This window comes from Pyrgilauda ruficollis, unplaced genomic scaffold, assembly GCF_017590135.1.
Source record: "Pyrgilauda ruficollis isolate IOZ18807 unplaced genomic scaffold, ASM1759013v1 scaffold69, whole genome shotgun sequence".
In the NCBI taxonomy this organism is placed as follows: domain Eukaryota; kingdom Metazoa; phylum Chordata; class Aves; order Passeriformes; family Passeridae; genus Pyrgilauda; species Pyrgilauda ruficollis.
In genome coordinates, this window is record NW_024528710.1 from 245,422 (window position 1) to 386,470 (window position 141,049).

General features: G+C 49.5%; 5 protein-coding genes across 8 annotated transcripts; 1 reads left to right on the forward strand and 4 right to left on the reverse strand.

Moving 5' to 3' along the window:
• Positions 1-1,133: 1,133 nt before the first annotated feature.
• Positions 1,134-2,947, reverse strand: LOC121362948 (C-C motif chemokine 5-like). Its single transcript, XM_041484900.1, has 3 exons — positions 2,799-2,947; positions 2,211-2,322; positions 1,134-1,704 (listed from the first exon to the last, which is right to left on the reverse strand). Exons 1-3 carry the CDS (start codon positions 2,869-2,871, stop codon positions 1,617-1,619), a joined length of 273 nt encoding a protein of 90 aa, XP_041340834.1. The 5' UTR covers positions 2,872-2,947; the 3' UTR covers positions 1,134-1,616.
• A 17,661-nt stretch (positions 2,948-20,608) lies between these two features.
• Positions 20,609-32,060, forward strand: LOC121362958 (myeloperoxidase-like). The gene is made up of 11 exons (XM_041484909.1): positions 20,609-20,747; positions 21,357-21,480; positions 23,474-23,603; positions 24,477-24,677; positions 24,768-25,083; positions 26,447-26,607; positions 27,029-27,281; positions 28,545-28,715; positions 29,898-30,135; positions 30,601-30,818; positions 32,020-32,060. Exons 1-11 carry the CDS (start codon positions 20,609-20,611, stop codon positions 32,058-32,060), a joined length of 1,992 nt encoding a protein of 663 aa, XP_041340843.1.
• A 2,376-nt stretch (positions 32,061-34,436) lies between these two features.
• Positions 34,437-40,063, reverse strand: LOC121362976 (1-acyl-sn-glycerol-3-phosphate acyltransferase alpha-like). The gene is given in 7 exon segments (XM_041484932.1): positions 34,437-34,582; positions 36,932-37,004; positions 37,515-37,610; positions 37,849-38,024; positions 38,389-38,522; positions 39,794-40,023; positions 40,025-40,063. Coding segments are annotated over 7 exon segments (894 nt in total).
• A 6,211-nt stretch (positions 40,064-46,274) lies between these two features.
• Positions 46,275-67,296, reverse strand: EPX (eosinophil peroxidase). The gene is made up of 14 exons (XM_041484910.1): positions 67,217-67,296; positions 65,651-65,730; positions 64,363-64,456; positions 63,189-63,364; positions 61,123-61,243; positions 58,780-58,909; positions 57,536-57,742; positions 55,976-56,291; positions 53,803-53,963; positions 52,157-52,403; positions 51,572-51,742; positions 49,318-49,555; positions 47,496-47,710; positions 46,275-46,373 (listed from the first exon to the last, which is right to left on the reverse strand). The coding sequence occupies exons 1-14, from the start codon at positions 67,294-67,296 to the stop codon at positions 46,345-46,347; spliced, it is 2,265 nt and encodes a 754-aa protein (XP_041340844.1). The 3' UTR covers positions 46,275-46,344.
• Positions 67,297-71,104: 3,808 nt separating this feature from the next.
• Positions 71,105-120,209, reverse strand: TSPOAP1 (TSPO associated protein 1). Of its 4 annotated transcripts, XM_041484924.1 has the most exons (27): positions 120,033-120,209; positions 116,447-116,701; positions 114,095-114,202; positions 113,183-113,266; positions 112,417-112,506; positions 111,597-111,719; positions 111,102-111,206; positions 110,329-110,379; positions 104,136-104,319; positions 103,615-103,835; positions 101,375-101,484; positions 99,452-99,561; positions 97,255-98,070; positions 96,604-96,755; positions 94,598-95,158; positions 92,177-92,476; positions 91,720-91,899; positions 87,564-88,691; positions 86,829-86,955; positions 86,532-86,683; positions 85,922-86,084; positions 83,656-83,727; positions 83,270-83,305; positions 82,198-82,301; positions 80,480-80,551; positions 78,854-78,982; positions 71,105-72,404 (listed from the first exon to the last, which is right to left on the reverse strand). In XM_041484924.1, the coding sequence occupies exons 1-27, from the start codon at positions 120,195-120,197 to the stop codon at positions 72,189-72,191; spliced, it is 5,814 nt and encodes a 1,937-aa protein (XP_041340858.1). In that variant the 5' UTR covers positions 120,198-120,209; the 3' UTR covers positions 71,105-72,188. The 4 variants fall into 4 exon arrangements, with proteins under 4 accessions (XP_041340858.1, XP_041340855.1, XP_041340856.1 ...); XM_041484923.1 differs by lacking the exons at positions 112,417-112,506; positions 113,183-113,266; positions 114,095-114,202; positions 116,447-116,701; positions 120,033-120,209 and adding an exon at positions 75,706-75,765 and having other exon boundaries at positions 72,272-72,404; positions 111,597-111,716; XM_041484921.1 differs by lacking the exons at positions 112,417-112,506; positions 113,183-113,266; positions 114,095-114,202; positions 116,447-116,701; positions 120,033-120,209 and having other exon boundaries at positions 83,270-83,302; positions 111,597-111,716.
• Positions 120,210-141,049: the final 20,840 nt, after the last annotated feature.

Genomic DNA, 141,049 nt, shown 5'->3' on the forward strand with positions numbered 1-141,049 from the left:
AGGCTGGATGGATCAGGTTAAGCACAAACATGGTCTGTATATCTGCCTAAGCCCTGGTGGCAACATGAAGGTCTCTCTGCTTGAGCCTTGTTTCTTTCCTTGTTTCTGCTTTTCTTTCCCAATCCTGCTCTCCTCCAGGTGAGTCCACCCACCCAGAACCATAGAATCACTGAGGTGGAAAAGACCTCTAGGATGGTGGCTCCAGCCATTCCCCCAGCACTGCCAAGACCGCCCCTAACCCATGTCCCCAAGTGCCACATCCATGCATCTGTTAAATGTCTCCAGGGAGGGAGACTCCACCCGTGCCCTGGGAAGAGGTGATGATGAGCAAGGGGAGGTCAGGAGACAACCTGAGCATCTGCAGACCTCTGTGGCACCAATGGGCCTTGGGGCAGTTTGTGTCACACTGGTTTTCTTGGCCCTAATAACCAGCTCTGACAGACACAGCCTGAATTGTTCGCATCCCCTGTAGAGCTCCAGCAGGGAGGTGGGACCAGCAGTCTCATTTTCTACCCACAAAGTTATCAGCCAGTTTTAAATGTCAACCACAGGGTGATAAAGTGCTTTGTTGGTTTTACTTTGTGCTTTTTTAAACAGAAGTCTTGTTTCCTGCCCCAGGAAGCTGCAGAACAACAGTGAATTGGCACTTGTCTTGCAATAAACACTAACAGAGCATCCCAAGAGCTAAGCCTGGCTCAGGCTGCATTCCAAAGGAGCCTGCACCAGGGATGTAGTCCTGGCAATCCCCCTTTTCTCTCACCACAAGGACACCCCTGAATCCCCACCCTGAGATTTCCAGGCATTCCTTTGCCAAATCTGCAGTGGCAAAGCTCCACTAGCTCCCAGCCTTGGCTATGATATGATGAGAGAAAGGGCTGGGAAGAAGTCCTGGCTCCCCATCAGCACAGGGACTGGGAGGTGCTGGGGCTGCTGTGGTGCTGAGATCAGGGAGGCCAAGCAGAAGGGAAGGCTTTTAGACCTAAGAAGGCTAGGGCGTTTCCAGCTGAGAAGTTGGGTTTTTCCCCTACATCTCCGAAAATAGTTGTAGTGGGATCCCCATTTTCCAAACAGGAGGGGAACAACCAGTGATGACACAGAGAGAAAACAGCTTTATTCGTTGGCACCAGCACAAAACAGCAGTTTGAGAATAAGGCTAAACACTGTGGCTCTCCAACAAGCATCCTGTAAGTAACTAGGGTACCACTTCTTCTCTAGGGACAGATCTTACTCACAGCATCTACTGCACCGTTACAAAATTCAGGGGGAAAACTCATCCTGGGCTTATAAAACAGCACTCAGACCTAATTCCAACCCACAGATAGCTCTGGGCTGAAATCCCCCTCCCATTCTAGCAGTGGAAGCACAAGGTGGGGCTCAATTTAGCCACATCACATAGCAGGGCACCCCAAGATGGGTCTGCAAGGCCGGGAGGTCTTCAGCATCACATCTGCCCTAAGTGTAGCTGAATTATTGTGGATAAATGACACCTTTGCAAGGCAAAACAAACTTCCAGGGTCCCAAGGTGGCTCAGCAGGTCCTGGTGCTTGGCAGTAGCATTTCTAGGTCTGTGCCAAGCTCTCACAGGTGGTCTGGCAGAACTTCTCAGCTTCCAGTGTTCACTGCAGCTCCAGGCTGTTCACATATTCCTTCACCCACCTGGCAGCAGGGTTAGCACAGACCTCCCGCTTCTTCCTGGTCACAAACCTGGCAAGTCATGAGTTCAGGGGTTACAGTCCCAGGGGGAAAAAGGGGCGTGAGGGACTGGGGTCATGTTATTGGGTCACCTCCCACAAACCCTCAAGCACCCTGGAGCTGCAGAGTGTGCTAAAGCCCAGGGGGAGATCAGGGTTCCTTGGGAGAGCCTGCCGTGCTCAGATGTTTGTCTCCTTGTCCTATGGCAGAGGTGAGCCTGGGTGCAGTGTGGAATGTTGTGTGGATTAAGTTCATCAAGCGCTGGAAGGCCCTGCTGCCTCCTGACCTCCTTCCCATGCCTTATTCCCAGCATCAGGACAGTCCAAGGAGACCAAGGGACCACTTATTTCTCACCTGAGGAGGGTGAGGGCTTACACACTGCACATGGAACCTGCGTGGCTGTTCCCTTCCCCCAGGTATGATGCCTCACAGCATCCTGCTCCTGGCCCTGTTAGATGTGAAGCCAGGAGCCCAAAGGCTGGCAGAGTGTTCCCTCAGGGCCCAGAGCTGGTACTTACACAACTGCTGGCTGGGAGCACTTGCTGCTGGTGTAGAAATACTCCTGCACATGACTCTGAGGCAGCTTTCGTGAGATGTAGCTGAAGCAGCATAAAGCCATGTCAGACCCCACTGGAAGAGATCAGGAAACCCAGCCTGAGACCATTACTCAATAAATTGTACATTCCTGGCTGAGAGCACAGGCAACCACCTCCTTAATCAGCTGAACCATCCCTTCTCCTCCTGTTTTCCCTAAAAATTGGGAAGAAATTGCTGTGAACACAGAAGCTTGATTAAAAATATTGCTAGGATTGTTTGTTAAATGTTTTACACTAATATCCGGGGTAAAAATCTCTATTGTTACCCTGTGTCCACTCCTAAGGGCCAGCAAGAAAATGAGGGGAGAGGAAACCTGAAAACTTTGATACCAGTAAAATTCATCCCTAAGGTAAAAGGATATTAGAAAAGAAGACCAGTCCAAATAAATCAGAAGAAGTTATTCAAACAGGTTTCCAGCATTGGCAGATTACTTTTGTGAGTTCTGCTCCAAATTACAGGCAGTCAGAGCAAAAGTCCAACCCAGCAGAACAGAGGGATGCTGTACTCACATGGAGCAGGAAGGGCCTGAGAAAAGAGGTCAGCAACCAGGATGATGGAGAGGCAGAGTGTGGAGATGTTCATCCTGGACAGGGATAAGCAGAGGCAGGATCAGAGCAGGTTTCTCCTGTGCCTTTTGTGAGGTGCTGGCTCAGTCCTTGCTTTTTATAGGGACAGTGGCCAGTCAGTCAGATTTGAAGGCAAACGTGGAATTTCCAAAACACAATTGAGCTGATGTCATGGCACCTTTGCCTCAGAAATACTGAAAAATAAAAAAAGAAAAAGAAACAGCTGGTTGAGGAAGTAGCAGAATAGCCTTTGTGTGAAGGGAGGTAAGCGTGAGCAAATCAGCCTCCAGTGACCAAGACAGGATATGAAACCATCCTTGAGCAGCAGGTTCACATTTGCATCATCCAAAACAATTCTGCTTATCAGAGTCACCTCAGCATCCCCACCAAAGCACCAGGAGGACCCAGCTCAGTCTCGTCTCCGAGGAACCAGTTCTGGGGGTCAGCAGTGCTCAGAACCTCAAATGGAAGGCGCAGGTCCTGCTAAGGGGTCCCTTCTCCAGTGGTGGGTCTGGGAAATGTCCAGGGTGGATACAGGGGCTCAAGTGAGGGCAGCACGGGCAGCAGGAACACTCAGTCTGGAGACTGGCTGTAGATCCAGGCTGGCAGCCTTGGCACCATCAAGCAAAAAATTCTCAGTGCTGTGCTTCCAGTGTGGGGTTGTGCCCTCAAAACCCCTCCCAACAATCCCAGTAGGGGCTGGGCTTGACTGGGAATCCTGCCTGGATGGGCTAACTCTACAAAGAGCATCTTCTCCAAGTGCAAGTGGGTTTGGTTCAAGGTGGGATGCAGAGGGCAGAGCAGGAGCCTCCCCAGCCCAGGGAGCTGAGAGGGGCCAAGAGACTCCAATCCCCGGTGCCCCTCTACAGTCACGGACAGTCATGGTGCCAGGGAGCATTTCCCCTTTTTCCACCTCTCTACTTTGTGACCTGTTGTGGTGCACCGGTTTAGTTGTTATCTTGCGCTGGGTGATTGGGAATTTGCACAGAATAGTTTTGTATTGCACTGTATAGCTTATGTTGCATCATGTGGTTTGTTACCCCGTTCCCCATCACATGGTCTGTCCCCCACCTGTCCAGGTACCCCTGGTGGTCTCTCCCCTGGTGGTCTCTCCCCTGGGTCACCCCTCCCCCAGCCACTCCTCCCTGGTGTCCCACTGGCTGTGGACCTCTCCCTCTGTCCCCATCCCGGGGGGTATAAAAGCTCCCTGCTGCCAGGGAACGCTCTCTTTCTCCCATGGGTTTGTCCTCCTGATGTATGTCCTGGAATAAAGGACAACATTTCCCACATGGAGGAGAGCGCTTCCCAATCTTTTACCTTTGTCTATGAAGTATCGTGTGGGCAAGGGTCTGTTCTAGCAGGAATGGACCCCGACAGCCCAGGAAACACGATTCTTCAGTGACCGGCCCCTGTTTTGCCAGCTCACACCCTGTGGTTCCTCTGGGTGTTTTCCAGCCCAGCTGCTGCTCACAAGGTGCCACGAGTTCGTGTTTCCCAGATTTCCTCACTGACCCTCGGCCCAGTGCTGCTGCAGGGCTGCTGCAGAGAAGAGCTGCTCTGCTGCTACTCTCCTTCTCCTCCACTGGCCTCGTGGGTTTGTGAGGGCACTCAGAACCTTCCCAGTGTACCCTCCACTACGATGTCCCCATCCATGGGGACCAAGGCTGCAGGAGGGTCTCCAGGGCTGTGCCAGGGACATGGCTGGGGTGGGCAGGAGCCCATGGTTTTTCCAAATCATCCTCCCAGGAGGCATCCAGGTGGTGTCCTGAGGACCCTGAGGACTCTTCATGAGCAGGAGCTGGAGCTGAACCAAGTGGCTGCTAGAATGGGGTTGTCACAGACACATAGTGGTGGCATTCTGGAGCAGCACAGCGATGTGCTGCAGGTATTCAGGCTTTGCAAAGGACAAAACCTCAGCTGGAATTTGCCAAGGGACACTCCCTGTCAGAGATGGGGAGACGGATTATTTACTGCTATTGCCATATTGTACTCCAGAATTGTGATTAGTCTGTTGGTCTGGCTAATTGATGTGAGCATTGGTTATGCCCCAGATCCATGTAGGGTGTAAAGTAAGGCAGTGGGACTCATCCTCATCTTCTCAGCACAATAGCAACAACGGTGTTTTGTGCTGAGCCCCATCCCCACTGCCCCAAGGCTGATCCTGGCGCTGGGATTTCTCTTTCCAAGGAGCAGTGCCTCTAGAAAAAGTCTATTTTTATGTCCCCCACCTGCCTTGTCACATGGCCCTACAAAGAGCTCCAAAAAGCAGCTGCCGTGCTGTGTCACCTCCCAGTCGCCTGTGGTGAGCGGCAGAGATGGAGACTGTCCTGCCTTGGGACATACAAATGAACCTGTTTGGTGTTCCCAGATCTGCTGGCAGATGAAGGAACTGTTACTGCCTGTGACATAATATGTGACAGGGCCAGATTAAGATCTCAAAAACCACAGAAAGATTCTGATGCTCCCCCAACCGCAAGGCAGCCAGAGCTCATGCTCTGTCATGGCTGGTAAAGGCAACCGAAACCATGACATTTGATTATTGCTCTCACAGCACGGGGTGACTTCTCCTCAGCCCTGCATAGCCTCCCCCTTCCCTGTCCCAGACATGCCCAAGGACTGGCGCAATCCTGTAGGATCATCACACGGCCCAGCCTTGCCCCTCGCTTGGGGGCTTTGCCCTGTTCAGGGTTTTTGAAGGTGCATTCTGCAGCCCTGGCCCTCACAGCAGAGATGCCAGAGGTTTGGAAAGATGCCAGATCATTTGTTGTAGCTCCATCCTTTCTCCAGGCCACATTCCCCAAAGCTGCCTTCCTTTGCCTTCTCCTTACAGGGCAGCTCCCCAAGGAAAGGTGTTGGCAAAGGCAGGAGCTGGGATCCACCAGGATTCCACTGCAGAGGAACCTGGGAAGAGATGGTGGCACCACAGGGACCCGGGGGGTGGGGGATGCCCAAAGTCCCACTGGGACCTGACCAGGTCATGGAGGGGCTGCAGAGGGGGACCATGGGAGGGTTTGGCCTCAACGGGCAATCGCCAAATGGAGATGGGAGCTGCTCTGACCGCTTTTTGGAGCTGCATGGGACAAGACAAAGCACAGAGAGGTTTCTGCCATCTGTGTGCCTCGATCCCTGAAAACCAGGGAGGTTTTCTCTCTGTCCATTTACTTCTCCTCCCAACCACATCCAAGGAGCACCGGGTGCTCTGCCATCCTCTATGGGAAGTGTTCCTGGAGCCCTTCCACCCACCTCCACCTCAGCCACGGGTCATCCATCTGCTGAGGAGCCCTGGAGACAGCCCCGTGCTCCCCTCTTGGGGTCTCCTCCCTGCACAGGAGCTCCATCCTCTGTGTCAGTGCTCCTTCCCCTTGAATCAGAAGCTCCCTGTGCTGGGAGCTGCAGGCACAGGTGACACTTGTACTGACCCCTTGAGACCATGTGCTTTTTGTCCTGGGCAGGGGTCTGCAGCTCTGCATTGCCCTGTCTTGCTGCCCATGCTGGTAGCAAATCCTTGGGGAGTGGGGGGACCATTTCCATCCCCTCTCCATCTCCCTGTTCATCAGGAAGCCGCTTTTTGTTCCCCTTCTGTGAGGCAAAGGGAGACAGAAGTGTCTACTCCCCCTAGGGACTCTCTGTAAAAGAGGATCACCTACTGGTTACCTGCTCTTCACAGCTCCAGATTAGGTTCCAAAAGCTGGCCCCAGCCAGCTGTTTTCTCATAAACAAGATGACCAGGTTACTATAAAACTAGCAGGAATAGGGCTCCAGACACACTCCCTGCCCAGCACCAGGGCTCAGTTCAATTTCTCTTGCCCAGGAAAGGCTCTGCTGACAGTCAGCCTGTACCTGCACTTCTGTTCTCCCCAGGTGACTCTGGGGCAGCTCGGGCTGTGCACTGGGGTCAGTGTTGTGTCCATGACACTGTGCCCAGTGTGGTGTGGGTCACACGAGCCTGGCAGTGCACAGCAGCCCCAGACGGAGCATGATCCAGCAGCAGCAGGAAAACTTCCCTGGTGAACCTCCAGAGGATACTACACCTTTTCCTGAACCATTTGCTTTCACTGCCTTCCCCAAACCTGCCTTCAGTGGTGGTCAGAGTCATGGCACTACCATCTCCTGCTTCCCTGGCCTACAGAGGTGGGGTGTCCGTGCACAGAGGGATTTCCCAATGCCACAGGCATCCCTGCCAATTCCCCCAGAAAGGCTGTGGCATCCATCCTCTCTGGTCCTCTCCTTGAACTGTGGGGAGCAAGCATCCCGTTCCCTTCAGGGCTTGGTTGATGCCAGCAGCAGCTCATTCTGGTGTTGGCCACTCTACACTGGTGCTCACCACTCCTCGCTGGTGGTCACTACTCATCCCTGGTGGTCACTACTCATCTCTGGTGCTCTAGAGGTCAGGTTTTGGCACTCTCACTGCTGTGGCCTGGGCTCAATTCCCAGCCAGGGAAGGGGTTCCTGCAGCCACCACAGGTCCCAGTCTTTTCCTGTGTGGCTGTGCTGTCCTGGAGCAGCTCCTGGGGTTCAGTTCAGGGTTCAGAAGCTCCCAGAGTGGGGGGTTGGGTCAGGGTAGGATGAATTTTGGGGGGTGGTGGCAGCCTCCCACTGCCATCAGGCAGCAGCTGCCAGAGGGGTGATACTCATGTGGTGTAGGGAGTGGGATGTGACAGGGAGGTAGGGGGCTCACGAGCCAATGCCCTGGTACCTACCCCAGGGAGGGTTTTACACTGTCTGATGCAATACTGGGGATGTGATGGTTTATGTCCCCTTCTAATGCCATGGCCACAGTTTGGCCCCATTTCTCCCAAATGCTTTCTTGTGCCAGTCGGGAGTCGTTGGAAGGGAGGGAATTGGCATGATAAAAAACATTACCCTGCCTTCACAGGATCTGCTTCTTATCAGCCTTTGCCCTTCTCTCTTTCATTCGAGGCATTAGTCTCTGCCTATCATCAGTGACGCAATAAATCACAGGGCTCTAGCAGTCTGAACAAAGTTCAGTCTGTCACTGCAGAGTGAGGGCTGTAGGGAGCAGGGTGACACAGGTGCAGGGAGCTGGGTGAAGGGCTGCAGAAGGCAGCGTGACACATTTATAGAAAGCAAGGTGACACCTCTGTAAGGAGCAGGGTGACAGGAGGCAGAAAGCAGGGTGACACATCCACAGGCAACAGTATCACACTGCTGTAAGGAACAGGGTGACAAGGCTGTGTGGGGAGGGGACAGGCTAATTGCAAGATTTCTTCCTGTGATAAGAGGTGCAGGGCTGCTCCTCTGAACCACCTCCTAAAGGTAAAGGGTCCCTGGAGATCAGGGCCAGAGCCAGGATGGGAACACAGGGTCCCCTTGAGGGAGTGTGACTGCCCTGTGTCTGTCTGTCCCTCCGGGGGCCAGGACTTGAACCTGCATAGGTAAACCCCATAGGGTTTCAAGTCCAGCACCTTCACCACTCAGCCACCACAGCAGCCTGCCCAGGCTTGGTCCGCAGGAGCCCCTGGATGTGACCCTGCCCAGGGACACAGCAGGACCTGGTCCCATCCTGGACATGGATACTGCTGTCCTGCTTCACATCCAGCTCAGGGACTGCTGTCTGTGCTGCCACCTGCCCTGCACAGAGCATCCCAGCAGCGCTGGGAATGGGAGCTGGGCCCTGGCCACAACATCAGTGGAGTTGACATGGGGGATGGACATGGTGGGAGGTCTGTGTCCTGTCTTATTTCCTTATATCCAACAGGAAACTTGTCCCAGGACAACTGTCCCCAATCTCTTTTTCTAGCCTGGAAATATTCCAGCCTACTCCATCCCCTCTTCCCACAATATCCCTATCTTTGCCTCTGTGACAGCATGTCCAGACATGGCTCTTGGAGGCAGCCTGAGCCATGGACCTGGCAGGTTCTGTCCTGCATCTGGGAGGAGATGTTCCAGGCTTGTGTGGTTCTCACCAGGTTTCTGCCTGCATTTAGGCTTTTGGAACAGGGGATTTGGAGAAAGGAGGAAAAGGTGGCTGTCAAGAGGAAATCCTTGCTCAGCGAGGTCTGGTAGTGACTTGGCCTCTCCTTTGGAGCATAAATCCAGTTTGGAGGGCAGTCCTAGCACTGTCCTTGGTTCGGGTGGGAGCTGGTTTTGGGGATTCATCCTGAGACATCCAAAGCCCTCCCTGCATTCCTGGAGTTGTGTCCAAGAGCTGTACAAGGTCACTGGCACTTCATGCCCCTCCCATGGGGATTTATCAGCAGGGACTTGCACATTACCAGACCCCAGAATGGAGTCTGGAGTGGTCCACCATGATATCAAAAGGATGGAAGGGTCCAGACCACAGTGGAAGGACCTGGAGATAACTGGAGTGGGAGCAGAGGGACCTGGAGAGCAGTGGCACCCTATCAGAGGAAGTTGAAGGGGACTAGACCTGAAAAAAAGAGGTCTGAGGGGGTTAAGGAGGTTGAAAGGTGTATCTGGAGAGCTCTAGCAGAAACATCTGGAGGAGACTGGAGGGCACCATGTTGCCCAACTGTTTCTGCAACCTGGCTGGACTCACACTTTTACTGCACTGGTCGGAATTGCCTCAACATTCCTCTGAATCTTTCATCATATTGACTTTTCCTTATCTAATCTTGTATTGTTGGCAGTGAACAGCTATTTTAATCTACAATTCTTGTCATATTTACAGACAAAACAATCTTGCCCTGTTAAAAGAACAGGATGTCTTTACAGAAAAGTCTGAGTTCAACAGAGAGCTGACAGCTCTTCTCTTGTAACAAATGGCACTTTGCAGTACTATGCAATAGAGAAAACCACAAGGTGTGTCATGAGGCAGAGCTTCTAAATCAAGGAAATGTTCAGACTCTCGTTTTCACCCTTTAATCTTCCAAGTTTCAGAAAACAGTGACAGCCCTGCCTGAGCATTGATTTTGCTGGACCCAGCACACAGCCCTCACCATTCCTGAGGAGAGGGAATGGCCTCAAGTTGTGCCAGGGGAGATTTAGGTTGGATATTAAGAAAAATTCCTTCACTGAGAGGGTGGTCAGGAACCAGAGCTAGTTGCCCAGTATAGGGGTGGAATCACCATCCCTGGAATTGCTCAAAAAACATGTGTCTCTTGTTAGTGGTGGCCTTGGCAGTGGTGGAGGAATGGTTGGATTAAATTGTCTTAAAGAGCTTTTCCAATCTGAATGATTTTGTGATTCCTTGATTCACTGTTCCCTCCCATCACTTGATGCAATGTTAAAGACACTGCTCTCACCATAAACCAGAGTGTCACTGGTTGCAATGTGAGGGCACAGGATGATCCAGAGGAGCCTTGGAATACCAGGGAACCCCTGCAAGCTCTGTCCATACAGACATTCCTTCATAGGGTTAAGCACTGAATCAAGCCACAAAATCTGTGATCCTTTTTTTGCTTCTAGTCACATATTCAGCCTCTTAAGAATTTAAGCTGCAGTCCAGGAAAAATCATCTGTGGCTGTGGATGACTCCCATATCTCCCAGATGTGGGGCACAATGAAAACTGCAGTGGGATCTAAAGCTTCTTCCACTCTCTTTACTTAAATAAATCTCTGGAGTGTTTGAAGCCATGTGTTCTCCCAGTGGCTTTCCAGGGGCCTGACAAATCTTTCTTCTGCATCCCATATTTCCAGATAAGATGGGAACTGATTCCAAAGCAGGAAGATACATGGAAAATGGAGAAACCATCTTCCTGCATTCTGTCTTTACTCCTGCCAGCGCCATCTCCAGAGAAGCCATCTCCCACCTTCCTGCCTGAGCATGGCATCACAGCCTGGAAGAGAAGTGAAAGGGATGGAAGAAAGGTTTACTAAAGGATGGTGCAGGAAGAAGTTTGGTTCCTGAGGGGGAGCTGAAGGTTTTATTCAGGGAGTTTGGTCCATGGGAGGGGAAATAAAGCTTCAGCCCTGGGGAAGGATTGTTGTTCTTATGGAAGAAGTGTTCTAGCTGCTGCTCAGGACTGGAGTCCCATTTAGGCCTTGCAAGATGAGCACTTTCTGTGGATGGATGTGCAGTAGCTTGTCCTGGTGTGTGTGGTGGGTCCTACCACTGTTCTGGAAAGTCACAGATACCTCTCCATGGCTTTCCAGCCCTGGGCACTGCACCTCCTGCTTGAGGGAGGTCTGGAAGGAGACCCCAAGCAGCCTGTCCTCACTAGTATCTCCCCAGACTCTTGGGCTCACCTGGAGCACCTCCCATGGCTATGAAGAATCTCCATGGCAGGTGGGGACATGCACCAAGGAGGCTTCATAGCCTTGAGTGTTGAGTCTTTAAAGGAGAGCTTCCAGAAGAGGTGATAATGTCACCCCTGGGCATCACACAGCTGAAGACACCCCTGAGCACCTCTGTGACTCTGTGGTGCCACCTCCTGAACATCCCTGGCTGTTGCTGTCACTTGTCCATAAAGGGTTAAAGCTCTCTTTTAGTGTTGCAGCCTTTCTGTTTTTAAAGCTGGACAATCTGGTTTTATTAAACGTCACCCCTGTGCTGCTGGGAAGTTTTCCTCCTCTAGTTGCCCTACAATTTCTGTGCTGTAACCTATTACTTCTCAATTTTATCTGTTTCATCCTGCCCACTCCATCCCTTTATAAGCTCTGCCCTTCATCTATCAGAGCACAAGATGCACTGGATACAGTTATGTAAACTTGTGCCCTGGACAAGGACAGATTGCCTTGTACAGGCTATTGGCTCTCAGTTTGTAAATAAATCCATGGTTTGAAATATAGGAAAAATACTCCATTGGTGGGTGGAGAGGAAACTTTGTACATTTGAAGTTGTGCCCAAATTAAGTCCTTAATCATTATTAAACTTGAGGCCTCATGGTTCACACTTGGGATTTAAATATGTCTCTGTCACCTAAGGCCAGGTCAAATGGGGCTTGGAGCAATCTGGTCTAGTAGAAAGTGTACCTGCACATGGGATGGGGTGGAATGAGATGACCTTTAAGGTTCCTTCCAACCCAAACCAGTCTGGGATTCTGTGATTCTAAGATTTCTGTGAAAACAAAGCTGAAGGAGCTTGCAGGAATATCAGAGGTGTCAAATGAGGAAGGGGAGGATGTTGCCTTTTGCTGTTAGGATGGGGAATAGGAATGCAATAATAAGCTCTTTCTTTTGTTCGTGTTGCTGGAGTTTAATGAACCCTTGTTCCTACAGCTACTTTTTAGCAAACACCATCAGTGGTTTGGACAGCTCTGGGTTTATACTGGGATTTAGGGGTGAAGATCTGCAGCCTGAACAGGACCAAGAAGTAAGGCTAGCAATACCAAGAGCCTGAGAGAAGAAATCTGCATCTTCTCAAGACAGAGGAGATCTGCTGCTTGGTCAGATAAGTAATGGATAATTATTGCTCTGGTTGCCTGGACGTCTTGTAAACTGCTGAATGTACATTGATCTTGGTGAGCAGGATACCCTGGGTTTTCTGGAGGCTCCAAAGATTGCACTGGAGCACCACAAATCCCAACTGGAGGTGACACGGGATGTTGCAGTTCATTTGGGGTGGGGGCACCCCGGGGTGTCCCCGGAGGGCCCCTGGGCTGTGAGTTCTCTGGCAGCAGCAGGCAGGCAAGGAGACTCCACGCGGCTCCTGAGGGTGCTGATTGATGGGGGATTACTGGGGGTCCCACCCCCGGGAACAGCATGGCTACTGAGGGAGAAGGGGGGAAGGGGGAGGGAGGGGGAGAGAGGGAGAGCCTAGGGGAGAGAAGGGCCTGGAGCGGATCTCCTCTCCCTCGCACAGCTTAAGAGGGAGATTCAAAGTGGGTGCAGAATAAGACTTGGGCAATGGGATTGCAGATACATGATCCTTTAAGGGAGGATCATAGCCTTGGAATAAACTGTACATTTTCGAGGGGTGAGACAGAGCATAGAATTTAACTAAAATGCAGCACCACATATCACCCTTTTTCGTTAGAAAGAAAAGATAAAGAGAAGTATGACAATTAACAATTTAAAAAATGAAGCAGTAATTATACAGTTTTGTAGCATCAAAATAAATACCACTGCAGTGAGGATCATGTTTTAAACAGTCCATTTGACTTGATGTTTGCTTTTGGTGGTAGGCAACAAAGATAAAATGAGCATTTAATTGTAATAAATGGGTTATATGGGTCCATATTGCAGATTTTAAGCGAATTTAAAGCATGGGCAAGTGCTTCAGCCTTTGGCACTAAGCTCATAGGAGAGTTTTGGGATTGGCCCTTTCAGCGTGACTGGCCCAATGGTGTCTAACCTTTTCCAACTGGCTTTTCGGACCGCCACAGCCCCCAGTTTTAGGCTATGGTGCCGACTTCTGCTCCCCCTCTCAGGGACAGGGAATCACCTGGAGCCCTCGGGACTCCAGGCAGGTTTGTGGCCCCAGGTTGCAGTTCATTTGGGGTGGGGGCACCCCGGGGTGTCCCCGGAGGGCCCCTGGGCTGTGAGTTCTCTGGCAGCAGCAGGCAGGCAAGGAGACTCCACGCGGCTCCTGAGGGTGCTGATTGATGGGGGATTACTGGGGGTCCCACCCCCGGGAACAGCATGGCTACTGAGGGAGAAGGGGGGAAGGGGGAGGGAGGGGGAGAGAGGGAGAGCCTAGGGGAGAGAAGGGCCTGGAGCGGATCTCCTCTCCCTCGCACAGCTTAAGAGGGAGATTCAAAGTGGGTGCAGAATAAGACTTGGGCAATGGGATTGCAGATACATGATCCTTTAAGGGAGGATCATAGCCTTGGAATAAACTGTACATTTTCGAGGGGTGAGACAGAGCATAGAATTTAACTAAAATGCAGCACCACATATCACCCTTTTTCGTTAGAAAGAAAAGATAAAGAGAAGTATGACAATTAACAATTTAAAAAATGAAGCAGTAATTATACAGTTTTGTAGCATCAAAATAAATACCACTGCAGTGAGGATCATGTTTTAAACAGTCCATTTGACTTGATGTTTGCTTTTGGTGGTAGGCAACAAAGATAAAATGAGCATTTAATTGTAATAAATGGGTTATATGGGTCCATATTGCAGATTTTAAGCGAATTTAAAGCATGGGCAAGTGCTTCAGCCTTTGGCACTAAGCTCATAGGAGAGTTTTGGGATTGGCCCTTTCAGCGTGACTGGCCCAATGGTGTCTAACCTTTTCCAACTGGCTTTTCGGACCGCCACAGCCCCCAGTTTTAGGCTATGGTGCCGACTTCTGCTCCCCCTCTCAGGGACAGGGAATCACCTGGAGCCCTCGGGACTCCAGGCAGGTTTGTGGCCCCAGGTTCTCACCCTTGGATCTGAGCTTTACCACTGCTTCCACCTTGCAACCAGTTTAACCCAGAAGACCCCCGGTTTTAGGTCGTTAAAAGAAAAACAAAAAGAAAAAAAAATTTGGCTTCAGCTACTACCTATACTCAGGGAGCATTCACCACAAAAACCATCAAAATACTTTCCCAGACACCACTTTAGGTTATCAGTCACCCTCAGAACCTACTGAGGACAGCATAAACCCAACAGCAATTTTGATTCAGCAGTCTAGTACTGTCTGAACACTCGCTATTAAAGAAACAATCAAAAACTGCTTCTCTTGCGACCTGAGAGGCCCCTGCTTTCTAAAAGTGAAAACAGGACAATCTGCAATATGAACACACATTTAAACTAGAAAAGCATAATTGTAAAAACTACTTCATGAAGGCGGGAGGGAAATGGAGAGAGGACAGGTATTGGATAAGAATGATAAAAAGGTTGGAGGGTTTTAGGATAAACATTCTAGCTGATGTGCTCTTAAAACAAGTGGATAGGGATTGGGAACTGGGGAGGTTACGGGCAGCCAGGACTCTGCGAAAGAAAAACCTTTTTGGGGTGCCCTGTGCCTTCAAGCGGTTTGCTCCCGGTGATCTACCCAAAATAAGGAAAAAAGGGGTATGGATTGCAGAGAAGGACATTATCCTGCTCTTGAGGTAACAGGGGAAGGAGATCATAAAGTAGAATTTTCAGTTCATCAGTCACCCTCAGAACCTACTGAGGACAGCATAAACCCAACAGCAATTTTGATTCAGCAGTCTAGTACTGTCTGAACACTCGCTATTAAAGAAACAATCAAAAACTGCTTCTCTTGCGACCTGAGAGGCCCCTGCTTTCTAAAAGTGAAAACAGGACAATCTGCAATATGAACACACATTTAAACTAGAAAAGCATAATTGTAAAAACTACTTCATGAAGGCGGGAGGGAAATGGAGAGAGGACAGGTATTGGATAAGAATGATAAAAAGGTTGGAGGGTTTTAGGATAAACATTCTAGCTGATGTGCTCTTAAAACAAGTGGATAGGGATTGGGAACTGGGGAGGTTACGGGCAGCCAGGACTCTGCGAAAGAAAAACCTTTTTGGGGTGCCCTGTGCCTTCAAGCGGTTTGCTCCCGGTGATCTACCCAAAATAAGGAAAAAAGGGGTATGGATTGCAGAGAAGGACATTATCCTGCTCTTGAGGTAACAGGGGAAGGAGATCATAAAGTAGAATTTTCAGTTCAGCGAAATGTTGAGGCTTAGCCGTGTGGCTGCAGTGCCGGGTTTAGCAGTACGAAGTGGAGTGCCGGGGGTTTGTTAAGGGGAAGGTGGATTAGGGAGAAGGAGCAGCAAGGGGAGAGAGAGTAAGACTGAGGAAGGAGGTCACAGAACTGATGAAAGCAGTTTTGGGGGATGTGGGGCTCGGGTAAAGCTGAAAGCGGTTTCTTGCTGGTCTGGTGGCTCCCCTGCGGAAACTGGTGGGCTTTGGTTCCTTCTTTTGCCGCTGCTGTGGTCCAGGCCATCGGCTGCTGGGGCTCGGCCATCCGCACGGCCCGAGCGCTCTGCGGGGCCCCGCCACCTCTGGGAAGGGGCGGCCGGCTCGGCCCTGCCGTGGCCACGGCGGCCCCTGGCTCCCGGCTCCCGGCGGCTCCCGACGACTCCCGGCGGCTCCCGGTGGCTTCCGGTGGCTCCCGGCTCCCGGCGGCTCCCGGTGGCTCCCGGGTCCCGGCGGCTCCGAGCAGGCACATGGCGGCCACGTGGCGACGGTGCTTCGAGCGGCGGGCAGGTGCGCTCGGCTCGCTGCTGGCTGACATGTGAAAGCCTCGGGAACTGCGCTGAGACCCAGTAATGGACATGGTGCGTAATGTGAATGCAACCTTTGTCTACCAGGGGACCGGAGCCATGGGAGCAGCTGGGGCTACCTTCCCACAAGGACGTGTGTCCTTGAGGGTGGGCAGTGTTCCTGTCCAAGGGCAGTGGGGGTCACCAGCCTGCCAGTGAGATGTAAAGGAAGATTCCTTGTCTGACCTGGCAATTCCTTGCCTTCAGCCTGGCAGTCTCACCTGATCTGGGACTGAGGTCCCTTCCCAGCAGTGACGCCACTAGACTCCCCACACCCCTCACACTCCCCCAGTGAGACCAAGTTTCCTTACCAGCTCGACCCCAGCTTCCCCACAGCAGTCACAAATGTCTGGATGCTCAGGATAATTTAATCTTGGTGTAACAGCAGAATAACAGCTTGAGATGGTGCCTCTGAGCAGGGATCGAGACAAAGGAAGCCCTGGGCTTTATACTCCCACAGTCCAAGCACAGGAAAGTCTGGAGTTATCAGCTCCAGCTGTGTCTCTGAGTGTCCTTCACCTGGCTGTGCACAGGTCCCTGTTCACCCTGCTCGGTCCCAGCTCTGGTGGTGCCACTGGGATTGCCAAGGTGGCTCCTGGATAGTCAGACGGGGAAGTTTCCTTGAGAGTCACTAATGGCAAAGATACTTGTCACAAACACAAAAAAAGTAGCAAAGCCACCCAGCAGGTACCTGGACTTTTTGCAAGGAAAGCTGGATAGATAAGGTGGAGCACCTGGTGGGATGATCAGAGTCCCTCTGATGCTGGGGGCCACCTGCTTTGGATTCAAACTTCTCTTTAGCAGAGAAATAATGACTTTGCATTTTCAGTTTCTGAAATCCTGGCCTTCACACATCTTTTTTTTTTTCCTTCTTTTTTCCCCCGACAGATTTTAAAAAACATAGTTTTGGTAGCAGTTTCCTTTATCATATATGCTTTTCTGTTATTTATTTTGGTTTAATAAGAGCTGTGAAAATATTTGAACAGCAGGAGGGATTGGCTCCCTAATCCTGGGAGGTTTAAAAGGCTGATTGATGGCAAGAAAATTCAGCATTGTCTTTTGTTATCAGCATCATCAATGTTCAAAGGATTAAATTATTTCTACAATCTTGGTCCACTGAAGTACCGTCCTTTTCCCTCCTGCGTATCATGGAATCATGGAATGGTTTCTGTTGGAAATGACCCTAAAGTTCCTCCCATTCTACCCCTGCCATGGCAGGCACACCTTCTGCTATCTCAGGGTTCTCCAAGCCCATCCAGCCTGGCCTTGGGCACTGCCAGGGATCCAGGGGCAGCCACAGCTGCTCTGGGCACCCTGTGCCAGGGCCTCAGCACCCTCACAGGGAAGAATTTCCTCCTAACCCTCTATCATAATTCACACTGAAATTAATTACATCACTTGGCCCAAGACTTTGTTCCTTTCTAAGTATTGGCACAGCTATAACTTTGGGATTGTACATATTGCTGTTATTTTGCTGGAGACAGCCTGACCCTGCTCTGTAGTACTACCTCATTCCTTGTCCAGTCTGTGTCATCCCCAATAATCAGCAATTATTTTATAGGAATTTCCAAATCCCTGATGGGACACACTTCGTTTTGCCTGGACACAAATAGTGGCAGACACACCATTCACACATGCTGTATGTGGACCTTGGGACGCTCCAGAAATGCATTGGCAAAATGATCCATTTCTGGCTTCCTAAACCTTCACAGGTGTCAACCAACCAGGAAAGAGAAGCCAAACTCCACCATGATCTTTAACCATCAGAAAGTTAAGCGGACCTCTTTCACTTGCAGGAAATAAATATGTGTCTTCATTCCTTTTTAAACTGATTTTTCAAGAAGGAAGTCAGAAGGAATGGAGAAGTGTACCCTTTCTAGATCGTTCCAGGAAAGCAAAACAGCAGATATTTCCTCTTGGCTCAATCTGGTCCCAGTTTTTGGCCACACCCATCTTAGACCCGGCAAATTTCTGCCCTGGTGCAGGTGTATAAAGAACTGACTTCTCTCCCAGCCCTGCCAGTGCTGCAGAGATGGCAGGTAAGATCAGTGCATTTTCATTCTATATCTGCATTTGGTATTTCTGGTGTGGATATTGGTGCATTCCACAGGTGAACCCAAGGAGATGGGAGGCAGAGCAGTGTTGGGACCTGGTGGTGCTTCATTCCTCCTTCTCCCCTGATGTGTATTTAATTTATTGTGAGAAGTGAGCAAAGACAGCCTGATTTATTTCTCATGCAGAAGATTCCTGCAATGTATGATTGCAAGGAATAAACAGCTTTCATTGCCCATTTGGATTGCAAATGTAATGTAACCTATCCCACTGTGAGAAATCTGTTAGTTCTTCTAAATTTTGTCTCTGTCCTGTTCTAAACAATTTAAAAGTTGATTAAATTACTTAAAATAAATCTAGTTACAACCTTTGGGCTAAAAATCTCCCCTCAGGGAAGGTGCTGTGCCACAGTGAGAGATATGGGTGGAACAGATCATACACAGTTCTGCTGTTAATGTGAAACAGGAATAAAGCAAAATTTTAGGGAGCAGCAGGAGGACTGGCACGGGTGGTTGAAAGTGATGATAGATGTGGCAGCTTGTTTTGTTCAGCATCAAGACAGGGATGTGTGGGGTCAGGCTTCTTTCCGTCAGCTGCTTGTGGACATTGCCAAAGGCAGGACCCCAGGACACCACCCTCTTCCAAATCACCTTCCCAATGTCCTCCACCACTGAGGCTGGGCTGTACCTGACTGCCTGCTCCTTGGCAGCTACTCAGCCCAGTTTGCTGAGTGTCCCACCTCTCAGAGGTGTCCCTGTGTCCTGCCAACACCTAGAGCCACAGCCCCAGCTGAGTCCCACTGACAGATCTGGACAGAGGGCAGCTCGACTTTCTTCCTGCATCATGAAAGAGATATTGAAACCAAACATGTCAATCTGTTCTGACCCCTCAGTGAAGCCCTGCCCATTGAGGATTTATGTTGCATTTTTCCCTAGGCACAAATCCAAGGATGACTCTCCTGGGATCCATCATCACTCTCTGCGCAGTTGGAGCCGTGGGCTCCTCAGGGAATAGTAGGTTCTTGTTTGTCCTTTGGCTGCTGTTGTACTGGAAAGGGTGTGAATGAAAACTCAGCCGGAGTTCCTAATTAGACACAGCTCCAACAAAAAATTGAAATATCCTGTAGATTGATCCACTAAAAATGAAGTTGATACCTGAGAGATTTGCCTAAGGAAACTCCCTATTTAACCAACAGCCCATCTGAGCAAATCATCCTTTTATGACAGGAAACTTGGGGCAGAGACTATCTTTGACTTCTGTGCACTTTCCCTGGGGAAAGGTCCCAGGAGCAGCTGTGGGAGCTGAGAAAACTCCTTTTCTCAGCCTGGAGAAAAGGAGGCTCAGGGGGCCCTTGTGGCTCTGCACAACTCCTGACAGGAGGGGACAGCCGGGGGGTCGGGCTGTGCTCCAGGGAACAGGGACAGGAGGAGAGGAAATGGTATCAAATTGTGCCAGCGATTTAGAGTGGATAGTGGGGAAATTTTTTCATTGAAAGGATTGGGAAGCATTGAAACAGGCTTCCCACAGCAATGATGGAGTTACCATCCTTGAAAATGTTGCAAAAACCTGTGTATGTGGCAGTTTGGGGACATGGTTTAGTTGAGAACAAAGCTTTTGGTGTATAATTGAGTATCCTAAATTTCTGCTTTTTCTTCTTTTATTTTGTTGAGCAGAGGTCTCAGAGGTGCTGTCAGATTCATCTCTCCTGAGCATCATTACTGAGGCCAGGCAGTTGGTAGACACTACATATTTACAGGCGCGAAAAAGGTGAGTTCTTCCTGCATGACAGCCCTGATATTTTAAGGTAATAAGATTAAATACATGTGTGTTTTTTCTGTTTTTCAGTGCATATTGATTATGGAGAAGCCTTAGCGCCAGGGCTCTCTTTGTCATGGCTGGAGGGATCCTTTTGCCCAGTTTGGCTGGATTCTGGTCCCAGAACCACCAACCATGACCTCCAAGTATTGTTTCCTCACCTACACTGCCGTGAGCACCTGTCACTGATCCATAATGGTTCAGACGTGCTGGACACGTGTGAGTCCTCTCCTGGCAGCAGGAGTTCTGCCCCTCTCCAGAAGGACTGGAGTTGTGCAGATGGACATCCTGTCCCAGATAGGTGTCAGTGGAAGTCAAACCCCAGGGATTCTCTGTGATTGTCCCAAAAGGCTGGTTCCAGGCAGTGGGATGACTTGGGAAGGAGTCTCTCTCCACTCATCCTACAGAAGTAGCAAGACAGAGCCTTGAGACCAGAAAGAGATGGAACAGGAGCGAGGTTGTCCCTCTGTTCACAGAATAAACCTTGCAACATAATACATGTAAAATTTTATCCAGTCACAGTTGATTGATCTGCATTTCCACATGATAGAACAAAGTTTGTTGTGACAAGGAAGTGTGTCTGCAAACTTGAAGTAGGGGATTACAGTGCTTTGTTTGCCAAAACCATCTGAGCTGACATGCTAATGTGCAGATAGCTGGTCCTACTGGGCAGGGCCTGCATGTGACCCTGCAGTGGTGTCACAGCTAATTACACCCAGGCCAGCATGGCAGAGGAGCTCTGATTTCAGAGAAGGTGCTTCATGGAACTCTTCTTTCAGCTTAAAGAGAAAATTGGAGGAAAAGATTGTTAACCCGATGGATTTCCTGAAGCACCTAAAGGACCCCGTAGGAAGAACCAGATCTGCAGTCCGTGCTGCTGATTACTTGGAAACTACTTTGAAACTCCTCAAAAGGAAGCTGCATCTCTCTGGGGAGCAGAGTTTCAATGTCACAGGTAATGTGATTTAGACCAAAATGTCTTACAAAGAGCAAAGAGCAGGAAATGTACCACAGCAGGTGGCAGAGAGCAGCTCTGCCATGACCCAAATAACCAGGGATAAAACCCTTCCCCAACAGGGGAATAGATTGGAAGGTTTCTCAGAGACAGACCAGACTCCCAGGTGTTTTATTCATCATCTTTGAGAGGGCATCTCTCCTACCCTTGTAAAAACAGCTTAACAATACCTGTGACAAACCTGGGGCAAAGCCCACTGGAGACTGTAATCACTGAAAACCCTCCATCTTCCACTTCTGCTCTGCACAGAACTGATACTGGGTTGTACCACTCTGCAAACTCATCGTTTTGTTCCCAGGTGGGGTAAAATCTTCCTGGTGATGATGCTCTCCACATTCCCCTGGAAAATTGCTTTATGCCCACCCCGTTTCCTTAGTCCAGAGGGGAAGGCTGATCCACAAAAGGGTTAAGGCACCAAATTAACAATTCCAATCCAGATGTTTTATATCCACAGCTCCAATTCAGTTGGCTGAAGTGTTGACCTAGAACACTGAGAAGCTAAAACAACAAAAGAAGATCAGATGTTACTTTACAGGGTTTCTCTTCCAGACCTGCTAAGCAGGAGACAGAAGGAGATGATTTCCAAGGGCACTGGCTGTGACTATCAGACTCGTTCCATTAAATGCCCAGAGAGGGACTTTTACCGGACCATCACTGGGGAGTGCAACAACAGGTAGGATGTGTGTGTGGACAAGGCAAGTATCTTTTTTTCTGACCCAGGGTAGATGATTTGTGAAAGTGCCTTTCAAAAGGGCAAGAAGAGTGAAATACTCAGTTTAATGAGCCGATAACAGAGGATTAATTTCTACCTGTGCCTGTCAGGAAAAAGATGTAACTTCTCAAAAATCTCAGATTTGCGCCCACTACCCTTTATGTGCTGCTTTGGATGAAGGAAAGGATCTTGGGGTGGGGGCAGGTAAGAAGTTGAGGAAATTTTGAGGCTATGACTCAGCCTCTCATTTTGTTGGAGGCTACAGGAAATCATCCCTCCACTCTTCCATAGGGAAAATACTAATTTCCCCAGGTGATTCGAATGATAATATTCAGCTGTTGATGTAACTCTGTGATGAGTAAGGGTGGGAATTAAATAAGACTTTAATTTGTGGTTCTTCCAACTTTGTGTATTGTACATCCTTTATCTGAGAAAATTAGTTCTTCAGGTATTTTTGCACATAGTTTCCCTCCAGGTTCAAAGCTTGGATCAAACATTTATTTCCTTTTGTGCTTTTAATTTTTTTTTTACCAGAAAATGACCAAATTCCTACTCTGACAATGACAGTCAAGGCTCCTTGTCCTGCTGTGTCAGTGCCAGATCTGAAATCTGAATGGGACTTGCATCCAGTGTGCATGTGGCATGAAACAGATGTGCCAGATGTGATGACCTAGCACAGCTCTGCAGCAGCGTGCAGGGAGATCACACTCACTGGGGTTTTCCAGTCTGTTCCCCTGGACTCCAGGGCCTCCAGCCCCACAAGGACAACATTGTCTGTCTGCCCAGGAAGGGTGTGGAGTCTCTTTCACTGGGGATATTCCAGCACTATCTGGACACAGTCCTATGCCATGAGGGCTGAGATGACCCTGGCTGAGCAGGGACATGGGACCAGGTGACTCCAGAGTGGAGTCCTGTTCCAGCCTGACCCGTTGTGGGATTTTGTGTCCATGCTGATTTGAGGCTCAGGGTAGAGTTGTCCTTGACCTTGTTAGGCTGTCAGAGAGATGGAGGGAGGCTTGAGGGATCCCTGTGGTGTTAATATTTTCCCAAGGATCTTACTCAGCTTGAGGTGCACACCCTGAGAATAGTTTGCCTGCAAGGACAGTAATGACAATCAGAACAAGACCCTGGTGGTTCTGAGTCCTTAATACTTGATGGAATTGCTTTGGCTCTGGCACAGTGATTTTCCTATGATGTGCTCTTATTTCACAGCACACTGCTGTGAGCACTGGGTACTCCTCTCCTTTTCCAGTGCAGAATCACAGAATCATTTAAGTTGGAAAAGACCTCCAAGACCATCAAGTCTAACCTTTGACTCATCCCCACTTTATCAACCAGACCAGAACCCTGAGTGCCACATCACTCAGACATTGCCTAACTTTTGTGCCCACAGGGTCACAGATCATTGGCTCAATCAGAATTATTTTTCTTCTGAACACAAAATGCTGACTTTAGCAATTAAAACTTTTTGGAGCAGTGCTAGGCAACACCACAATGGCCACAGCTGCAGGCTGAGAGGGTCTGTGTAAAAACTTCCCCAGGGGCAGCCTTGGCACAGATCCCCACAGAGATGGAGAATCTTCATCCTTGGAAGCTACCAGCCCCCAGCTGGACAAGACATGGCCACCCTCACCATGCTAATGGCCCTGCCGTGAGTTGGATTTTGAGATAGAAGTGAAGACAGAGGTGATAGAGAGATTTAAATGTGAAATAAAATTAATGTAGGTTTAACTGACAGATAAAATTAATAGAGTGACACAAGGCACCTTTTTTAAAAAGTTGATTTTTCTCCACAGTTATAACCTTGGTATTATTTGCTTCTTGGTGTTTTTCCAGTCTCATCCCTGTTACCAGATTGTTCAGACATGGTATAAAGGGCTGTGAAATGTTGGTCTGTACAAGGCTGCTGATGTTTGAAAAAATAACAGAGGTTGTTTTTCTGGTGATGCTGCAGAAATCACTCCCACCTGGGGTCCTCTAACCGCGCCTTCGCACGCTGGCTCCCAGCTGTGTATGAAGATGGAATGTCTGTTCCCAGAGGAGCAAGTGAAGGAAAGCGCTACAATGGATTCCCACTCCCACTGGTGAGAGTTGTTATCCTAATCCAGCCATGAGTAAGGACACTGCCCTCAATGCACCCATCAGGAAGGAAGCAGTGGCAATATCTAAAGTGTAAATTGCTTGATCTTTGATCTCAGGCTACTTTTCCACAACTGAGTTATTGCTCAGGTTAATATTTTTTATTGGAGACAGACAGGAGAAAAAGGTTGTAGATGCTTTCCTAAGCAGTTTCCAAAGTGTACATCCCAAGGATTGCTGCAGTCAGTGCTCAGGGACACCAGGAGGTTTGTACAAACCACAAGGCTTGTGAGTTCCTCAGCCATGCTCTTGACTTTCAGGTGTTCACAAACAAGTTTCAGCTGGAACAGGCTTTCCAATGAAGCCAGCTTTGGCTGAAGGACTGTGTAGTCTACTTTTACACCTGATTGATGGATGGAGCTGAGGAATGACATGGAGCTGTGTAATGCCATAACTCTTAGTATTTTATCTAAGATAATCTTGTGCATGATCTACAGCTACCTGAAAGGAGTAGATAGGGGTTGGCCTCTTTTCCGAGGGAACAAATGACAGGACGAGGAAATAGCTTCAAATTGTATTAGAGGAGGTTTAGGATATTAGGAAAAATATCTTCAGTGACATAGTGGTTAAGCATTGGAGCAGGATTTCCAGGGTAATGGAGAAGTCAATCCCTGAAAGTGTTCAAAAGTAGGTAGACGTGGCAATTCTCAATATAGTTTATAGGGAATGAGGATACTCGGTCGAAGGTTGATGATCTCGGAGGTCTTTTCTAACCTTCGTGATTCTGTGATTCCAAGATGTCTCAGTGGGAGTTCAAGTGAGAGGCAACCACTCCACCGTGGCAGAGACAGTCACATTTTCATTTTGGTTTTCTGCAGGTTCGAAAAGTATCCAATGAAATTGCTCACACAGCCAACAAGAACGTCACTGCAGATCAGCAGCTCTCGCTGGTCTTCATGCACTGGGGCCAGTGGGTGAACCACGACATAGACTTGGCCCCTGCCAGTGGGGAAGGAGCCAGCCTGGAGCTCCAGTGCCACACCAGCTGTGCCTTCAAGCCCCCCTGCTTCCCTATTAAGGTACCCTGACTCTCACCCTGCCACACTCTCTTACAGCAGCAAAGTAAAACCACGGGGCTTTCTGAGGCATCACTTGGCTCATTTGTTTAGTTCCCCCCTGACGACCCGCGGATGCTGAGCTCCGACACCTGCATGCCGTTCGTGCAGTCAGCCTCCGTGTGCAGCCCCGGCACCTTCCGGCGGGAGCAGCTCAACGCCGCCACGTCCTTCATCGACGCCAGCACCGTGTACGGCAGCGACGACGCCCTGGCGAGGAGCCTGAGAAATCTCACCAACCAGCTGGGCTTGATGGCCGTGAACCAGCGCTTCGTGGACGCAGGGCTGGCATTGCTGCCCTTCGAGAACACGACGCACAGTGTTTGTGTTCTCACCAACAGGAGTGCCAACATCCCCTGTTTTAAAGCAGGTAAGGTGCAGCTGGGGGGTTTTCAGTGGATTGTAAAGTCAAAAAGGGACAAATATCTCTGTATAGGATCCTTGTAGGTCTCTTCCAACAGAGGATATTCTGTGATTCTGTGATATTTGAATGAGGCACTTCAAGACCTGACTACGTAAGGTGAAAGACAGGGAATCCTCTCTCCAGTTAGAAAAGAAAAATAATCAAGCAATAATCGATTAATAAACATAAAAATTATTTTAACTTCCTAAAAAAATTACAGCAGATTGTTCTTCCTTTATAAAGTCTTTTCGAAAACATGAGAAATTTTCAATAGAATAGCCACCAGTGCTTAAAACTTCTCTGGAGCTTTTTTTCTTCTATCTAGAATTCACCATTCATTACTTGAATGCCAACTGTCAGCTTGTCATCACTGACTGAGAAAGTTGAGGCTGTGCAGCCTGGAGAAGAATGGCTTGTGTGGAGACCTCACAGCACCTGCCAGGATCTGGAGGGACTACAGGGAGCCTGGAGAGGGACTGCATTAGTAACTGTAATGGGAGGACAAGGGGGAATGGCTTCACATTGAAAGAGGGTAGATTAAATTAGATATACAGAAGAAATTCTTCCCTGTGAGGGTGGTGAAGCCTTGGCAAAGGTTGCCCAGAGAAGCTGTGGCTGCCCCATCCCTGGAAGTGTCCAGGGTGAGGCTGAATGGGGCTTGGAGCAACCTGGGGAAATGGGATGGACTTTAAAGTCCCTTACATTCTGTGATTCTATGATTCAGTTTTCAATCCAATCAATGCTAATAGTTAAACACTCTTAAGAAATCTAGTTAATTGATTAATTAACTAACCCACCCTACATCAGAAGAAAAGTCTAGACGTTTGTATGAAATTTAAACAAACTGAAGACAAACACAGAACTTATTCAAATTTGAAGTGATCCATCACAGGCATAACATTAAAAAAAATTATAAATGCAAAGCTTGCAAAATCAATCATAAGGGTACAGAGTGTTTTCATTTCCTCATCCTCTGCCTGTGAGAAGGGCTCCTTGCTGAGTGAGGAGATGCTTAGTGCTTCGTCCATCATCTCACAGAGGGTCTTCAGTGGGTGCCCTCCAGTTTTCATAGAATCACAGAAGGGTTTGGCTTGAAGAGAACTGAAAAATCATCCTGTTCCACACCCTGTCATGGGCAGAGACACCTTCCACTAGACCAGGTTGCTCCAAGCCCCATCCAGCCTGGCCTTGTGCACTTCCAGGGATGGATGGGGTAGCCACAGCATTATTGCCAGGAGCATAACCACTTGTTACTTGTCTGTCCTAACACAAAAACCTGCCTCTGAAATTGAAAGCAATGTACTAAATTCATAAAATATTTTCATTTTAGGTGACAAACGGGTGACAGAAAACCTGGGACTCTCTGCAATGCACACTCTCTTTGTCCGAGAGCACAATCGCCTGGCTACAGAGCTGAGGAAATTAAATCCCCACTGGGATGGGGAAAAGCTTTACCAGGAGAGTCGAAAGATTGTGATTGCCATAAACCAGGTACTGATTACTGTTCACTGTTTATCATTATATTATCATTATATTACACTTAGAAATGTTTTTTCCTTCAGGCAAAAGGAGGAAAATGTTTTGCCGAATCAGTGGAGTTATTTGTGGGAGTAGGAAATTGTGAATGAGGATAGAGACAGCATGGATATCCAGAGCTTTTTTATGCATTGTGCTACTAATTTATCAATTATTTATTATATTAATGTATAAATTAATTATTAGATAAAATAATTTCACCTTTTAAAATAATTTAAATCCATTATGCCAACTTATTCCATTGCTACAGCTCTTTTTTTCTGAAAATTTTAATGAATTCTGCTGCACAGAGTCCACGTTCATTCTCTGGACTTGACTTCTGATGCCATTTCTGCTGCAGCTGCTGGTAAATTCCTGTGCTCTTGTGCTTTTTCAGATCATAACATACAGAGATTACCTCCCACTCCTGCTGGCTGAGGAGACCAGCAAGTGGATCCCTTTGTACAGTGGTTACAATGAAAAGGTGGATCCAAGGGCCTCAAATGTTTTCTCCCTGGCTTTCCGATTTGGCCACACATCAGTGCAGCCTTTTGTGTCCCGTTTGAATGAGAGCTTTCAGCCTTTGTGGTCCTCCTCCCACGTCCCTCTGCATTTGACCTTTTGTGCTCCGTGGAGAATTATAATGGAAGGTAAGAACACGGAGCAGCAGTCCTGGTCTGGTCCTGGGGTGGAGATCAGCTGGTCAGGCACATGGAATTACAGAATCCCAGAATCATTTAGGCTGGAAAAGATTTACAAGACCATCAAGTCCAACCTGTGACCCCCACCTTATCACACAGCCCAGAGCGCTGAGCAGCATGTTCAGTCATCCCTTGGACACCTCCCAGCTCAGCAAGGCTTGACAGTGGGCTGTTCCACATCCACTCAGATGGTGCAGTTGCTCCTGCTGCTCCAGGAGGCAGGAGACTCCCTGTGCCAAATGTCAATCCAACAAAGTCTATGTCAAACAAAGCTCTTATATCCCCCTATAATCAAGAGACATGGACAGAGGGTGATGCATGCAGTTTAACTGAGCTAAAGCAGCATCATTCCTTCCTAGAGGTGCCATCCCTTTTCCTAGCTCTAACTGGAGTTATGGGGTCCTGATATTACACAGCTGAGATCTCAGATAGGTCTTTCTGAGGAAGACAAATATCTCTTCCAAAATGGGTTAACTAATTATGATAAATATAATTACAGTTGTGCAGCCAATTTTCCTGTGTTTTGCTCATACTGTCTCCTTAATTGCTGTGAAAAAGGTGTGGACAGTCAGACATGAATTAATGCTATCACTACATTTAATCTTTCAATAAATATCTGTCAATTAATAGTGAATTATAAGCAAAATCCATTGCAAAACCTAAAACCTTGGACAGACCCCCAAGCACCAGGACACAATGGAGCCTGGCAGGCTGAGGAGCAGACTTGGAAAGGGACTGGTGGACAGCAAGTGGATTTAGGGCTGTGGAAGGAAAACCTAAGGGATGGGGAGGGATGCAGTAACTTAGTTACTATGCGAGGCTTTATTTACTGGCACCTGCAGACGTGTACAGCTTCATACAGGTACCACTGTGAGGGTGGGCAGGCCTGGCACAGCGTGCCCAGAGCAGCTGTGGCTGTCCCAGCCCTGGAAGTGTCCAGGGCCAGACTGGACGGGGCTTGGAGCAGCCTGGGACAGTGGAAGGTGTCCCTGCCCATGGCAAAGGGTGGAATGAGAGCGGCTTTAAGGTCCTTTCCAACCCAAAACACTCTGTGATTCTATGATTCCATGATTCCATATACACATGGTGAAATGAAAACATGAAGATGAAAACCCCACCCAGCCCATAGTAGACTGTTTCAGCTGCATGAAAGGGACCATCAAAGCTGCACCTTGGCACAAAAAATCTTCCCTTGATTTTCAATGGCTGCAGGAGGCATCGACCCCCTGATCCGGGGCATGGTTGTGGATCATGCAAAACTGATGAAACAGAACCAGCTGCTCGTTGAGGAGCTCCAGAACCACCTCTTTGAACAGACAGAGGTGATGGGTCTGGATCTAGGAGCCATGAACATGCAACGGGGAAGAGACCATGGCCTTCCAGGTAAGGTGTCACTATGATATTTTATGAAAAATCTTTTTGCCAGGATTTTCTCCACCTGAGGAGCTAAGGGCCTCAGGAAAGAAATGTAAACAATAACTGTCTGCTGCTGTGCAACAGGCGCATCTGTGTTTGGTGCATGTTGGTTGTTTCTAATTAAGAGCCAATCACAGATGCAGCTGCATTGGACTCTGAGAGTCACAAGATTTTCTTATGCATTCTATTGTATTCTTGTTCTTTCAAGCCTTATGATAATATTTTTTCTCTGTTCTTTTAGTATAGTTTTTATGTAGTATTTTAATATAATATATCATAAGATAATAAATCAGCCTTCTGAAAATGGAGTCAAGCCTCGTGTCTCCACACATGGAGAGTCCTCAACAGTAAGGAGACACAAGTCCACACCTCCTGTGAATAAGACTTATTTTTCTTCTGCTGCTTATTCCATGAGCATTTTTTATACTAATGGGAAGAACCAGTACCTTGGTTTGAGGGTGAAGGATGGACAGACAGTCAAGCTCAGGGAATAAGAAGTTTCTGTATGATGAAAATCTTTTTGTGAGACATGTATGACAAGGACAAAAGGCTTAGAAATCAAAGATGATATTAGGGATAATGTAAGAAAGTGGGTGAGAGGCAGTGGTATATTGCAAAGAGAGAGCATGTGTGGTACAGAAGGTAGAGACACAAGTGACCAAATTAAGCTTTCACATGGGCTTGGCCACATCCCCTGGGCTTTGTTATTTGCCCGTCAATCTTGTCTTGTGTCCCAGACAAGCCAGAGTTCTGAGCAGAAGTGACTTGCACCCACACGTGGGACTGCCCCAGGTGCCAGAAAAAAATGAGTGCTCTTGGGTTAAACACAACCAAATTTCCTCTTTTCTAAGAATTTGATCCTAGAAATTTTGCCTCCCAAAGCTGCAAGGACTGATGCATTCACCCACAGCAGGAGAAAGATTTAACCAACGTGATGAGGTGTAGTCACAAAGACAACCCAAACTGTTCGTTTAGTGTACATATGAGAAGGACCTTTGAAAATGTGACATTTGTTGGGACTGCTCAGACAATAGTGCCTTCCAGATCCTTTACTACCATGAGAAGAAGCAGGCAGTTCTCATGGGCCAAGGAAGGTGCTGTGGAGATGTGATAGTGGGTCCTGGTCATCTGCTGCTCCTGCTTTTGCAGGTTACAATGCCTGGAGGGGCTTCTGTGGGCTCTCCCAACCCCAAACTATAGAAGAATTATCTGATGTGCTGGGCAATCCCAAACTGGCCAAGAAGTTCATGAATGTGTATGGGACACCGTACAACATTGACCTCTGGATTGGGGCAGTTGCAGAGCCCGTGGTTCCCCAGGGCAGAGTCGGGCCCCTCCTGTCCTGCATTATTGGCACCCAGTTCAGGAACCTGCGTGATGGGGACAGGTGAGAGATACATTCCCTGTGGCATTTCAGGGGGAAAATGCTGACATTTCCTGTGACACACTAAGCCAGCCCATTTACAGCACTCCAGTGAGTGCTCCCAGCAAGGCTCATCCCTTCATTTTAGCCCAGTGGCCAAAGGACTGTTTTTTTCAGCCTGTTCCTCTAGATTAATGTGGCTGAGGAGTACCACCTCCAGATCATGGGGGATCTGCTGTGGCCTCTGCCTGAGGTGACTTTTGCTCCCAGGGCGTAAATCCCTGCATCCCAGCAGTCTGCTGATGCTGTGTGGAAGAGACAGGCTCTCTGCACTGTCAGAATGCAGATCTGGCCACACTGCAGACACCTCTTTCTAAAGAGGTGTTCCTAGGGAAGGTGGATTAAGCACCATTCAGACTCACCTTGGTCAGGTTCCCATCTCAGCAAGTAAGTAGAGATTATAAACTGCTTCTGAAAATTTCATTGCAGATTCTGGTGGGAAAACCCAGGAGTTTTCACTCCACAACAGTTGCAAGCATTGAGAAAAATCTCAGTGTCAAGGGTGATCTGTGACAATACTCATATCAAAAAGATACCCAGGGATGTATTCAAGATCAACACTTATCCTGAGGACTTCACTGATTGCCAAGAGATTGACTTGCTTGACCTCTCATCCTGGAAAGATGAGCCTGAGAATGCCACAAAAGGTACCAGTGGTCTAAGATCTGTCAAAAATAATAAATGCACTATAAGGTCTCTTCTACACCTAAAGAAATGAAAGAACTAAGGTTTGCACAGCGATTCTGTGGAAAGAGGTGATGACTGTCCATTTAGCTACACTCAGACAGCACTTGAGGCAGAGGTGCTGTTAACTGGGTTTCCAGGCAATCCATCACTTTTATCATACCTTATTCCCTGCCTCTTCCTTTCAAGCAGATGGGAAATCCCTCAAAATCCAGCCTGTTTTGGACCTTGGGAATGTGCCCTCTAAAGACCTTATTCCATAGTCTTTTCTGACAGGAGAGGTGATGATGAAAAAGCAACTAGAATTAGCCAACCTGCTCCAAAGTCTTACTGTGCTGCTCCAAGTTCCTGCTCTCTCCTCATCTTCCCCAAAGCTTTAAATCAGTTTAAGGTATATCTGGAGTAGTTTTGACACTGTATGGCCTCACACACCAATAGCTGAACACACATGATCAAGGTTATGATGTGCCACAGTAAAACAATGTCTTTGTCAGAGATGTGGACACTCAGTGTCCTACTGAAACACTTTTGACTAGGGGTCTCCCAACTGAAATTATGTGGGAGAACAGAGACTTGAAGAATGGACTGGACTGGATTATTTTTCCTTCTGACAACCCATTTATAGATGATCACAATACCTGGGGATCACCTACACTGTCTTTCTGCAAGGCACAGACCACAAAGCATATCCCTGCAGTTCCTGTATTGAGTTTGAGTAACTATTTGAGGAAAACACTGTTGTTTAAGACAGATATTTGCACTTAAAGGCTAAATTGTGGTGGCTTCACCCATTCTTTGTGACCTGAGTCCAACTTACCTGCTCTCTATACAACAGAGTTTTTTTCATTTCTTTTTTAATCATATTCTTATGGTCACTAAAATGTGTGGAGTTTCTTCCTGTGGCTCTTTTCTCACCAGGCTTGAGGGAAGTCAAAGTGTTTGTGTAACCCAGAAAGAGTTAAATTCCAGGGCTAAAAGCAGTTGCTAGAAGTTGAACCTTTTGAAATGTCAAGAAATTCTCCCCCAAACCACTCATTCTAAGGCTGGAAGCACCATGGTGTCTCAGAGGTGCAAGGATACAGGGATGAGAAAAAGGTGGACAAAAATGGTGTGTTCAGAAAACACTTTGTGCCTCTCAGCAGCTTTTTCTTGCTTTATTGACAGTTTCTAATCCTACTCATCAGACCAGCGTTGGAAACCCCTAATGGTGGCACTGAGCTGCTCCTGGGAAACTTCTGCCTGGACATCAGGCTCCACTGGCTGCTGTTGACTGAACATCAGCACATGGTTTCCCAGAGGGGAGCTCAAGACTATGTAATCTGTTCTATTTCCTGTAATGGGATTTTTTAAAGATATCATTTCTTTCAAAAAACTTCCAGTAATGTAAGTCTTCAGATGAAAGGGCAATGATATTTTATTTTCTGTTGCCCTAAAGAACTGATCGGAGGCTTTCTGACTCTCTAAAAGTGTAATTATGACAATTTTTTTTACTTCCCATCCTGAATGGGTGTCAAACCCGCCGGCTGGCATGCTTGCATTGCAAAATCAAACTCCTTATTCTTTTACCTGCTCAGAAATTAGCACATTCATGTAATCTTCACCAAAACTTTCCCAATCTCCTGGTTTTGCACAAGAGCTGTTTAGGCTGCTTCTAATCAGCAGTGAGATTTCAGCCTTTGAAGTCACTGAAGCATAGCAGCTGCATCTTGAAGCCTTGAAACAAGTTTTATTTAAATCCTACAGTCAATCTGTGTGGTTTGGGTATTCTGGGCAGTAATAAAACACATCCTTGTGCACTCACCTACAGTTGGCATTAATGACAGGCTGGGGGAAGAGGGGTTGGAAATCTTTCCATCAGAAAAGGGCCTGGGGGAGTTGGTTGACAGTGGCTGAAGAAGAGCCCAAGTGTGCCCAGGTGGGCAAGAGTCCAATGGCACCTGGGCTGTGCCAGACACACTGTGACCAGCAGTGCCTGTCCCCATGTGCTGGCACTGCTGAGGCCCCACCTCAAATTTGCATTCAGTTTTGGGCCTCTCACTGCAAGAAAGACATTGAAAGGCTGGAGCATGTCCAGAGAAGGTGATGGATCTGGGAAGGGTCTGGAGCCCAGGAGCAGCTGAGGGAGCTGGGAAGGGGCTCAGCCTGGAGAAAAGGAGGCTCAGGGGGCCCTTGTGGCTCTGCACAACTCCTGACAGGAGGGGACAGCCGGGGGGTCGGCTGTGCTCCCGGGGAACAGGGACAGGAGGAGAGGGAATGGCCTCAGGCTGGGCCAGGGGAGGCTCAGGGTGGACATCAGGAGGAATTTCTTCTTGGAAAGGGTGGTCAAGCCCTGGAAGGGGCCCAGGGAGGTGGTAGAGTCCCCGTCCCTGGAGGTGCCCAAGGAAGGACTGGATGTGGCACTCAGTGCTCTGGGCTGGTTGAGAAGGTAAGGACCAGTCACAGGTTGGACTCGATGATCCTAGAGAGCTTTTCCAACCTAAATGATTCTGTGAATTTGTGTGTGATTCTGTGTAAGTCAGACCTGTGTCCAAAACAGTCTTTGGCTATGGTTCATGGCTACTCGTACCAGCACAAAAAAGCAAATCACATCGTGGCTGGTGGGCATCCTCTGACAGAGAAGACAGAAGGCTGGACTCAGAAATCAGGAGCTGAAGCTCCCAGAGTGTGTTTGAGTTGAAAGATATAAAGGTTGTGCTAAAAATCATGAGGTTATCATAGAATCATAACAGAACTGCAGAATCAGTAAGGCTGAAAAAGCACTCCAAGATCGAGTCCATTAACCCAGCACAGCCAGGGCAACCACTAAACCATGTCCCTAAGCACCAGATACACACATCTTTTCAACAGTTCCAGGGATGATGATTCCATCTGGGCATAGCAAGGATATTAGGCAGCATACTCCTGCAATTTGCCTCTGGTTTCTGAGCCCCCAGACATGTCCCTCTTGCACTTTCAAGATGTGCTCAGCCCCGAAAGTAAAATCTTGCACAGCTTAAAAGGAAGGCTAAATATGCCAAAGAAACCACCAGGCCCTGTAGACACATGTAAGGTCTTTAATTCTCCTCTCCCAAAGCTGCTTTGGCAGAGGTATCTCCCAAATCCTCCCCATGGAAGAGGAAGAAAACAGCACCTTCTCCTGAGTGTATTCCAGGGAAATGTGGCAACCCTCAAAGCCCAAGGCAGCCACTTCCCAGGCAGCATGGTCACAGGCTTGGGATCAATGCCTCTGCCTTGTTGGATCTGAACAGGGAAAGGTGGTTATAAGCAGGCAGTGATGATCACAGGAAGGGCCCAGCTCTGCCTGGGGTCCAGCTGGTGGGACATTCTCAGCAATATGATTACACAGAAGTGTCCAGCTGTCCATTGTGTGTCTGTCTCACTGAATGGCACAGTTCTCTAGGAGGAACACAAGAACATTCCCATTGGAAGCTTCTCTTCTTGGTGGATGTTTTGCCTGTCTCTGGTTTGTCAGCATTGCAATCCACAGTTGTGTCTGCTGACAGACCTTCCTGTGGTTGTCATGGCCTCCCCTCCACTGTGGCACACACAGCTGGAGCTGGAAGATGGGATCTCTACAATCGCTAATGGGAAGCTCCATTTGTCATTCCTGATATCCCCTGGTAGGTGGAAAGCATGGAGTCACGGACCTGCTCCGTCAGCTTGGCAACATCCTCTGGGCCCAGGCCCAGCGTATCCACTTCTGGCAGGATCTGGATGATCATCTTTCCTGGAAGAAGGTGAGACAAGGAAAAAAGCCCCATGAGTGGTATAGAAGAGCCAGAGGCGGTACAGCAGGAGGGTTGGTGCCAACCAAGGAAATGCTCTCATTCCCACACCAGTGGTGTGGGAGCCCAGCCACATCCCAAATGTACACAGCAAAAACCCAACCTGAGCTTTTCCAATCCACTGAGAGCACAGAAATCATAAATATGGAAAGAGGGGAATCTCTCCTCCAGCACAATGCAATATAGGATGGATTTCATATAGTTTCATACAGGATGGTTTTTCACAGTGGAAAGATTGCAGGGTCTGTCTAGGTCACGGGCAAAGAGAAGATGTTTAATACAACACATCCAAACTGGCTGTGCTCTGTCTATGTACACCAAATGTAGCACGGTCCCTCCTTCTAGAAACACACTTTGGGATGAGAGAAATTGTGGCCAGGTTTCCCTGGTGGGTTAGATTTCTCTGGGGAAGCACCTAAGCAATGGACTGTTGTAAACTGGAAGAACATACTGGGCAGCTGCCATCATGCTCTTCTGTTCTGGCACCAAGAGTTCCCTATTTTGGGCCAGTGCAGACAAGACAGTGCCTGCACAGATGGGAACCTGGGGATCTGGGGAGAGGCTGTGATGTGTTATAATGTTCTTGCATGACTTAACACGTGTCCCTGGAATGAGATCCAGCAGTGTCGGCGGCAGAGCTGTGGGAAGGAGGCAAAACAAGCATAGAGAAGAACTTCACAAAAGAAAAGGGTTTGTCATGTTGGATGGGGCTTGGAGCAATCTGGTCTAATGGAAGATGTCCTTGCCCATGGTAAGGGGTGTAATGAAATGAGCTTCAAGTCCCTTCCAACCTAAACCCTTCTGTGATTCCATGATGCTGTGTTACCTGCCTGCACATCTTACACCCAAAGCCAGGCTGGTACCCCACTTCACTTGTTCCTGCTGAAAGAGCAGAGTGATTACAAGGCTGTGCTGAAAATTCAGGTCTCTTGGGAACAGACTTCCAGCAAGCACTGGGCATGTTCCATGAATGACAGTGTCCAACACCAGGCACAGAGTCGGGCTTCTGAGAGGCTCCTCAGCACACCCAGAGCCACGGTGGGCACAGGGAGCTGTCCTGACCCATGGACCTGCTCGGTGTGTAGGAATCTTGACCACCATCTTCAGAATCAGCTCTGGCAAAACTTCTAGATGGGGAAAGTGGGAAAGTACAAGGAAAGCTAACTAGGGTTCTCTCTTCAGCAGTTCAGGTCCTGACTGTTTTACAGCCATTTGGAAAATGGCTCAGAGATCTGCTGAGCATGGAATTAGCTAACCATGAATTCTCAGGGTGACTGGAGTTGTATAGAGGCAAATATACATGTAATTGCAAAAAGTCTTTCCTAAATAGCTCAGGAAATTCATGGCATCTCCATCCTCAGAGTTAATACAACATTTTCTGGACTGGTCACAAAGCTAACTCATCTGTCTTTAGACCTGGCCTTGCTTAAAGCAAAATATGCAGCTTTTTATAAGATCCCTCCCCGGGAGGTTATTCTCTGATTTCCCAGAGCACAAATGTGAAGGGAGGGGAACAGTCTGGCAGAATCCCTGGTCATGGTCCCTCAAGTGGGGAGACACTTCCAGATCCAAAAGACTTTTGTGTGTGAACAGGGAGAGGATAAACCCAGCAGGTGAAAGATGATTGGAAACAGGCAATTCCATATTTATCATTTATACCACTCTCTCTTTCCAGGTGTCTGCCTGCAAGGGAATGACTACACCCAGGCACAGCAATGGGAGGAATGAGAATTTCAGAGGCAGATCCTCTCCTCAGGGAACACCAGGGCTGGCCTGGAAAAGAGTGGCAAGTGGCAGAAGTCCATTTTAAGGTGGGTGGCAGCTAAGGGAGAGAAGGAACATGATGGCTTACTTTTTTCTATTGGCATTTGTACCATTTTTTTCCTGCATTTTCCCTCTGAAGTCCAAGACCTGTGTTATTCTTTCCCCTAAAATTTTATCAGTGGCCAGTGGAAATTTTTGTTACCATAAATGTTTCCTAACTCTCCATGCACCTGCAGATCCAAGGACAGTTGGGGGGTGGGGAGGGATGGTCAGGGGCAGGACCTGCCCCAGGACTCTGCTGTTTCTCCAAGTTCTCTTGGACAGGTATTGGACAAGCAGTGAGAAATCCAAGGGGAGAGGAAAAAGTGATGCCTGAAATGTCCCATTTCTTCCCAAGAAGACAGAAACGGGTGTTTTCTGGGTGCCATCTCCATACTACAGGTGGTCCTCTGTCCACCCCAGTCATGGCTCCAAAGACTGAGCCTGCACCACCACCCAGACCATTCTTTGCCCCAGGTCCTCCTCACCTGGTGTAAATTTCTTCTCCTTCTGGTTGTAGAAGTTGTTGTAGGAAGACAACACGACAGGAATAATGGGCACCTGGAGGAGAGGCAGTCTGCAGTGAATATGTGCATCTCCTTATCCTTTCTCCAAAATTCAGCTAATGTTTTTAGCTGAATTCTACACCTTGCTGATAATTATCACCATCAGTGTCACAGCAGACACTTGGAGGATTATTTGAATATTTAGATCATTTAACTGTATCACCCCATGTCCTCGCCATTGGATTTTGTATTTTCATCTCTGTTTTTAGGCCAACAAAAATGGATTGTCAAATTGCTATCTAGAGAGGCCAGCTCAGCAGAAACTTCCCTGTGGAGGTCTAGGGCTCATGCCAAGGTCCCCCCCCACTTTTATCCCAAGCTGTAACAAAGGTTTTCCACTTGTCTCTCTGTTTCTGAAACAGACCCCTCCTGTGCCACCTGCAAGCCCCAAGGGGCTCCTGGATATGTGTGCAATTCATAGGGAAGCCAGGGACCAGTACCCTCGTTTGGTGGTGGACCACAGGAGGCAAATTGCACTCCAGGGCAGAAGGAAGGTGGGTCTCACCTGGGCTTTCACAGCCAGCTGGAAGGCCCCACGTTTGAAGGGCAGCATGGAGCCACCATGGTTGCGAGTTCCTTCAGGGAAGATCAAGACACGCAACTGCAGGAGGGAGAAGACATTAGGGTGGAAGGACTTCCAGGTACAATTCTAAGCCACTGCAGAGGGATGGTGCCCTGGGGCTCATCTCTGTACCCCTGACCTCCATTCATGGGCACAGAACACACTGATGCTCTCACTCTGTTCTGCTCAGTGCCCAGCCCACAGACAAAGATCTCTTTCCACCCACATTCAGATTCCTGTTTTCCAGCAGCTCCTCAGTGGACTCCTCCCCACTCACGTTGTCCCTGTGCAGGGAGTGTGCCACCTCTGTCAGGGTGCCAATGGACTCTTCCCTCCTCTTGCGGTCGATGAAGATGACACCTGCGAGCCAGCAGGCCAGGCCAAATGTGCCCATGTACAGGATCTCCTTCTTTGCAATGGGCACGCAGCGCCTTGGCAATATCTCCATCATCACTGCAAGGGGACAGCAAGGGCAGAACAAATCATCATCTGCACTCAGGGTCCCTCTAGATTCTAGGCAACAGCCCTGTGCTCCAGGGGGTGCCATGCCTGAAGCTTCATAGAATCCCTGGGGAATTTTGGGGGTCTCCTGACCTTCCACTCAGGACTGGCACTTAAGGAGAGCAGCTATGAGAGGGCTGTGGTCAGCTGAGAGCCTTGTCCCCATTCCCTTGGAGAGGCTGAAGCTGATGTAGCTTGAAAATGCCTCTGATACCCTGGAGACCAGCCCTGGCTTGGGGCTGGCTGGTGAAGGGCTCTGTAGCAGCCACCCCTCCCTTTCTGCCTGCCTGGAGCAGGAGACAGGATCACCACATACCCAGGATGTCAAGGGAGGTCTGGTGATTCAGCACCAGGACAAAAGGTTTCTTGGTCCTGAGGTTCTCCTTGCCCTTCACCAGTATCTGAATGCCAAAGATGTATTTGAGTGGCATGGTCAATATGCGCAAAAACCTGGAAAAGAGGAGTGGAGATTAGCCAAAGAGATGCTGAAATTTGGGGCCAAAATTTGCATCCAAACCAGCCCACCTCACACTCTGCTTCTGCTGGTTTGCAACTGACACAGCTTTGACCATGACTCGGAGAACAATTAGTGTCCCTCTGCAGCTAATTATTTAATTACAGAAGACAACTACACCTTGCAGGTTTCCCTCAAGCCATACATGACCAATGACCCAGCAACTACAGCTTCAGAAGTTCCATAGATCAACCAAATATTAGATAATATTCAGATTCACAGCACACCTTTGTACTCTGCTTTCTTCCCCACCTTGCTGGGTTGGGAATACGGGCTGCAGTAAACCTGTGCCTAACCCTGCTGGCTGTGGAAAGAGAGGGATTTGCCTTTAGGTGACATTAGGCTGCAATGCTGGGAGTCCTATTTGAAGAGATATTGCTAAAATAACATCCGGAAAAAAATAGGCACCAAAGTTAAGAGGTGAACAAAATTTCTCAAAGCAAAAGGCTGATGCTCAGTTAGGAGATATGAATTTCCACTGAAGCATAAAATGGAATAGCAAATCCTGCTTCTGCACCACTTCAGGAGGGTTCAAGCACTGTGGTGCTGTGTAGCAGAGTCATCTTTTCATCCCACTCAGCCCAGGTTCCTGATTGCCACTACTGATCACTCCTGAACAGCCCATGCAGCCTCCAGGTGAGACCACATCTTGGAGAGTCTGCCTAGAATCTGGAGAGGCAGGATGGACAACTGTGGGATGGGCTGGGGGACTGCCAGACCTGGGACACCAAGCTGTCACTGAGCTGATGGGAACCAGAGCCCATGAAGGGGCCAGCACTGCACTGTGGTGATGTCTCAAGTGTGCACTGGCTCAGAGTAGAGAATGGGAAGAGCCTGGAGAGGCTTTCTCAACACAAGTTAGTAATAGAGTGCTCAGCCATGGGGAAGAGGGAAATACACCTCCAAAGCCCAGATGAAAGAGCTGTAGTAAAAATAGCAATATGTATTACATCCAGATTGTTGGCATTACCTGCTTTGGCACGTTTTACATCCTTTCTTTCCATAATTTGTTATTCTTTTTATCAACCCCAAATTAGTATTAAAACCCATACCCCTTCTCTGAATTACATAGTCTGTCATCTCCCCAGATCAATATAAAACCAATCCCTCCCCACCACAGCATACCCCCAGGACCCTCCAAATCAAAGCATTGGATAGAGTGGGCTCTATCAATGCTCAGGGCAGAAAGGAGCCACAGACAACTTACATCATGTTGTCCACGTTACGTCCACGAGGAATACTGAGGATGGCAACCCCAATGCTTATGGTGAAGAGCCACAACTTATAGAAGGTCATCTTGCAGAAGAATCTGAATGCAGGTTTCACCTGGTAGAGGACTAGAAAGGCAATGAGCAGACAGGTAAAGGGGTAGTGAAGGAGGAAAAGCTCCATCCTTCCAGCCCAGAGTGTGTTGAGCAGAGCAGTGAACGAGTCACAAGCAGCTGGTGATGTGGAGCAGAGGTGAGACTCCCTCCATCAGCTCTGTGTGGGTGGTGCAAAGCTGGAATGAGGTTTGGGAGTGAGGCTTCAGCCAGGCTGTGCTCTCTGCTGGGAGCTGCACTCACCGTGGGAAGCCAGTTTAGCAATGCACTGCAAGAGCTTCGGGAGAGCTGGATGGCAACAGGGCAAACACAGCCCCAAAGCCGTCTGTGTGCAGGGGCTGTGGGGCTGGCAGTGCTTGGAGAGACCCTTCAGGGGGCTCTGGGAAGAGAAACCCTGAGGAATTTTAAGACAATCTTTAGTGGGGAAGAGCAGGCTGTATTGGACAGCACAAACCCTGCCCAGAGAGGCTGTGGCTGCCTTGTCTCTGGAAGTGTCCAATACCAGGTTGGGGCGTGGAACTACCTGGGATAGCGGAAGATGTCCCTGCCCATGGCAGGGGTGGAACTGGATTTAGGTCCATTCCAGCCCAAACCATTCCATGATTCCATGATTCTATGACCCCAGGCTGTCTCACTTTGTGCAAACACTGATCTTCACCAAGCGAACTGGCTGCAAGATGTCCAGGAAATCAGAAATCAGTATTTTCAGGGGAGAAAGAGAAGAACTGTGATCTGATCAGTCAGACCCTGCTCTACACATCCAGGCACTGGAGGGACCAAGCTGAGCAGCTGGACATTCTGCATGCACAGTGGGAAAAGAGGGAAAAGTGCCACAAGTCTAGACAAAAAGATAAAGCAAGAGCAGTGACTCCCAATGTTTTCCTGGCAAGAGGCAGGTGCATGTTCAGACAGCATCTGCATAAGCAAGGAGTAAATCAGGAAAATGCAGGTATAACCTGGGACTGCTCCAACTGCATTTCATCTCCTAAAACAACTGCATGAAAAGGAACTTGCAGTAGCCAGAGTGACTGGGCTGAAAAGCAAATGTTTCATGATTCATCATCTGCACACCAGGCCTTGCTCTAGCAGCTGGCACTTCAAAGGAGCAATGACTCTCAATTCCAGCCAGGTCTGAGAGCTGCAGATTATCAAAAGGGAATAGCCCAAGGACCCATAATACCACAATGATCATCATCTAAAACCTAAAGACCAAAGTCAAATCCTTCAGAACAGTAAAATGGGCAAGACTCAGTGACACTTCCTGAAGAAACTGAGGAAAGACATAATTATATAGAAAGGCATTGCCTGTGCTCCCTGGTCCTCTGGCTTAGCCACGGACCCTTCTTCTCCTGATTTTCATTGGAAAACTGAAGAGAGGTGACTGCAACCTCACCTCTGAGCTCTTCCAAGGCTTCTCTGCAACCACAGGAGAGGCAGCCAAAGCAAAGAGCTTCTCCACAGCATCTGAACTGTCCCTGCACCAGCACATGGATACTACAAGAGCCCCATGTGTGCACACTGGCACACTCTGAACTGCTGCTTGTAGAGACCAGGTCCCTGGGGGAGCCAGTGCTTAGAGAAAAACCATGGCTTTGTTCTGCTTCTCCACGATTTGATCCAGCAAACTGTTCCCTTTCTATGTCTGTCAACCTTTCCTGTACCTCATCTGTACAAAATTGTGGCCTTTTGCAACTGGGAGAAGGTTAATTTGATGCACAACTGGTTCATCCTGACCTACCAGAAAGAGGTTCCTAAAATGCAATGCCAGTGAAAGGAGTGGAATGGCTGTCCTGCACTAATGGCAGTGGTTTTCAAACCAGGGTGCTGTTATGAGGCTCCTGCTGTAGAGGAAACCTTTGACACAACTCTGCACGTAGAAACCCACCCAGAATATCAGGTACAAGGAAGTCTGCAAGTTCCCAGCTGTTGTGGTGAGGACTATGTCCTGGCTCGGTGACAATGGGGTGCCACAGACCCCCTTGCCAGCTCCGCAGAATCCCAGCTACCAGCGGTGGTGCTGCACAGGAACAAAGGCAGCAGCCTTTGTGGGTCTTGGGGTGAAATGGGAGTGGCTTTATTTCATGATCAGCACCCAAGACCAAGACTTGGGGCTAGCAAGAGCTTTCATACCTCGCTCGGGAGGAGCGGTTTGGGGTAGCAAACCGATAGGGGTATGGTTGGGGGGGGTTGATGGCAGGGTATTTTACACTTGAACCAATAAAGGAGCAACTAGGGAGGGGAATAACTTGGGTAAACTAATAGGGTTCCAAAGGACACAAAATAGGGAATTCTCCAGAAGAGAGGGAAGGTTCAGGGGAGAATTGACACCCAGTGGGAGTTGAGAGCAAGGGGGATTCGGGGGAAAAAGGGCAGGGATGGGAGGGATTAACAACTGGGAAGGTGGGGGTTTAAAACTTGGTAGGGAGTGGCATAAGGGGATTGCAAAATCACAAATTGAACAGTGAGCATACCAATAAAACTAAAGAAAACACACTACAACACCCAACAGTTCACAAACCACTGAAAAGGTTTATTTTAAGTCACTGTCAGCAATTTTCAATGACTTCACAGAAACATTGAGGTTGGAAAATACCTCCAGGATCTTTGAGTCCAACCTGTGACTGGTCCACCTACCTTGTCACCAGCCCAGGCCACTGAGTGCCGTGACCAGTCCTTCCTTGGACAGCTCCAGGGATGGGGACTCCACCACTGCCCTGGGCAGCCCCTTCCAGTGTCTGACAACTCTTTCCAAGAAGAAATTCCTCCTGATGTCCAACCTGAACCTCCCCTGGTGTAACTTGAGGCCATTCCCTCTCCTCCTGTCCCTGTTCCCTGGGAGCAGAGCCCAAATTCCCCCTGGCTGCCCCCTCCTGTCAGGGAGTTGTGCAGAGTAAGGAGGTCTTTGATTCCAGCAGCTGATAAGTGTCTCTGATGAGTATGGAGAAAGCCAAGGGCATTCCCAATTCACCATAGACAGACAGGCAGCTCAGATCTAGCACAACATTCAGGCTCCAAACCCACAGATACCAAAGTCCAGAGCTGTCATTTTCTCCTGTTGCAAGGATCCCCAGTGCCTGGATCCATCCTGCTCCCATTTCAGAAAAGTTGGTTCTTGCCTAACCTGCAAGGTGTTTCCAGAAGCTGCAGCTCTAATGAAGATCCCAGTCTCCAGACCAAGTGTGGCCATGCCCAGTTGACTCCCTTCTGCCCCTGGGTCTTTGCACCTTTTCCAGGACCTGGCTCAATTTAAGTGAATCTGAGATAGGGAGACGAGGGACTTGGTCACACCATGAGCTTTTGTCACCAAGTTTTAATGACTCTCCCACTCCCCGGATCTGCTCAGCCACACATTGGCCAGAAGAGAGAGAGGGGAGGCAGGGAAAGTGATCCTTTGTGAGAAAATGTGGTGGGAAAAGGCCAAGAAAATTGTCTTATTCACCACATGAAGGCTCAGAAGAGGATGGACTGTTGTCAGCACAGCAATGTGTGAGAGAGAGGAGTTGGTGAAGCTGAAGATTGCAAGTGACTTCCAAATGCAAAGCAATGGTTCCAACACAAAATATGAGACTGGATTTTGAAATGGGAGTGATTCCCACTGAAAATTGCTGGGATAAATATCCACTCTGAAACAGATTGGAACAAGCAGAGGGGCTGACACCAATCTCTTCTCTGGTAACCATGGACAGGACCCGAGGGAACAGCTGGAGCTGTGTTGGGGGGTTTAGTTGGATATCAGGAAAGGTTATTGAGAGGGTGCTGGGGCACTGAACAGGCTCCTCAGGGAATGGACATGGCCCCAAGGCTGCCAGAGTTCCAGGAGTGTTGGGGCAGTGCTCTCAGGCACAGGGTGGGATTGCCGGGGAGTCTGTGCAGGGCCAGAAGTTGGACTTTCCAACTCAGGATATTCCATGTTTCTATGATAAGTTATCAAAGGGCAGTGCTGGGTCTGGCCAAGGACAGCATCAGTCACCAGCCTCCAAAGTGTGAACAGGTCAAAAGGGAATTCATCCTTACTTCTCACTTAGAGGCATTAACATTGATATTAAAACCTACAGAGGGATTCCAGGATAAATATATTAGAGAAAGATCATCAAGACTTGGGAAACTGTTTATGATGCTCTGGCTGCAGCTCCACGATGAATCTATATAACCCTCAGTTTTACAAGGCACAGATTCGCTTCACAGACCAATTTATGAGTAAAGGCATGTCTAGAAGTGCTTGTAATGACAAGAGAAGAGGTTTTACAAGAAAAGGTGTTCTGGCTCATCAAGATTCCTGTGGTATCATGACAGGCCTGACAGAAAAGAATGCAACAGCATGGAACAGCCTGAGCTGCAAACTTGCATACATGGGATAGCTTAGAGCCCAGCCAGATGAACTGGCTAGGAAGTACAACAGTTTATCACTGTAAATCACAGGAAAATTGAAGTGGAGAAGGACACCAGGAGGTTTGCAGATCAACTCACAGCAGGGTTAACTGAAAATCGAGAGAGCTTGCTCTAGCCCTATACAGTTTGGAAGAATACCCAAGATTTCTCTCATCCCTGTGTCTGCATCACAGCAGTATCACAGGGAATAATGTTTGTCTTTGTCTAAAGGTTACTTCCTTTGTTGTAACCTGCATCTGTTACCTCTGGTCATTTCCCTGTGAGCCTCTGGGAAGTGTCCACCTTCACAGCTACTCCTCAGAGAGACATAAATCGCTCTCACTCTCATTCTCCAGACTGAGCAGATCCAGATTTCTCAGCCTGTCTCTGCACCCTATGTGCTGCAGCCCACTGACCACCTTGGTGGGCATCCACTGAGGAAAAATGTAGCTGGCACTGGGAGAAGGACCTGACAGGGTGAACTCAGGATGGACATCCAGGTCTGAGCTGAAACAGCTGGGGGAGGCTGCTGGTGGGAAAGAAAGTGAATGAGGCCTCAACTGAGCTGGGAGAGAGAGCTACCCTTCTGAAACCAGCAGCAGAGGCTGATCAGAGCAAACCATCCCATCCTAGCTGCAGGAGGCAGCCCCCACTTCAGGAGCTCCACTGACCAAGGCAGGCTCATGCCAGGCACACTGTGGACAGTCCCCATGTTGCGTTGCATATGTTTGATCAAGTTGATAAAGTAACTAAAATTATCCAAAATTTCAGCTTGGCTAAAAAGAAAAAAATCAGCTGTCTGTGCTCAGTGCACACAGAGGGGTTGTGGGTGATTTTGAGTCAGTCATATCCTCCCCCAGAGGAGAACTGCTGAAGTTGACAGGTAATGAATGATACTCTGTCCCAGATGGGCTGAGCAGCCACAGGGCTATGCCACAATGAGACAACCAGGAGTGGCAAACCAGATCTGGAGAGACTGGGACACCCCAGTCAATACCTCCCACCCATCAGTGCTGACTTTCATAGCTCTGCATCACACAGGAGTTGGGCTCAGAGGCTTCAGCAAGAAATACCTTCTTTCATTAACAACAGACAACTTCTGGAACTGCTCTTTCCCAGTATTCCCACAGAAAACCTACCACCATCCTCCACTCACATGTGCTTGCTGCACCTTTTATGAAATGTAAAGAACATTTTGGCCTCAGCCCAAAATTGCAATTTATTAAGCAATAACAGGAATATAGCAGGCTACAGAGGGAGGAGAAAGTGGGTTTGATCCCTTTCAGGACAAGGGAAAAAGCTGGATTGAAACCAGAGTAGTTATTACTCTCTTGTATGTTCAGATTGCTTTTATCTTTGCCAGACCACATTCCACCAGCTCTACAGGCCAGTGCTGAGTTACTCTGGCTCATGCCAGGCCTCAGGAATAACTTGTCCTAGGTTTCTGTCACATCAGAGGATGTTTTGGGCATTCTGGACCATGGGAAAGAATAGTGAGAAAACTCTCATCCTTGTGGCAAATTTCTTCCTTCCATATTGGAGCAAAACCTGACACAGGGCATTTTAGGACTGTGTTTGGGGTGCAGGACAACCATTTCTTCTTCTCTCAGAGGCATCCTACATTTTCTCTGGCAATTGATGGATTTATTGATTTTAAAAAAAAATCGGAGAACAAAAATCTACTGTTATTCCAATGCCTTGATCATTCTTTGGGGTTTGAAAATTTTAAAAGGAAGGTCCAAAACATGTGTTTGACAGTAAATCCTGGTGAAGCATTGTGTAGTTCCATGGCCTAAGCCAGCAGCTGGTGTGATTTGGGATTAGCCTCTGGACAACTTATTTCACTTGGCTTTGTGATACTGAGTGATTTCACAGATCTGGGATATCTCTTCATTAATTTCTTTTATTCCTGGGTTGCATCCCACTGTAAAGGCTCAATGCAAATCAAGCTGAGAAAATGGCAGAACCGTGGCCAAACATTGCAGGCAGTGAAAGCATAAACACAGTAAAAATTAATAATCCACCTCAGCAGCTTCCCAAGTCTGGACATCTGGGAAATCCTCAACATTCAGCATTTAAAGTCACCAGAATCTTTTTCTAGAAGAGATAAAAAGCATTGTGTTAACAGAAAAGAACCTGCCATATCCCCCTGATACATTGTGGGATTTATTTCCACGGGTTAGGCTGGAAAGGAGGGATCAAAACCTGGTATTATGAGAGTGTGGCAGGACCTGACTGTTAGGGGAAAGGAAGGATGTTTTGTTTGGAAAAGACACTGGAACAGCTTGCCCTTCTCCAGGGAGAGCCACTCTTCCCTACATCTACTTCCCAAGGATTTCAGGGAGCATTTTGGAAGGAGTTAGACCTTAAGAATTTTACAAATCTTGAAGGCAGGTGAGAGAAATAGTGTAAAAATAGGTGACAATGGTACAAGCAGAGATCAAAACCAGAAATCCTTCCATAGACTGGGAATTAATTTTCAAATGCTGAGTTGCTTTTGCCCTTACAAGGATGTGCTGACAAACAGCATCTTGACAGACAGAGAAAGCAGCCTTCCCAGTCTGGGCATTGTTTCCCATGGAGGAAACCCTGGCATCAATAGTGAAGAGCTAAATGGAAAGTCTATTAATCAGAAAAAAATCCCAGAATCCCAGAATGGTTCAGACAGAGGGTCCCTGGTGCCACCTCCCTGCTCAGGCAGGGCCATCCCAGAGCACAGGGCACAGCATTGTGCCCAGAGGGCTCTGCAGTATCCCCGCTGAGGGAGACTCCAGCCCCTCCCTGGGCAGCCTGTTCAGGGCTGGGCAGTGCCCAGGGCAGAAGTTCTGCCTCCTGTGCAGGGGCAGTTCCTGGGCTCCGTCCCTGCCCGTGGCTCTGGTGCCACTGCTGGGCCTGGAGCAGAGCCCGGGCCCTGCTCTGCCCCTCCCTGCACACAGGGACACCCAGGGCTGAGGGCCCCTCTCAGCTGGGGCTCCTCTCCAGGCTCAGCAGCCCCAGCTCCCTCAGCCTTTCCTTGTTAGAAAAAATTCCCAGAATAGGGCACTTGGCTTGGTCTGCCAGAAAATCTGCATTTTGTAGAAGACACTCTAAATACACCTAGTGAACTGGAGCATCTAAAGCTGTACCTGGCACACAGGTTAGGCAGCTCAGTTTTAAACCCTGGGGTCTGGCTTTCTCAGGGGTCTGCAGGCAGGACCTGCTGCAGTGTGCAGATCATACCTTGCTCCTCGGTGCTCTTTGACTTCCAGGGTCTGAGGTCCAGCTTTGGGATCTGACTGCAGCTCACAAACCCACGGGGGTATCTGTTAGCCTGGAAGATATTCCTTGATACTTTAGTGATGTGGGTATTGTCACATATTATTCGTGACAAGGAGATTTTGGCCAGTGAACAGCGCTGGCGAGGAGTGAAAACCCCAGGGTTCTGCCACCAAAACCTGAAGGAGAAAGAAGAAACAACAGATTTTTGCCTTCTGCCTTCTTCACATTGATGACTCCCACCACATTAATTCCCATTAACACCAATTTCTTCTGCCAAGAACAAATTAGAATTTCTATTATTTAAATCAAGAGCCCTGACTCGACAATTGGATAATTGTCAGTCTCATAATCTGAAGGTCGTGGGCTCAATCCTCACACTGAGCACCATTTGTCAGCAGCCAGGGTCTATGTACAAATCACCAATGGGATGGGACTGCTGGGGAAGGAGTCTCAAGCTGTTTATTTTCCAGCATCAGTCTCATTCCATGGTTATGACAATGGGAAGATGCCAGCAGCTCACGTTCCCAGCAGCAGACAAAGAACTTAATGTCACAACTTACTTTAAAAGTTTTTTGACCAATCACACAAAGCAAAAGCATATTGACAGTAGTTCCATCCAATCACTATAAGCACACGTACCTTTGGTTAAACAATGCTTGCTTGTTTTGAATACAATACCTGCTTGTAAGCCTGAAAACACAATTCACAGAGCTCCATTATTAAGCTTAGAACTTCCTAATATCTCGCTAGATATACTTTTCTGTAGCTTAGGGAGTTATTCTAGACAAGTGTTAATAGACAGACCATTGTTCTATTTGTCCTTACTTTTCTACTTCTTATATAATTTTTCTGCTGAGAAATCTTATGACTACTGCTTAGCTCCAATCACAGTTCTGCTGCCTCTGAGGACTGCCTTTTGCAGCCTTCCCAAAACCCTCTGATTTTAAGGATTTCCACAATTACCTTGCTTTTCTTTTGGCCATGGACAGGTAACAAAGCTGCAATTGAATTAATTGTCCTCAGATGAGGCACAGGTACCCTCTTTCAAATAGGAAAGGCTGCACAGACTGTGCACAGTGGTTACAGCCAAATGAGTGCCGTGTTGGAACAAGCCCTGTAATTACTCAATTTTTTAGAAAAGGGTTTGTTTCCTACCATAAGAACAGGATTTCTAGATGTGCAACAGACTATTTGACCCCACATCCTGGAGTCTGAGCTCATCCTAAGTCTTTCTCAGCAGAACTGTTTCCCAGAAACATGGGTTGTGATCCCATTTTCAGGCAATATTGCTGGCAGGTACAGGGATCTTACTTCAGAAATCCAGCTTAAAATGGGGAATGTAACTCACTGCACCTGAACTGCACCTGAAGCCCCTGAGCAACCTCAAGGAGGAGGAGGAAGAATCAGGTGTGTTGAAACCTCATCACTGCTGAAGTGATTTTGGCTGACAAGAAAACCCCAACCCACCACATCCATCACAAGCAAAGATCAAACCCTGCCACATGTCAGAGCAGAGGGTTCCAGTTCAGAACTCGAGGAGGGAAGAAGAAATAGTGAGATATCACTTTGCTGGGAAGGGATCTCAGCCCAGGATCTCAACCATCAGACAGGGAATAAGAATGCGACAAAGAGAATGAAACTTTTGAAGGAGTACTGAAAAAAAAAAAAAAAAAGCAATAAACAACTGGAGTAGTTGGAGTAGTTTTCAGATCTGCGTGAAGAAATCTTCATAAACTCCACACTCCCTGTACTCTGGGGTTGGGATATCCAGCTCCCCTCTTACCTGTCCCCATCACGAATGTTCCTGAACTGGGTGCCAATGAGACAGGCCATGAGAGGCCCCACTCGGCCTCCTTTCACAAAGGGCTCTGCAAGGGCCCCAATCCAGATGTCAATATTCTTTGATGTCCCATAGAGCTTCAGGAATTTTCTTGCCAGCTTCCGATTCCTCAACACATGCCCAAGTGACTTCACTCCAGAGGGCTGTGAGAGCCCACAGAATTTTCTCCAGGAGTTGTAACCTGCAAGTAGTTGAATGTCAGAGCAGATAGAGCAGTGATGCGCTACCCCCTCCTGGAAAGATTTTTCCTTCTCTTTCCCAAACCTGGGACACCAGTAGGGCACCAAAATGTTTAAAACATTTTTCTGTGTTTCTGTTAGTGCTACTGACTTCCCACTCCTCCAGAGCCAGCTCCCCCTGCCTGTTTTTGGAGAGCCATCTTTGCAGGTGGGAGTTGTACCACCACCTTCCAGCAATGCTCCACTCAGCAGGGATGCAACTGATGTTGCCTTCACTGAAAGTGAACCTGGACAAGATGTTGATGGCCCCTCTCTCTGTACAACAGGAGAATGACCAAGTGCTTCTCCACAGCTGGTCCCTGTCCAGCCATGGGGACAAGCCACCCACTCCACACAGCCCAAATTACTTCAGCCACCAGACTTTGCCAGCTGGACTAATTTTTCAGGACTGTAAACAGCCAAAAATCCACTGTGCCACAACTGGTGCATATTTCTGCATCTTAGTGGAGGAGATGAGATGATGCTGCAGCAAACACCTCTGCTGTAAGCCAGATGTCATGGAATCATGGAACAGTTTGGATTGGAAGGGATAACAAAGTTCATCTCATTCCACCCACTGCCATGAGCAGGGACACCTGCCAGGGTGTGACACTATCCCAGGGTGCGACACTATCCCAGGGGGCTCCAAGCCCCGTTCAGCCTGGCCTTGAGCACTTGAGTGATGGGGCAGCCACAGCTTCTCTGGGCAACCTGTGACCCGGCCTCACCAACCTCACAGGAATTTTTTTTCCTGATATCCATTCCAAACCTATTGTCTTATGTCTAAAAAACAGGGAGCATTGGGAGCAAAAGACACAGCATATGGTGCCTAGATGACACCACTGTCAAACAATTCCAGGACACTGAGAATTTGCTTAACCAGAAAATGAATTAGGGAGGGGTTTTGACCTTGCTATGCCATCATCACCTTCATGGATGTCTAATATAAGGGAGTACAGCACTCATAGGTGGGTTGAGACCTAAAGCTAAACCCAAATTCACTAGAAATACATGCCACTCCCACCATGTCAGGTCTGGAAACCCAGGATTTGTGGTTCTGATCAGGTCTGCATGATGGTGTTCCTCAATAAAGCATGGGAAAATCACAACCTTATGTTGTGGTCAAGGCAGAGCAATCTCTGCCAAAGTGAGCTGATGATGCCCCTGGATGTACTGCAAAGCCTCTGACATGGTGACATGGAACCAGCTCAGTTTTCATCCCAGTTTCAAACAGGAGCCCTATTGCATCTCTCAGGATGTTGCTGACACAGCAGCTCTGGGCTCTTACCTCAGCATAATGACACTGTTGGGCAAGGACTCACTCTGAGCCAGCTCTGAAGTGCTATCAACAATCTATTTCTCAAGACTATCTTGCAATGCCATTACACTGGTTTTGCACCTTGCAGAGCTCTGAGAGTGGTTCTGACATGCTTGGTTGTTTTTTTTCTGCAGGACACAGATTTAGTAGAGAAATTATGATGAGATATTCTTAACATATTGGAATCTGCTCTTCCAGTCATGGGTGGCTGGGCTGGACCACTACAAATGGTTGCAGAGAAGTCACAGGGGATTTACAGCCCTAGTTCCACTCCTGCAAACTTGTCGCTGAACTATTTTACCATTTTTTTCACTTGGACAATAGAAATGAGTCAGTCACTGAACACCAAGCTCTGTTCTGTAGAATGCCCCGTGTTCTTTTGCCTCCACATCTCTCATGCAGCTTCAGCCAGCTTTGCCTTCAGTGCTCAACCTCCACCCACTTACCTATGGTTGTTCAGAAACAAGGAAAAAGTTTGGGAAAGGGCATCTTAGAATCACTGAATATCCTCTATTGGGAGAGATGTATAAGGATCACCGAATCCAACTCCTGACTAATTTCAGCAAAGCATGGGCTGGAGAAACTTCTCAAAGTTTAATCACAAAAATGCCTGATTTCCACTTGTTTTTCTTTGCAAGCTCTGCTCCCACAGCTGACTTACCTGGAAGGCCATGATCTCGGCTGCGCTGCATGTTGAGTGCAGCTAAATCAAACCCAATCCTTTCAACCTGCTCAAAGAGCCGGTCCCGGAGCTCGCCCACCACCATTTGCTGCTGTGTCATCAGCTTGGCCTGGTTGGCCATGAGGCTCCGGAGATAGGGATCAATCCCACCTGCAGAGGTGGCACAGGGAAACTGGGATCAATTCCACCTGAAGCAGGGACACATGAGCAGGGCACAGAGGACAGTGTGTGGCTAAGAGGCCCCAGAGAGGTGAGCACAGCTCATATTTAATTATAAGCTTCTACTACATGAGAATCAATTTCCCTGCACTCAAAGAATTAAGAAGAAAATGCTTTGAATAATGTTCTTGGAAGCCACAGCAATGAAGTGATCAGACCATTTTGGAACAAGATGGGTTGCCATTGTCTACAGGGGACAGCTCTGTTGGGACAACTCTCGCTGGTAGTAAAGGCCATTTAATGCATTGAACACAAAATGCTTTTAAATTTGGCTGAAGCAGGAGTTTATCCAGAGAGGGCAGAAAGGATGAATGAAATAAGCCCACACTGCAGAAAAGGATTTACCTTCTTGAATGATTCTCCAGACAGCAAAGAAGGAGGTTCTGAGCTGAATTTCAGGAGTTATGGGTCTGTAATATTCATCTAAGCGGCCAACGGTTGGAGGGACTGAGGCATGAGCAAAGCGAAAAGCCAAGGTGAAGACATTGGATATCCGAGAATCCACAGACTCGTTGTAGCCCCGGTAGCGAGGAATGAGCCTGCGGAACCTGCATCCCAACAGGAGAGGCAGGTAGTCCCTGTAGGTTATGATCTATGGGGAAACAAGGAAAGGGTGAACTGTTAATGTCTTGGCCATCAGTTTCTGTGGAAGCAAAGTTGATTTTCATGTTCTCTCTGCCACAACATTCTGGCAGGTCAGAGCAACATAATAATAGGTTGGACTCAATGAACTCAGAGGTCTTTTCTAATCTAATTGGTTCTGTGATTTTGTGAAGACAAAAGCCTGCCAAATCCTCCCAAATATTGGCTCCTTGTCACCACACCACTCCCATCAGGCAGGCAGAATTGCACCCTTCATGCCTCAGACAGCAAAGATAACATCGGCAGATAATGGGGGTAGCACCACCCACGGGCAGCTCCCTGAGTCCTCCCACAGCAGAGATTTCCACGCCTGCTCTCATGTCTCTCTGAGATATTGAGGAGGCAGCACAATGTATTTTAAAAAAGAAAAATCAAATTCTGTGTCAGTAGGAGAAAATGGATTAATTGTCTGAATACTGCATGAAACCATTGATGTAAACACAGTGATGGAGATGATGCTTTTTTGGACAATCTTTTGAGTGTTTGCCTTGCCCAACATGTTTTTCCAACAATACAATAACATTTAAATGGACAACATAAAAACATAAACATTTTGATATTCCTGCTTTTTATTTTTGTTAAACCAGCTCAGAAGACAGGCTTTAAAGGAGGTGCAGTGCCTTTGGGAACCCCATGTCCCTTTCTCTCATAGGATCCAGGCTTTCCTGCCAACTGTAAAACCTCATCTGGCTTTGAGGCCATTCCTACTCCAAACTGGAGGCTGGACAAGAGACTTTGGGAGGTCCCTCCCAAGCACAGAGGTGCTTGTGTGACCCCAGGATCCCATTCAGTGTCAAGTCTGGGGTAGTGTGGCAAGCTAGTCAAGCTTGTGTGGGGTGGCCAAAGGATGCAGCTCCGTCCCAAGGAGACACCATGTCTGGCTCCACCAGCACACGGGGCTTCTTCATAGAATCTAAGAATGGTATGGGTTGGAAGGGACCTTTAAGATCATTCCCTGCCATGGGCAGGGAATCATTGAGAGGAGGGGATTCACAACCCAAGGAATTTTAATCCAAATTTCCAGTACCATTTTTATCAGGTACAAAGCACCAGTTAGAAAAGCTTTTCTTCTGACTTTTCTGTTTCTCAAACAAAAATGTGCCACTAAAAACCTCATCAAGCACTTTGTAAATTTAACAGTAGAGGTACATTCAGGGGGACCCCTCAGTGCTTGTCATTTCAGGCATCTCCGCGTGATTTTGCTTTGATCAAAAGGGGCTGGAGGAAAGAATTTGGTCCTTTCACCCCAGAATCCTGCACCTTTTAGCCACCCTGCACTAGTAAAATCCAACACATGAACCCTGTGAGACTGCAGGCAGAGCCAGGACAGGTGGGATGATGGCTGGTACCTGGATCATGGCTCCCAGGATCTTTCGTGCCTCTTGGTAGAGCCTCTCATCATTCCAGTGGGGATTGAGGCTCCTCAGCTTTCCAGCCAGGCGGTTGTGCTCCCGCACAAAGAGCGTGTGCATGCAGGCCAGCTCCAGCATCTCACTGGCACGGGTATCACCTGGGAGGGGCACACACAACACTGGAGTGGGAAAGTCACATTGGGAAGCACACACAGAGGAATTTTTAGATGTCTCAATATTTGTGTTGTGAAGAAAGTGGGTAAGAAACACAGAGGAGAAGAGGGAAACAAAGGATTGGACAGCACCAGGCAAAAGCTCAATTTCTGCAGAGTCGGCAAAAGCCAGGTGTTGTCCCGGCTGTGCTGAGAATCACAGAGAGGTGGGGAAAGTTTCAGTGAAGGGCTGGGAGCATTAACTTAAAAAGTTAAATACAAGTAGGTATTCTCCAGGCTCCCATATTAGAGATGTTTGGTCTCACAGCTTGAAAGAAAAATGCAAATGGGCAAAGGGAAGTCAAGATGACTAAGGAAGCTCTGAAACTCAGCAGGTCTCCTTCAAACTGGTTAAAACTGTGGCCAAAGCAAGGTGACAGTCACAAACAGGCTCTCTGGGGAGTAAAAGGAAAAGCAAAATGAGTCAACTTGGAGGAATAAATAACAAACAGCATCACAATAAAATATCAAATCCTTCTTCAAACATCTGGGGCAGGAAACGCAAGAGCAAGCAGGTGATGAGAGCACATAGACAAGCACTCAGAGAAAAGTAAATATGTTGTATTTAGTCCCCTTGTCCCACAGCAAATAGAGGGATTTGCTCCTGCACTTGGCACAGAGCCCTTTTTATCCACTCTCAAAGGCTGCCTGTGAGGGACTGCGGAAGGAGGAACAAATGCAGCACTGTGAGGTTTCCCTGAGCAGAATGCATCCAGCCAGAGCTTCCAACAGAGCTCTGGGAGGAAATGTTGAACCCTGGGAGGCAACTGCACATGTAAAACTCCCCCAGTTCTCAGGGACCGGAAAAGTCACAAATAAGACACTGAATTTTCAAAGGCGCTTCCGAAGCAGCCTGAACTGATGACTATAAAAGAATTGATGGGTCTGTTCCAGCCATGGAACAGGAAGTGCTCGTTGCTGAGAGTCCACAGGGGCCAGAGGCCCCTCCTGGGAAGTTATCTGATACTCCTGCCCGCTCTGCTTCTCACAGGGCACCTGCTTTTGGCCACAGATCCTGCATGGTCCTCACCAAGGAGAGACCTGCACAGAACTGGGGGAGCAGGTGAAGACATGGAACAACACGTGGGACAGGTGGACTGCTGTGGGGGCCTGGAGAGAGCTTGAGACACCAGGAACTTTAAAGGAGAGAGCTGATGGATTCCAAGGACCATGGGGATGTTCAGAGGAACTTCAGCCACATATGAAACCAGCCAAGGGAATAGAAAGCAGCTCCACAGCTGATGAGATCAGTTGTGCCCTGAAGCTTTCTCCAGCACTGCCACAAGCAGCCTGGTATGGCCAGAGCCAGCAGGAGCCAGCTGGGAAGTCCTGCTCTCCAAAAGAAATAGGCCAGGGAGACACTAATTCATGAGGTCTATCAGAAGCATCCATCTCTGGGGTCCCACAGGTTTGTGGAAAGTACTCCCAGTACTCCCTCAGCCTTCACAGTGGTGGGAACACACCTTAAAAGGCCACCTTGGTCTGATATTAGCCTCATCCTCATTCTAGGTGGGATCTGAGCTCCTCCCACAGTGCAGCAGGGACATGCAAATGTTTCCTGCTGTGACCCAGCACAGTAGTTACACATCTCTTTCCATCCTGCTGGGATGGAGACAGTCATGGAAGGACAAGTACATGACAGCCATTGCCTCCAGACCAGGCTGCCATTGGTGCGCCTGCTTGACTCCACCATGGCACTGGTTCCTAGGTCACTCTGGGCCCTACACCAGAGTTGCTGAGCATGGATGAGACACCTTCACTCAGGTTTATCCTCACAAACAAGACCTGGAGAGGGTGAAGACCTTCCTCCTACCTAGCACAGCCTGTCTCAGTCTTTCATGCTTTGTTCCATTCCTTTTCTATTTAAATAAGAAAAACAAACAACTAAAGAAGTGAGCTGGAGCTGGTGGAATTGTCTGCTCCAGATTAGAGGTTTGGGGTGCAAGCACCCAACCCACCCGCAAGAAAACAAGGGATTCGAGCTGCCCCGCTGGCCTTGAGGCAGGGCTCCTTCCTCATGGGACCAAAAGGCATGTACGCCCTGCCCCTGTCCGTGAAGTTGTGGTTCACAGCCAGGAGGCCCCTCTGGCTGCTCCGGTCCCGCAGCCGCTCGGCCACGGCCACCTCGCTGCCGTACACCATGCTGCCGTCCAGGAACGAGGTCAGCGCGTTGATCTGCTCCCGCACCGCCCTGCCCCGCGTGCAGGTGGCAGCTGAGCGGAAGAAAGGGAGGCAATCCCTCCTGTTGGTGATTCGGGGGTCATTGGGTGGGATCTGCAGATAGAGAAAAGGAAAATTCATCAGTGGCTCAGGAAATGGAGCCAGGCAGGAGCCCTCTCACAGGGCATAAGCCTCCAGCGTAAATCTTGAGATGAAGAGTCAGATTGACAGCAGAGATGCTGCTTTAGGAGCCCAAGTCCCAAACAGCCTGGAGCCTAAAGTCCTATGGATTCCTAAAGTATTTCCCCTGAAAATAAATATATTGGATTGCATCTTTAACGCTTTGTTTTCTTATCTCCATATCTACACCACAGAGAATTGTCATCCAGAATTTGTGACCCTTCCTTCCAGCACTCTCAAATGTATGTCAGGGAAACACTCAGTGATGTTCTATCCCATCATTATTTTTCTTGAGAGGAATTAGGAGGACATGTGGGAGCCAGAGTTGCAGCAGGACTTCAAAGGTGAGAGAGCAGGGCTGCAGGAGGGACATGGACATGATTTGGAGAAAAAGAGGCTCAGGGGGCCCTCGTGGCTCTGCACAACTCCCTGACAGGAGGGGACAGCCAGGGGAGTTGGGCTCTGCTCACAGGGACAGGAGGAGAGGGAACAGCCTCAGGCTGGGCCAGGGGAGGCTCAGGGTGGACATCAGGAGGAATTTCCCCATAGAAAAGGTGTTCAGGCATTGCCAGGGGCTGCTCAGGGAGGTTTGGAGTCCCCTCCCTGGAGGAGTCCAAGGAAGGCCTGGACATGACAGTCATTGCTCTGGGCTGGGGACAAGGTGGGGATTGGGCACAGCTTGGACTGGATGATCCTGGAGGGCTTTTCCAACCCAATGATTCTGTGATTCTGTGATCTCTGGGAGCAGGGACCAGGATGTAACTCCTGATAATGCCGCAGGCAAAGCTGAGAGATCTCAGCACTCCCTTGTCCTGTGCAAAGAACACTTAAGTCCTATGGATGTTCTGGGGTATTGACACTCCCCAGTGCCTGTCTGTGCCATTTCCTGTTTTCCAGGCAACACCCGTGCTACCTTTGCACAACAGCCCCAAAGAAAAACCACATTGCTGAGACAGAAGGCCAAATGCCTGGAAACCTGGCAAAGTCTGTGCCTGTGCCAGAACCCAGGGACCGCCCCTGAACACAGCACTGCCACCACACAGAGTGCTCTGACCTCCCTGGCCTGTTCTGGGAGGATATTCCTACGTGGCCAAGGACCGTGAGAGCCACCCACATCTCCTGATCAGAAAGCAGATGCCCTCTCCCTTCCTCCCCTGGAAGAAGGAGGCTGCCTGTACCTGGATGGGAAAGCAGGGAGGCTTCTTGGCACAGCTGGTGTCACAGTCTGTCCCGCCACCAAAGGGGACTCTGGCTGGGGTTTCTGGGCTGAAATCCAGGTCGTGGTCAATAAACTGGCCCCACTGCATGAACATGAGGGACCTCTGCTGGTCCATCCGCAGCTGCTCCGGGGGGAAGCGGACAATCTCGTTGGACACTTGTCGGACCTGCAGGGGTGGAGGCAGAACACATTGGTGGGAAATGACATACGTGAATGGGTGCACCCGGTTGCAGGGTCATCAGCAAAAATTCCCCAGGCACTTCTTGTGCTTTGCCAACAAAAAAACCCCAAATCTGTCTGTGCAGGAAGGTGTCACCATCACCAAGTGCCCTTTGCTGAGCACAGTGCTGCTCTGGCTCTAGGCAGGATTCTGAGCCTCCAGGCCAAGACTCTCCCTTGATGGACTTAGGGAAATAGCTAAGCAAGCCTGGGAAAGGGAGACAAAACAAAATTTAAAAGATTTTTTTTAATAGAAGTGTAGAAAAAATAGCCACAGGTAATTTCTGAAAATTATCTTGAAGTCCTCCTTCCTTCTCATCCCTTCCTCAGCAATCACAGTTCCCCCACCTCCACGTATTACTACAGAAAAAGTGCTGTGGAGGAAGGTTAAGAAGTACAAGAAATCCATGAACACAACCCCAGCTCCTCATCAGAGCTGTTATTGCACCAAGCTCAAGTGACCAGAAGCCACCTCACAGTCCCTGCTCACATCCAGGTGCCACGAGAGCCACAACCCCTGCACTCCACCCACCCAGGGACCCCCACATAGCACATATAGCATTTCTTCATACATTTTTTGTTCTGAGATTCCCTCTGGAGAATATGGCTCACTTTATCCCCTGGTATAATTGCTTTTCAGGAAACAACTGCCACAGACAAAATTAAAAAAGGTAAGTAAAATAATTTGACATAAATGCACTCAATTTAAAAGAACATATTGTGTAATTCTGTATTCTTCCTGTGATTCTGCAGCAATCAGATTAATTTTCCTTTGCTTTTCCTAAAGGCATGGGACTTAGAAAGCATTTCTAATAGATCCCCCTGGATATTCTCAGACCATCACCCTGCAGCTGGTGAATTTAAGCCCGTCCAACCTGATCCACAATTCCAGCTAGTGGATGAGCCCTTTGATGCCTGCAGTCTGTACTAGAACTGACAATCCCTAGACCTGACACTGTGTTCTGAGACTGTTACAAACTTTACCAGTGGAAGGGGGAATCCAGAGAAACGCTTTCCTTCTGTCCACCCACGGGGCACGGACACACCATCCTCATACTCTGCTGGCAGCCACCTGGCCAGGGCTCTGTTGGAAGCTCCTAGGGATGGGTTCCTCCTGTTAGAGGCAATGGAAAAACAGCAAACAGTTGGAGCCAAGAGCTTGTGGATATGGAGAAACATGGACCTTGGAATGGGAGCACACCATGGTTGGGGAACTGCTGCAGCTCCATAGGTTTGGCGCTATCAGTAAACCTCAGGATTAATAACAACAACAACAATAATCATAGAATTGTTAAGACTGGAAAAGACATTTCATAATCTGCCCCAACTCTCAGCTTCTCCCAGGCAAGAACACAGGTGCCCCTGATGTCATCCAGCCTGAAAAAAGGCCCTCAGACTGTGGCTGGAAAACAAAGCTGGAAGCTGAACACCATGGAAAAGGGGAAAAGCCTTGGAATGGAATTACCTATGGTCTTGAACATAAATTGGGGCTGTGAGGTTACTGTGCTGGGTGATTTTTTTGAAGGTCATTAATGAAGATGTCCCTGCCCATTGCAGGGGGTTGGACTAGATGACATTTAAACCTTTTCAAAATCACTTCCAACGCAAACGATTCTGTGACTCTATGATTGTAGTTTGATTAGATGTCCTAGAGTGACTTTATGGTGCTCGTATCCCCATTAATCTGTTTAGCCCAGAAATAAGTTGTGCACCTTTAAGATCGGTTCTGAGAGCCAAGTTTGTTTTCAGACACTGCACTCACTCCTCCACATTCCTGCTCCTGGACTGTGCTGTCTGCAGCATGGAGAGACAGCAAGACAGAGCTCTCCTTTGCTTTTTAGTTAGTTTTTAGCTAGCTGAGGCAGAGAAGTTCCCTGGGCGGTGGTTTTTCTTTTTCTCGGATCTGTACAAACCTGCTCTGGCCGGAAGCCCAGCCGAGCAGCGGCAGCTCCGCCTGTGGTTGGGCCGGGCCTGGGCCGCGGCATTTCCAGCCCTGCTCAGAGACTGAGGGAGCCGGGGAGGGACTGTTCTGAGTTTGTCATCTCCTTTGGAGTGGCAAGAGGTTTTATTGTTTAATATTGTTCAATTTTTGTGCTGGTGAATGCTTTGACTGTTAAATAAAGTTTTTTTCCCCTTTTCTCCAAGGAAATATTTTCCCGAACTGGCGGGAGGAGGGGCCGCTTGAATCTGCTTTCTAGAGGAAACCCCTTCGGAGGTTCTCTCCCAAATTTGCCCTGAAGCAGGACAAATACACTATTAAAACCTTAATCAGAGTACTAACATGCTTTCTTTGGAGTGCATGTCCACAGTGTGTTCTGTGGTGGCCTCTGACCCACAGCGGGTGTAGCTGTGCCCCAGGCAGTGGAGAAACAGCACAGCTGAGCCCACCTTCCCCAGGCCTCAGGTGTGGATCAGGTAATGGACCTGTCCTTATCCCAGAACCCACATCCCCCCCGAAGTGGAAGGAGGCAGGAAGGTATCTCCTTTGTTCTTATACAATCCCCTGAAGGCTAAAGCATCCTGGAGCAGGAAGAGCTGGCTGAGCTCCTTCCTCTGCCTCAGCTGCTCCCAGGATCTGCCCAGCTCTGTTTTTACAGGGAATGTTTCTGAACTGTCCCTATGAAACACCCCATGCTCAGCAATTTCCCACGTCTCCCACATTCCCCATTGCAGCCATGGGACGTGCAGGAGGTGCTCTCACAGCCTATATGCTCAGATTTCCTCCCACACAGTGTGGGGCAAGGGGATGGCTAAATCATGCCCAGTATGGATTTATGTCAGGAAACCCTTGGAGACCCTGCCAAGGGGCAGGGCCAGACAAAGAGTCTGTCCCCAACATGGAGCTCCTCCTGTTTTGGCAAAGAGCTGGTTCAGGTACAACACCAGGAACCTTCCAAACAGGACTGGAATTAACAGCTCTACACATTACTAGGAAATACTGTGGAGTGTGAAACTCTAAAACAAGGTTCCTGTGTGAATCATCCCTGTGGAAGTGGGTCTCGTTCTACTTATGGAGGATGCTCAACATCCATCCATGGAATAATTTAGGGTAACCTACCAGCCCAGATCACTGAGTGCCACCTGCAGTCCTTCCTTGGACACCTCCAGGAATGGGGACTCCACCGGCCCCCTGGGCAATTCCAATACCTGACCACCCTTTCCAGGAAGAAATTCCTCTTGATGTCCAACCTAAGCCTTCCCTGGTGCAACTTGAGTCCATTTCTTCTCCTCCTCTCCCATCCATCACATCCTGTCCCATCCATCCATCCATCCATCCATCCATCCATCCATCCATCCATCCATCCTCCTGCTGACACAGCCCCTCACCTGTTGTTGCACTCGCCAGTAATGGTTCTGTAGCTAGAAGATGCACAATTTATTTTCTTATCCTGCTGGTCACATCCAGTGGCCTTGAAAATCACCTCCACCTGAGCTGGAGTCAGCAAGTCTGGCAGGGAATAAGGGGAAAAAAAAGCCATGCAGGAACACACTGGCCCTGCTGGGTTTGCTCAGGTTTTCAGGTGCAGGTTTTCCTGTACCTAGCATCATCTGCACAACCACAATGTGCTGTCATTTAATTCTTCCTGCTCAAAGACATGCTGAGGATGCTCTTTGAGCAGCAGATGCTTTTGCTGGGTTGGAAAGCATCAAACCCAGCAAAGCTATGGTCAGATCTTATTTATAATCACATGTTAGGCTCACGCAGCAGCAGAATGGTTTTTCTAGTATTGGCACTTCCTCTCCTCTCTCTTTTATCTCCACCATAAAATGCAGTCACAGCTATCCTAGGGGCTGTTACAAGTTTTTCCCCTTGGAAGCAGCTCCCAGTGTGTGTCGCCCCTGCTGGGAGCTGCCTGGAAAAGAACCATCCTGTGTCTGGGCTTACCGAGGGCATTGTGTTTTGCTGTGCACATTTCCCTTTGTAGGGAAGCTGAGTGGCAGAGTTTAACAAGAAAAGTCTTACAGAATCACAGAATCATGGAATGGTTTGGGTTGGAGAGACCTTAAAGACCATCTTGCTCCAATCCCCCTGCCAAGGGTAGGGACACCTTCCCAAGTTGCTCCAGCCTGGCCTTGGACATTTCCAAGGGGCAGCCACAGCTTCTCTGGACAACCCGTGCCAAGGCTTCAGCACCCTACCAGACAGCAATTTCCTCCTAACATATAATCCAAATCTCTCCTCTTTTAGTTTAAAACCATGCCCTCTTTTCCTGTCACTATCTACCCATGCAAAAAGTCCCTCCCTATTTTTTTTATAAGCCCTTTTAGGCACTGGAAGGGGCTCTAATGTCTCCCTAGAGCTTTCTCTTCTCCAGGCTGACCCCCAGCTCTCCCAGTCTGTCTCCACAGGGAAGATGCTCCTTCTTGTCTCTTGCTGCTCACTCCACATCCCAGCTCTCTGAGGTTTCCTGGTCACTGCTGCCACCAACAGTCTGGGTCACAGCATGGTTTAAAAAGCCACTGGGCTTTTTAAGGTAGGCAAGAAGTGGCAGCCAGGTGGCCCTTGCAGGGCTCTGTAATGGTACTGGAGCATCAGTCCTGGCTGGAGAGGCTGGAGCTCTGCACAGCCAGTTCTGCCATCACCTTCCAACTCATCCTGTCCCGGAGCAAAGCCGGAGCACCCCATGATGTGCCTTATCCTGCCAGTGCTTTACTGTAATGTTGGTAAAGTGTTTGAGGCCAGGCTAGGTGAGGCTTGGAGCAGCCTGGGACAGTGGAAGGTGTCCCTGCCCATGGCAGGGGTGGCACTGGATGGGCTTTAAGGTCCCTTCCCACCCAAACTATTCCATGATCCCCATGAGTTCATACATATATGGCAGGAGTCCTCCCTGTGTGTCCCTGAGCTGTTCCTTTCACTGGCCCTGATTTGCCTCCTCTCAGCAGCCTGGCCTTGCCTGACTCCATCTCACAGAGGATGTTGCTCCTCCAGACACACGCTGAAATGTCCCCTCACATCTCCCCATTCTCTATTTGGACGGTGTTGTGTCTGTGATGTGACTTCAGTGCTGTCTGAAGAACTGCCCTCCTTGGGGCCAAGCTGCTGGGAGTCATCTCTGGGTTTGCTCATTCCCTACTCAAGCAGCAGAATGTCTACCAAAGCTCTCCAAGCTCTCCAAGCTCCATGATCCATTGGAACATGAGCCTCCATACAGCAGAAGGAACCAGGGAAGTGCACAAAACACTTTCACTAACTGAAAAACCCCCAAATAATATTTAAGATGGAAAAAGAGCACAGAAAAATAACTCAGCTTTGCTTCACTGCAGCCACACGGGAAAGATTTGTCACAGCCCACCACAACCCCCTTTCCTTTGCTCCTCCCAAGCCCCAGTGACCAAGCCCTGCGTCTTCCTCCTCTGTGAAAGGGGGTTCTCCCAGGAAAGGGGGATCCTACCTGTGACGTTGAAGTCCCCCCTCACAGCCCATCGCAGCTTCTCTTTGAGCAGGCTCAGGGTGGTCTGCAGATAATCTGCTGCCCGGACAGCCATTCGTGTCCCCCCCACTGGCTGCTTGAAATATCTCAGGAGCTCTGCTGGGGTCAAGGCATTGTTCTGCAGGTTCTTCTTTATGCTGCAAGGGACAGGAAACCAAAATCTGAAATGGAGCAGGGGCAGGGATGCTGCAGTTGCACACCTGAACATCAGGCACGGCATGCCCTAAGTCTGAACGGCTGGAGACAGTCAGTGGGAGAGGTCAGGGCTGCTCCTAGCACCCTCCACAGAGCAGCAGAGAGATCTGCAGGAAGGGAGTCCCTGAAACTGCCCAGCTCCACCTGCCAGCAAGCAAATAACATCTATGAGGCAAACCTCGCTCAGCTGTTATCCAGATCATCAGTATCTCTCACTGTCCAGAGGTCTCAAATGTCTCCAGGCCACCCTGTCCTAAAGCTGCTGGAGCCTCCTCTCTGCTGGAGCAGTCCCCATGCCAGGGAGGGGATTCAGAGTGTGGCTGCTGGCAGAGGACAGGTATGGGCTGGTAGGAAGCTGGACACTCCCAAAGCATGGCTGGGAGTCCCACAAAATGTCCTCACTGCAGCATCCAGCTGTTTGCTGCATCCACAGGAGGGAACCACTGGAAATAAGCAGGAGCCTTATTTATTATGTGCTGGTCTCAACTCAGGGCTCCTGCTCAGAGCAGCCTGAGGGGTGCAACGGAGCCCAGCAATAGCATCAGGTGCAGCTGTGAAGGTGGGATGCCCTGGCACAGGGTGCCTAGAGGAGCTGGAAGTGTCCGAGGCCAGGCTGGATGGGGCTTGGAGCACCCTGAGATAGTGGAAGGTGTCCCTGTCCATGGCAGGGGCTGGAACAAGATGAGCTTTCCAACCCAAACCAGTCCAAGATTCTGTGATTCTTTGAAAACCGAGATGGAGGAGGTCATAGCTCCCAGTGACCCGACAGACTGGTGTAAAATCAAAAAGCCGGATGACAGCCCGCTGTGCTCCCGGAGTTCCCCAGCCCACTGTCCCTGTGCTGCGGGGAGGAGGAGAGGCGTGGGAAGCTGCGGTGCAGGAGAAGACAGAGGCCAGGGGACAGGGACAGGGGACGTGCCACAGCCAGCCCGGCTCTCACCGCTCCCGTGTGCGCTTGTAGGCGGCATCCACCAGCTGCCGGGCCTCGGCCACGCTGCTCTGCAGGGACGTGTCCGACAGCTCCAGCGGCACATCTGAGCAGGGAAAGGGAGGAGCAGAGGTGAGGGTGCCGGCAGGGAGCATCCCTGCACCTCCTCCACCCGGGAATTGGACACAGAAGTGCTGGAGGCAAGTGCTGCTCACTCTCCAGAGATCTGCATATAAATATATTCCTCAGGGGAGTTTGAGAGTCTCTCCTGGGCATGAAGAGAATCCCTCCATCAGTGGAGGCTTCAAACAGCCCCAAACAGTGAGAGGTGCAGGCACCGTCTGTGCTGCCCTTTCACAGCAGAGCATTTGAACAGGTTGTCCAGAGAAGCTGTGGCTGTCACATCCCTGGCAGTGTCCAAGGCCAAGTCAGAGGGAGCTTGGAGCGCCCTAGAATAGTGGAAAGTGTCCCTGCCCATGGCAGGGGGTGGAATGGGACGAACTCTAAGCTCCCTTCTAACCCAAACCGTTCTGGGATTCTCTGATTCTATAAGCAGCCCAATTTCTCCGTGTCTTTCCCCAGTCCTTCTTGCAACCTCCTTCCATTTTCACTGCTCCCCTTCCTGCCCTGGGGGGAGCTCCCAAAATGAATTTCCTCTCCATCACCTGCTGGCTGTGGGTCACAGAAAGGAAGGGACAGGCCCTGAGGGCTTCTCTGAGTGACAGCACTTTCCTAGAGTTTCTGGGAAAGAGGAAAACTTCAGAAAATAGCACAAAGGGATAAATATCTCCCAAATCTCCCCAGTTTCTTTTAAATATCTTCCCAGATCAGCCCAGAGCTCAGCTCTTGGACAATCCTGATGAGAAAAATTATTGCCTGGACCACCATTTGAGACAAATGAAAAGCCAGGCATGTGCTTTTCGTAAGGATTTGACGTTGTAAATTAACAGATGGAGGCCTCTATGGAGAGCTGGAAGAGGGGGAGTGACTGCCCCATCTCTACACTCCACAGGCCCTGGTAGCTCTCTCAGGTGTTGGCACAGGGAGGGAGACCCTGGTTCCATGGGCATGGTCCAGTGCTGGGAACTGATCTCCTTTACCTGATTTTAAGGAATCAGGCAGGATGTGAACTGGTAAAAACCTGAAAGAGCCAAGATCGGTGCCACAGGAGGTACAAACTGTGCCCCTTCTGGCACCTTTTCAGGGCTATGCTTCTGAATGACAGTCTCTTGTAGACATAGCTTGATCTTTCCCCCTCAGAAAATCCCCTGATCTGCAGAGTCTGAGGGAAGGACAATACCGTAGGAAGAGGATACAGATGCCTGGAACAGGCTGAGGATCACCAGCAACCCCAGGAAGGTTTCTGCCTTCATCCCTGCAAAGAAATGTAAGTGAAGATGACCAAGAATACATGGATGCATCAGGAAGGTCTGTGCCAAGGTGGAGGATGGCACATGTCAAGAGAGCTCATGGAGCATCCCCTGCCCAATGCAACGCTTCCAGGAGGGAGTGCACTGCCTCAGAGGTTCTGTCAGTGCCATGTGGAAAAGGAGCAGCCTCCTGTCTCAGGGAATGCCAGCACTGGTGGGAACGTGCTGCTTGGGACTTTGGGGGCCAGGACAAAGGGACCAGAATCTGCTGCCAGCGTGGCACACAGAGTGTGCAAGGGAGAGCTGGTGGGGAAGAGGGAAGAGCCAGGATAGCACGGCAGGTCCTCTACACCTCTGCTTCTCTGCCTTTAAATTCCAAGAGTCCTCCTTGCAAGTAGTCATGTCACATAAAAGGACTGTATTCTCTTTATTCCTGGTTAGCCTGGGGTTGAGGATATTCAGATTAAAAGTTACACCAAAAAGTTGGAGGAAATAATACTTCAATATTTAGAATGTTGCTACAAAAATCACTATGAGTGAACTGTTTGTGTTCCTCAATAGAGCCAGAGTGAAGCCAACCATGATCTGGGTATCGCTCTATCCCCATAATTATAAAATACAGCATTTATATTTGTATTTTAATGGGAATTTATTCAGTTATTACCTAGCTGTTCCTTTAACATGGGCTGCAGAAGCAGTGGGAAGTATTTAATAGCCATTTAATAGATGTTTGGGATGTTTTTCCCCAAAGCTGACCCACTCACCTCCCAAGGCTGCTCCAAGCAATCAGCTCCCAGAATGAGCCCAGAGCTGTGGGCTGAGCATCCACCGTGAAGCTGCCTCAAAGGCACCCTAAAATGCCCGGCTAAGCCCCGTCCGTGTGGAGGAGTCCCTGGCGAGAGCAGCACCGCGCTCCAGGCGCTTCCCGGCTGCGCTCCGGCCGCGCCCGGTGCCAGGCGAGGGTGGAAGCAGCGGGAACCACAGAGCTCAGCCCCAAGCTCAGCCCCAGCTCCCCAGTCCCACCCCCGGCAGGGAAACAAACTCTCCACAAGAGAAAAGCGCCTGTGCCGGGCCAGGCTCTCACCTGCGATCCGCCGCCTCTTCCCGGCCCGCGGCCCCCGCCTCTTTTATGTGCCCGGCGTTATCAGCCGGGGCTGCCGCGGGCGCTCCGCGGGCGTGGGCGGCCAGCCCGGTCCGGCGCTCACCTCACCCCCGCCCTGTGCCCGCCGGGGGGGCTCCTTTGCTCGCAGCTGGATACACAGCCTGATGCTTCACCGGAGCTTTCCCGGGATTTTTGAAGGTGGAGATCTGACCCCTGCGTGGTGGTTTGAGTCTTGGGCCCTTCTGGGGGTGTCTTCCAGGGACAAGGTTCCTTCCCCCATGGTGCTCTTCATCCTCTGCTGTTTTTAAAGGTCAAAGCAACACTTTCACATCTACCCCCGGAGACACCTGCAGTGCCCAGTACTCCCCATCCCACCTCCTGACGTGCTCTGCCCCACATCCCCTGGGGGTCCATGAGAGCTGCTCCTTCTTCCTGCGCAGGAGAAGGCACTGGGATGATGGTTTGAACAGGCATCACCCTCCAGCTGCTGGTCTGGAGCATCTGGTCTGCCCAAAGTGCTGCTGCACCAGGAGGTCAGCTGGCAAAGCATCTCCTCTGCCACGGGCCAAAGCCTCTCTCCCTGTTCCAGTGCAAAAGCATCTCATGGACAAATGCTGACAGAACAGAGGGATACTGCTGGATCAGTGAGAGATGTGTTTGGGCATGGAAGTGCACGGGGGGACACAGAGGAGCTGCTCCTCAGCTCCCCCTCACTGCACATTGCAGTTGTGTTTGCCCTCATGGATCAGAACTCCTTGGATCAGCAGTAACTGGGCTCCTGCCAGGGCTCCCCAGGGCTGGTTGGATGAAGGTCTTCACCTCGACTCTGTCCTGCATGGACACCCCAGGACACACAGTGGCTGTAGAATGGTACAGGTGGTGCAGTGCCTCTGGCAGTGACTCTGCAGGTGTGTCCATCTCCAAAGCTGGGATCCAGCATCTCCATCCCCAAAGCTGCCTCCTTGTAGGTGGAGACATGAACTGATGATGGTCCTGGTCCTTTAATATTTTAAAGAAAATCGGCAAAGCAAATTACAAATCTTGCAGTGAGGCCCAAGTGAGGCTGGTCCTGTTTGCAGACTGGTTTTGACAACCTGGAGAGAATCCACCTGAGCCCAGGAGAATGCTGGGTTTGGTCAGCCTGGAGGGAAGAATGCTCTGGAAGCCTTACTCTTGACTTTGACTATCTCATGGAAGGGCTGCAGAGCAGACAGAGCTGTTCAGAGTGCCCAGGGATGGGACAAGAGGCAATGGCAAGTGGTACTGCCAAGAAAATTCCCAACAGATGTACGAAAACACCCAGGATAGTGGTGAAGTGCTGGGACAGGACCCAGAGCAGAGGTGGGGCCTGCATCCCTGGGGATAATGCTTCCTTGAATGAGATCCTGAGCAACCTCCCCTGGCCTTCAGGGTGACCCTAGCCCAAGAGACTCAGGAGGTCTCCAGCCCACCCTTTCAGTGTGAGACAGAAGCAGAATGTCTGCCTGAGGTCCACACTTCAGCACCAACTCCAGCTTTAGCTCCAGCTCCAGCACCAGAACCAGCTCCATTACCAGAAACAGATCCAGCATCAGCTCCAGAACCAGCAGTTTGCACAACAGAGCCCACAGTATGGCTCTTGTGCAAAGGGGCAGAGCTGGTGGATTTGCAAAGCTCTGAGTCCCTCCCCTGCTGCATCAGCACCAGATAGAGGAAGAGGATGAGGACGTTTCAAAGGCTATGGACAGTTAGTGCATGTGAGTGCTCGGAAATGTGTTTCACAATGAGGAACTTAATTCAGAGAATCACAGAAGGGTTGGATCTTACCTCTGTTGGGATGGACGTTATAGACCATCTTGTTCTACTCCCTGCCTTTGGTAGGGAAACCTTGCACCATCCCGGGCTGCTCCAAGCCCTATCCAACCTGGCCTTGGGCACTGCCAGGGCTGGAGCAGCCAAAGCTTCTCTGGGCACCCTGTGCCAGGGAAGTCATTTCTTCCTCACAGGGAACAATTCCTTCCCAATATCCTATCCATCCCTGCCCTCTGGCAGTGGGAAGATATCTCCCCTTGTCCTGTCACTCCACACCCCTATCCAAAGTCCTTCTTCAGCTCTCCTGGAGCCCCTTCAGGCCCTGGAAGGGGCTTGAGCTCTCCTTGGAGCATTCTCTTCTCCAGGTGAACACCCCCAGCTCTCCCAGCCTGGCTCTAAAGCAGAATGCCAGGGGCTCTCCCAGCCCTGGAGCAGCTCCATGGCCTTCTATGGACTCATTCCAGAAGCTCCAGGTCCTTCTGCTGTTGGCCACAGGGCTGGGGCAGTTCTGCAGGTGGGTCTCACCTGAGCAAGGCAGAGGGGCAGAATTTCCCCCTCTCCTTCTGCCCATACTGGGGTATCAGCCCAGGGCATGGGGGGTTTCTGACACACATGGCTGGGGCACATCCATGGCAGGGGTTTGGAACTGGATGACCTTAATGTCCCTCCCAGCCCCAGCCATTCTATGATTCTGTGTTGAGCTTCTCATCCACCAGCACGTCCAAGTCCTTCTCAAGGCAGATTGCAATCCATCCATCCATCCATCCATCCTCTTCCCAGTCTGTACCTGGGCTTGAGATTGCCCCAACTCCATGTAGGACCTTTTACTTGGCCTGGTTAAGTGTCATGAGTTTTGCACAGCTCCACCTCTCCAGGCAGTCCAGGTCGTTTTCATGGATGCCCCATCCCTGCCCTCCAGTGTGTGACACCCAAGACACAGCTTGGTGTCACCAGGACACTGCCCAGGGTGCCCATGAGCACCTTTGTCAGTGGGAAAGATGTTAAACACACAAACTCCTACATCAACCCCTGAGAAACACCACACCAAACTGCTCTCAAAAAAAAAAAAAAAAAAAAAAAAAAAAAGAAAATTGTTCTCTAACCGCTTCAGAAACCATGGAAGTGGGGGCTTGCGAGATGCTTTGTCTCTTGATTGTCTTCCTTGGAGACTGGGACTCTGCTCCTAGATCAGGGTGAATGGGAAAGGCTATGGGCCTGGCTGAGCCTTCTGGTGAGCACCAACACAAGCACCAAACCCTTGCACTCAGAGACCACATGTGGCTCATCTGGAGAATGAAAACAGGAATATATTGATGCCACCAGCAGCTCCTCCAAGCAGAGAGGTGCCATCTACACGTTGGCTGTGGCACAGCAATTAGAAGCAGAGGATGCAAAGCAGAACATCTGGATTATCTTTATTTTGCCCTTTTTTTGTTTCTTGTAACTTTTCATGTTTATCTATAACAGCTTAAAGTTGTTAATCTTAAATCTTTTTCATGCAGACTTCTCTGAGCTTTGCTGTACAGCCTGTCTGGTGTTGGGGAACCAGCTGAACTAGGAAGACTTTGCTGAATGATGGGTCTGGGTCTAACCCAGCAAAATTTACAGGAGGTAGAGACACAACACACACCTTCTGGTCCCAGGGGCTCTGCTGGGCAGGGAGGAAGGAAGCACCAGGAGCGAGGGAGCCAGGCAGGCACTGGCTTCACAGGGCCTCTGGCTCTGGGCACACTCCAGAATGTTCCAGCAGCTGCTTTTCGTCCTAAAAGTATTGCTCTTCAATTCATCCCCTGAAGAACGGATAAAAGCAATGACAGTTTCTTTCAAAAGACCAACAACTCACTTAAGAAACTCCAGTTGGTAAATTCAGTTAGAACAGCAACGACTTCCTCCACGGGAGGACAGGCTGCAGATAAAGCTCTGGGTTGCTGATGAGTTTCATCACTGAGGCTGCTCCAGAAGCCATGGGAACTCCAGCAGAGCTGCAGCAATTCATCCTTCAAAGCCTCTGGTCTGTCCTTGCCCTGACTCCCATCCACCACAGGACACCGTGCCTTACTGTGGTATCAAGATCCTCATGGTGTACTTCTCTGTAGGGAGCAGCAGCTTCCCAAACAAGTCCTTCCTGTCAGGGGAATCCTGCAGAATCCCCCCAAAATCCCAGAGTGACTTCTGGCACCTTGGCTGGATTCCCAGAGGCTCCAGGTGCAGGACCACATCCCCGACCCAACCCTCACACAGCAGTGAAGCTGGGAGTGCAGGGGTCCAGCCTAGGCACTCTGGGCAGCCTCATGCCCACAGCCCTCCCTGGTGTCCTGCATGCCCAGGGCTGCCACCTCAGCCCCTGCCGTCACCTCACACCTGGAGCATCCACAGCCACATCTGTCCCTCTGAGAAAGGGACACAGAAGGTGCAGAACACCCTCAAAGTGTATGTGGTTGGTATAATTTCCCCACCCATCCCCTTGAATAAGCATCACTGAATCTTTGGCTTTTTTAAGGAAAATGTATTTTTGTGAAAATAGACTTTATTATAATAAAATTTGATATTAAATAAAAACATACCATACCACCACCACTCATGGCCGCTGTGCTGGCACCACTCACAGAGCTCATGGAACTGCCCTGCTCAGAACAAGGACCCACTGGAACATGCAGAGAAAGAAACACGGGGAGGGACAGAAACCATGGCATACAAAATCCTCCATGCTCGGACAGGGCTGCATCTCAACTGCAGGAACACATCATCTCCTACAAAAACAGTGCAAGCTGCCCAGCCCCAGCACTGCTCTCCCAACACTCTGGCTTGGGAGCAGCTCACAGACACAGCTGAACAGAACCGTGAAGAGAGGCAGACGGACAAATAAATAAATAAATAAATAGGTAGATAAATAAATCAATTGATAAATAAATCGATAAATAAATCATAAGGCGGAGTCCCCAGCGTAGTCAAGGTGAACCAGGCAAGAGCAGCTGATAGCAGCCCACCCCCACGCTGAAGAACCGACCCCGCCAGGGCTCCTTCCTCCCCGGGGATCCTCGTGCTGGAAGCTGACTGAGGCAGTGTGGGATGCTCCGAGGCACAGCTGCGTATTTACAGGGTTACAGTACAAATAAGAACTCACTCATCAGCCCAGAGACAGCAAAGGGAAGTCACAGGAAACAGAAAAGTGCAAATTTTCTTTGCAGGAATTGAAGGAGTTGACACGACCTCCTTTGGAGCAGAGAAATACCAAGGTGTGGAGTACATGGGATCTCTCCTAAGGGGCCGGGGCTTTGCTGGGAAAAGCCAGTTAGCTAACTTACAGCCAGAATATAATTGTTAAATTAAAATATTTACAGGGAACCAGTGCACCGAGGGCTGCATGGAGCAGGACATGCTGGATCCCGGAGCTGAGCTCTCACACCTCACACTTTTTCCCCAGGGGCTCTCAGCTCCCACACCCTCCAGAGTTTTCTCTATTCAACACATACTTCTTCCCTATGAAAATAATCAGCTTATTGCAGAGGGCTTCTCCTGAACTCTCAGTCTCTAGGGCTCTGTGGGCAGCCTGGATGGAATAAACAAACCCCTTGTTAGTTTTTCTTATTGGACCCAAGTCTTTTGAAGAGGTTTTTCCCCTTGAAGAAGAAGCCTCTCTTCTTTTTACACTGCCCAGGTGCATCACTGCAGGTGAGGAGGGCCAGTGATGCCTGCTCTGGACTCTGCTTGCCTGGGACAAGGCAGGAAGGTGCTGGCAGAGGAGGAGATGGAGAGGAGTCGCTCTGATCAACAGACCCATCTGGATTTAGCTGGGTGGGAAAGAGAGAAAACAAAAGAAAAAAGCACAAGTTAGAGCTGCTGAAGGAGATCACACCAACATAAACCTCAGCCAGAGAACCTGGCCTTTTCCCCTCTATGCAGGAGGAACTCCCTTCTATGCAGTTCCACTTAGGAAGTTTCCAGTGGATTTAAATTTTGTACTTACAAGCCAGATCCTTCCTTAGCTAAGAATTCCTGAAATTCCTGAACTTTGGGCTAAGAACAGGACAGCACATAAGATCCACTAAGGACATGGTGAAAGATGCTGCTCCACAGCTAAGTAAGTGAAGCAGCTCCTGAGAGCATGGATGCCCAGCCGTGGAGCCTGCTGGGCTCCCAGCATGCTCTGGGACACAAGCCAGGACATCAACAAAACCAAATTTCATAAGAACAAGTGCACTGCAAGACCTCCAGAAGATCAAGGAGACTGGCTAAGCCCTGAGGCTTCTCAACAGTGGCCAAGGTAGGAAGAGGAACTGGGGGTCCTGCAAGGCTGCTCAGCATCCAGCAGATCCAGAGGCAGGAGGGGCAGAAAGCCAAGTCTGGTGCTCTGCAGTGGCACCAGTGGAGCAGGACATGGAGAAGTTTTAGGATCGAGTGGCACACAGAAATGTTCCTGAGCCCCTGAGTGTTTGAGATGGTTAATTGGGACCCACCAGTCTCAAATAGTGCTGTTCCCTTTGGAAATCACAATGTGCCCTAGTCCTAGGCTCAGTTTCCTCTTCACAAAGCACTGAGAGGTTGGTTCCCATCAGCAGCCTTCCTTCCACAATCTCCTCTCACTAGGCTTAGCTGGCCAGACAGTGACAATTACCAGTCTGGCACGTCAAGCTTTCCCAACAGGCTGCAAAGCTCCTCAGGGAAGAGGCTCTGGGTTTCTGAGGCCTAGGAGAGCCTTAGTCTCACTGCCTTCTCTTCCACACAGCTTTCACAAACCAAGCTCCAGCTGTACATCCTGTCTTGGCATTACCCAAAACACAAGGTGAGAGTGGCTGGAGCTGTGCCAGGGAAGAGTCCTTTGACACTGGAACATCACACCCTCAGCATCCCTGTACCCGGGCCCCGCTGAGTCCCTCACAGGTCTGCAGGAGCCAAAGCCCCCAGCGAGAACGTGAGATGGTGACAGTGCCAGCAGGACTCTCTGTCTGAGTGGAAGCACTCCTGAAGATCAGACTCCAGCTGGGAACTGTGTGAAGATCTCAGCAGCAGCCTCTGGGCAGAACTGGATGTGCCTGGTCCTGGTCCTGCTCTGTGACCAGGGCAAGCAGCTAAATAAGGCAGGAGCAGAGCCCAGAGCATTGCTGCCACACTCCAGCACAGCCATGCTCATACCCTGTGAGGACTTTATTTTAAGTCTCCTGGGATGGAAAGTCAAAGCACCCCTGCTCTGCCATCCTACTGCTGGTTCAGCACCCACCTCCTCTGGGACCAGGAGCACCCAGTGGCTGTGACCTCTCCTCCCCTCACTGGTGGAAGCTGTGCTGGCCCAGGCTGCTGCAGGAGTGAAGCACTTCTGGCCCAGGATGAGCACAAACCTCTGCTCTGGGTCAGACCCAGCACCTCCAATACCATGGAGTCAGTCCTGAGTGGCCAGAAGCACAGGGAGCTCCATCTTGGAGTGAATTTGTGACCCCTCCCAACTCCACAAAGCTGAGAGTAAACTTCTGCCTCACAGCAATCACTGAGCTGTGCCAGTGCCATCGGACTCTCCCTTACCTGAACTACAGGACAGAGCTGGAACTCCTCTCTGCCTCTCTCCATGACAGTAACCAATCCTACAGCTGACTTTTCCTGAGCTCACACTCTCTGTTCACCTGAAAATGTTGCTTTCCAAGGCACTCCTGCAACACTCCAAGTGCGCAGCACTGCGCCCTAAGCCAGCTGCTGCCCAGGACATGCTGCAGGATGTGACACATGCTGATGGATGGCCCAGGCTGGCCCTTGGGAAAGCTTCACTCTGCCTGCAAGGTCCACTCCAACCAATACTGCAGCAACAGCTGCAATCTCTGTCTATCCTGGCAGCTCAGCTCCACTGTGCAAAGAACAGCACTCGGTGCTGATAAGCCTGGTGTTAGTCAGGTCTGAGGAGTCCAGGAGTAAACCCAAATAAATCCAGATGAACCACCTGCAGCCAGAAATGCAAGATTTATGGTGGCAAAGACAAAAAGAAAGCCAGGGGAGGGCTAAATTGGAGCCCACTCTCTTAGCTGGGAGCAAAAGAAAGAATCCCCAGGTTCTGCTCCAGAAACTATGATTTTTGCAACAAAGAATCCTTGGATAAAATGTCCAAAAGCACTGGGCTAGCACCAGAAGGGGCTCACCAACACCCAGGGAGTGATGTAGGAGGGATGTAAAGGCCCCTGAGCAGCCAGGGCAGTGGAGGCTCTATCCATGCACCACTGGAAAACACTTTTTCGGTAAAGGTGGAACAGCTTCAGGACAGACCTGAAGTGGCCCCACAAACAATTGCTCCTCTTCTCAGAGGTCTCTATGTGGCAGGAAAGCAACAGAACCAGCTCACAGATTCATGTGGTAAGAGAAAAATCATATGAAAATTGGGGGTTCTTCTCTAAGAGAAACAAAGGAAAAACTACTCTGTCAAAATCCTCATACAACTTATTAGAGTGATAAACAAAAGAGTGATGTCAGTTTTCAGGGGTGGTTTTAGTACTCTCTCAGGTGTTACTGATTAACACAATTTTCAAAAAGCAAATATTTGAAACTAAGGAAAACAAAGACTGCTGCTGCTGGCCCACAAAACCAGGGGTCTCACCCACCCAGCCCCAGAACAATTATCCACACGAGGTTGGTTTTAGGGCCTAAATGTTACTATTTTCTTAAATGGATGGTGGGCAGGGGTTTTTCAGGACTATTCTCAGGAAGGAGTAAAATCCAGAAGGAAAAAAGCCCAGGCTGAACATGAAGTGTGCTCAGACTGAGGAGGACTTTGCAAAGACCAAACGACGCTTTGGCTGTTGATGCGAACAGGAGGGCCAAGCTGAATTACAAAGCAGGTCCTTCCCAAACCTGAATATCCAGCACAGTCCCATCCTGGTCCCCAAAACCACCAGATAATTGTTCCAGCCAACTGCACTTCATGTGCTGAACTGTTTGTCTTTACCACAGAACCCAGGTGGCAGTGAAAGGTCTGACATCAGACCTGAAGGTGGATCTGCCACCACAGCCCCAAACCAGCCTGTCAAACTACAAGCAAGTACAGAAGCCAACTCCAGGTGCAGGAGCCTTCGAGGTGCTGGGCTGGGTGGGAGGTTGAAGGTCTCACACACTTACATGGTTGCTCTCTCTATGTATCATTCATATCTATCACTGGACTCTTCTCTTCCTCATTCTCTGAAGAAAAGAACCGTCCCGGGTGCGTAACACAGGCAGAAATAAATACATGAAATCAGTTAGAATCAAACACTTTCTGAAGGTGCTTTATAATCAGTCTTTGACAGAAACCACATGTTACTAATGGAAAAAATATTCCATCAACAGGAACAGTGTTAAAGCAGCTGCTCTGAGCTGGTAAGCATGAGTGTTTTGGGCCCTGGCTGTGACCAGAACTTCTTGGATTCTCTCCTTTATGCTATTTTTGTTTGTTTATTCCAATTCCCAAATGTTGTCAGTTTTTAAGTTCAATTGCTTCACCTTTTCAGTTGCCAGCATTTTAGGATTTACTCAGAAATAATTAAAAATTATCCACCTTCCCCGGTTCAATTTGGAAATAAATTGTCCTTATTCTCAGGCCTTTGGTAGGGCAGCAGGGAGAAGGGAAGTGTGAAGAACAAATAAGGTAAGAACATCACATCCAAGAAATTACAAATGATTTAAAAACCACTCATGGAGAAGCTTCTGTTGCAACTGGAACAAGCTGTAACCAAGTCCAAAGCTCTGCCATGGTACACACACATCCCCCCCTGAGGTGCCAGGGCTTAAGCTGGGACTGGAAATTTGTAGGGAGCCTGCTCTGCTAACAGCAAGATGAACAAGCAAGTCTTCCTTAATTCCATGGGGTGAAAGTCCCACAGGAATTTGGAAAGCCTCAGGTATGACTGTATCACTGAAAGAGTTCATTCCAGCTCAGGGATGGATATGGAATATGTCTGTTTTACAGGAGGTATTTCTTTCTTCTACCTTTCCCATGAGGTTTTCTGCTCACAGGTTGGGATGCTGTGATTGCTGTGACAACCAAAACCACTGTGGGGTGAGGTTCTGTCTCTTCAGGAATCATTAAACACACTTAAATGCAGTTAATTAATACCAGTTTGGCTCTGAGCAGGGTAAATATATCACTTTTAACAGGGGACAAATGTGTCCTTCCTGTTGGAAGCTGTTTAGACAGGTCTGGATTGCAAAGCACAAGTGGGAGGAGTGCTGGGGGTGCTGAGCCAGAATCCCCTGGGACAGGTGTCCAGGAGAAGCAGGGAGGCAGCAGGACAGGAGCCAGGCTGGCACGATGCAGAATCAGCCACAGTCATGCCTACGGAGTTCAAACTGATTCCCACTGAAATAAAATTGGTTTCATCGTCATCATCTGAATTTTCCAGTCCTCCAGCTACAGGCAGTTCATGGATCAGGAGAGTACCAGAAGTACCAAACCCAACAGGCTCCTGCTCTGTGCACCCAAAAGTCAGAGCCAGTGTAAGGGGAGGCTCCCTTGGATCTCAGGAACAGAGGACTAGAGACAAATGGGAAGGTCTGAAGGGCAGGCAAACCTGAAACGTGTCAATTTTATATGGGTTGTCCTTAACATACCTGAAAGGCATTTGTGTTTAAAAAAATGTCATGAAACATAGGAAAAGAGCTTCCAACCTTCAGCATGCAAGGATATGTGGGCCAAAGTGCTGCACAGGGTATCAGTCACCCACTGAACTCAGCAGCAGAGACCAGAGAGGAAAGTGGGTTTGGCTTTGCAAACCCGTCACACCTGCCAGTGGCAGACAAGGTTACCTGAACTCCCCCTGGTCCCTGGAAGGATGTGGGCTGGGGCTAGAGCAACAACTCCTGGAATCTGAAACAGGCCAGTTGATGCCAGAGGGAAGGGGAAGATCTGCACTAAATTACACTTAGAATTCCACTAGGTTTTTTTTTTTATTTTACTGATTGAGGTCTCCTTTGGCACCCTCTATTTCAACAGATGAGTCATTTGGTAAGGGTAAATAATTTTGAGAGGGAAACTGAAGAAAGAACCCCATTCTGCTTCCTTGTTAACCCCCAGGGAGGTTAGACTTGGGTGACCTCTGGGCTCTTAAACCCTGGCAGTAACAGCTGACTAACCTGTGATTCCTCAGCAAGGACCAGTATCCCCAACAGGGAAGTACAAGGATCCCAGAGAGCTGCTGAGGTCAGCAGATGATCCAACAAACTGCCCACAAACCTCATTATCTGAGCTAGGCTGCTCTGCCTGAGAAGGCATCAAGGCAGGAGTGCAAATCCTGTATCCACAAAGCCTGGAATGCCTGGAAGCAAGGGATGGGGCTGAGGTGAAGGAGGACCAGGCAGCATTTGAAGACAGAGATACAGATACAGAGAACAGGAAGAACTAAGCATGAAAAAAGGCCAAGAAATGCTGCAGAGAGCAGAAAGCTGGGATGGCACGAGTGGGGAGTTCAACAGAGCAGGATTCAGGGCCACCTACTTCCCTAAGGATGGCTCAAAGCCAACCTGCTCTGACACCACATGACAGTGCCAACAACCTTCCAGGATTGAAGGTTGAGCTCATGTGAGCTGGGACTAAGCTGGGTCCCTCCTGCCTCCCACTCCACGGTGAGACAGCACTGGAGGTCCAGGAATGACAGAGGAGCTGCTACACTTTTAGCCTCAGACCCTGACATGACCCCAGTGTCCCACTTAAGCTTTTATTCCAAGAGTCTCAGCAACACAATGCAAGGAGTTAATTTAACCTTCAAATTCCTTGACTCTGGGGAATGCTTTTGAAACCATAGGATCCATCCCCCAGATCTGTTTGGCAAACTCCTCAGTGTGGTTTGAATTTATCCAGAAGCACCTCAGCCTGGATTAAGATATATCTAACTTGGGGTGAATGGAAGAACATTGGTGTTTGGGTGTTGCTAATTCCAGAACTCCTTGGCATGGATATAATAATATTTAAGGAATTTCATGTGCCTGGGGAGCTGTTTGAACCTTTCCTTCCAGTAGGATTTTCCCACTGACCTTTCAGTGGATCTAAACAATTTGCTGCTAGGATTTGAATATTCCTTGCCTACCTGACCACACTGAGGCCCCAGCCAGTGTTGTTTTGTGCCACCTTCTGCACTACAAGTAAGTCTTTGGGAAGAGCTCCTGGCACTCCCTTGGGATGAACGGGCTGCATGCAGTAAGTTCAGTGATCCCATGGGTGCTGCATGCCATGCAATGCCCAAGCTCCAGACACATCCCAGCCTGGTTGGCAGTGCCATGCAGTCACACATCTCACCTGGCTCTCAGCACTCAGCGGAGAAGCTTCTTTATCTTTTGAATGGAATTCCTTGGCCGTGTCGCCATCCACAGGGACAGCTTCCAAGAAGTTGGATGGGACAAGCCCTCTCTGTTGGTTCAGTTCTCCCTGCAAGATCAACATTCAATTCTCACATCAGCTTTCCTGGAGACATAAGTAACAACTTGAGGTGCAGTGCCCTGCAGAGAAGGTTGGGCTGTAGGCTGAGACAAGTCCAGAACACACCCACATAGGGAGGATCCTCAGAAAATTCCAGAACTCACATCCTTGCTTAGTTGTGGAAAAATTCAGAACACAGAAACACAGAAGAGAGTAATGGAAAAAGAGATGACAGCAAGTTGTGACAAAGGTGATTTCTACAAACTCAAAATCTCCACTACCATACTGGAATATGACTGTGCTACAGGTGCCCTAGAGACCTTTGATTTGCCCTGGTATTTACTGATGTCTTTAAAGAATGAGGCAGTACTGGCACAATGTCCTGTAGGCATTGCATCCATGATCACAGAGGCCCAGAGCTGCACTATTATACTCCTACAAGTATTTATCCAGCTCAACAGGAGGTGGTTGGCTGAGATAAAACCCACCCCAGCAATGCTGTTTGTCCAACACTATAAAAGGATCAAACAAAACATTCTCAGTGATGCCCTCAGACTTAACCTGGAGCTCAACTGCAAGTCAGATGTGTGAAGGCACACTGTTTCCCATGCAGGAAAAGGGGGATGATCCAAGGGCCAAAGCTCAAGTGGGGCACACAGCTGGAGGGCAGGCACAGCCCCAGGAACGTGTCTGTTTACTTGGATCACCATTCCAGCCTCTGACCCAAGTGTCCAAGTGAAATGCTAGCTCAGAGCTGGTGCTGGTTCAGCTGGTGAGTGCATGGAAAAATGCAGGCAAGGCTTTGGGAAACCAGCAGGCAATTGATACCAAAAAATAAACTCAGAACCATTGGGATGTTTAAAGACCACAGAGATATTCCCAGGGCTGGAGCCCCTCTGCTCTGGAGCCAGGCTGGGACACCGTAGGGCTCACCCAGAGAAGAGGCTCCAACAGAGACCTCAGAGCCCCTTCCAGGGCCTAGAGGGGCTCCAGGAGAGCTGGAGAGGGACTGGGGACAAGGGATGGATAGACAGGACATGGGACAATGGCTTCCCACTGCCAGAGGGCAGGGATAGATGGGATATTGGGAAGGAATTCCTGGCTGTGAGTGTGGGCAGGCCCTGGCACAGGCTGAAGCTCAGAGAAGCTGTGGCTACCCCAGGATCCCTGGAAGCATCCAAGGCCAGGCTGGATGGGGCCAGGCTGGATGGAGCAGCCTGGGACAGTGGTCCATGCCCATGGAGGTGTCCATACCTGTCCATGGCAGGGGGTAGAACAGGATGAGCTTTAAGGTCCCTTCCCCAAACCACTCCAAGACTATGTAATATTGGATTTACAGCAGGAGAAATGAGCGCCAAAAACAGGCTGCCCTGCACTAAGTAGAGAGGGGTTTACGTCTTTCTCAAAAGCAGGATCCATTGTTCCCCGATTTCTGCTTCCCTGCTACTCCATGAACTCCAACAATTTCCAGTGTAAGCACAGGACCTTCCCAAGCCCTGCACTTACATAGTAGAATCCATCATCATCCATGGACCCAAAGACAGTGATAACGTCCCCGGCACTGAAGGTCAGTTCAGCCTGCAAAGAGCCAGAGAACAGAGGTCACAGGAAAAGCACTGCCTGGAATTTCTCACCAGGAACACAGGCTCCCCCCAGCTTCTTGCCCAATCTCACTCCAGGGGAGGGAGCCCACTGTGTTTGGTCTTGCAGGACCAGGATGCAGGTGGGAAACAAAGTGGATAACTCTGGAATTCACTGCTAGAGAAGCATTTCATAATTTAAGACAAGAGCAAAGCCCATTTTAAAACCAATTTTAATAAGATTTTGAAATAGTACCTACCACCTGCTCTGGAAAGGTGCACTGAGGACAAGCTCAGCAACCATCAGAAATACCTTCCATTTCTTTAAATATAATTACAAATCCTGCTCCCTTGGATGAGGCTTTTCTGTATGCAGCACTTAGGGATTAGTCACTAGCAGGAATGCATACAAACAGGGTGTTTTAACCTGGACACAGAACAGGAGCACAGCACACAGTGACCCTTGACTGTCACACCCTCTGTCGTGTCAGACACCCCAGCACATGCTCCATGGGGCACAAGGCTAAAGACAAAGGTGTCACCAGTCTCTTTTAATGGAAAAAGCTGCCCAGTGGAAGCTCCAAACAGGCTGAGTCCCACTTAAGACACTCTGGCACTTCACAGGTGTCAGCTGGAAGGGATCTACTTCCAATATATTTACCATATTATATTCCTAATCCTCAATTTAATCTCTTGAGGATGCAGGTCACTCCTGTGGAGCATCTCCCACAGAACTCTACCAGCTTGTTTCAGTAATTTGAACTCTTGTCCAAAAACGTTCTACAAGAGCAAAAAGCACAGTTGTCATTTCAGTGACAAGGGTTCTAAAGTGTTTGGTGGCTGAATACATGTCTCTCTGGGCAGGAGACACAGCTTGGGAGGCAAGCATTCTCTGAACTGTGCTCTCTGTTGGCCAGACACTCCTTCGTGGATGAAGGGAAAGGATGGGAATCCAAACCCCGTGTTTATGTTTGCTCAGAGAGCTAACACAGCTTGGAGGAACACAACAGAGCATGTGCTCATCTCTTTTTGCAGAAAGGATTCTGCAATTCCACCTTTCTACCTGGAATAGACTTATCCACAAAATTACTGTTTGGATTGTATCCTTCCCTGTTTAGATTATACCCCTCCCCATCCCTGAAGTGTCCAAGGCCAGGCCGGAAGGAGCAACACGGTCTAGTGGAAGACATCCCTGCTCATGGCAGGGGGTGGGATAAGATGGGCTTTAAGATCTCCTCCAACCCATCCCATTCCATGATTCTGTGATTCTATATATAGGAATTGCTTGAAAACAAGAACTTTGCAAACCAGTACATTAAACTGGAGCTAAATCTTTTTGCTTGAACAAAGACCTACACAGACACTTAACACAAAAGTCATGTTCAAATTAAGTGTCAGAAGTGCTTTCAAACACTTAAGCAGGTTTTTCCTTTTCCCAGAGTGTTTCCTGGATCAGTGGCTACCAGTAGGAGCTGCCTCCTCCTGCCCCAGATCTGCTCAGTCTGATCATTAAAGGATGCAATGAATACTCACACAGTTTCACTGAGACTCTGGTCGGACCAAAGTGCTGAATGTCTTGAGAGAAAAGGAAAAAATAGATAGGAAGAAGAAACCTCTGAAAAGGGGGAAGCAGCTGGTGGTTACCTCCACATCTGTGTTCGGAGAGCTCTCCTTTGGGTTGTAGTCAAAGGCAGCCACCATCCTGCGAGGAGTCAGCAGCTCTGCTTCTATGTCTTTATGTTTCTGCCCTGCAGCAGAAAAATAAAATATTCTTAGATGGAAATACTGGGACAAAATCCCAAATCACAGCAACTCCTTCACCATTCTTGTAGTGGTCTGAGCAAAAAGAATACTGGGGGGAACTGAGTGGAGAGAGACTTTAGAGGCATTTGGTAAAGCAGTTTTCTGATCTTCTTCATCATCGCCTCAAAAGCACAAAAATGGGGACAGTCCCCCATCCCCTCATCCTGGTGCTCTGTTTATATGTGCTTTTTTTTTTATTTTATGTTTCCTATTTACTCACACACACACACAATATATATATATATATATATATATATATGTATATATACATACTCACACAGAGAACAGCTATCTCTTTACAGTCTCTTGAAAGGACATTTCTCCTCCCACTACACAATGTTCTGCTATTAAGCTACAAATTAGCTATTTGTAGCTATTAAGCTACATTAAGCTGTCCTCCAAGGGCCAGGGACCAGCACACAGGGAAGTCCAGGCCTTGCCATCCACAATCTCCTGTCTGCTCATACCCACTACCTACAGACCTGCCCTGAGCCTACAAAAGCCAAGTCTGGTGCTACAGAAAACACACATTCATGGATTTAAATCCTCCTTTGGGTCAGCACCAGATGGACTGGCAAAGGGTTTGCACACTTGGCCTCTCTGGATAGCAACAGATGATGCACCTCAGCAGAGGGAGCACCCTCTCAGTGTCCCTTGCATCATAGGGACCACAGCATGTGATGAGTGAGAGACTGCCCTGCTCCTCCCACAGCAAAACAACAGGAGCACTCCCCCTGCAAGCAACCCCTGCTCACCCAAACCATTCTGCACCCACCACTAAACAAAAAGAACTAAAACCTATTGTTACAGAGCTTAGAAGCAACACCACAGGGTGCCACACTGGCCCTCGACCACAAAACACATCTGTAATTTGATCATGCCATACCTACTCCCCAGTAAAAGCACTTCTCACCTGGCTGAGGCTTACACTCCTGCTTGTCCAGCCCTGCTGGGGGAAGAAAATGCCTCATCAGTAAGAGCTCATCATCAACATGACACAACTGAGAAACAGTAAAAAGAACACCAAGACAGCAAACAACAGAAGCAAACTGTTCATGCAACTCAAAGTCTACACCAGTAACCAGGACTCAGGAATGTAACAAGAAGCAGAGGCCAAGCTCCAAACTATAAAAGACATCACTGTTGTTAAAAACTTAACACCAGCACAGGGATGGGCTCTCTTTCCACTTCCTAGCAGTCGTACAAACATCTGGGGGTCCTGAAAGCAAGTAGTAAAAATTCAATGCAGTCTGTAATCCTATAGCAAAAACCAAAGAGGAAGCAGTGGGTGACACAGACCTTTCTTGGAGCGTCTGGGTTTTGGAGGAGGGACGGTTTGGCGGCGTGGAGGTGGAGAAAATGTGCCATTTCCTTAATAAAAACACCAAAAAGCAAATAAGTAGACAAGAGAAACAGACAGTGAATGGAAAGTGAGAAGCATCTTGAATAGTGAACAGGGGACAGAGATGACACTGCCTCCCCTGGGAGGCTGACAACAGGATTTCTGTGGGCAGAGCCCTCTGGGCCTCATATGTGGACTCAGATGATCCACATCCCAAATACACAGAGAAATCCACACTGTACTTACACCTTTTAGGCACTCCACAGCTCAGAGCAGACAGACTTTGCTGCTCCTTAGCTTTCAGAAGCAGCACCATAAGGACAAAATAAAACCTTGTACCATTAACACCTAAAAAATGCCAGATCTCTAGCTAAACCTTCTGCACTGAGCAGGGTCAGGACTGGATGAAATCCCAAATGAACCTGAGGAGTGCCCAGACCAACCCCTCCAAGGCATTTCCTTAGTTACAAGGCTGCCACAGGGGCTTACGGCAGCAGGAACACAGCAGAGGTACAGCCAGCCTGACTGCCAAGGAATCAAAGAATCACTATGGTTAGAAAAAGACCATCAGGTCCAACCTGCACCCGGTGTCCCCTCCTGTCAGGAGCTGTGCAGTGCCAGAAGGTCCCCCCGAGCCACCTTTTCTCCAGGCTGAGTCCCTTTCCCAACTCCCTCAGCTGCTCCTGGGGCTCTCTGTTCCCTTCCCTGGACATGCTCCAGCACCTCAGTGTCCTTACCAAGAGGGGTCCAGAACTGCCCCTAGGATTTGAAGTGTGCTTCCACCAGTGCCAAACCTACAGTCCCACCCTGCACACACACCTTATTGACTACCACCACCTTCCTCAAGACTTTCAAACCTGTCATATTTAATGAAGTCTCAGAGCTATTAAAATCCTTTACTCTTCCAAGACTATGCAGTGGGGCAGGGCAGAGTATCCCTTGTGTATCCACTGAGGGACACAGGCCACCACAGGCATCCAGCTATCTCTGGCATACACACAAGAGAAAGAGTATGGATGTGAAAAACACCTTACTCGAATCTCCTCTCCTCAGACACGGGAGAGGCTGAATATGTTTGTCCTTATTACATATTCAAGAAATCACACAGTGAAAACATCAGGCTCCTTCAGTCCCTGTGCTCCTCAGGATCAACTTTCCAGGGACCAACATTTAGAAGCCGGGCACTGTCAGTCCCTCAGAATCATAGAATGGCTTGGGTGAGAAGGGACCTTAAAGGTGTGTTAGAGCTGGATACTGGGTCTCCCTGCACAGAAGTAGGAAGAAATTGGATTTTTCCTTTTTTTTTTTTTTTTTGACTTGAGTTTTCTTATTTTTAAGTTGATTTGGGCTTTTTTCCCAGCTCAGGCAATGTCAGGGCTTACCTTTGCCATGACCAACACTTGCGCTATTTTTCATTGCTGAACTGGCAGGGAAACAGGGATCAGCCAAACCAGGAATATCCTGGTGTTTTAATGAGTGGAGCAGATCCAGCAATTGGCACTGGCAATAGAGGAGTGCAGGATGAGAGGTGGGAGGCATGAGGGAGAGGCACAGGGACACCAGTATTCACAGCAGGGGTGGCTCACAGCCACTGAGCCTGACTCAGCCTGAGCTGCATTGGCTGCACATCCCAGGGCTGCTCCCTCTCCTCTCTGAGTGCATGAGAGGGAAAGAACAGGAAAGACTCTCCAGTGCACAAGGCACTGACCACATACTTCAGGGCGTAAGGAGGAATCCAACCACCAGGTCTGCTCCTTGTACACTCCTGTCTGCCTACCTTGCTGCCTCACACTTTTCCTCTCCCTTCCACACCTCCATTCCCAAGTCACAGATTCTCTCACCCAAGAGCAGGGCCATCCCAAGAGTTCAGTTCACAGGCTTTCAAAACAAAGGAGGGAACACAGTGAAAACTCTTGTTCACATACTTCAGCTGCTCTTCAAACGCTTCTGCTTCCCTGTCCCTAGCAAGTTTCAGCCTCACTTTGTGCTGAATTCACACACCTCAAGCCCAGGAGCAGCTGCAAATGCTGCAGTGGAGTCAGGGATGAACTGAAAGCTCAGAACACCCACATCCAGCCAGATCCCCCTGCTGAGGAGCAGCCACTAAATCAGGCTGCAGATCCAGGGACAGCCCTCCAGATGGGTTTGGTGGCTGCACTGGCCACACACAACAGCAGGACTGAGCTTCCAGCATTCCAGGAGCAGGGCACACACACACAGTACCTGAGCTCTCCGTGTCCGCAGGCAGGAACCCCTGCTTTAGGAGCTGCTGCTTGAGCTCACTACTCTCCACAGGGACTTCTGACACCATGTTGCATGGAATGTATCCCTCCCTTCCAGCACATTCCCCCCTGTAAAAACCATCAGCATCCTTGTCTCCACAAACCTGCAAAGGGAAATAGACTGTTTATGCTGCAGGGACTGACCTGCACAGAGAAAGAATCATGGAATATCCTGAGTTGGAAGGGACCCACAAGGATCATCCATCCAGTCCAGCCCCTGTCCCTGCACAGACACCCCAACAATCCCCCACCCTGTGCATCCCTGGGAGCAGAGTCCAAATGCTTCTGGAGCTCTGGCAGCCTCGGGGCCCTGCCCATTCCCTGGGGAGCCTGGGCAGTGCCCAGCACCCTCTGGGGGAAGCACCTTTCCCTGATATCCAACCTAACCCTCCCTGACACAGCTCCAGCCATTCCATAAGGTCACCAGAGAGAAGATATGAGCATCTGCCCCTCTACTTCCCTCATGAGGAAACTGCAGACCTCCCAAAGGTTATGCTCCCCTGGGACACCAGACAGATCCACAGAGTAGGAGATGTTCACTAAATTCTTACTTTCAGGATCTGCCCCTCCTTAAATGGGAGCTCCTCTTCTGCTGCATCAGGGTTAGGAGACATGGAGACAGGATCGTAGTCAAAGAGAGCCACAAAGATCCGAATGTCATCATCTTTGCCAGAGCTCTTGGGAGCAGTGCTCCTTGGAAGGCCTGTGCACAGGGGGAACATAGCAGAGAGAACATCAGCCCTGCCCCAGTACTGCATGGCCCAGGCACTGCCTGCCAGCCTCTCCCCAGCCATTTCCAGGAGCTTCCATCTCTCCTGCTGCCCACCTCTCTTCCTGTTCCTGCTCACCTGGACTAGAGAGCAAAGGTTTCTGCATCTGGCTTCTTCGTTCGCTCCTGCTCCGTCTCCTGCTAGGAGCCTGCCAGGCGGCTGTGCCAGGCGGCTCCGGGCCCCTGGAATCTTTATGACTGGACGCCTGCAATTGGAACCACCAGAGAATTAGTAGCAGCCTCTGCCTTCCAACTCCCTGAACAGCGCTCAGCCCAAACGCACTCCACAAAGAGCAGTGCATCCAAATGCAACATTCCTCTTCAGGGACACTCTAGAGCTGGAAAGACCAAGGGAGGTGGAAAACAGAACTGAGGACAGGCAGGCACTCTGCCAGGCACCAGTGACGATCCCCTTGGTGAGGGTGAAGATGCAGGAAAGGGCATTTCAAGGGGAGGCAATGACATTACAGTCAGCATCTACACAAAGCTTTCACCAATCAGCTTATTGCACCAGGGATTTTCGCTTGGGTCCCACAGCCTCCTGCCGTGAGGAGGAAGACACAGTGTGAAAAGGAATACTGCATCGATGACACTTGGTCAGGGAGCAGGAAAAGCAGAAGCAGCTACTACAAGAAAAGCCATGGAGCAGCACAGAACTACAGAATCTCTCAGATATTCTTCCAGACAATCCTAGAGGAGGGTCCTTTCTCTGGACAACACTGAACAAAGCAAGATACAGGCAGGCCAGGGAAGCAGAGGGAAGCCAGCACCACTGCAAGCTGCTTCAAAGCCAGAATAGGAAAAGTCACCCAACCCTTTTGTGCAAGGAGGTGCTACGTATCCCCTTCGAAGAATGTTCGAGCCTCCTTCTCCAGCCAGGTGACTTACAGTCCAGCTCCCAGCCCTGCTCCTCAGAACTGCTCTCACACCTTGGGTCTTCCTTCTCCCGGCAGAAGAATCGTAGGTGCCGGCTCGGAGACCCGGCCCACTCCATACCCTGCTCTTCTATCATCTCCAGCCTGGTCAGGTCCCTTCTGCCACCCAGGTGGGCAACCTCAGACTGACTGGAGCAATCACTCCAGTCCCCCTGGCAGCTCTGGGACCTCTCTGGCCACAGCCTGCTCTCCAGGGAGGATGCACAGGTTGAATCCTGATCATCTTCGGAGTCATACTCGATGTCTATTTCCAGGCTCCTGGGGGTGGGGCAGTGTGTTGCTATCACAGCTGGTTCTGCCTCCCCTGATCCCACTGCTCTTGAGGCTTTTTTCCGTAAGGTGCCTTGTCTGGCCCGGCTGTACAAATCCAAACCCTCCTTCCCACCAGCACTGCTGACAACATTCAGCTCCTCCCTGAGACTGGGAGCTCTGTATAACCCACTCCCCATCTGGCTGCAGTTGCCCAGCAGACGACTGCAGTGCTCTGTTAGATCACTCTGTCTCTTCCTACTTATCTCAGGCCGACTCCGGATCTTCTCTCGACAATTATTTCCCTTCTTCTTGCTCCAAGAGGGACTTGTCCCACTCCCAGACTTTGGATCATTCTCCTGATAGCCCCAGTTCCAGTGTGCCTTCTTTTGACTGCAAGACAGCTGGCCAAAGGCAAGATTTGCACGGCCAGCATCCACTCTACTCTCCTTAGCACCGTGCTCCCCCTGCGGAGTCTGAGCAGAGACATCCATGGAGGTGTTATTCCCATCTTCCTTTAGAAATGGCTCCTTGCTGTTGGATGGTTTCTCTGTTCTTTCTGAATGGTAGGTTTGTGTTTCCAGGGAGTCTTGAGGGTCTGTCTTTTCTTCTGTTACATCCTTCTCATCCTCATCTTCATCCTCATCCTCAGTCACTTCAGGGATGCTGAACAATTTCTTGCTGTGGTTCTTCTGAAGCGGAAGCTCCAGGATCCTCTCCAGAATCTCCTCATCGCTGTCAGTATCACAAAGATCCATCTGTACCCAGAACCCGAGAAAAGCCACAGCCAGGACAAGCAAAGGAAAAAAGAGAGGAAATAAACATTAAAACAAGAGGCAAAGTGACCCTGATTCCCTCCCAGCAGAGCAGGATGGAGCTGTGGCTGCAGCAAAGCAAGGGGAAGGGGCAGAGGGAGCGATGGATCTTCTGGCAAAAGCAATCGGATGAACCAGCAATGTGGCAGGAAGCGAGGAAGGCAAATGCATGGAAGAGCTCCCTCCCAGCCTCTCCTGTACACCTCTCATCCTACCACAGCAATGATTCCCCGTGGGGTGGGATGGGGGCAGGAGAGGCACTGTCCCCCCACTGCAGAGCTGAGTGGGCTCTTCTGTCCACAGGGCTCACCCACAGAGCCATGGGTCCCTCTTAGCTATGTCCTCTCCCTGGAGCACAGGGAATGGCCCTGTGCTGTAGGACACCCCTTGGAGATGCTGCTGCCTGGGCCCTTCCCATCTACTAGCAAAGTGCAGCCCTACTGCAGGCTCCTGTCTGCAAATCCAGGAGCAGAGTTCCCACAAAAACAAAGGAAAACCCTTTACCTCAAAGGGCCACACAGACATGAGTTTCACTTGCAGATGAGTGAGAGCCTACCAGGTTACAGAAAATTTTGGGGACAACATTGCTGAATTTTAAATGTTTTTGTGGACCAACTGTAAAATTTACAGGTTTATTTCTTATCACATTAACAGTAACATAAAAGGTAAAATCTCCAAGTGCATAGTGTCATTTTGGTAGGAAGATACCTCTGGAGGTCTCGTGTTCAACCTCCCTGACAAGTTATATTATTAATGTGCTCTGAAGGCACTTACAAATAGATTACAAAGCATGTGTAACTACCGATCTTTTAAACTACAGCCATATGCAGGTCTGTTCAGAGATAATTAAAAACTGAACCAGAGTGGGCGAGAAACAAAGGCAGTTGCAAGCTGTCTACTGATAATTCCAACCTCTATAGTTTTTTCCAAGCAAAACTTGGTCTTGAATTATATTTAGAATTGGTTGAGGGGACCTCCAGAGATCTCCAGTTCAGTCTCCTCATTACAGCAGAACTGTTGCCAAAAATAAATCCATGTCTTTGCTTAGATGAGGTTTGAAAACACCAAAGAATGGGGATCCTGAACCCTCTGGTGACCAGTCCCAAGGCTGCACTGCCCTCCTGGGTAAGAGGTTTGAACACATCTCCAACATGAACATCCCAAACAGCAGCTCATGATTTCTGTCTCTTTTAATGTATCATCTCCCAGAAACGAGACTACTTTGGCTCTCATCCTTTTACCATCATGCAAATAGGCAGTTTCAAAATCTCCCACTCAGCTCCTCTAGACCCCTCAATTTTCTCAAACCCTCCTTACAGAACACATGCTCAAGGCTCCTGCCTTGTTAGCGCCAATTAGGAATATGGAGAATTCATAAATACAAAAAAAAAAAAGTTCAGTAAGACTTCTTTTAGCTGTTTGCAAAGTTGTGGCTTCTGCTTTTGAGTTTTAATATAATAAATGGTTTCAGTGATTAAAGAACTTGTTTGAGGATAAACATTTTAAAAGCACTACCCCTCCATGTTTTCATCCTCTGGATCCTGGTAGAGGTGGCTGAGGAGTCTTGAGGTAACAGAAAATGCAGTTAAATATGCAGAATCCTAGAAAACAGCTCTATTCCAGTCACATCCCCTTCAATCCATAAGGTAGTAATGGAAGGTCTGTGCCCTAAAGCTTCCTGTCCTTCACATCTTCTCCCAATTCAGCATCTTGTCACCCTCACTCTGTTACTGCCAGCACAGAAAACAATCACTTTATCCAATCAAGAAGCACCAGTTTGTTCAGCTCAACAGACATGAGCCGGGTTTTGATGTTTCTTTTCAGGAAAAAAAACCCAACCAAATAAAAACATTAAGGCAAATAAAACACCCAGGAAAAAACAAAAAATAACAGTGTTCTTGATTGCTCTTATTTCCTTCTTTCTCTTTCCAGGAAACTTGTTTTTCTTCCATTTTTTCCCAGTCCAATCCCAACAACTGGAAGCCCTTCTAAAACCTTCAGAGGCAGCCCCAGCCCCTCCAGCCACCAGGCTCTTCTGGGGCTCCTGATGTGCTGCACTGCAGGTTCAATCCCTCACCTGGGAAGCAGAAGACCCTTCAGAAGGAGAACAGGAAATTTACTCCAGAGTCGCTACATTGTCTGCTACCATTTAGTGCTCACCAGCCCCATCCCTGCACACCAGCTGCCACACAGGGCACCACCAACTACAGATGTTCTTTGGTCGTGTGAAAAATTAAAGAAAGGGTGCTTTCTTGTCATCCAGGCATATCACATTTCCTGCAAAGCTTTTTAATTTTCCAGCCTCTCACCCTCAGTGCTTTCCCTGATGGACATCTATCCCAACTGCTGTAACCTGTATGGTTACACATCAGTTCCAGGCCATGCAGCTGGAATCACATTCCCACATGTGCGTTCAGACTAGATTTAATTCTTTGAGCATGAATTAAGCTGGTCACTTACAGCTCAGCTCAGGCAGGATTTCATCCCTTGCAGCATTTGAACTACAAAGCCACAACTCCTACATGCTAATACCTGGCAACAGAAAGCATCAAGGCCTAAGCCAAATAATCATAGAATCAGGGAATATACTGAGCTGGAAGGGACCCACAAGGCTTGAGGTCAACTCCTTGCCCTGCATAGGACCCCCCAAAAATCACACCCTGTGCCTAACAGCATTGACTGTTCCCTGTTTATTGCCTGTGTTAAGAACTCAATCACCCCCCACTGATTTTAAACATTACATCACACTGTGTGTTTTTCCAACTAATTAAACCCTGGCTCCATTTATTACAAACACACACCCTTCCCTCTCCCAAAGAACTTGTGTTTTTACCACCTCGAGCCAGCACTGGGAGTAAAAGCAGAGCAGTAGGACCTTGGGAAAGGCTCAGCCCAGCTCGTCCTCCTGTGAGTTGATGGCATGGGATGGCTGCACTGGCACTCCCTACAAGCAGCACCCAGAACAAGTTACCTTTTCCCCATTCTCCTGGGAACACGCCTCTCTCTGGTCCCACTTCTTCTCTTCCAGAGCTTCTGAAGACAGCTCATCTTCTTCCTCCTCTTCCAAAATATCTGAAAGGTCAGAACTCCGGTTGTGCTCAGTGAAAAGGGTCAGCTGTCGGCGGCCCGTTTCTGACAGTTTTTCTTCTTGCTGTTGAAAAGCAAAACACATTTTCTCAGTTCTCCCAGACTCTATTCCAGCAACAAAGGAGCATTTTTCCTTTCTCTGAGCACATACACAACTCAGGTGTGGTAGGAAAAGAAGCGGGCAGCACCCAAGGGAGTGACTGGCACATATGGACACACACAACCATCAGCCTCACTTCACAGCCTGCAGAACAGCACTGTCTAAGGCTGGAAAACTCAGGAGGTCAAGTACAGTTCACATTCCTCCATGGGCACACACATTCAGCCAAGGTTAAACAAACCTCTCTTTTCACTCTGGACATTTCTTTCATCACCTCCTTGCCAGGAGACAACCTCAGGAAGTCCTGGCAGCTGCTCCCGCTCATGTTTCCATCTTGGGAGGTGTCCTGTGTCCCCCTAGCCTGGCTGGGGGAGGACGGAGGCTCTGGGCTCAGGTGCTTCTCTGCCTCTCTCTCCATGTCAGCACTGGGACCTTTGGGTGCCTCCTCCACAGAGCACACGTGGCAGGTTTCTGTTTGGAGCTTCAGCCCGCTGTCAGTCGGGCTTCCCAGCTCTGGTGCTTTGGTTCTTGGTTGCTCCATCTGAGAAACAAACCAACAGTGAAATCAGGGGGAGGTGTGTCAGACTACTTACGCACCAAAATGGAGTCTTATCACCCCAAACTCTTTGACCCTCTGATGTGTTCTTTGCTCCAGGCATATGAGTATTTTGGCAGGCAACTTGCAGCTGGGAATACTGGCCAGCCCTGGAACAAGCCCCTCCCTGTCCTCAGGTCCCAGGAGACACACAGTGCCTCCAGTGCTGCAGCTCAGCAAAGGCCCACAAGGGTATAGACAGTAACAAGTTTCAGGGCTGCAAGAAGAGCCCAAGCTATATAACAGGGTCATTTCCCACTGTCATCTGCCAGAGGAATGGCCTAGACATCACCCAGCATGTTGGGTTGTGCTGGAGATGAGGACACTACTCCAGGATTTCCTGGGGTGTGAAGAAAAGGAGAATTTATGAAGAATAATAAACACAGAGTGCAACAAGCTCCTGATGAGATCACCTAGTGAGAATTAGAGAAAATCTTCATTGGTATTCCAACCAGTCCAAAAAAACCTCTGGGAGATGGAGGAATGGAGCTCCAGAAACAAGAAGGGTAAGGCTGGTGGGCCTCCATCAACCACCTCTTTCTCTTACTCTAACAAAGGGAGCCCCCCTGCATTTTGCAATGGAGCACAACTTTGTCCTTACGTAGCAGGCACATTTTGAAAACACTGAGGGATCAGACCCCAGGGACATTGAGACATTGCAGTGTCAAGGTTCTCAACGTCCCCTGGACAAAAGCCAGGCAGGTCCTGATCTCATGTCTAATTTCACAGCTCAGATTGCCCTGATTCCCTTTGCTGACAGCCAAGTGAAGAGACACACCTCAAGTGAGAAGGATGATTTGCACCCTGGGAGCACTCGTTTCACTCCTCCCCACAAAGGAGGCAAAGCAACCACCACAAGTGCAGCCATCTACACCAGACACCTGAATGTCCGGAGGCAATAATGCTGGAAACAGGTGAAGTGCAGTAAGAGGCTCACAGAAAAACAAGGAAATCTGGGCTAGAAATGAATCCACCAGCTGAGACATCATTCTTACAGAAACCTCCTGGCACACCACAAACATCTGAAGCTGGAAGAAATCCACCACGACACTCCTCATCCCTGAAGTGTTCAAGGCCAGGTTGGATGAGGCTTGGAGCAGCGTGGCCTAGTGGAAAGTGCCCCTGTCATGCACCAAATGATCTTTAATGTGCCTTCAAACCCCAACCATTCCATGATTCTATGAAATGTGCGTAAATTAATCTAGCAGTTGACCCAAGGTACTGTGAGCTGCAAATGACCAGGTGCTGACCACTGAAATTTTGGACTCAACCTCTCAGTTCTTCTCGGTATTGAGCTGGCCTTTGGGCTTGGGCCCACCACGCTGCTGTTGCTTCAGCAATTTTCAGAAGTCTAACTCTGACCCTTCACAAGGTCACACTGCCATGATTAATAAAGTTGTGCCGAATTTAACAGTTTAAGTTAAATTGAGCTCTGATGTCAAGTCAGAATGGGAAATAGATCCTTTTCCCTGATGTAATACATCCCACAACAGGAGGGCCCACTTCCCCATCATCACAGAACAATCATTCACCATCATTATATGGCTCTCAGACATCCTCACCACTGTCCCAAAATAACTCTGAAAGCACTCACCCACCCTACTGGGAATACCACTGGAAATCTCACTCACCCACAGGGAACTCTACATAGCCAGTGTCAGAACAGTTTGCTAGCTCTGCAGCCATGGCTGCCTTGCTCTGCCATTCACGAAGGTGCTCTACCACTGTCTTGTACAAACCCACCAGACTGGAGAAGGTCCCTTCAAGACAGAGAGCACAGCAATGCCAGACTAACATGGGAACATCCTTTTAACCTTTTAACTCTGCAAATTCTTCCCTTCCTCATTCTGTTCCTCATCTGCTAGCAAACAGAATCAAGAGATGAGCTGCATCTTCCAGGTACACAACAGCAGCCAAAATTCCCTGACAGTTTGCCACCGTTGGATGATGGCCCAGAGGCAACACTTTATCACAGAAGGGTATTCAGTGGCATCTTTTCCCACTCCAAAAAGGATCCATTGCCCTTCCCTGCACACCTGGCACTGGGCAGGAGATGTAAGCACTTACCTGCACCTGTGTCCCCTCACCCGGTTGCATTTCCTGTTTCTGGGAAGGTCTAGGTTCCGTGCCCTGCCCTGGGAGCACTGTGCCAGCCTGCTGGGGAGGCACACTCAGGCATTTCTTGTCTCCCTCAGTGTCCAACCCCTGTGGGGAAGTGCCTGGAGCCTGCACCAAGGAAGCACTAGGGGAGGGGAGGTGAGGGGAAGAGGCTTTTTCTGTCAGAGGTTGTGCTGAGCCAACAGGGCTGGAGGAGAAATCAGTCAATTTGGCATCTGAGCTCCCAGCAGGAATTTTCTGTTGGAGCGGGAGCATGTGCTGTGGGCTGCGGGTAGGCAGCAAGGCCCTGGGGCCCCCCCGGGGCAGTCTGGAGGGGATAGTGGTGCACACAGGGGAAGTGCAGTGGGAGGACTGCAGCAGGACCGAGGAAATCTGGGCTGGAACTGAATCCACGGACTCCCCGTACTGAGACATCGTCCTCACAGAAACCTCACGGCACACCTGGAACATCTGAAGCTGGGACAAGTCCACCAGGACACTCCCAGCAGTTGGAGAAGTAACTTCTATCACCTGAAAGCAAAAGAACAGGAAGGAATTATTTATTGTGCACAGCTCAGCCCTTCAATTCCCAACCCAAAGTTCAGATAGAACCCAAAGCTCTGGAGAGCAGCTGTGCAGAATTCCCACCCTTCTGCACACTATCTGGGAAGAATCAACATTAAAGAGAAATTTGAGATACTGAACAGTCTACAAAATATTAATATATTCACTCCTACTCCAGATTTTAACCCTCCTTGTTTCCTAAGCCTTAAAGAGTTTTCCCTTCTTTAGGCCGCTTTTTCAACTACCTTCCTCCTTTTTTTCACCTGTGAAGAGGTGAAAAGCATTTCCACAACAAAAAGAGCAATTATCCAACACAGCATCATTCTGTTTTGCATTGTGCTCCTCAAACAACATCATGTGTGCACAAGACCACAGGACATTTTCCACACAGAATGTCTGGTTTGGATGTTCTGTATCAGTAACGGTACTGAACAAACAGAACCCTGGGGTGTTTGTATGCTAAAATGATGGAATGGTTTGGGTTGGAAGGGACCTTAAATACCATCTCATTCCAGCCCCGCCACAGGCAGGGACACCTTCCACTTGGAGCACCCCAGGTTGCTCCAAGCCCCATCCAACCTGGCCTTGGATACTGCCAGGGATCCTGGGGTAGCCACAGCTTCTCTGGGCAGTATGTGCCTGGGCCTCATTACCCTCACAGGGAACCATTTCTTCCCAATATCCCACCTAAGCCTAACTTCTGGCAGTGGGAAGCCATTCCCTGTGTCCTGTCCCTCCTTCCCTTGCCCCCAGTCCCTCTCCAGCTCTCTGGAAGCCCCTTTAGGCCCTGGAACAAGCTCTGAGATCGCCCTGGAGCCCTCTTCTCCAGGTGAACACCCTCTGCTCTCTCAGCCTGGCTTCAGAGCAGAGGGCCTCCAGCCCTTGAAGCATCTCCACGGCCTCCTCTGACTCACTCCAGCAGCTCCACATCCCTCTGATGTTGGGGGCCCCAGAGCTGGAGGCAGCTCTGCAAGTGGGGTCTCACCTAAGCATGGCAGAGGGGCAGATTCCCCCCCTACTCTTCTGCCCACACTGTGGGGATGCCAACTTTATGCTGGATCACTACACCTCACTCCTCACATTCGAGAGAAAGCCCCGGTGGTGGCTGTGTACTTGTCTCTGTGCTCTGTCCACACCCTCGGGACTAATTGTTTGCCAAAGGCCGGTGCCTGGGCTGGGGAGGCTGTTTTGCTGCTGGAGGGTCCTGCTCCAGGAGCACCTCCAAAATCTGGATAGATGTCTTTTGTAGTGTGCATCACACAGCCCATGCAATGTCTCTTCTCTGATGTTGCTCCTTTCCAGGCCAAGGACTGCCACTGCCTCTTCAGGACACCTTCCTGGATCCAGCCTTCCTTCTCTTAAGGACTTCATGCTCCCCCTGCAGCAGCCCCAGCCCCCTGCACAGCCAGTACCTTCTGTCCATCCGCATACACGGCATATCCAGTGACCCGCACCCCGTTGGAAGATCCCTCAGCATCAATGGTGACAGGTAACCAGCTGATAACCAGGATACCTGGAGAGGGACCAGCTTCTACCTGGACATCCAAAGGAGCATCAGGTGTGCCTGTGAGAGACCAAACACAATTTCCTCTTGCTTATCTGGCTACAGCATAAAGCTCAACCCTGGTTAGAACCAAAGAGCAAATTCCCAACCAGACTTGCCCCTGCAGAACTGAACAACAGCCAGGCCAGTACTGGGAAACGTCAGACAGAACCAGAGAAAATAAGGTGCTCTTGTTCTGTGAAAGCTTTAATGCACAGAAAGCAGAACTTTGCAAAAGTAGCTGAGGCCAAGATGCAGCAATCCTTGGAGCAAAGTCATGGTAAACCATCTCTTCCCTGCCCAACCAGCTGCTCCAACCAGCACAGAGGATGTCTTCTCAGAGCAAATGAAAGAAAAAGGGCTAATCAAATTTTAAAATAAAGTAAGAAAATCATTAAGACAAAACAGTGCAGCACCTCAGGCTTTGGGGACCTAATCAACCTTGCTTCCCTTTGCCCTACGGCTTCCCAGCAAAGAGCCAGCTAAGCACAGCCTCTCCATGTGCAGAGGCCTGCAGTACCTGCTAGAGGGGTAGTGAAGTGTATCACAGCTGAGTCCTGCTCCTGCCCCTTGGGCACCTCTTCCCAAGGAGTTTTCATGGGCCGTGCCTCCAGCTTGGCCACATACTGCGTGCTGGGCTGCAGGTTGCGGAAGGTGTACCAGTACACGCCCGGCTTGGTCACATCACACTCCTGCCCATTGAGATACACCCCATGGCTGTAGTTGCTGTTGCAGGGAAGCCACGTGACCTCTGCTGACGTGGCCGTGACGCTTCTGACTTTCAGCATCGTTGGTGCCATGCCAAAATCCTGCCCCACAAAGAAAGTGCAGCGCAGTTTGTCAGAGCTACCGTGCTCCGTCACTGTCTGCACGGACACGCGGTAAGCCCTGCTGTGTAAATCCAGCTTTTCTATCACTGCTTTGGTCTGAAGGCCACTCTTCACGTTCTGACGTAGCTCTTCATCCACATAGATGTTGTAGCTTTGTATGTCTGGGCAGCCAGCTGGCAAAAGAGGTGGTTCCCAGCCTACAACTATGCTTCTGGCAAGCTGCTTGATAAGAGTCAGTTTTCTTGGGTAAGGCACTGCTGTGTGACTAACGGGTTCCTCCTGGTCTCCTTCTGCTCTGCTGGCCAATGGACTGATGCTAGTCTCTTCAATGGAAAACTCACTCTTATCTCCACTGCTGGTGCTTGCACTGACCAAACTTTTCTCCTGGTATGAGCTATGGGTGAGATCATTCAGCTCCGGAGGCAGAAACATCATGAGGTCATCATCTGAAACTCGCTCAACAAAATTGGAGGGGACCAGCCCTCGCCGGCCATCCATCAGCTCCCCTAAACGAAAAACAGGACACCTGTTACCACTACTCCTGCCATTGAGCCTTCCAACTCAGCTGTCAGGACTATGGGACAACATCTTTGCCAGGGTACAACTGCTCTGCAGTCAGGAGTGGAAAATATCTCAGGGAGGTTATTCCTGGCAATGTTTCCTGACTTCCTAGGGCTTCCCTTGTTAGGTCCCAAAGGACACATTCACACATTTCAAAGCCAACTAAGCAGAAAGTTGGGTTGTGTAACTAGCTAAAGGTTTTCTCCTTCTTCATTATCCCATTCTTCCTCATCACAGCTCTTTCACTAACTTTTTTAGCCTTCCCAAACTACGCAGCTGGATGATTTTACAACTTCTCCCAGCCATACAATTTAGGGTTTGCAGTACTTCCTCAAAAAAGTCCATCTTCCCAGCTCTGTATTTAGCTCTGGCCTTCCTTTTAGCTCCCTTCTTTCTTAACTTAACTCCTGTACTAAAGGTGTCCCAAAAAGACTTGTGGGGATAACAGATACACAGCACTTGGTCTGTGCAGACCCATCAAACCACGGATGAGCAGCACACAGGGACTGCACTGCCTTCTCCCTTCCAAACTCTATCTACAGCAAATCAACTGAAAGCAGGGAAAGCAGAAAAGGTTAGTAAGGAATAATCTTTTTAAACAATAAACAAACAAATAAATTATAAGCTTGGGAACAGAAAGAAAGAAAAATGAGGCAGAGCAGTCACAGAGCAAGCAGTGCAACACACATGCATTTGTCTCAGCTCTTGCAAAGCACCTCAGGAAATCAGGAATTTATCACCCCTTAAGCAAGTGGCTCCACAAAAAAAACCTCAGCACAAATTTGCAGCCCACAAATCTTGGTTTCGATTCCATCCACCTTTTAGTCAACCAGGATCATGTTTGCAAAGGGACCAAAACAGCAACACTGCATGACACCAGCAAGGGTCACAACTGTAGTCTGGGTTGATTATTGTATCCCCTCTTTGCCAAAAGAGCACAAGGCAATCCATCACCTGCTGCAGTCCCTGGCTCACTACAGGCACTGGAAAGAGGGAAACAGCACATCTGCAAAAGGGGCTGAACTTGTTCTTCTCCATGGTAGGGGAGGAACCATATGGGAGTTGAAGCCATTGGGGATGAAATGTGGAACTTGCTGAAAGCAGTGGCAAATTTCCACTGAAATCACTAGACAAGGATTTTCATAGCTTAATTTTTCCATAACATAAATAAAGCCATTACCAACAGGATCTGCTCATCCTTCTAACAAACTAACTTTGGGCAGAAACCCTTTACCTTTACCTTGAGGGTAAATTTCTCTCTCATTTTCTGGAGAGAAATCAACTTGCCACAGCAGTTCAGTCACATTTCATTTTACTACAACACACCTTCAAAAAAGCCATCTTCATCCATGTCTCCATAGATGTAAATATATTCTCCAGCAGTCAGTGGAAGCTCTGCCTCTGGATTTTCATTAGGTCCATCAAAAGGATTGTAGCTGAAATATTTACAATTGGAAGACTTAATTTGCATAGGAACCTTCCCAGCAACACATTACAGCTGTGATGCTGATAAGCTTTCAATTCACTGGGAACGCATCCACTTTAGCAAGCAGCAAATTCCATAGACAAAGGTCAAGACTGTAGTTTACGTATAAAAATATTTAATAATAGGTAATTTCTGAGGAGCAGAACAGATGTCTTGTGACATCCAAAGGAACAGGGATATAAGGATGCTGAAGGGACTGGAGCACCTCTCTGAGGACAGGCTGAGCGAGCTGGGCCGATTCAGCCTGGAGAAAAGTCAACAGAAAGGGGATTTTATCAATGCACAGGTATATTTAGGGTGGATGTCAAGAGGAGGAGGCCAGATGCTTTCCACTGGTGCCCAGTAACAGGACAAGGGGCAGTGGGCACAAACAAGCAGGAAATTCCACCAGAACCTGAGGAAAAACTTCTTTGAGGTTGAGCAAACATTGGAAGAGGCTGTACAGAGACGTTGTAGTGTCTCCTCCTGCTCTAACCCTGCATTTTAAACAGCACTCCAAAAACTTCACCGACAAGAAAATTAGAAATACATTGGTGATATGGCTTGGACTCCAGGCAGTTCTAACCTGCCTACCCAGGGATACTCAAACTAATCAGAGGGTCTCATTTCACAGGAAAACGCCTCATGAAAAACCTTTATCTTTACAAACACCTACTGCCAATTCCTGCTCTTTACCACTTAAAAGGGATTTCATTGTGCCAAAGCAATGTTTACCTCTCTGATCTGACAGAGACCTTATGGGTCCAAGACTGACATGAAGACACAGACCACATCTGATGTGCTCCTCACAAGCACAGATTCATCCCTGTTCTCTTCCTCCCAGTTCCCAACAGAAAAGCTGAAGGACAGGTAGTACACTGAACTGTAGCACCTTGGGCTTGACCATGATGGCTCAGTGAATGGCAACAGTTATCAAAAACACCTGGGTTTATTCTGTGGGAGTTTTTCTGGGTTTGGTTTTTTATTTTGGTCCTTTAAAAATTACAGCCAGAGGCATTTTGGCCAAAAATTTCAGAATTCTAAGCTGAAGTTTTCTTAATTGTTGGAATAAGATTTCTTGGAGAAAATTTCTTGCACTTCTGAAAAAAAATAGACAATTCAATGAGTATGTCAGGTTGAACTAATTTTCAACAGAGACCAATATTTAAAGTTTCACACAGTGCTGTTCACGAACAGCTACTGAGCTTAATGTGCTTTTGGTGAGCTAAGCCTGGATTGTGCAGGAAGTAACAGGTCTCAAATCATTCAATCATGGAATGGTTTGAGTTGGAAGGTACCCTAAAGCTCACCTCATTCCACCCCCTGCCATGGCAGGGACACTTTCCACTGTCCCAGGCTACTCCAACCCCATCCAACCTGGCCTTGGACACTGCCACGGTTCCAGGGGCAGCCACGGCTGCTCTGAGCACCCTGTGCCATGACCCTCACAGGGAACAATTCCTTGCCAATATCCTATCCATCCCTGCCCTCTGGCAGTGGGAAGCCATTCCCTTGTCCTGTCACTCCAGGTATTTATCCCCAGTTCCTCTCCAGCTCCCCTGGAGCTCCTTTAGGCACTGGAAAGGTCTCCCCAGAGCCTTCCCGTCTTCAGACTAGACACTCCCAGCTTTCCCAGTGTGAAAATCCCACGGAGAAGTAAGATAAAAGGTCTAACCTATTATTATCCCCCCCTAACAGTGGTGAATCCTAGAGAAGATTGTCAAGTAGGCAACTGTGGATAACGTGTATAACTTCACAGAGCACAAGCAATGAGCACTCAGTACCTGTATCGAGCTAAGAACACCTGGAGCTTTGCAGGGCCTTGGCTGCCTGGCTCTGGCATGAGGGAGATGCTGTCAACATCCAGTTCTTCCATTTCACTTGCAGTGTCCACCTAAAGATGTTAAAGATAAGGAGTAAAAGAATATTCAGAGTGCTTGTACATAGTGAACACATCCTCTAAACTCGTGGCTGGTGTCAGTCTGGCTCCTGGGCTAAGGACCATCTCTAAGAATGACTTTTTAGGTGAGGAAGTAGTAGTAAGAGGCAACAGCCTCAGACTGGCGCTTCAGAGCTTCCAGTCAGACATCAGCAAAAACTCCTTGCCCAGGTGGGTGATACAGCCTTGGGAACAGTTCCCAGAGCTAGGGGGATCTCCATTCTTGAAGAACCTGTAGCCTGAGCTCAGCAAAGCCATGGCCACACTGATTTAAAGCTGGTGACAGTCCCACTGGGGCAGGAGATTTGACTAGAGGCTCTGGAAATCTCTTCTACCCTACACATCCACAGTTCAGTATGCTGGTTTCTTGCTACCTCTAAATGGTAGCTGTGCCTGTATGCAACAGAAATGTCAACCTGAAAAAAGGAGCTCTGTTGGATGCTGGGGTCTTTACCTGCTTCTGTCCTCTCCAACAAAATTTTCTGTAGGATGTCTATTACTTCAGAGAGAGCTTTGACCGGAACTTTTGGTTTTAGCTGACTCTGCTAACAGCACATGCTGAATGAAAGTCAGGGCAGGAAGCCCCCATTCCTGTCACAACCTCTCCCTTTCTAGCCAGCAGCTCCTTCTGCACTTCCTAAGCTGAAGGCTGCACCTTCAGGGCATTTGGTGCCTACTGGCAAAGCACCTTTGAGAAATTTCTCTCAGCTGTTTTGATCCCAGTGAAATGTTGGGATTTTACATCCAGTGGCAATGGATTGTGTAAGGCAACCCTTCTGGAGGCAACGCACTCCCTGGGGTTTATGTGAACTTGTGCCAATGAACCAACTCAAGTTGCCTTTTTAAAGCAGACCTCAAGGCAAATGTATTTTTGATGAAGACCCATTGCAAACACCAGAACACAAAGTATTTTTTTTAATACATGAAGAGCCAATCTGGGGAAGAGTTCAGAGCATCTTTTCAAGGTACTTCACTTCTTGTAATACAATCCTACCCCATTTTTGCCCTTGGAGAACAAAAATCTGTAACACCCAAATGAAGGGGCTTAGCCTGTAATGTTCCCACAGTTATGTACTGTGGAAGCCAATGGCTTCTTTTCCAAGGGTCCCACGCTGATCTCTGCAGGCATCTGTCTCACCAGGGGGGCAGGGTGGCTTCCGAGCTTTTTCTTGAACTAAAAAGTAGGCTTTTTTCCTGCTATAGAATTGCTAACAGTTCCATACCTGTTCCTCCCCAGGTGTGACCTTCACTTTGTCTCTGAACATGGCACTTCCCTGAGCTCTTACACAGTGGGAGGCTCCGCCTGGCACTGGAGCAGCCCTTTGTGTGACTGTCCTGACCTGGGCACCTCAGCACTTCAGTGGCTTTAGTGCTCAGGAAACCCCAAAAGAGCAAAAGGTGCCCCTCAGGCCACTACACCCAGCCCTGCTCACAGCACTTCTCTGCCCTGAAGCCTGTCCCCTCAAGTGATACATAGAAGAGAGCATCAATCCCTGCTCAAGTGAACCCCACACCACCACAAAAGTGTTCCTGGGGAGAAGAAGCAACAACCATTGAGGACATCTTGGTGACACAAACATGCAAAGCCTGTTAGCTCCATCGCTCTTAGCACAAACTTGGCATCTTCTCATGGTTTCTTTGACCAAGTAATATCTTAGTAATTAAAAACACCACACAAGAAGTTTGAGTTCCTCATTCACAGCTCAAGGCAAAAAATAGTCTGGACACAGTTTCTCCCCATGGTAAAAATTCTAGTTTGTAGCCTTTATGTGTCTTAGTGGCAGCTGAGGTGCCACAAGGAAGCTTAGCAAGAGCTACCTCACACATCCCATCCCACTCCTCCAGGCTCCCAGGTACTGTCTATCCAGTTGTTTCCTTCATGGAACACAGCTATATGTTCAAATGAGCATTACAGACATGGCAGCCGAAGTAATTTCAGTATTTTCCTACATTTTTTCTCTTGTTTATTCCATTTTCTTCAGGCAGCCAGAAGGGAATGAATGTAACTTTACTGGTGCTCTCAGCAATGCATTTATTCCCCTCTGACTGAAAAGCACAGGCAGCAGAGGGGACTCCCATACTGACCTCTGGAGTTGGGCAGGATTTTGGGCTGTTCTGGATGGATTCAGATTTTGAAGAGCTGGACTGAGACTCCCCTTTCTTGGATTGTTTCTGAGCACTGGTGGGAGCAGCTGGGGAGCCCACGGTGGTGTTCGACCCCCGCTGCGACAGCTCCAGCTCGTCACTCCCTTCATTGTGAACCTTCTTTGTGTTCTGATGGGGGAGCAACCCAGGAACAGCTGACTCTGCAATAAAATCAGCTGCCCATTAGTTACAGCCACAGGCAGGACACAGGATCAGCAACAAGCATCCCAGGGAGCAGCCCAAGTCTCTACAAACATGCCTCATTCAACAGACCGGACACCTGAGCTCTCCCTGGCCACAGAAATGCCGACTTCTCTTTACAAAATGAACCAAAAGTATTTACAATAGGGAGAGAGATGCCAAAATTACACTGAACATTTGCATTAACTCCTTTAGCCCTTTTCATTTACATAAATATCAACCCATTTGTCAAAGCCCTCTCAGGCATGTCCAGTAATTACCCTTCTCCCAGCGGGGCTGTGGGGCGGAGCTGCACAGAGCAAGGGGCAGCTCCGAAGTCACCAGAGTGGAGGTGAGAAGGTCGATTTTCCCTGTTTGAAGCCGGAATTGTTGGAGTTCCTGTGACAGGAGGCTGAATTGCTCTGTTTGACTGCGACACTGCTCTTCCAGATCCTTCACCCTGGCCTGCCAGGAGAGAACAAGGTTAGGAACAAACCCCTGACGAAACACTGAGGTTCCAAACAGGATTTGCCTTTGCTGCATCTTTTCCCAGACTCCATGGAGCTAAAGGATGCTTTTAGGAACAGTCATTGGAAACTAGCAGCCTCACACCTCTACTTATCTTAGAAAAGCTGAGCCTCATCATCTCTGAGGAAGCTGGCTACAAACTCCATTAGGACTTATCCCTAAAATTCTGGGTTTGAACTTCAATATCCTCTCTCAGCCCTGCACAAGACCAGATGAGATAGGTCAGAGACAAATAAGCCTTACAAAGATTCAAAAGGCTTTGGATGGTTTTTGGAGCATTAAAATCATGTCCCCAAAAGGAATTGCTCTCCCAGTTTTGCCCATCACTCCAGAGGCCCCAGCAAGCTCCCAAAACCTTAATCTGACCTCCCCACCGTTCCAGGCGGGACTGCCAACTGTCCCTCTGGACCTTGGCACTAGGAAGGGCAGAGAGCACATGGGCCCATGTTGCAGAACTCTCCCTTGATGTGGGAAGCGCACACACTTTTCCTCCTGGTCCTACAGGGATGATTTAATCCAGGCAAACGCATGCTGAGGACAAGAAAGCTACACCTCAGCAAGATGAGGTGCCAAGGAGCCTTGGGAAACACTATGGAGAGGGAAAGACACATTCCTGCTAGAGAACCATTTGTATTTTCCCATATTCTCTTTTTACCATCTCTAGAACTTCCCCTTACAAAACACTGCTGATTCCTGGCTGTCTTTACACATCCCCACATTCCCCCAGGTTGCAGGCAGATCAATTCCCAGGTGATTGCAACTGCTCCTTTCCCTCCTCTCACTGTTTCTTGTAGGTAATATGCACCAAAACAGATGACTGCACTGCACTCTTCACAATTTTCCATTCTACCAAATGTATTTGAAGTGTTTTTTCTCCTTCCAACTCAAAAAATAAATGATGCCTTGAAATATTATGTGAGACAGAAAGACTGAGATTTTAAGCAGCTCTAAAAATAACATTTCTGACCTGGAAAAAGCTCTCTCTGTGGTCTCAGAATAACACAAAACCTTTGTAGCCACTCCCTAAAGATTTAGGAGGGTCATGCATTTTTATTTGACTGTGACATATCTGTTTTAGGTATTTCAGTTTATTACTTGTTCCCTGCACAAGTCCAAAGGTGCTCTCATGCTCTAAGGAAAGCCTGCTGAAGTCCCTTAAGTTTGGCAAGAACTATCTCTGAACTGAATTCAGATGCCAGGACCAACTCCCAGAAGTGTCTGTGCTATTCACTTGCTCAGAGTCAACTCCTTGTTTACTAAGTCACAGCGCACAAGATTCCTCTGCCAATATGAGTGTTGGATTTACTTACAGTTTGGATTTTTCACATAAAGACTTCTCCCCTACAACATTACATCTCAACAGAGAAAAGATACCCTCAACAGTAAGAACAGTTGCACTGGATCAAAGGAGGGCTTCCTCAAGTCCACCATTCATCCCTGATCACACCTTGGGACAGAGCCTACAACAACAGACAGGTTCAGAATGACTGCAGGACCAGAAGGAGATTTCCTGTCTTCTCTGGAGACATGAGCCAGCAGATGCATCTGGATATTGTGTTTAATAGCATCATAATAGTACCTTGTCCTGTAAATTCATAAACCACAGTTTAAATCCACTTACACTGGCGGCCAAGCCAATAACCTGGATAATTTACAGTTTAATTCTCAGACACCGAATTAGTCAAGTGTTTTTTCAATCTGTTATTCCAAACAACATACAAACATGCCTTAAGTACTACTGCCACATCATACACAAGGTGTGCTTCTAGCAGCTACTTTGTAGGGGACCGCAGACAGCTGGGAAGCAGCAGGTTTCCAGGGCAGTGCTGGGAGGTAGGAGGATAAGGAAGATGAGGCCCAAGGATGTGGCCAGGAGGTTCAGGGAACCAGCAGGAAACAAGCTCCAGACACAGAGAAGACTTCTGTGTCTGTGCCCAACCCAAAATGGGGAGAAAGAGGAGTCTCCCACAACAGGGACTGAACTTCCAGAAGAGGCTGCAAGAGCAGGAGCAGAGCTTGGTGGGGTCAGTTTAATCACCAACTCAGGAACTGATTCTCTACACCCACCAATACCACCTCAGCCCCATCCTCTAAGACACTCTCATTCATGGCTGGTCTGTTCCACTTCTACAGCTCATGCTCTCCTTTCAGATGTCCCTTGCTCCCCTTCTCCCTATCTTCTGCTATGTACTTTTCAGATCAGAGAATCTCCATTTTGCTAGAAGGGAATTCCACAGGTGTGCAGTCCAAGCTCTTGCTAAAAGCAGGGCTGATGCCAAAGGAATTGAAGAACATCCATAACTCCACATCAGTGGGGTGCAACTTCTACAGGATGTGAGCATACCCCAATAAAATCCTTTCTTGAGAATTCCCACCACTTTGCTGCTTTTTTGACCAACATGTGGCTGACTTTTTTTTTTTTTTTTTTTTTTTTTAATCCCCTACCTCCAACCCTGTACCTCCTGTGCCAGCAGGGAATTCTGAGCCCACCACTGGGCATGTTTAGCCTCTGCTCTCTCTTCTCCACGTGTCTTTGCACAGCCAATGCCACCTGCATTTTATCTCCCCATTCCTCCTGAGATCTCTGCCAGATTGGAAGGTTTTAAAGATGTTTTCTAACAGCTACAAACCCTAGCACTTATATACCAGCCTTCTTTCTAAACATGTGAACAGGTCACCTAGCACAGCTCCCAAGCTGGAACTTCATTAGTTACCACCTCTTCTGGGAAAACTATTATCCACAATCTCAGCTTCCCATCTTCCACTCAGTTACAAAGCCAGCAGGACCCATCATCTCCACAACACTCACTTGCAATGTTGTCACCACTGCTTTTGGGGTTTGAAGGAAACACTTCACTCTTGGACTGCAAAGACACTTAAATGTGGAAAAGGAGCACAGTTGGAAAATTCTAAAAATCTGGAAGTGCCAAAAAAAGTAAGCTCCTAATTCTAATTGGTCAAGAAAGCAAGGCACTTAAAGACAAATGCAGCTGCTCCATCAAACTCATAGCAGGAGCTCCCTTAATTACACTTTATTTCTTGGCAGTAACACTCTTGCAATCTTTTCCAGAGTATATTAAAACAAGAATATCAAGCAACTGTCAAAGTCAGAACAGAGGGAAAAACATCCTGTTTGACAGCATTAGAGCAGTACCTGCATGCAATCCAAAGTACTCTGGGAGCAAGAAGAAAAGCAAAAAGAGATATCAAACCACATCAGCAGTTACACTACAACACTCTGCCAAAGCTAATCCAACCCTCAGTCTGAATGAAATTGTTTTCTCACCAAATTACAGTGTCTGCCTTGTTCCATACTGAGATTCCCACCTCATTCCCAGAAGCATCTGCTTGCCAAACAAAAGCTAAATCCTACACACCAAATGCATGAATAAGATAACCAGGCACATTTTGAGGGCCTCCAAATCCCAGTGTGCTTTGAGATAAATGACAATATACTTAGAGTGGCTGCTAAATTTCAAGCCCCCTTTTCCCAGCACATTGCACCCACTCAAAAATGAATGGAATAGACATTTTGTGTTCAGATCTTTCCCCAGGTCTGAGATCATGGAGTTCTGGGAATCAAAGCACAGCTCAGAGCCTGGCTGTGACAGGCTCTTAAGCAGCTGACTGCCTGCTTGGTCCTGCATCCTGCTCCTAAGTCAGGGAAAGCAAGCAAAGTTGAGCTCTGGCCCCCTCATTTCCCAACAGAACTGGATTCCTGGAAGCAGGCTGTCTCCTTTTGTATCTATGCAGTGCCAAAGGCAGTTGAAATCTTGCCTCATGTATTTTGGAACCACTGAACTCCCTCATTCCCATGACCTTAACCCTCAAGCTTTTGTTCCTAAGCTGAGAGGGTGCTTCTATCCATGGCATTTCTGCACACACCCCATTGCATACTCTCCTCACCCCTGGCAGTGACAGGGGTGAGTTGTCTCAGAACTACAGAACACCTAAGGCTGAAGGAGATCACCTGGAACACTGGGATCACCTGATTCAAAGCCCTCAGCTCAGAGCAGGGCTGGCTGTCGAGAGCTCTGTCCAGTTCTGAACATCTCCAGGGAGAGAGACTCCACTTATGGCAATCATGGGACAGAACTCTTCAAATAGGAAAATGGACTACACTCATTCTTGATTTATATCACATTAAAAAGCAATTCAAGCACGTGTGAAAATGACAATACATAGCAAAGGCATCTCAAACCCCCAAATTATGCCATACACTGATGTTCTGGAATGACTATGATTATAATTAAGTAATTTAAATGACTGTTGCTCTGCACTAAACTGGCTTTTAATGACAGTTCCTCTTTCTTTGCTCTACTTTATAAAATTCAGGGTCAGGTTGAATCAGGCTCTGAGAAACCTGGTCTAGTGGAAGGCATCCCTGCCTACAGCAGGAGGTAGAACTGGATGAACTTCAAGGTCCCTTCCAACCCAAACCATTTGATAATTCCGTGATCTCTGTACCAGTAACATGAAAGCAAGAATATTTAACTGGTAAGGCCCTTGCAGAAGAACATTACCTTCAAACGCAGAACAAGAGGACTGTCTCTTTCTTCCTTTGCACAGGGAGATGTCTAGTTTCAACCTAAGTAGCTTCTCCAACCCTTCATTGAGTTAGTTCAGAAAACTTTTGGCAAACATCATAGAATCATCAAATCCCAGAATGACTTGGACTGGAAGGGACCTTAAAGCTAATCTTTATTCCATGGGCAGGGACACTTTTCACTAGACCAGACTGTTCCAATGGCCTTGAAATAGAAGCACAACAACCCTTCCTCTAAAGGCTGCTCAGAACCCAGCTAAACACCAGGTCATGTAGAGCAGCACCTGTATCATCCCATCTCTGCAGCCAAATGTTGAAAGAGGTCCCCAAAGGAGTGTGGCAAGGGCACAAGATATAATGTCACAACACTCACCCAACCTGCAACATTTCAATCCTGTTCAGCAGGAGCCCAGCACTCTTGGGCTCTACTGGCCAGGCCCCATCCAAAGCTGGTGCTATTTGCAGTCATGGAGCAATCTCCATCAAGGACACTTCCCATCTGCATCGACAGTCCCAGGCTCCCAAAAAGCCACAGAGCTGCACAGCAGTGGGCACAGGGAGTTCACTCTGACAGCCCTGACTGTTTGTCACCACTGGAGAGAGGAGCACGGCCCCAAGAGATCCTACTGTCTGGGGGCACAGCAAGACAACCTGCTCATCTCAGATATTTCAGTGCTCAGAAAACCTCTGAGAGAGCAGAAGATGCTCCCCTTGCCACCACACTCAGCCCAACCCTCTGGCAGTCACTAAATTGTCACATCAAGTTCCAGGGTTTGGCACTGTGCCTTTGCAGCTCCAGGAATCCAATGTTTTCTCCAGTATCACCCTGACAGACAGTGAGCTGATGCCAATCAACCCCAAAGCAGTGCTCAGCACATCTGCCAGGCTGCACTGGTACACTGTCAGCCACCAGCCAAAGCACATTCCCTATGTGCAAGTCAGAGCAAATGGAACAAGGCAGCTACCTCAAGCTTCACCACTCCTTATGCTCAGGTTTTCCTGCTTTTTACCTAATAAACTTTTCTTATTTTTCCCTAATAAAACAAATAGAGCACACATATACACGAGAAATTTTAAATCCCACGGATACAAGTATTCTACCTTCACATGATGCTGGAAAATGGAACAGGCAGATCTGAGTTTGATTACTAAATGCACCCCTAAAAGAGTTTTTGGGCATGATCTGAATGAAGTAACCTATCTAATGACTGAGCAGGCTAGGATGTAATTCCCTGAACTTTGACCCAAATATTACTTTCACTGCAGCAACATGTTGCATCTGATCAAGGCACTACAGCATTTTGCAGAAGAACCAACAAGACCCAGGGCATCCAAACTGATACTATAAATAAAAGGTACCAAATCTGGAGCCACTAATCCCTCATTTCTTTCTATCTTACCTCTAGAAGCTGTACTGCTCCCTCATGTTCCCTTCTTGCCTCTGCCTGTGCCTAAGGAAAAATAAGGAACGGAGTAAATCAGAAAGCAGCCAACCTGAGTTCACTTCTACTGTCATCCTACTGTGGTAGTCCATTGTAGACTAGAGCACGGGTCTGGTGAAGAGCAGCTGAGGGAGCTGGGAAAGGGGCTCAGCCTGGAGAAAACAAGGCTCAGGGGGGACCTCCTGACTCTGCACAACTCCCTGACAGCAGCAGACAGCTGGAGGGGCAGCTGGGCTCTGCTCATAGGGAGCAAGGGACAGGACAAGGGGAAATGGCATCAAGCTGTGCCAGGGCAGGGTCAGGTTGAATACTGAGAAAATTTTTTCACAGTCCCTGGCACAGGCTGCCCAGTGCACTGGTGAACTGCAGCAGTTTAACAGCTGTGTAGATATGGCTCTTGGGGACATGGGTCAGTAGTTGCCATCCAGTGCTGGGGGAACGGATGGATTCGATCTTGGAGGGCTTTTCCATACTGAATGATTCCATGATTTTATGATTTAAATCACTATACAGTCCGGAAACATCTCTGGGCTCTGGACATACAGCAGTGAGAGGTCAGAACTGACATTCATAAGCAAAGCCCTTCACTTTGCTCAGGTAACAGAATTCACCTGGACTCAGACACTCTTACCCTGTAAATTCACATCTACCTCCCCCATGCACACCTCCAAAGTAAACAAAGTGCAGGAGTCCATTCAGAGAGGAAAATGTCCCTGTCACACACCACATACCTGCTGCAACCGCCGGACCTCCTCCTGCTTCTCCTGCAGGACTAGCAACGCTTCCTTGTGCTCCACTTCCAGCTGCTGCCTCCGCTCAGCCACATTTCTCATGTGCTGCAGGAGAAGGCACACACAGCTGAAGGGTGACTACTGAAACTCTGCCCTATGTTCTACCAATGGCCATAAAGCCAAACCAGGGCCTGTATTTCATGTCATCATTGCACAAAGAAAAAAATTCCCATCACAAGGCAGAGCAACATTGTCAGAGAAAATCTTCAAATCAGTGATGGCCACCTTATCTCCCACCCAAATCCCTGAAGCAGCCTTTCCAAAGCACCTCTGTCCACTTTGGAAAGCCATGTTCCAGGATCCTGCACAAGCAGAATTCCCAGTGAAAGCACAGAGACAAAAGAATGGTCAGAAAAGGCAAACAGACAACCTGTGCCATTCAAAGGAAGCAGTAGGTGTTTGGACAGTCCATCCAGCCATGTGGACCCTACTGACCTTCAGCACCTGCTCTAGATTCTCCAGCTTGGTTTGGAGTCCTTGATTCGTCTGAATTACTGAATCCCGTTCCTTAGTCACTAAAACAACCTGCAGTTTCAGGTCAGCATTCTCAGATTCAACCTGAAAAGAAAGGATTTTCAGTGAGCACAAGCAGCCATAGGTGTTCCTTGTAAAAACAACAAAGACCAGTTTATTTCTGGGCTTTCTGCTGGCAATGATACCAAAATCAGGAACCTCCTCTGCCTCAGGTTTTCACTTAAATATAGGAGCATTTGTATCAGGCCTCAATGTGTAACAATTTATTTGCACACTGCTTCTCTCCCTAGATTCATCTCCCCTCCTCTTTTGCAGAGAGGAAGAGACTGGGATAGGAACCGGCTACATAATGAAGAGATAAAAAAAAACAAGCACAAGGTCTATAAGCATTTTTAATCCTACATTGTAGGATTAAACACAGAGAACAGGACAGAAAATTCAGTAGCCTGCTGAAATCATCTTTGCCTCCTTCACCGACCACAAGGAATTTTTGGTTCCGGGGTGCGCTATGGCTTGACGTCTACCAGCAACGCAAGCAAAGACAAACATTTCCACTTACAGCAGTTATTAAATATGTAGGAAGCCTTATGCATGGTGGCAAATTGACACATGGGACTGACAAATGACTTTCTAACTCTTGTGCATTAGATTTGTCCAGAGAAGAAGCTAGAAACAGAAGCCCACAACCATTACTGAGCTGGAAACTTAAAAACAGCATCTTCTTCACAGCAGAGTTTTGCAGAAGCCAATGCTGCCAACCTGACAAAGACACTGCTTTTACCTGTCCTGCCCACCCAGCCTTCTCATTCAGCTGCAAGTTCTCTTCAGCCAGTCGTGCATTTTCATTCTGCACCTCCTGCAGCTGGATCTCCTGTCCAGAAAGAGCAGGAATTACACCAAGGCCCTCTGACTAACCCCCCAGACTATCCTGCAGAGCAGCTCCATTGCTCCTGTTTCCTGATGGTGCAGGAGGCTGGTGGGATGCTGCTAGAGGTCTGGGAAGCACAAGTGAGCAGCACTGCTCAAAGAGAATCCAGGGCCGGACGACGGCCTTGTCCTGTAAATTCATAATGACCTTTAAGGTCTCTTCCAACCCAAACCAGTCTTTGATCTCTTGAGCAAAGCAAAGCAGAAACAGAAGGGAGAAATCCATATGTTCTGGTACGAGCTGCAAAACTTCCCTGGAATTAAACAGGACTTCAGCCAACAAAAATCACAAGAAAAAGACAGTGGGAAGGTGTTATTATCATTTCAATACCTGTCTGGAGTGCCTGTGAAAATCGTTAAGTATTTCCCCAAATTAGCAAAGGCCATGGAATTTCATCCAGTGATTTGTGTAGCTGTATTCAGCCCATAGGTAGTGGAAAGACTAAATAAACAATCCCAGCCTTAAGGGCTGGAGCCCCAAATTTGTGTCACTGTTCAAATGAACAGAAACACTGGTGATTCCTTATCAACATGAACTGAAGAGAATCCAAGAGAGGCACACAACAACTTAGCTCCTCTTCTCTCATTACGCTTGTAAAGTAGGCAACAAGAACACTTACTAGTTCTTTGCATCTTTTATGCTTTTTCCTCACTTCATGCTCAAGGTTTTCACATTTTTTGCGCTTTTTCTTCAGTTCAACTTCCTGCACAAAACAACAAGAAGTAGATCAGGAAGCCCACACTCTTACAAAAAATATGAAATTCAAGCCCAGCCTCTCAGACCCAGTGCTTCATTAGTTATTTTTATTTTCTTATGAAAATCTCTTTGTGACAAAATTAAACAATGTAGAAACCAAGGGAAATTTTTCCGAAAGTTAGGGGAAAAAAAAAAAACAAAAAAAAGAAGCAACTATTCCTCTCTTCCCCAAGCCTTCTGTCTGGAAATAATCCTGCTCCCACATACATGGACTGTTCCTATTTATACGGAACAGCAGAGAGGACAAGGTGTGGGGGACAAAACAACAGACTTTCTGTATAAAATTTTCATCTTTAAACACCAGCTGTGCTATTTTAGCTCCTTTTCTAATTCCAGTGACACTAACAGAGCACAGACATCCTCTTGATCTGCAGCTACTCACTACCCTTCAGATTGACAGGAGCTACTAAACCTCCCTGTGCACGGTCTCAACTGCTGCAATAATTCACAAGGGACACATTCCTCATCCACATCTGTCCCCATTTAAAATAAGCCTAAACCAAACACAGCACAGAACCTACTGACATGTTTCCCTCTCATATGAGTGTGACTTATTCCCCTGCCAGCCCCGCACCTGGACCTGCCACCCAGCAACACTCTGCATGCAGATGGCCTGTGTTTTTCTACCAATTCCCCAAGCTTCCCACTTTTGCAGGGCAGCTGCACGTAAAAAGACTTTAGTCCCCAAAATCTCTACCTGGACTGCACATATGAAACCCCCAACAAAAATAAGGAAGTAGCACACTCCTTCCCCCAAACCAGGTTCACAACTCACCAGCTGCTGTATCTTTTTGCCGCTCTCCTGGTTTGTTACTGCATTTTTGGGAGGAAAATTTTCATGTCCTTCAAAGACAGGTCCCAGTGGTTGCACACCTGGTTCCACCTGAAAGCAGAAGAGATGCCAAAGAGCTCAGGGACATCCTGAGACTATAGAAAACACTAAGGGAAGAGGGACCTTCCTGGCAGTACCACCCAGGAGAGCAGCGCTACACAGGGAACTCCTGATCTCTGAGCTGCACCACTTGACATGGAGAAAGCTGGACACCTCGCCAGGGATCTCTGTGCTGGGAATCTCCTGGAGCCCAGTGCCAACCAGCCCAGCTTGACTGAAGCATCTCCGAGGAACAGTGGGCTCCAGGAAGGTCTCAGAGCCAAGCTGCCATTTGTGCCTCACCTAACGACTCAATGCGAGGCAGCAGCAACACCTTCCATGGCCCTCCCCAAAGCGACACAGAGGGGATTAGGGAGAACACAGCTCACAAAGGGTAGAAATAAGTGAAGATGTCAGAATCTAAGGGCTGGGAAGAGCAGACAAACACTACCAACAAATGCAGCACCCCACCTCTGCTGGTATCTGGGAAGGGCTAAAATGGCAGCAGTGCCATGGCTTTTGTGCACCACCAAACCAGATGAAAGGAGACACTTTCTATATACATTTGTTCGCAAGTTTCTAACAAAATGCCTTTTCATTGGGGTCACAGACAAACACACATTAATCCTCTGAATTTTTGTTCTCGGCTGATACTTGACTTGACACTGCCCAGAATAAGCCCTGACTGCAGGGCAAGGACTGAAACACACAGAAGAAAAAGGGTCTTGATAAGGTTTTAAACATTAACTGTGAAGTTATTTTTGATAAACAGATGTTAGGGACAGATCTTTAAGATCATCAAAGCAAACCTGTACTGTGAGGAAGCAGCAGGACTTTATGAATCCATCTCAGCCTTAGCCTTAGCTGGCCTCTCCTCAGACATGGGGTTCCACATTTCACTCTCAACACCTTCAGTGCTGAGGGATCCATGGGATGAGGTCTGAGATCCTGTAGAGCCAGCCATTAGGGCAGTGTCTAAGCACTATACCTAGGATGTGATTTTTAACCTATTTTTGTCTTGAAAAACATAGGTTTTATCTGCATCTATATTCATGGTTCTTATGCTGAAAGCCTGAGAGCTCCAGGAGCCCACACTCAAGCCCAGGCTACCAATTATTTCCCATTTTTTGCTAAAAAAAAAAAAAAAAAATCTGAAATCTCCTTCCATGTGAACCTTGTTCCCTATCATCCATGGAATAAGGTTCACTGCAGAATCCAACAGTCTGTGCATCAACCAGCATATGGAAATCTTGGGATCCTCCACCCAAGCCATGTCACCTCAAGAGCCCCAGTGCTTGGAAACATTCAGGTCTGCTGTGAAACCCATACTTATCTGTGGAATAGCCCTGTGGAAATATTGCTGATACTTTTTTGCTTTTCAATCACCTTTCTCATACTAGGTATCAAACTGGTATTTCAGAGAATCACAGAATCACTGAGTTTGGAAAAGACCTCCAAGCTCATCCAGTCAAAAACTGTGCCCAATCCCCACCTTGTCCCCAGCCCAGAGCACTGAGTGCCATGTCCAGCTCTTCCTTGGACTTCTCTGAGGATGGGGACTCCAAACCTCCCCAGGCAGGCCTGCCAAAGTCTGAGCACCCTTTCCGGGAAGAAATTCCTGCTGATTCACCCTGAAATTCCAGAGGTAAGGGCTTCAGGAGAGCTGGAGAGGGACTGGGGACAAGGGATGGAGAGACAGCACACAGGGGAATGGCTTCCCACTGCTAGAGGGCAGAGATACTGGGAAGGAATTCCCTCCTGGAAGGGCTGGGATGCCCCAGCACAGGGTGCCCAGAGAAGCTGTGGCTGCCCCGTCCCAGAAAGCATCCAAAGCCGGGTTGGACAGGAGCAAGCTGAGATAGTGGAAGGTGTCCCTGCCCATGGCAGGCGGTGGAACAAGATGCACTTTTAAGATCCCTCCAATCCAAACCATTCCATGATTCTATAAAGGAAAAAACCTGCTTTCCTTGGCTGAAAATCACAGCACAGGAGCCCTGTGCTAGGGAAAACGAGCAGGACTGAGCTCCTGGCACAGCTCAGCATCCCTGTGCTGGTGTGGGCTGGCAGCAGCACCCACGTCCCTCCTCACCCTGAGACCTGGTGCTGGAATGTGTCCCTTTGGAAACCAGCACTGCACCTATTTGCGGTGGATGTGAACCACAGCCCTCACCTTCTCCAAGTGAAGTTCCCTAAGAACACCAATTAACTGAGTAATTAAATATCCAAACTTTCTGATTGCTGACCCACTTGTCTCACCTCCCTGCGAGCTCTCCCTCCCAGCGCTGGGTCTCCCGAGGCCTCCTTTGGTTGAGGTGCACCTTTAAGGCAGGAATTGGCTGGCCCTGGACGTGCGGCAGCACTGGGCATGGCACTGCCCGAGCTCATTTTGGAGGAACGCAAACACTCCTTGAAATTCTTGAGAGCGATCTGCCTCTGGAGCCGCAGCACCTCTCGCTGGGATTCCCGCAGCAGGCGGTCGAACTCGATGACGTTCAGGCAGCGAGGGTCGTCCTGTGGGAAACCAACCATGGCACCATGGCACTGACAAGCTCCAAAAGGTGGGACATCTCACATTTAACATGCAAACTCCAAAAGAGGAGAGGCTGGGAAAACCTAGGTAGTGTGGCACACGTTCATGACCGATTCCTGGGTCTCCAAAGCCTCAAAACTCACTTTACATCCTTTATGCAAAAACATTATTCCTTGTGAAGATGAAACCCAGACTGTAATGCTCCTACAGCTCTCCCAGCATGATGTGCAGGGCTTTTCCAAGCATGGGCCATCTCATCACATGCCAGCAGGGAGCGTGGCAGGATAATGTCATTTCACAGCCCAGCCAAACCAGAGCTCTCGCTGCTTTCTTTACTCCTTGTTGTGGGTGGTGGCAATCACTTGGCTTTGAGAGGTTGCAGGAATGAAGAACATCTGGGATTTGGTCAGTTCTTTCTCAGAATAATATTTGGTTTCCTAACATTCTTGATTTCTCTCCTCTCAAGACAGTATGTGTGATGGACACCAATATACAGCACAAGGGGTCACTCCCATCCACACACGACCCAAAACCAGCAGCTTTTGAAGGAAACCAGCACAATCTGACTATCACAAAGCTGGGGAGAATAGGTCACCAGCTTGTTTGATTCTTCAAAGGCTTCCAGATTTCAGGAAGCTGAAGAAATACGTACCTGCATGTCCATATGTACAAAATCAAGTTTTCATAACTTTAAAAATCTGCTGCTGGAGGGGACATTGTTCATTCCCCTGGAAAGCTCCTAAGCCAGAGAATTCAAGACATAACTAGTATCCAGGACAAATTTAATCTGCTTCCCTGTTTGCTTCTTTTTTGCCCTAAAAATAGTGTGTGCTTTATAAATACAATTTGTGGAGAGAATCATGGTTACTCTCACACTGCAAGGGGGAAACTGAGGCAGCATTAATGGGAACTGATTATAGATTCAAGAAGTGAGCAGCTGGGCCCCCTCTCTGCCAGCTCCATGTTCAGGCTATCAGGGCAGTAGCTCTTTAAACAAAACTGGCTGGGGCTATGTATAAAATCTCCCTTCCCCCACCACAAAAAGGCAGCTATTCCCAACAGACAGCCTTGGAAGCCTGGGGGAATAATGGAGTAGAAAAAAGCTGAGTACTCCCCACAGTTTCTATTATACCGATCCCCTGCAGCTGTTCCCCCCCAGTCCTCCACTTCCAAGAATCCATGCTGCAAGAAATTGCAGCCTGGATCTAGCTGGAGCCAGGGTTTGGTTGGAAGCAGATCACTGGAGTATGATCTCAGGAAATTATTTTATTCTGTCCTAAGAGCCCTGGCTTTGCAAAGCAAGGCCAATGCATTTGTAGCCCAGGGTGCAGGTTGTGAGTCCTGCTACTGCCAGGGAACTGAGGGGATCCATTTCATAGCTACTGAAAAATTCCTACTGATTTAAATACCCACAATTAAAATTGATTTGGTTACAAACTCTAAGTGTGCACATCATATCTCTGCATAAAACACCCTTCATTGGCATAATGCATTTTGCATGCTGCAGACAGATTAGGGGAATTTGGAATTTTAAGTAGCTGGAAATTAAAATTTAATGAGTGGTTTGCTTGGAAGAGAAATGGGAAAAACAAGATCAGACAGAATGATCTATATTGCTCTCTTTTCTATGGATTCCCTGCTCAGGCATCAATGTCCCGGCTGCTGGTGCCACAGACAGGGTCACCAGGGACAGGGTGGTCACCCAGGTCAGCCAAGGAAGGCAGGGACTGAATTTGTCAGCCCTGGGGGTTTTACCCATGTGCTTTTCCTTGGCCAGGAATGAATCTTGCTCACCCACTTCTGTCACATTCCTTTGCAATCTGTCACACCTGTCCCTAGCAGGTTCAGGTTGCCCAGCACACTCTGCTAGGAAAATCAGAGTGCTTTGGAAAGGGTCTGTTCCCCTTTCTGTGGGGGCCTGAGGTGAGAAATCAAAGGAATGGGAAGGAAACTTCTTGCTGACACTGTAGAGCACAGAAAGACCTGGATAGGTTTGTCCTTTGGTTTAATGCCAGGAAAGATCAATGGGGCAGCTCTGTACAAACACCAAATACACCCCATTGTTCTAATCCTGACTAGATCTACATTAGGGAAAGACTGAGAATCCACCTTCAAACCTGTAGTTAAATTGAACATATGGGGAGGTCAGGGACAAAAATAAAGATATTTTCAGTGAGGAAATATTTGTCACCTAAATACCACGTAAGTAGGACAGGTAGAAGTGCAAGCGTTCAGCTCAGCTGGGGGCAGGGAGGTAGGGTGACACTTGACCACATTTGCATTAGCAAAACAGGGGGAAACCAGCATAGGCCCAAGTGTTACTGAGATCCTTTGGAGATTTGAACTGACCTAAACTGCAAGCATCCAGTCTGGGAATCAAAGATGCAATTTAGATGCCCAGAACAGGTTGCTTTAGTCACCTTGAGTGGGAACCATCTCACCCAGCCCCAGCTGTCTGCAGAGGCTCCTTCCAGAACATTCACAGAGAAGAACTTTGCAGGAGCGACACATCTGACCAGTCCTAGATCTTGGGATGAGCTGAATTACCACTTTATCCCACCATTTATATTGGCATGGCCTGTGCTGGTACTGAGGGAAATGCAGATCACCAGGCCAGGAGCAGACAGCAGCACTGCAGATGGTTTCATGAACACCCAGCCCTACCTGCTGATTTGTAGCTGTCATAATAAACATTTCAGGAGGCACTGAGTTATCCCCAGTCTCATGGTGGCTGTGACTCCTCAGAAAGCTGCAGCTTGAAGCTTGGGATCTAGACTGGTTTTTGGGAATGTGCTTCTCAAAGAAACGCTTTGAAAGGAGGCCCTGCTTCTACATCTTGCTTGCTGCTCAGCCCTTTGAAAAGTCATCCTGTGTCTGTGGCTTCTCAGGGGTTTCCAGGGAAGGAGTTTTAGTCACTGCTAGAAATGGCAGCTCAGATCCATGAACTGATGGAGGGACAAGCAGGGTGTCCCCCAATGCACTCTTCTGGAGAGATATGGACAGTCTGTGCCACACTCTTTCTCTGCCACTCTTTCTTTTACTACATGCATTGTTTTGCTCTTGGTGTTTTCTTCTGTTCATGACCAAAAAATGTTAGTAATAGCAACTTATGTTGATACCTTATATTTCTCTACGCAGTTTTGCAAAACAAGTGTCCCCCAAGTGTCCCCACTCAGCTCACACTTCAAATCCCCTCCCCTGTTTTCAGCCTCCACTTGAGACTAATTCCCCCCTCCACCACTTCCCAGAGCCTGGCTTCCATCACTGCTGTTGTGCTTGTCCCCAGCCCTGATGTCCCATAAAGTGTCTCACCTTCCCTGCCAGAAGTTTAGCCTGCAGTTCCCGGCATTCCTGCTGCAGAGCTTCAATCTGCTTGTCTTTTGCCAGGAGAGCACTGGCTTGCTCTGTCAGGTCCTTGGCACGCTGGCGGGCAAATGCTTTTTTGCACAGTTCCAGGCTGGAGCCCTTCAGAGGCATCGGAGCAGTTACCTACACCAGAGAGGAGTGAGGTGTGTTCATGTGTGATAACAACCACCTCATCACCACTTGGTGTTCAACAACCTCCACCCCATCACCCTCTGGTGCTCCTTAACCACCACCCCATCAGCCAGCACAGGGAGCATTGTCAAAAAATGCAGCCTGGCCCCAAAGGACAGACAAACAGACAGAGGAGAAGGACAGACCTACGGAAAAGTAGAAGAGGAAAGGCTGGATGCAGAAGTGGCTCAAAGAATAGGTGGGAAGTACAAGGTACTCAATAGGTACAGCCAGCACAGGGGCTGCAGGCAGGGCAGAAATGGGGAGGGGAAGGAGAGAAAAACAGGATGAGATAAAAAAGACAAGAGAAGACAGCAGAGAGGAGGGGAGAATGGTAGGAAAGATGAGCATGGGATCAAATATAGCACGGGATCAAGGGGAGAGATGGTGAAACCAGGAAGAGAAACAGAGATTCCTTGTGTTTCTCGTAGGAAAGAGCTTCTGCATGGATGGGCAGAAGATAGAGGGAAAGGCAGAGGCTAAGGAGAGCCCAGCCAGGGCCAGCGCAGCCAGGGAGGACTGGGAGAAAAGCAGGACTGGAGGAAAAGTAGTTCAGGTTCACATGTTCACATGCTCCCTGGGAGGGAGGAAAGCATAAGACGGGGATGGCAGTGTGCTTAGGGGGAGTGGGGCAGGCAGGGACATGCAGATGGCTGAGTATAGGCTCTGCCCAGGCAGGAGCTGAGACTGCCCGGCACAGTGTCCCTGGGATGTCCCCATCCCTGGAGTTGGCTCTCCCACTGGGTATCAGCACCAAAGACTTGGATGAAGGGGCAGCTCAAACCCTCTGTTCATCCCAGCCCCACAGGCACTGAGGATACATCCAGTCTCCAGGTTTATCCAATCCTGCCTCTCTTTGCCCAGCTGTTTTCATCTGCACAAAGCCTGACAATCTGGGAAGGGGATCCTCTGCTGCCAGATCAGGCACACAGAATCCCCTGTGCAAAGTTTTCTTCCCCAGGTCTTCCCAAACATCTCATGCATGTGCAGAAGCTGTGTGGCCATGGCTCCACAGGACCTGGTACCAAACACTGGAGGGACCTTGGTGCCAAATTAACCCCAGCTCCTCAGGGCCCCTTCTCTGGTCGTACCTCCAGCCCACCCTCCAAAAGGCGCAGCCACCCCAGCATTTGCTGCTGTCAGGACACGTGGGCCAGCACAGGAGTCCGGCAAGTCAGTTCTCCAGGACTTGCACAGGCCCTAAATTGTCCCCACCCCAAAGTTTCACTGGGGAAAAAAATAAAACAGTATTTGTATAGGTGCTGGAGGGTCTGCACAGTATGTCAAATGGTTTCTCTCAACATAGTATCTGACAAGTCCATCTGTTGCCCTGCAAGTACCAAAACCCTGTGACAGAGTGTGGCAGTGCCTGGGGACAGAGAGGGCAGCAGTGCCAGGAAATCCCCTTACCTTTCCTCCAGCACAGCTTTCACTTCCTCCTTTCTACCCTAAATGGCTTGAATTCCCCATCACAATCCCTGCTTTCCTTCAGGAGGTGTGCCCAAGATCCCATACCCTACAGCCACCTCCCACTGCTGCTGCACCATGTCACACTCTCCAGGGTTCACAACAAGCTGCTGTTGGGTTGGAAAAGGCAGAAGCCCTGTGGCTTGCGCAGCATTTCCAGTGAGGTGTGGATGGGACAGAGCTGCATCTCACCCCTTCCTGTTTTGCTTCACCGCACTCCTTTTCTTTTTCAAATCCTTCCTGTTTCTTTTTGATGAAGTCAGATGAATTATTTTCATGACTTGCCCAAAGAAAGCTGAGTTAATTACTTTAAACTATGACCTTACAGTAAGAAACCATGCAGGAAGAAATTCCTCAAACCAACCCCCAAGAGGAGTAGAGAAGCTGGCGATAGCTGGGGCTGGTGATTCTTGCTCTGCTATGACGTGCAAAGCACGTTTGCTGTAGGTTTAAGAAAAAGGGAAAGGAAAAGCCTTTCTAGCTCAATGGAAGCAGAAAAACAAAGGTCCTGGTGGTGAGATGCTCTCCCAGCCCAGGTCCCCAGCCACAGCACGTCCCGGCACCCACCACTTTGAGGTTTGCCTCCTGGAGCTTCCGGGCTCTCTCCTCCAGGCGCTTGGCGATCACCGCCAGCTCCGCGTTCTTCCTCTTCAGGTGCTTCACCTTCTCCTCTGTCTGCGGGAAGCAGCTCCTGCGCTGGAGAGCAGAAGGAGAAGTTGGAGGTGAAACCTTTGCTCAGGAGCCAACATCCCGGCCTGTACCTGACCTATGGAGGCCACAGAGGCCTTTTCCTGGCCAGGGCTTGGCCTGTTCTTTTGGAACTATCCCAACCATTGAACACCAATCTCTATTGCCTCTCCCATCCCTGAAAACTGTGTTTTCCTGGTATTTTTGTTAATGTAACTTCTCAATCTCCCTAAGATGCCCTTCACCCCACCCCAGACCATCCCACATGATCCCTCTCCATCGACATCGCTGTTGCAGGCTCTGCTAGGACTCAACATGTTTCCAGCATCCAGGTATACTGGTCATCCACACTTTGGGCTTTCTCTTCCAGAGCCTTCCCAGTTTATTTCCCCAGGATTACAGGACTCAGTACATCCCTGAGGATTTGTAATGCACCACCACAGCAAGCTTATATGTGACCTTTCTGTCCTGACACCAAAGCGTGAGCAGGAGAAGGCGACAAAGGACTTTATGATATTTGCAAAGCAAATTTCCTTTTTCTTCCTATTGATTCTGTTCGCTCTTAATCCCCTTTTATTTGTTATCTGTCTGTTCCAATAAGCCGCCTCTTGCCAATGGCTCCTTCTCCCAAGGTCGAACCCAGATGTGTTATGCTGTCTTTTCACATCAGCAGAAACGTCAGGTTGACTGATCCTCATGATTATTTCCCTCCCTGCCCCTGTGAGAGTGCATCATGAGCACCTGGGCTGGAAGGCTGAGGCTGATTTTTGAGAGTCAAAATTTGACACACAGGCTTGTGCTTCACTAAAATCCAGATGATTGATAAGGAGTAACTCCTTGGGGTGCAGGTCATGCTGAATTTATGCTTTTAGTGTAAGAAAATTATCTAAAATATGCATTTTGAATGGGGTGATATGAATCTGAAATGCTGAGCAATCAAATTTGCCCAGCATGGCTGGGCTGCACCCCCACACTGCAGGGCTAGGGTGATGCTCTCCAGGAGGATGCAGGAGGGAAATATCCTCTCTTTCCTGAGAATCCTGGCTAGCCCACCTGGGGAGTCAGGGATGAGGGAGGGGGCAGAAGGCAGATGGCCCAGGCTGTGGCAGCCTGGCTTGGCTTTGGGGTGCAGCTGGGGAGGATCTTGGTGCTGGGCTCTCATGGGAGCAGGGGGCAGTGCTGCACTGTCAGCCACAGCCAAGGCTGAGTGAATCAGTGTTTCTGCTTTTCCAGTTAAAGAGGAAACAAGAGCAACTTCCCCTCCCCTGCCCAGCCCTGCTCAGCACTGCAAGGAAGGGTCCAGCTCCAGCTGATGGCTGCAGCATGAAGGGGACTCATAGCACCAGACCTCCTCTGTCCTCTGGCCCTGTCCAGGTTATCCTGTGAGCTCAAGAAGCATTTGGACAATAGTCCTGTACACGGTGTGACTCTTGGGGATGGTTCTGTGCAGGGCCAGGAGCTGCACTCAATGATTCTTGTGGGCACCTTCTCACTCAGCATGTTCTGTGATTCTGTGATCTCTTAGAGTTGGCAGCAGAGAGCAGCTCTCTGTGTCCAGGACTCCCTCCCCACAGAGCATCCCATGACAGCACCTCCTGCTCACCAGCAAGCTGTTCTCCTCGGCCAGGCTGGAGCAGCGGTGCCGCAGGTCCTCCAGTGCGCTCAGGAGCTTTGTGTTCTGGCTCACGAGGAAGCTGTAGTCAGCCCCACTCTGCAAAACAGTATGGAGAGGCAAGGCAGGACTTCACCTGCCTGGAGCAGGGACTGCAGGTCCTGCAGGACCACAGGGATTCACCAGGGGCAGTGACAGAGGGGGCCGCAGCCTCACACCAGCCCCAGCCCTGTGGTGAGCCTGGCCTGGCTGTGCCAGTGGCTGGCAGGGTCAGGGTGCTGGTGGCAAAGGGTGGGATGTGGGGGCTGATTTCAAGAGGAGGCAAGGCGCTGCATGTCCACTGGGCGGCAACTGGCCTTTGAGGCCACCCTGAGGGTGACAGCTGCCATCTCCATAGCTTTAAGAATTCTTTCAACTTCCACCCAGGAAAAAAAGCCCAGATCCTTCTGTTGTCCTGAGCCATGGCACCATCCAAATTGGCTCAGGTGAAACATGGGCAAAACCAGCAAGACCCAGGCAGGCAGAATACAACCCCTGGCACCCCAGGCATGTGTGCTTCTCCCCACAGCTAAAGGACGCAGTGGCCTCCAGCACCACATGGCTTTGGAGGCAACCAGACTTCCCCGCCCTCTTCCCCACACCAGCACTTGTGTTTGGCCCAGGAGCCAGACCCCAGACCATCCTCTCTGCGTCAGCCTTGGCTTCGAAAAAAGGTGACATGCAAGATTCTTTGCAAACACTGCCTTCATTTTGCCACCTCAAAAGTAGCAGCAGCAGCAGCTCTGCCAGGACCTGTATATAGAATTTTGTGGTTGCTGCTTCCTGCCCAAAGCAGCTCACCGCAGGCTGTGTGCCGGAGCCAGCTCCCAGCAAAGATTTCTGGGTGTTAGCGAAGTTCGGAGCCGAGCTGCTGTTTCACAGCTGCCATGTGGCAGTGCCTCGGGAAGATCCAGCTACATGTTTTCCCAGCAGCCAGGCCGGTCTTGCGAGACCCACTCCAAGAGTCCAACAAGTCTCCACTGAACAGCTGCGACCTCCTCAGTGTGCACAGCTCTGCCCTGCAGTCTTCCAGCCAAAGCTACTGGGGAAACATCTCTCACTCCCAAAGGAATGCTGCTCAAGCTTTCTGGGTAGCAAAAGCTCAGACAGGAGTTCAGCTCTAGGAGGTCTGAGACTGGCTAAAACTCACTACACTTTTGAACAATTCTGGTTTCTCCATCATGTCCGTTGCAGAGATAGGGCAGGAGACCAGTGCCACAAAGTGCCTTCTCACTGAATTCCCCAGCATGGTGCCATGTTCACGGCTCTCCCAACCTCTCACACCTGTTTGGAAATGCCTTGACAAAGCAGGGAGGGAAAACACAGCTGAAGGAGGCTGAAAACAACAACTACCAAAAAAAACAAACAAACAAACAAAAAAAAAATCAGAAGATGACACCCAGACACGCAGCCCTTCCCATCAGCCTCACGTGGTGTCCCCAGTCCCATCAGCCCCAGGATATGATGTACCACGAGCTGACAGACTTTTGGCAGAGTGGTTTATAGATGCACCCTCCCCACAGATATGCCAGGGTTTGTAAAAACTGGAGTAAAATGCCCCATTGAAGGAGACTGTACTGCTAACCACACATTGCAAAGCAAGAATACATCTTCCTGTATTTTTTTCCCTCCTAGGCACTCCAGGCCACTGTTCCTGGGGACATCACACTGCAGCACTTGGTGCTCTCTCCTGCTCTCCAACTTAGGGCCACTTCCAGGGATGGTTAGGCCCAGGAACAAAGGAAATCCCTGAACCCAGCATCACAGGGATGTCAGGAAGCTTCCCTGGGAACCATGTGCACAGCTCTGTGCCCAGTACCAGCTCCTGCAGCATCAGTCCTCTCCCTGTATATTTACAGGTACAGTGAGGTGTCCCAGAGACCATTTCCCCCATCACCAGCTCCAGGAATAACAAAGCACTTCCTTGGCCCGGAAATCCACATAGGGGACACTGCAGGTGACAAAGAGGGGACAAAACGGGGCAGGTTCATGGAGACAGGAGTCCTACCAGCATCTCCTGCACTGTGAGTGGCAGCGCCTCAGGCTGGTCCCCTGCTGCCACCCCCAGAGCCAAGAAGGCAGCCCTGCAATGAAGTCAAAGTGCATTATTTCCATCTCCTTGCCACTGCCAAGAGGCCTCAAAATTCTTGTCTGTGGTTACCCTGAGAAAGGGCGAGCACCATGAGCCAGCAGCCTCTGTGCTGGGACGGGAGCAGGAGAGCTTTTGAGGAGGAGCTGATGTGCTCCTGCCTCCCCCACCAGCCGGCCAGGACTTCTGACATCAGCAGCATGGGGTTTCAGTAGGAGACAATCAGCACCTCCAGCACAGCATGGGGATATTTTGGGGACCTACATTCCAATTTCTGTATTTGAAACCCCATTTCTGTTGCCATAAACCATTTCATTAGGGCAAGATGCAAATGCTCATAACCCCTCACCCCCACCGTGCCAGGCTGTCCCCAGCTCAGCCCAGGTTTCGTGTCACGACTCCAGAGCCCATGACATGGCAAAGGCTGGCATGTCCCTTCCCATTCTGTGGATGTGGCAGCCTCCCCAGGCAAAGTGCCATGGAGCAGGGGAGTGTGGCTGTGTGCTCCAGGCTGGGGCCAGGCACGGGGCCAAGTGTCCCCCATGCCAGCACGTCCCTCTGCAGCCGCAGCTCCTTGGGGCTTTGCCCAGAGAGGCACAAGGGACAGCAGCAGCGAGAAGACGTGGAAGCAGGAGATCCTTGCTGTGCCAGGACGTCTGTCCTGCGTGGGGACCTCACTGCCACAAAAGCTTTGCCAAACCTTCCTGTTGGCTCTGAGCCAGTGCTGGCTGCGTCAGCTGAGCCCTCCTCCAAGACCACAGAGAGCCTGGAACCGAAGGGCTGTCTAGACGTCATCCCACGCTCATTAAACATTCATTTCCTATAATGAAATGGCTTTTAATTTATCAATTGCTCTGCAGTTCCTTAAGGATCCTGCGCTGTACGGCGCAGCCTCGCTGCTGGCTGCACTCAGGGCTCCCATGGTGCTTTTCATGGGGAGCTGGAAGAAATCATTAGGTAGGAGAGACACAGAGGCTCCCCCCAAAGTGACTCATCCAGATGAAGACATACAGAAGTGTCAGCAGGAGCTGGAATCCAAATGCTTTCCTTGGTCAAGGAGGTTTTCTGTAATCCAAGGCAGTGTTGACACCATGGGGCAGCAGAGAGGGTCTCCGGGCAGCCACATTCCCCAGATCAGGAGCATCCTTGGCCACTAAAAAATTAACCTAAAAATTAACACAAGTGACGTGTTTCCCTGTGGTCTTTTGCCACAGGGAAAGTTTCTAAAATGAGAGGAAGGCAGGAGCAGAACAGCAGGGATGCTGAGAGAGGAGACCAGCAGGCACGTGGCTTTGAAGCCTCCATTTCATCTGTCATCTCTTTTGGCAGGTAGAGCCCAAAGTTTCTCCAAGATGTATTGAAAACAGCAAAGAAAGAAAAGCCTCAGCAGGGCAGCTGCCAGAAAACTGCTGCTTTTTCATCTGAAAGCTTCAAATGCATCAGAGAGCTGCAGCAGCTTTGGCAGGGAGAGGTGCCCAGCCAGGCTGTTAAATGGGTCATGCAGGCAAAATCCCTCTGGGGCACCCAGTATCCAGCACAGTCCTTAAAGTCCTGCAGAAAACTTGCAGGAGGCTATCGGGGGACAGTAAATCAGGCAGGCACTGCCTGCAGCCTGCTCTGCAATGCGGCTGGGGCTGTGCCGGCACCGCAGCACGGCCTGGCACCCACCAGCCCAGGGCTCGCCCAGCCAGCCCTGGGGAACAGCTAAAGTCTAAACCCAGCCTTGCTCTGAAACCCCTGCTGAAAGCCAGACAGGGAGGAGGAATTTACCAGGTGGCCCCATGAACAGAAGGTCTCAGGTAGCCTTTGGAAACAGGCAGGCACACAGCTGATTTGAAAACATACCTAATTTGAGAGTGTAGGAACCACACACAATTTAAAGGTGTATAAACCACTGACAATTTCAAGATGCCCTGATTTCTCCATCTGCACCTGATCCAGGGTCCAGTTCCTGGGTTTGCTTTGCAGGAGCCATCTCCGAATACAACCCCACTCTGCAGGCACCTTGCAGAGTGACCCAGGTGAAGCTATCCCAGCTCTCCTGCTATCTTGGATATATTAAATCAACCACTTCTCCTTCATTTGAAATCATTGTCCCCAAGCCTCCACCATGCCAAAGCCCTTTAGCAGTTCGTTCCACCTGACTTTAGCAATTAGTTCCCTTAACTTCTCAGTCCTCTTCACTTGGAAATGAAGCCTGTCGTTGCCAATCCATTTTCTTCTCTTCCAGACAGTTTCAATGGAATCAGCCACTTCACAGGACAAACTTATTTTTCATAGGCTGCTCTTTTGCAGTGCCCTCACTGCATATTAAAAGCAAGACAAAAATAGCCTCACCTCCTATTGGGTCAGTGAGCAGAGTCAACCCCAGCGCTGCCGGCACAGCGAGCAGCCAGCACATCCCCACCCAGGGAACAGGGACAGTGCTGCCAATGGTATGGGAGAAGTAAGAGACATGCCTGGGATGAAGCTTGATTATCCTGCCACTCCTCTGACAGGCAGTGTGTCCCACTGTGCTTGTCCTGCTTCCTTCCTGCATTTTGTGCTGTTCCTGGTTTCAGACACAAACATCTCTGTTGTGCCCTTGCCTTTAGGGCACTTCCCCACAGCCCTGTGTGCTGCCAACTCCCCTTTCCATCAGTCAGCATTTTCTCCTGCTGCCCATCCCTCTTCCAGCCTACTACTTGCCCTTATTATGTGATTTTCTCATTTATCTGATTTTTATCACCCCATGTAACAAATTCATGGAAGAAAAAATCCATCCAAGGCTATTAACTTCAAAAATCCTGCCTCCAGCATGAGGAGTGCTGGAACCATGGATTGGAAGATATTGAGGGAATGTTCAGGGGAGCAGTCACTACACATTTGCTGTTTCTCTGCATTTCCCCACGCATCCTCTCCTGCACACCCTCTGACCACTGCCAGCTCTTCATATGCTCTTGACTGGGTGTTTAAAATGAGATGCAGCTGAAATTGGAATATTGCAAAACCAGGTTCTCTCTATCTTAAAACCCTCTGTGGAAGCACCATTATGAATCCCAGGAGCACGAACCGAGCTATTCCAGGAGGAGAATAATCAGCTCAATAGCCCTGACAGACCTGGCTCACTGTCCTTTGATGAGCTCAGCTTCTCCAGCCTCCCAACCAGGGAGAAATTAATGTTCCTGCAAAACTGAGACAGGGAGGAATGTGAGTGGAAAATAAACTCCCAAGGTAGAGGATCAGCCCTCCAAAAGCCAAGGCTGCAGCTGGGTCCAGGGTGCAATGCGACACAATTCCTCACGTTTGACAGCAAATCCAAAAGACACGAGGATTCGCAAGGAGATGAGAGAAAATGACACTGAAATACCTCACGGCTGCTGGGAAGGTGGTTCTGAAATGCTCCTGAGATGCTGCACATGTGATTCTTCATCCTTCACCATCAGACAGAAAATAGGGCAGGGAATTGTGAGGAATGAAGGCTTTGGAGAAGCCATGGATGACTCTGGCAGGGGACAGGTGCTGCTCAAGGTGCAGGTTCTCATCTGGCTGGACACTGCTGGTGTCACCTGTTCTTTTGTTTGGCCAGTTTGCTCCTGGCCCTGCTCTCCAGTGGGCTATGGAGACATGTCCCTGCTTCCAGATGGCCACGACCCGCCTGAAGCAGAGGCATGACAAGGTCTGTGTGGCCCTGGACAGGCTTTCCCCAGCTGTGACCCAGCTCTTTCTGTGTTAAGCACAAAGTGTTTTGCAATCCTAGGCTGTGTGCAGCCACAAACTGCAGCTGATCCATCAGATAACCTGAAGCAGCACCAGGTTGTGCAACACTCCTCAAATACAAGAACATCACCCTCCTACTTTTGGGGCACTGTGTGACCCCTGGCCACCACTGTGTCCCCTGCAGGGTCTTTGCCCCCTAAACACCTTGTAAGAAAGATGTCTGCATTTTGTAAGGTGAAAAATAGGTACAAAGCCTGTTCTTCCAACTACCCTTTGAACACTGGTTTACAAGTGTCTCCCTTGTCTCTTACCAGCTTCCAGAAAGATTTGGCCAAGCTCCACTCTTGGTAAAGCAGGACCATGCTCATCCCCACTGCACTCAGGGGACGTTGCTGTTTCACTGCCCACCTGGGGAATGTGTGGAAGACAGCCTGTGCATCACACAACCTGGTCAGGCTGTAACACTCTGAAGCCAAGATAGCTAAGCTGTCTTTTTCCCCCACTGCAGAATTTTCTGGGTGCTGCTGAACAAATAACTGAATCTGCAGAGAAGTAGTTGATGCAACACTATTTCCACTATATTAAAAAAAATGCAAAATCTAGAAGATGTGGGAAACAATGTGTGAAAAACTTCAATGCAAACACAGAAAGACTTCACAACCTCTGCTGCTGTGTACTCATGCACATTGCAAATTATTTGATCTAAAACACGGGTACTGGCTTACTATAAGACATTTCTGGAGCTTTTTGTTGCTTAGCTCTAAGCAGAGGTCAGTCTGCAGCTCCCAGCACTGTGGGCTCAGGCCCAGACCACTCTGAGGTCTTTGTGGAGCATCTGGACTCTTTCTGGATGCCATGGGTCAGATAACTCTATTTTCTATAGAACACACAAAATACCCCAAAACCCTTGGTAAAGAATGATAAAATTTAGTTCTTTCCAGGTTTGGTACTTGATGGCTGGAGTAGGCATGCTTGTTCTCTGATATCTCATCTTTCCTGTAACAAAAACTCTAATCCAGAGAAACACTCCCAAGAAAGGCATGAGACTTCTGCCTTCACCCTGGGAAGCCACTGAGCTGCAGGTCAGTAAATCCCCTGCCCATACAGAAGAGCCACAGCCTTCTAAGAGGACCATGGCTTGCAAAGTCAACACCAACTCTCCTTCTCACTACAGAGCCTGAGCACCAACATCCTGATCACAGGTGTGCTTTGATTAAGTGGAAATACTTGATTCCTCAACATATTCAGCTCTGAAGAGGTGTATTTGCTCTTCCACCTCGCACAGAGTACATCAGGGGCTGAGGGGCAGATTTCATATGTACAAGTCAGTTTTTGCCCAGAAATCTGCACTGCAGTTTTTCACCCACTTTTTCATTGGCAGCTTCCCAGGGGCTAAAAACCTTTTCTTTTGGATCACATTGGCTAAAAACCTGCTCTAGTTGCCCAGGCCATGGCCTGATTAGCTAGGAAGGAATTGTTCCTGTGAGGGTGGGCAGGCCCTGGCACAGGGTGCCCAGAGCAGCTGTGGCTGCCCCTGGATCCCTGGCAGTGCCCAAGGCCAGGCTGGAGGGGGCTTGGAGCAGCCTGGGACAGTGGGGTGGGACTGGATAAGCTTTAAGGGTCAACCCAAACCACTTTGGGATTTTGTGATTCAAGGCTGGGATCAGTGTTCTTGCTCATCCTGGTCATGGTCTGGCAATGGCCAACAGCAAGACGGTGTGACAGCCCTTTCCCAAATTCAGTTTATCTCCACCAGCCCAGAGGAGCCAAGGACACAGCGAGGAGGCACTGCTTGGTGTGCCTCACCCTCCAGATCTCACACAAGTGACCTGGCCAAACCATTTGGAGATGTCTTTGCACAGAAGGCATGAGCTTAATCAAAAAAGGGCTAAAATGAGCATTGCCTTCCCCTTCCTAGTTTCACTTTGCCTTGTTTTCCATTCATTCCTACAAATAAGAGAGGCACTGGCTTTTCCTGGCAGGCAGCTGCCTGAAATGGCCATGCATCCATAGTGCTGCAGCAAACAGCACTAAAGCATTTGCATGAGACTGTGCACTGCCAGGCCAAGGAAAATTAATTTACTCAGATTTTGAGCATGATGGAATACAACCTTCTAATTGGGATTGCAAGAAATGGCAAGAACTGGCTCCATTGCCCAAGGTGTCCTACTGTCATCTTTCATCCTGCTGACCTACCCTTCCCAGTCAAGGGTGCAGCTCTACACACCCTCAGACACTAAATGAACATCTTTCCAGCTTTGCCAATGGAAAATGTGAAGCTCTTGAAAGACCACAAATTCCTGCAAAAGGCATTGAGCTTATCATTAAATGCAGCTTGGCCTGAGCACTTGATATGGAGGATATTTACCAGCATCTTATAATTCTTCCTCTGTCTCTACTTTGTTTTATTAAGCCACACTGGAACCAACAGGTTGGGAGTTTTTTGCAGCTATTTAAATTCCTACTCACTGGAGGGTTCCTTGAGTTAAGCATTTTCAGTTGGGTTTACAGATTTATTGAATATTCTCAGCTCCACATGACCTCAAGGGAGGCTGAGGCTAGGATTTTAAGAACATTTAAGAAATTCAAATCCAAAGCAACCTCTTGTGATTGAGAAGAAGTCACAAGAACTAGCTCAGAGCACCCTAACTGTGCCCCTTGCCTGTGTGGTTCTGGGATGGGAACAGGGAATGGTCAGCTGCTGAGCTCATCCCTTCCGTGAGTGATCTGGGGAGCTTGGGGAGATGAGTAATCCTGGAAGGGAAGGATGCAGGGAATATACAGAAAGTCAGCAACCTTGATCCTCTTCCTTTGTCCAGTGTAGGGCACCGGGAGGGAGCCTTCCCTTCAGCAACCCACTCCCAAACCACCCTGAATTTTCCAGGGCCAAAGTAGATCCTGCTAGAGCAGCATCCCCTGGGAGATGCAGGCAACTGAGCTCTTGTGGGAAGTGCTCTAAAATCCATCTGACAGCATTCTGGGAACTTTCCAATTTCCAGACAGACTGTATCTGTGCCACTTTAACCCCATTCTTCCTACACAGACAATGTTTTTCTCCTCTGATATTCATTATTTGGATTGCGATCCCACCCCTGCAGTGCCTGGAGATTCTCAGCAGTAAAGTAATTTCTTATGTCTCATGTCCACACAGAAATTTTGGGAAGCGGGACCAGACCAATTCCAAAGGCCCAGGAGGAAGGATACACTTGTGACAACCCGCAGACAGCATTATCCAGTGGGGCCATGGTGGGACACACTGCTCTGAGGAGGAGCTGGGAAAGCCTGCAGTGCCTTGCAGGATGTAGGGACAAATGGATGGAGAGATGTGAGCACAAACCTCAACAAGGAAAATTCCCACCAGGCTATGGAGAACATTTCTCGGTGGGATCCCAGCCCCTGGAGATATTCAACACTTGCCTGGTCAGGACATGATCAACCTCTTCCATTTCTGGAGCCTTCTAGGGGCAGAGGCTGGATGGGAGGCTCCAAGTGGGTCCCCTCGTCCCACCTCCTTAACTCCAGAGTTCCTCTGCCAGCTCCCAGATGGGAGAAGGGCAACAGCTCTCTGCACTCTGCACTCCGGAGAGACGCAGGCAAGGATGCCAAGATTAACTTGACCTCCAGACAGTCTTAATGCCTCTCCACAGCCTGTCCCCGAGGGAACGGCTGAGCAGTGGTGGCAGAAGCTGGGACACACAGCAAGAGCTTCATCATAAAATCAACATCTTTAATCAACTCTGTCAGCGATGAGCCCTCAGGAGGCTCTTCTCCACACCAGGAGAGGACTCCCTGGAGGCAGCTGTCCTGTTCACATAATGCAGCTCTGACATCCCAAGGACAAATGTCCTAAAGGAAGCTTGGCTCTGGCAGCACAAGACACAGGGTGTGTCCCAGCCTAGCCAGGAGCAGCCAAGCTTTGGAGGGGAGCTGTGCAAGTCTGGCTTGGCCACAGCTCTAACACAGCACTTCATCCCCAGGTGGGAGGGTGCTGCTCCACAGCCCAGCAGCACCAGCACTGGGGACAGCAGCACTAAGCTCCCTCCTGGGGCTGAACTGAAAGCCTTTCACATCCCTAAAGCCACTTGGCTCCAGGAGAAACTGCTGGATTATTTTTTTTTTTTTCCCCCAGGAAAACACAAGGTAACCTTTCTGGAGATCAACATCAATGTTAAGGATGGTACTGCCATGGTACCAGCAGCACCACCCCAATGACATCACAGTGCCACTGTGGCACTGCCATGATGCAGCAGAGTAACACCGGTCCCACAGCACCATCAGTCTGGCACCAGAGCACATCACAGCACCACCAGCACCACCAGTCCCACCACAGTACACAGAGCTCTGATGGTACTACCATGGTGCTGCCAGAATGCCATGGGAAGGCTCCCACCCAGCTAGGAGCCTCCAGGATCGCAGGAAAACAGTGCAGCCCAAGGACCAAGGCAGACTGGATGGCAGGTGCTCAGCAGTCACCTCCATGGGGACAAACAGGGGGGACCAACTGCAGGGATCAGCAAGAACTGGTGTACAGCCCCCACCCTCCAGCAGTTCAGCTGCTGGAGCACACACAAACACCCTCTGAACCAGCCACCTGCCACCCTTCCAATCCCAGCCTTCCCACCCAGGCTCTCACCAGGACACAGCACCCACTCCCTCCCTTGCCAGCCAGCTCTCCCAAAGGAAAGTGTTCCAGGACACGCTGGGCAGGGCTTGCGGCAAGCTGGTCTTGTGGAAGGTGGGCTGGAACGAGATGGTCTGTAAGGTCCCTTCCAACCCAAACCATTCCAGGATTCTCTGAAAACTGTAAGTCTGGCACAACTGACTGCAGTCCTGGGATACAAAAGAGGGGTGGGAGCAGAAATCCATCCCATTCTGCCATCCCATATTTTGACTGTGGTGCTTCTGGCACAGCCAGGGCTGGGGTCAGAGCCCGACCAATGTTCAGTGTGGTCTTTCCCTGAGCATCACAATAAACAGCCCTCCAGAACAGACCCTTAACAAACTGGGCTGCAGTGAAATCACGATCTCCCTTGGTGGGTTTCCAGGGGCTCCGTTTCTCCTGCAGGCTGCTCCAGGCTGCTCTCCAGCTGGGCTCAGCAGCATGGCACAGCCTTGCTCACAACACCCCTGCTAAACCCCAACCAGCACTGGTCAGCTCTTCTCCCCTGTGCTCAATAAGAAAAAGTCAAGAGCCATTTCTCCCCTATTTTAAAAGCACCACAGAGCTTCCCCAGATTCCAGGAGACCTCAGGAAGATGGCTGATGTTCCCCATGGGAACGGGTGGCAAGCTGTCCTAAACAGGGTGAGCCGATGAACTTCTGTGACCTAGATCAAGGCGGTGAGAGTCTGAGGAAGCCTTTTGGGCTGTTTTTAGGGAGATGCTGCAGGGGCCGGGCGTTGCACTGCCCCGAGGTGCCTGGGTGCTGCCTGCAGGGGCTGGTTCCTCCTGCAGTGGAGGTGCCCTAAGCCCTCCAGGGCTTCCCAGACAGGAGAGGGGATGCTCTGGAAGAGGGTGGCAGTGAGTCATGTCCCTGCCACTACCCGCAGAGCCATTGATGCTGCCGGAACGGGGACATGCCGCAAGGATGGCTCAGCCTTGGCTGGTGCATGGCTGTGCCTATTCCAGGTGGGCTCTGCCCAGCGCTGGCTCCGTCAGGGTTCCGGCAAGACCTCGCACCAGCTCCAGCGTCTTCCAGGGTAGACGCAGCTGGAAATCCCTGCTGAAGGGCAGCAAAGGCTCCTTTCTCCCGCACGGGTGTGCGGCAGCGGCTGTGGCAGGTGCCGGCCCCACGAGGATGGCTTGGGGATGGCTCAGCCGCAGCCCCGCGCTCCCAATTCCCCGTTCCCGTCTTGTACCGAGGCGACATCCTCCCGCCTCCCCTCCAGAATGAGCAAACACAGCCCGACCTCCGCCTTACCTTGGTGGGTGTCTCTGTCCGGTCCATCGCTCGCAGCGGCCTGACGAGCTCCGGTGCGGAGTGAACCCGCTGGGGGTCCGGCGGAGGGACGCGGGGGGTTCCCGAGGACTCTTCCCGGGGCTGGGGTGCTCCGTCCTGCTCCGACCCCGGGGACAGCTGGCAGCCGGCCGTGTCACCCCCCGCGCCTTCACGCGCGTCCAGGTCCGGGCGGGCGGAGGCGGCGGGGACACCGCTCTGCCCCGGGGCCGCGCTGGGCACACCGCGCTCCGGCTCTTGCATGGCTGGGGCAGGGCTGGACTCACTCCGCACCGGCCAGGGCTGCCCGGGGCGTCGGGAGCCGGCAAGGGAAAGCCGAAGGCATCAGAGCGGCGGCGGGAGCAGCCCGGGCCGCGCTCCTCCGCGGCGGGACCAGGGCCGGGGGCGGCCGCAGCAGCAACATCCCCGCACCGGGAATGGCTCCGTCCCGCACCGGGAATGGCTCCGTCCCCGCCCGGATCCGCGGCTCCCCGTGCGGAGGCTGCTCCCGCCGCCCTCAGGCCCCCGCCGCCCCCGGCCCCATGACGTAGCGGAGGGGCCGGGGGAGCTGCCAGCCCCTCGCCGCGGCCCCGGGCAGCCCCCGGCGCAGCCGCTGCCGAGTCATCAATACGGAGCCGAGCCGGGCACCCCGGGGGGGCCGCGCCGCGCCCCGGGCCGCCAATGGCGGCGGCTCCGCCCGTTTCCACGGCAACGCTGCGGGAGCGGGGTCTGGTGCCTATTGATGAGGCAGCGGCGGGGGGGCAGCCGCGCTGAGCCCGCATCCCCCCGCGCCGCATCCCCCCGTCACCGTGGCCGGGGAGCCTCGGAGCCCCACACGCCGCCGGGATGGGGGTTTGGGGACTGCAATGGCCCGAGCCCTTGCTCGGCTCTGCCCCAGGGATGCTCAGCTCTGGCCCTGGATACCCGACTCTGGCCCCAGGATACCTAGCTGTGCCCCAGGGATGCCCATCTCTGCCTTGAGAATGCTCAGATCTGCCCCAGGATGCCTGATTTGCTGCAAGGATGCCCACATCTGCCCTGGGCATGCCCTGGGGATGCCCTCAGCTCTGCCCAGGATGCCTGGTTCTTTCCCAGGCATGCTTGCACACCTTCCTTCCGTATGAGCTAAACCTCGGTACCTCCCGGACACACCGTCCTGGAAACAACCCCCTTCTGAAAAGGGCTGGGCCCCGCCTGCAGCACGCCCGGGACAAGTGGCAGAGCGTGGTGCGGGCGGGCAGGGAGAGGATGGTTGATATGATCCTTGCCGACAGGAGTTGGCAGCATAACGCTACAGCCAAGCGGGCACCGCCATCCCCGAGCACACACAGCAGGCAGGCATGTACTGTACTCTGTCTCTGCCTGCCTCCTCCCTGCCGTGCTGTGTCTTTGATGAAGATCACATCATACATCAGGCTGCACAGTGTTAGTGATGCTCAGGGGAAAACCACTGGGCCACCCTGGGGGACATCTGTCTGGCCCTGCTCCCCAACCCCCCTCAATGCTTGACCCACTGCAGAGCAAGGTTTGCCGATCCCAAACCCAAGAGGGATTGATGATCCCAAACCCCTGAGCAGCTGGGACAGGTCTTGCCTCCCCACATCGTTGTGCGTGGTAATAGCTCTCAGTCCCACTGCTAGTGCCACCCTGCTCCAGCATGGAGGTGGCATTTGACAGCTCACACGTGCTGCTCCCTTTGTGGCGGTGGAGCCACCAGGAGAACCTGCCTGGGGCCACCTTCTCCAGAAGAGGTCCCATGGGGGGTCTTCAGTGTCCCTGTCAGACACCACTTTGTAGGCACCTCCTTTAAGCAGCTTCTCCAGCCCATCCAGGATGAGCAGATGTGTCACCTCTTGAACCCAACGCCATCAGCTCTGTGTCGCTGCCTGAGCCCAGGCAGCACAGGCAAGGCACCATCGAGACAGTAAATTCACTGCTGACTGCCACGGGTGTAAGACCCACTTGGATGGGTCCTGCGTGCAGGGAGTTTTATCACTGGGTCTGGCAGAGTCTCTCTTACATCTGGGTGTGGCTACAAGTCACTTCTCACAGCATGCAGGACTCTGCCATCCCACCTGAATCCCATATCTCCGAGCCCATTCCTAAGGGGTGTTTATGTATGGTGGAGGGAAGCCCCAAGCTTTTAATGAGCAGAAAATGCAGCCAACAGACCAAACAGAAGATTCCAGAAAACTGCTCCCACTTTCCTGTGTGTTCTGGTACTCATGTACCTTCAAACCAGGTTATGTGGCTCCTTCTGCTGCAGGAAAAGGTCAGGGTAGATCTCACCATCTCTCATGGCTCAGATCCCCTCAGTTCCTGCCCATGGCTGTTCCCCCTGGCAAGGTACCAGGCAGGCTCCACAGGCACTGAACCAGTGTGGAAGAACGCCCAGGCACTGCTGAGCTCCCCAGTGTGACAGAATAAGCAGGTTTCATTAGGAGGAGTGGGAGGAGAAATGCACCCCGATAAGATCTTGTGTGGCTGTCAGCCTTCTCAGAACCACTTGCTTTGTGATTCCACTGCCCTGTACTGCTCACAGACCCTGCTTCACTCATCTGGGACATGCTGCCACTACTGTCCCCTGAGCATCTTTCCCCTTGTCCCACTCATCTGTGCCAGACCCACCTGGCTCCACTGCACTGCTGGGGCCTACTGCCCTGGAGAAAGAGGGGCCAGGGATCCCCAGGCTCAAGGCAGGATCACCCACAGCCTTCAGTGGAAGCCCCAGTCAGGTGAGGTGAAGGACGGGGTGTCCTAACCCTAACCCTAACCTAACCCTAACCCTAACCTAACCCTAACCCTAACCCTAACCCTAACCCCACACCATTCCTGGGGAGAGGATATCTCCTGGAGGTCCTGAGCTTGGGAAGCTGGAGATGATCTTTCACATCTTGGCCAGCCTACAGCTGGATACATCCTTAAAGTCTTACTAAGTCTACTTAAAAAGGTTAGAGGAAAAATTTATCTGGGCTATTGAAGACTCAGTGGACCATGAGGTCCCTGAGCTCTGAGTCATGAAGTTCTCATGAGGGCTATGGGGATGGGGTGCTCCAGGTCCCCTTGGTCCTCCAAGTCACCCAGGGATCTGCTGTAGGGCTGTGCTCCCTGCAGAGGAGACCTAGAAAGATCCTTGAAACTCTCCAGGACAGGGGAAACCACAGGCTCAGGGAAAAGAGGTGATGACATAGAGAAAATTAAGAGCAACAGTGACACTGGAGAGCTCAAGATCAACAGCTCAAACGTGGAGAGACAACAAAGCATCCCAGGAGAGCCTTTCAGCAGCTCCCACTGCTCTCCAAAGTTCTCCAGGGAGTCGGGTCCGTGCCTGGTCGTGCAGGGACAGGGATTCAGTGCATGGTGCTCCCTGTGCTCTCCCTCAGGGAGCAGCAAGGACAGGGCTGCTCCACAGTGAGCAGCAAATGGGAACCCAAGTGTGATCCAGAGCACACAGTGTCCTCAAACCCCAGGGGACTGTCCCAAAGCTTCTGAGCAGGACAGTGGTAACAGGGTCCCTGGACAGCCCCAGACAAGATCAGATGAACCAGGACAGGGACCCCAGCTAGGGTCAGGAGGAGACAGAGCTGGGGCTACAGATAAGGCTCCAGCAAAGGTGCATCCAGCCAGGTGCAGGGCCAGACACGAACTGGTTGGTCTGGGCTCCAACCAGCACATGTGGCTGGAGACAAGATCCTTACAGTGATGATCCAGGGCCTGCTGAGGAGATCAGACCCAACAGAGCTTTACTTATGAAAGCCCAGCCAAGGCCTGAAGTACCAGGGCTGAGCCTCACTGATGCTCCTGGCCCAGCACCTGCAGGTCCTACATGCAATTAAGTCCAGCTAGTGCCTGATGAGTCCGGCTGAGGTCCTCCCCTGGTTTTGGGGATTCCAGCAGGGAATGGAGTGGGCAGTGTGAGCTCTGCCGCGGTTTTGACTGGGAAAGAAGCACAAGAATGATCATGAGGGGCCAAGGCAGCCCTGAGGGAGGTCCCCAGGGTGTGGGGACAGTGACATGTGTCAGCACTCAGGGGCACCTCCAGGCTGCGGTGATTGGCAGGTGCCAACCCATTCCCACCCCCTTTCTAGAAGTTCCTCGGGAATGGCTCCAGCACAAGATCCCTCCTGTCTCTGTTCATGAGCCACGCTGGTGACTGCAGGGATGTGCAGTGACACAAGTGGGCACCTGCTCTGCCAGCAGAGCCCTCCAGCTCCCATTCGCACTTCCTGAGCCTGAGGTCTGATGTGTCCTGGAGCAGCTCCAAGGAGGAGATGCACAGGACCACATTGTCCCTGATCCTGCCAACCCCAGCAGCACATGGACACTGGCAGGGAATGGCTCCATACTCTGGAGCAGCACTGGATGGAACCCCTGTTAAAAATAACCTAGAAAAGGAATGTTCTGGGCTGGCCCTGCCGGAGGTCACAGTGAGCCCCAGCCCTGGCGGCTGCAGACAGTGCGGTGTGGCCCGGCAACACCAGTTCAGGCACTGGGGCTGTGCAGGAGAGCCTGGAGAGAGCCTGGCTGGGCTCTGTCAGTCCCTACAGCCCTTCCAGAGCCATCCTGAGAGTTCTGGGATGGACACCCGCACCCCCCACTGCCCACAGAGGGGTCTCATCCCAAACCCTGCCCTGCTCAGGGTATTTCTGGCTCAGCCTGTGTGGCACCAGCCAGGGAACAGATGAACACAGCAAGGTCCTGTGGAGACTGGGAGCTCACCCCAAGAGGGACAGGACACATTTCCTTGCAGTAACCTGCTAAAATGCCTTCAGGATGGAAGGAGGGCTTGAAAAAATGGAGGGTTTTAATTTAAAAAAAAAAAAAAAACAAAAACCAGGAAAAAAGTAGCAGTTTCTGTTTTGCTGCTCTCAGCAAGAACTGCATTTCCAACTGTCTCTCCCAGCAGTGACCACAGAGTAGTATCCGTACCCACAATAGACCTTGGGCATGAAAATTGGATATTTATCCTTCCTAGTAGTTGAATGCACATTATTAGGAGGAAAATTTTCAAAGCTTTTGCATGTTAAAAATTTGAATTTGCTTTTCCCTCCCACTGGAAGCTGCTCAGGGCAGTCCGCAGTGGCTGCTTGAGGTTTTTTTTAGCCCTTTTTCGTTTTTACTGTTTAAAAACTTGGCTCCTTGTGACCATGACGACAGTTTTGATTTGATTTTTTTTCCCTTCCACATCCCCTTTGAACAGCCACAAAGCCAGGGAACATGGGAAGCTAGGACAGCAAGAAGTAAAACAGTCATATCTGGACAGCT

Coding starts and splice junctions, on each gene's coding strand:
- TSPOAP1 (XM_041484924.1), bottom strand. CDS start 120,197: ATGCCTCTGAAGGGCTCCAGCCTGGAACTGTGCAAAAAAGCATTTGCC. Junction 110,380..111,101: donor AGGTCCGGCGGTTGCAGCAG/GTATGTGGTGTG, acceptor ATTTTTCCTTAG/GCACAGGCAGAGGCAAGAAG. Junction 92,477..94,597: donor GTGAGGGGACACAGGTGCAG/GTAAGTGCTTAC, acceptor TTTGTTTCTCAG/ATGGAGCAACCAAGAACCAA.
- LOC121362948 (XM_041484900.1), bottom strand. CDS start 2,871: ATGAACATCTCCACACTCTGCCTCTCCATCATCCTGGTTGCTGACCTC. Junction 2,323..2,798: donor TCAGGCCCTTCCTGCTCCAT/GTGAGTACAGCA, acceptor GATCTCTTCCAG/TGGGGTCTGACATGGCTTTA. Junction 1,705..2,210: donor TGCTCCCAGCCAGCAGTTGT/GTAAGTACCAGC, acceptor ATGACTTGCCAG/GTTTGTGACCAGGAAGAAGC.
- LOC121362958 (XM_041484909.1), top strand. CDS start 20,609: ATGGATTTCCTGAAGCACCTAAAGGACCCCGTAGGAAGAACCAGATCT. Junction 23,604..24,476: donor ATGGATTCCCACTCCCACTG/GTGAGAGTTGTT, acceptor GGTTTTCTGCAG/GTTCGAAAAGTATCCAATGA. Junction 26,608..27,028: donor TTGTGATTGCCATAAACCAG/GTACTGATTACT, acceptor GTGCTTTTTCAG/ATCATAACATACAGAGATTA.
- EPX (XM_041484910.1), bottom strand. CDS start 67,296: ATGCCTGTTCAAACCATCATCCCAGTGCCTTCTCCTGCGCAGGAAGAA. Junction 64,457..65,650: donor ATCTGTATCCTCTTCCTACG/GTATTGTCCTTC, acceptor TTCCCTGCTCAG/ATGTGCCGCTGGAGCTGTCG. Junction 49,556..51,571: donor CCGAGATCATGGCCTTCCAG/GTAAGTCAGCTG, acceptor AACTACTTGCAG/GTTACAACTCCTGGAGAAAA.